Genomic DNA, 144179 nt, shown 5'->3' on the forward strand with positions numbered 1-144179 from the left:
AGCTGCCACAAATAATACATTCATTTACTACTCAGGAAATACGCTCCTTTCATTGAGAAGTGATGACATTAAATTGAACCGGCTCCCAGTACTGCTCTGAATTATTCTCACTGTGCCTGGAGCTCACAGGGGGTCCTACAAATAAAACAATAACCGAGAGGCTTCCAGACCTCCCCCCCAAAATATCAGTCTTGCACTCTTTCTGAATTCATTTCATTTTGTGACATGGCTATTGAGAAGATGTTTTATATTGATTTAATCTAGTAAAATCCAATAGCATTTTAAAAGCTAACACAGATAACTAAGAGTCCCAGGGGTCGCTGCTCACTTGGAAGATCTGTTGAAACAGAAAGTCTTTCTCTGGTGGTTGGATGGTGAAAAGAGCGTGATGCGCAGAATCTTAAGAAATCAGAATCTTATGATTCTGATACTGACCTGAAATTGCAAAGACCGGTCTATGGGAGGAACTTAAAGACACCTGTTGTAATGGCAGCTTGTTCACGGTGGATTCCCCACTTTGTCCACAACAGCCACACTCTGACTTCTGCGTGTTCTTGGAGGGGAGAGCCCTGCCTCCCAGACTTGCTCGGGCACCAGCTCACTTAGGGACATTGGGGAGTCCTTAAACCATTCAGGGCCCGAGTTTTCTCTTCTGCAGAAAGCTTGGGGTTGAAGCACATCATTTCAGGTTCCTTTCTGTTCTGAAATGTTTCTGATCCCTGGGTGGAAAGAGCATCGCCAAAACCTGATACTCATTGGGGCTCCCTGGGCCCACCACACTTCAGGAAACCTTGCATGGCAAAAGGTGCACTCCCACTACACCATCCTCTGAGCTACACTGTGCAGGGGGCACAAGGCTTTAAGCGAGGTGATATATATGTATATATATGAAAAGCTTTTAGCAGACAGTGATGAGTGAAGTCAGAACTAGGACAATTCAACCCTCCCATTCCCCCTCATCACCCTTCTTCCCCCAACCCTAAAGCAAGGACAAAAGCTGGAGGTACTATTCACAGATGTCATTCTTCAGGTGCCATTTTCAGAATCTCCAAGGGAGGTCCTGAGCCTACTGAAAAAGAGGGAAAATGTTGATTTTTCTTGAACCACCGTCAGCTGTCCCTTGGTCAGATAAGAATTCTGTGGATCAGGGCACCTGGGTGGCTCGGTGGGTTAAGCCTCTGCCTTCGGCTCAGGTCATGATCTCAGGGTCCTGGGATCCAGCCCCACAATGGGCTCTCTGCTCAGCGGGGAGCCTGCTTTCCCCTCTCTCTCTTCCTGCCTCTCTGCCTACTTGTGATCTCTCTCTGTCAGGTAAATAAATAAAATCTTAAAAAAAAAAAAAAAAGAATTCTGTGGACCATAGACCTGCTACTAGGGAAATGAAGCAGTGATACAGGAATGGAAGATGTCCCCAGATGCCCTACAGCTGGGTTCCCACCTGTATGAAGTCCGAGGTGGGGTCACAGACATAGAAAACAGCCTGACTGTTGCAGTGTACTCATTGTGTTAAGATTGACCAAATGCAAATAAATGAAGCAGTCCAAGTGAGGGAAAAAGTGTATTTCACAGTCATTATAAAAGTACATATATTTAATAATGGTGACATAAATACGTTCCTTACTTATGACCAAATCGTACAATTACACTTGACTTTTTCCTCCTGGACTTCACGTGGCAATAGGTCAGTCATTTCCATTGGTTAACTACAGGCTGACTGAAGTCATGGGCACAGACTAATGAGAGACAGTCATGGGTGGCAGAGACAACACACTCTGTACTTAACCAAAGGGACAGTCAAGTTTCCCATATAAATATAATAAAATAATAAAGAATTTAACATTTCTTCTTTCACTCGGTTTCATAGATTTGTCAGGTGCTCACATACAAAAAATACAGCTGGCTCCCCCCGTTTCTCACTCCCCCCTCACCTCTCACTGGATTCTGGAATAAACCTGAGTTCACAGTTCAAGCTACCAATGGTGACATGGTCAGTTAGCTGCATGACCATCCGTGGCTGCTCCTGGATTGAGGAACAGAACACAGGTCCCAATGAGCTAAGAGCGATACAGAAAAACACTATGTTCTAAAGGCAAGTACAATACGAGAATGAGACACAGGGGGCAAGAAGTCCACAAGGCACAGGGACAGGGCCTACAAACCTGCAGAGCGGGACACTTGCAAAAACGGTTCCTTGACTGATCAGAAACCAGACACTTCACATCCAACGGAGAGGGGTCTTTTTCAGATGCTTTTCTTCTCTCTGCTTAAAAAGTTCCATTTTCAATGGAAAGTTCTGGAACCCGGTCTGGAGCCACAGAGAGGGATAACACCAACACCCAGGAACCCGACTCCTTCATAGCAAGCCCTAGAGCCGGGAGGACCCCATCGAGGGGGGAGGCGGCGGCTCCAGGGTCTTGTCAAGATCAGCCGAGACTGGGCCTATCCCAGCGGCTTCCAGGGTCAGCCAAATACCTTTCCTGCCTCGGTCAGAATCGTGCAGAGCAGAAGGAGGTCACAATGGCTAAATGAGAAAAGACGAAGAAGCACCCCCCAGCTCCCCGGCCTGGGCTGGCTGCCAGTGGGAATGAAGGTGGGCTTCGTACTTCTCCAGGCCCACGGCCTATTTCAGACTCAGAGGCTGAGCGGACTAGTTTTGGGGTGACCTGTGGGTTCTGCTCATGCCTGTACGAGTCAAGAGCTGAAGACCCCAAGCCACGGTGTGACCTGTCTCCTGAGCTAACCATGATCTGCCCCGTGCTGGTTCTTCTTCTTCTTCTTTTTTCCCCAAATTTGCTCATGACAGAGTGGCCTCCCCTCCCCATCAAGCCCCAGGGCCCAGGCTCCACGTGGAGGTGGCCCCAGCAGGCTCCTGCGAGACATGGTCAGACAACACGGAGATCCACAAAGCCATGCAGGGATGGCACAGACAAGGAACCGGAGACGGATCTTTGGTTCAAGCCTTGGCAAAAGGTATGAACATGGGACGCAGACTCAAAGCGCATTCGAGGAATGCTGCTCTCCTCAGAGAACACATGGAACTGCTTTTCTGACCACGATTCCCGCTGCGGGAGGCGGCTCACAGCTTAGAAAGAACCCGTCCGGCTGAAACCCCTCTTGGTCTCTTGGCAGCCCCAAAACGGCACTAAGCAGAGGTAATGAATGGTGCTTTCCAAACGCATCCACATTGAACCTTAACGTCTTCTTTCTCAACACCCAGCTGTAACTAGGTCCCATGCCTTCCAGAAGGTTAGGCTGTGTTGGTAAGGTGGGAAGAACACAGGGCCCACGGCGATCGTGCCCTCCTGTGGGCCATCACGGGGAAGGCCACCAGCCACTGAAAGCCTCACGTGGGAGGGCGCCCAGGCCCTCCACGTGTATCATCTCGTGAAAACATGACTTTGGTAGGCTTGCTTCTCATCTCCCCACCCAAGTTTTTTTAAATCCTATTACTCTGATTTGACATCCCCTAAGGAAAAATCATCTTTGGAAAAGGTAAGTCGACACTTAGCAAGTTTCAACCAAAAAAGATGGCAAATGTGTGTCCGCTTTGGCCTTCGCCTTTCGTTGGGGCGCCACTGTCCGGCTCCATCTTGGCCTGCCCCTTCCCACGCAGAGAGGGCGGCACCGCTGGCCGAGGCTGCGGCCCACTTTCCTCGGAGGTGTCCGAGGCCTGGCCGTTGAGTCAGCAGCTCCCCGGGCCCTGCGGGGAGTCACCTCTCCTAGAGGAAGGGAAAACGCTCTGGGACACTGCCAGTCCCCACGTGACAGGCTCCCTGCTGAGAAGTCACAGTCCTGAGAGGCGCCCCCGGAGTACAGCATGAGCATAGAGCCCATAACAGGCTGGGACAGGGGTAGCCCAGAGGCTGATGGCCACAGTGGCCCGGCAGGGGGAGGCGGGCAGAGGGCTGGTGGGCGAGCGGGCAGAAGCAGGACACAGAGACTGCACCTCTAACCAGACCTCCAAGTGAATTCCGGCATCTCTGGGGTCCCTGTGCAAGGCCGGGCTGTGCAGGCTTTGGGTCTGTGGGTGTCAGCCATTCACAGTTGGGAGACGGCACGGCAGGGGGAGAGCAGAGACCCTGAAGGAGGCTCCCATGCGGCCTTCCAGTCGTTACACCCTGATGCGCGTGCGGAGCTCTGTTCCTTTGCTTTCCTCACGATCACCCAGAATCCCACCCCGGCCCAGGTCAGCACTGGCCCTTGACCCCGTCGGGCACGTCGAAGGAGAGGCTCACGGGGGCCATGGGCTGCAGCGGGGGCATGCTGGCCTCCAGGGGCCGGTCTGCGGAGGGCTGCAAGCTTTGCTGGCGTTTCCGCAACATCTGTCCGATGCCCATCATGGGGAACCTGCCCCGGCTTTTCACGCAGTTTGGGCTCCCCAGGGGCTGCGTGGGGCCACTGCTGGGAGCTGGAGATGGGGAACACATGCCCTCTTCCTTCGGGGGGCCGTTCTTTTCTTCGTGAGCAAAGGAGACCAGAGTGGGATGCAAAGGAGTGTGCAGGGGGGACAGGCTTCCGGGCAGCAGGGCCGGGGAGAGTGTCCGCTCCCCGGGACTCCCGCGGCCCAAGCCCCCAGGCGAGCCGAGAATCCTATAGTGATGAGACGGGGACAGTGGCTCCGTGTGGTCCTCGCGATCCACGGACTCGAAGGAGCGTACCATATCCAGCACCAGGGGGTCTTCCTTGGGGGGCAGGCCAGGGACCCCAGGGCCCTGCTGAGGGGGCTCTGGTCTCTTGACAATCCTGGGGGTCCTGGGAGGGGGGACGGGGATGAACTCCATGGAAGAAGAAGCCACACAATTGGAGTCTGAGGTTTTGCGGAAAATATTGCGGCAGCCGAAGGAATCTGCACCCAAGAAAGCAAAGGACAAAGGAGAAAAAACAAAAAGACATCGTGAGGAGAGTTGTATCCACTGTGCGGACGGCCCTCCCCGGCCTGCTGTGGCCTCCTGACCGAGCCAGACCCCTCTCAGGGAGACCAGAAGGAACCGAGAAGCAAAGGGCTCCGGCGTCCGGCGCTCCCCACAGGGAACCAGATGCTCTTCCTAGGACAGAGGGGACAGCAGGCCGGGGACAGGCGGCCTCCCGCATCCTGATCTGCCCACGGCACCACCTTAACATCTGCTCTCCTTTCGGTTGCTGAACTCCGGACCCTGCCAATGAGTCTTTGAATAAAAAAAGTCCGTGGCTCAGTGGAACGACCGCCCCACAGCCAGAATGACACGCACCCGGCCTGGCTTGCTGCGGACCCATGAACTTGGTCCTCAGACAACTGACCCTGGAAGGAGTGTTTCCCTCGTGACTTTGTTTTTTGGGTGTTTTTTTTTTTTTAATTGTGTTTAAAAAAAAAAAATGACATAAATTTCTCATCCTAATCATTTTTCGGTGTATAGTTCAGTAGGGTTAAGTATATCCCGTGTTGTTGTGAAATAAAACTCTTAGTGGCAGAAATCTAGAACTCTCCCCGACTCAACAGGAACTCCCGTTCCCGGCCCCTGGCACCCACCAGCCTGCTTTCCGTCTGTGACTCTGATGACACCAGGCACCTCATGTAAGTGGGATCTCTGCTGCCTTCTGGGACCAGCTTGTCTCATTGAGCAGAACCTTCTCGAGGCTCACCCGTGTGGTAGCAAGTGTCCGAATTTCCTTCCTCACAATGCCCAGTCGGACCGGAGCCTCACCCTGTTCTGACAGGGGTGACACACTCCTCATCTACACACCGAAGGCCACAAGCTAGTCTTCACAGTTTCCACCTCAAGCAGGCCCAGCCTGGAATCCTGGTTTGTAAACCGGGCCAGAAAAGAAAGGGAACCCCCCCAAATTTGAAGCGCAGGGCAATCAGGCCAAGTTCCTGCGGAGCAAGGCCGGCCTCAGCGTCCCTTCTCTGCCACCAGGCTTTATGGGCCCCCGTCGAGCCTCAGCCGCAGGATCAAGCAGTGAGTCACGAGCAGCCGAGGCCCCCGGGCATCCTCTTCGCCTCACATAAATAAATCACAGGTCCCAGAATAAATCTCCTGCTCAGGCCACCACAGGTTCCTGGGGTCCGCCGGTGGAGACAAGCAAATTCTCACCAACGGCTGACGTGCGCAGTGCACCAGCCAGCATGCGGGCATCCCCTCCCTGCGATAGCCGTAGGCTCCTAATTGGTGGCCCGTGGTCCCCCTCCTCTGCCCAGTCCTGCGTCCTCTACTTCCCCGGAGGTGCAGAGCCTGTGAGGAAGCCTCCCACGCACGCCCTGCTCATCCCCAGCCCAGAGTCACCTGGAAGTCACCCGCACACCGCATTACCCACCCCCAGCCCCCCAGCAAGGGCCTGCTCCCCAGCCCCCCACCCTGTGAGTGCTCTGGCTGGCTCCTCCTCATCCATCCTCATCAGGAGGCAGGCGGCTGCATGGATCAGGAGAGAAAGTTCTAGAGCCAGGCGGCCCAATGGGAAATCTGGACTCTGCTGCTCACCAGCTCTCTGACTTTGCACGGTTCCCCGTGCCTGGTTCCTCTGCTCTAGAGAAGAGGGTGAGAATAAGCTCACGGGGGTGAGCTAAGAGCCTCAAACAGGGTCTGGCCTCACAGCCGGTGCTCAGTGCTAATGACTGCGACCTGCCAGGCTCTCGGACGCCTCAGGGCGAAGGAAGAAAAATGCAAAGAAACCAATGATGACCTGCCGAGGAAACTACCAGGCACAGAATCCACCTCAAGGGTGACAAAGTTTTTCAAAGTGTCAGCACTGACCTAGACTTTCTTGGGGACAAGCACAAGATAGCGCCATCAAGGGCCCAACTTCGCTGCTGGTGACCAAGCCAGAGAGCAGAAGCACTAAGGGGGGACAAACAGAGCTCCGCCCAGAGGGAGCCCCTGCCTTCTGCCAGCTCAAGAATGAAACTGAATCCAGTGGAACTTTCCTCCCCGGCTGAGAACCAGGTCTCTCCTAGGGGAACAGTCCCACTGCTCGGCACTCTGAACCTTTCCAACACCTTCCTGCCCCCCTGCTCGCTTTCCACACTTCTCCATGCTGTCCCGGAGGAGGGAGCCTTGTATTTATCAGTTACCCGAGGGAACGAATTCGGATCCTCTGAGGATCAGGATCTTAGCTCACAAGAAGCCAACAGAGCAGGGGTCTGAGCCCCCCACCCGCAGCCCAGAGCCCAGACTCTATCGACCAGGCTTCAGTGCCTCTACCGGGCTCTCTCTCCTGTGCACGCTCTCTCACCACCATGCCCTGCACCCCGATCTCTGTTCCTATAAGACTGAACACCTGTCCCTTGTTCCACAACACTGGGCACCCCCATCTACTCCTGCATCCCAGTCTCTGCTGCTGGAATATTTTGTTCCCTGATCTCTGCTCCCAACCACGATACCATGTACCCCGTCTCTGCTCCCACAATACAGCGCAACCACCCCCCCCACCACCCCGCTGTCTCAAAGCCTGCCTTCATAGGCAGCCAATACCGCGGTCTGGACCTTGACGGTTCTCAGGTTCCCTTGGTGTGCTCCCTGCCTTCCCACGGGCACAGGAATCGCGTGCGTCCAGGGACCCACACAGCCACCCATGAGGGGTACGCAGCGACCACACATCTTGAAACCCAACGGGTCCAGCCCGCAGCCCGAGCTGACCCACCTTTGTCGGGGAAGCCGGCCTTGGGGGCCTTGCGGTCCTTCAGCAGCGCTTTCGTGTTCTGAATCTGCGTGATGAGAGAGGCCGAGGGCTGTTTGTGCGCGGGTGCGTTCTTGTCCGGCTTCTTGGAAAACGGCCGATGAAGAAAATCTCCTCTTTTTTCTTGTTCTTTGGGCTTTTCATCCTTCAAGTCAGAAGTAAACACATGGCCTCAGACACACACAGATCTCCGAGGAGCTCTGAGACAGCCCAGACTCCCCAAACTCTGCTCTCAACTGCACCATGAACGTCGCAAGAGCCAGGGCCCCGCAGACGCTCCGGGGAAGCTCCCTTCCCTGCCACACAGGCAGCTTCCCTCACCCCCAGCTCCCTGCACGGCGCTGTTTAGAGGTGTTCCAGCAAGGGCAAGGTCACCCTGAGGAGGTCCGTGGTTCCAGAACACGCTGGAGAAACTAAGGCATAGCCCATGAGGACTTCTGGAAATCTGTTGACTTATCTAAAGCGGGGCCCTCAGACTCAGCCCGCAGAGGAGACACACCCACTTCCATGCCCATGTCTACTCGTGCGTGTTCAGTCAAGCCAAGGAGGCGGGAGCCCCGAGCCGCCCTGGGCGCTTCTGACCCGTGCCCACCCTTGGTCACACACGCCCTCGCCTGCGCACTTGACACCGGCACTATTTAGCTATTTTTGCTCGAAGTCTTGCCTTTCCTGAACTCTACCAGGATCCCTCTGACGGGAGTGAAGTTTCCTATTTTACGTGTCTTCCACCCCACAGCCTCTGGCATAAAGCCAGACACACAGAGAAGGTTTAACAGTTATTGAAATGTTTATTTTAAAAAAGCCAGTGAAAACCGAACCGAATTAAAATCGAGTTCAAGCTTCTGAGAAGGGAGTGATATGGCTCTGGAGGTCCTTCTCTGGCCCTGAAGAGTGTCTGATGTTTACCATTTAACAGAGTCCCTGACCTCACCACCAGGGAGGGGGGGGGAAAAAAAGACAGTTTTGCATTTTTGCCTTCAGTGTTGAGAGCATTTGCGATTCAAGAGAACTCATCCATTTTTCATGGGTGTTGCTGAAAAGCTTGTAAGGAAGCCTTGGAAGGCTCTTTCTGATGAGGATTTTCAAAGCCTCTCCAGAGTGGGGTTCATTACGCCCACTCTGAAAATGGCAGGGAAGGAATTGAAAGTGGGGGTGCCATGCTGAGCCTGGGGGTCTCCGTGAAGGCCACCTGGCTGTCACCAGTGTAGGGCCGAGGTGGGAAGAAAGGAGAGGCGGAGCCCAGAGAGTGGTCGTCCTCTCCCGTTGCCACTGCGGGCCCTCTGGAAGCCTGGGGCAGGGCCAGGAGAGAGAAAGAGCGGGGCACAGGGGCTGGCGAGGGACAAGGACTGAGCTGTGGTCCCCAGGCTCCAGGTCGGCATTGGGGATGGCACAGAGAAGGCTTGTGCTCCGGGTCCCAATGCAGAATGTCACTGAGTGGAGAGAGGGGGCCGCCTGCTCCAGCCCATCTCGGTCAAGGCCACGGTTCTTTACGGCTTCACTCTCCCTGTTTCAGTGAAACACCAACATCCCCTTCTCTAATGCAAAGGGGAGCAAGCTTTCACACGCCCCCGTGCCCCAAACATCAAAGGGCACATGAGAGGCTTGTCCTAAAAAGTCTGGCAAAATTTCCTCCTCTCACGCTGTTCTTTCTACTTCTGTTTTTATGAGGAAAGTCACCAGGTCCACTGTTGACACTCTGAGCAGCAAAAAGGCAATCAAATGCACTTCTATGAAACACTGTAAAACAGTGTTTAGAAGTAAAGACAAGATTGGCGTTCCCTGCTTTTCAGGACTGGTCTACAACAATGAGTACAGTCCCCTTTGGGCTGCTCTGGGACCTTAAACTCTTTAGAGGGCTGCCTGGTTTCCTGGCTTCATTTTAGCTCCTCCCCAGCTCTCTTTGGCTTCTCAAAAGCGGAAAAGCCAAGATGCAAAGTTTCTGGGCCCCAGCAACACCACTTAACTAGAGTTCATTAGCATGGAGAGGTGTACTAGACATGAATTTTCTGCAGAGAGAACCCAAGGTTGGCTCTAGAAATCTCTCTGGTAACTGACAAAGGGATATTTGGCACCAAACAGAAAGCTGCTATGGAGTGGGGTCAAAAGAGGGGGGAAATGGAATAAGAACACCTGCTCGGGCCACCCTATTGAACCTAATTCCAGGATCCTTCACCCTGGTGTTTCTCCCAAAGGCCCCAGGACACCCTTCTCCAGCCCAGAAGAATGGGGATTTCATGGTGACCTGTTTCCTGGGGGATACCAAGAATTCAGAGTCCAGCAGATCCCTGCCAGGGATAAACTGCCCAATCGATCGGTGTGGATGGTCAACAGCCCACACGAGGGATGCGTTTGTTTGCATGTCACCAGCCAATCTTAGCACCCTCCAAGTGCAGGTAACCAAATGCAACCGATCATCCAATTATACCTTTTCATTTGCATGCCCTATTTTCTCCACAAGAGATCTAGGGAACAGGATGCGAAAATGCTTTATGTAACAGAAACAGATCTTCAGAGGGACTCATTATGTTCCTCCTTCGACATGCCCACACCCGCTCCTGCGCTCCGCTCCCAGCGATGCTGCTGCCTGCGCGGCCTCTTTGGTTTTCTTCTGATTCTCACTTGCTCCCCACACCCACACACCCCCCCCACTGCAACCGAACTCCCCAAGGCAGATCAGAGAGGGGGAACCCCAAGAGGACCCAGAAGCACGCCCCGTACAATCCTCCTGGTTTTCTTTAAACCACTTTCTACCCACTGCCCAAGAGAGTGGACGTTTATAAAACTGGACACTTTGAAAATGTGGCATGATAAAGGAGGGTCTGCCCAAGACTCTTCTAGTGTCGGGACTGTTTCAGAGAAGAGAGAAAGCAGCTAGTGAGTGATGGTGCACCGGGCTTCTGGAAGGAGCGGTCTGCAGGCCTGACAGCAAGTAGGAAGAGGAAAAAGGAGGTCCTCAGCCTCTGAGATCTGAGCCTCAGCACTGGTCCCTTGAGACTTGTCCCTCTGACTCCAGCCTCTGGCCTTTCAAAGAGCAGGACTCCTCCCCTTTCCTCCTCAGCTCTGCTCCTATGGGAGTAATAGGGTGACCTTCCATTGGGATGGCCCAGGGGCCCAGGTGTTACTTGCTGGTTGCTTTGGGAAAGCCACAGAGATCTGATTTTGCCACAGGACAAACACAGCAGAGTTGAGAAAAAGAGGGCTTGGTTCATAAATTGGCCCGTGGAAGCTCTGGACTATCACACAGCCCACTTCTCATGCAGGTAGATACATAAATGCATAGCCAAGTATAGAGTTACAGCAAGACAATAAAAAATGGTCAACTAAACCTAGAAAGCACCAGTCTAATATGAGGGGATTCTGATAAACCCACTCACAACTGGATTCTGCATTTTAATTCCAGACTGGGATGAGGGGAAGGGATGTGGAGTCCAGACAGCCCCGAGCAGAGAGATCCCTCAACCTTCAGGGTCATATGTCATGGTTAATTTCAAGTGTCAGCTTGGCTAGGCCACGGTACCCAGTGTTTGGTCAAACAGCAGTCCGGATGTTGTTGTAAAGGTTACTTTTCAGATGCAATTAAATCAGTAGGCTTTGAGTAAAGCAGAGGACCCTCCACAATGTGGGTGGGCCTCGTGCAATCAGTTGAAGGCAGTAAAGGAAAAAGACTGATGCATCCTGAGAAAAAAGGAATTCTGCTTCCAGAAGGCCTTGGGACTGAGCTGAAACATCCATTTTTCTCTTGGTATCCAAGCATCTCTCTCTCTCTCTCACACACACACACACACACACACTCTCCCTGTTGGTTCTCCTTGGAGAACTTAGATGAATTCATCATAACCCCCAAGTTCTTACCTGCACAGCATGAAATTCAAGGTCTCTGGTCCAGGTGTCCAGGGAAGCCTGTGAACAGCAACATTGTCAACAATTTAGAAACTGTACCTGCTATTTATCCCCTAAACTCTATCCCCGACCACTTGCAGCTCTGGCTAAGAATTATTCATTTCCATGTTTAGAGACAAGAAGCCAAACTCTTAAATCGCCACGAAAGTAGGTAGCAGATGCTCTAGGTCATGCACTGAGTAGGTTTTCTAGCCAAGTTTTTAATTAAAGTCTAAAACATGTAACAGAGGAGTGCTCTAACGGCAAGGGAGTGGTTCAACCAATGCATTTTCTCCAAGAGTAAAAACACGCACGGAACGAGCACCCAGACCAGGATACAGAACCCAACTGTACCCCCACCCGTGTCCTCTCCCAGTCCACAAAGGTAACCACCACTCCGATTTCCAACAGCACGGAGTGTCTGATCTGATTCCACACTTTATTTTTACAAGTTGCATAGATTTGAAATAAGACACCAAGGGAAAGTTTTAGTATTTTCCCTTTAAATGTACTGCCCCTGTGATGGGTTGAATTGCATTCCCCCTAAGTTCATACTCTGGAGTCCTCACCCCCCAGGACCTCAGAATGAGACCTTCTTGGAAGACAGGGTCAGGACAGGCCAATCATGTCCCCTTTGATGCTTGGGGGACAGGAGTGTGAAAGCACATTCTCCTTCACTTTTGAGGAGGGGGCCCGTTGGGGGGTCACCTTTACGGAGGTCATCTAGCCCCACTGCGATGGGACTGGGATTCTCATTAAATGAGAGAAACTGGACCCAGAGATGCACACACAGAGAAGAGCAGGTGAAGACACAGATTTCAGTCGTGCTCTAAGCCAAGGAACCCAGAAGATCCTGGCAACCCCCCGTAGCGAGAAGGCACGGGCCAGGTTCTCCCCTCACAACCCTCGAAAGAAACCAACCTTCGGCTCGGACTTCTGGCCTCCAGAGCTGAGAGACAGCGAATCCTTGCTGTTGAGCACCCTGTGTGATGCTCTGTGACAGCAGCCCCCCGCACGCGGGTCCGGTCCTTCTGCGACCCCCGGCACAGCGTCCCTCCCAGGCTGCCCCATGGCTCTGCGCCACAGAGGAGCCCTCCAGCCTGAGCTGACTTTGATCTGCACATGAGTGATTTTAACATACAAGGCCTCTGGTTCTCTGCGGCTTTAAGAAGCCAGTTTAAGTACCATGGCTGCCTCTCCTTGACCTCCGCAGCCCTTGGTCCTTGAGGGCAGCTTTTCTTTTCTTTTCTTTTTTTTTTTTTTTTTAGGAAGAGGAGTCCCTGGGGCACATGCTCAAGGCGTTCTAAGGTGAGACAGATGTCCCACTTTTACAGACATATTTGCCACCTTTTAAAGGAATAGGAGGAGGAGAAAGGTGGGGAAGTCGTCCACGAGCAGCCCTGTAATCCCACGGGGGAAATTATTCCTGCTTAATTCTGCTCCTTTGTCTCCTAGGAGAAACAGAATTGGAGCCGAGAAGAACAAAGAGGCCACGCACGCTCCCAGGACACGGACATGGCCCCGAGCCACCCCCGAGCCACCCGGTGCCAGCTAGGGCATGACCTGAAACCCATCCCTCTCCCCGCGGCTTTTCCTGGACCAGCGGATGGCGACTGCGAGGAGGTGCACGAAGGCTCCGAAGGGGTTTTATCTAGAAACCCTGGGCCCCTTCAGCTCCTCTGAACGCGCTGTCTAACTGGCCTCATTCCACGCTCTGGGCTCCAATAGAGGCGGGTGAGACAATCTCGGAACGGCCTGTAATTTAATTAGTACAAGTATGGCTGCTGTTTGGAGAAAACAAATGGCTCATAGAAAATTGAAATGCTCTTTTTCCATTAGTGTTCCTATTGAAACCCTAACCATTAAATGTTTCAACAAGTGTTTAAAACACTCGCCATGTGTTTTCAGGCCAAATGAGATAATCATCCGAGAAAATAATCTGGGTGGAAAAAAAAAAAGGCCCTTTTCCCATCACAGATGCTTTCAAACAAACAATTGCAGGGGTCAGGTTCAAGGGTGACCAAGGACACAGGCACCAGCAAGGTGACTCGGAGGCCACTTAGGGCTCACACATGGGGCACTGGGTAGGTTGTTACTGGAGTCCCTCAAGAGTCAAATGCAGACCAAGAGGCAAGGGAGCCTCATGGTGAATTCTGAATCCTCTGCACCCCCGTAGAGGTAACAACCCTCAGAGCAAGTGACTGGATGTCCCTCCCTGCCTTAGGGCTTGAGCAGCAAAAGGGACACTCCCTGCTCTTAATGAATTCACAGTCCAGAGTGGGAGATAAGCATGAGTCAAACACTCCCTGAGCAGCGGAACTGCAAATGGGACAAGTTCCAGGACGCGGAATGGGGTGTGACAGCCTGTAGAGAGAGGGGACCCAATGGCAAAGGCCACAGAATGGCGGGGGTTGGAATCTGAAGACAGAAGAGATCAATCAGCAAAGAGAGGTGAGGAGAACATTCTGGAAGAGGGAAATAGGGAGTGCATAGCGCTGGGAGCCAGGAAAGCACAGAAGTCTGAAGGTCCCGTGGGTCTGAGCCCACAGCAGGAACCAGGGCTGCGTGTGAGGATCTGGGGGACAAGTTAGATGCGGCGGCCATATCACCGACTTTGCCTTCCAGGTGAAGGAAGGCTTCGAAGGCTTGGAACAGGGAAGTGATCCCATCTGAGAATGGATGGTTGGCTCTGGCAGCATGCCGAGAAGCGAGAGGCAGGCGTTCATGGGAAAGGGGTGACCAGCGAGGGCTGTGGCCAACATCCAGGCCAGAGGCGGTGCTGTCTGGACGGCCGGTGGGAGGGTCGAGACGGAGGGGGTGGATGGGGTTGGAGAAGTTTAGGTGTCAAGCTGGCAGAGGGGCCAGGAAAAGCACCTCCTGTGTTTCTGCCCTACACCGAGTGTGGGCAGTCACCTGCAGAGGGACACAGGGGTGGGGCGGTTCCAGGCACACTGGACTGGGGACACCTTTGCTCATGCAGGAGGAGGGTTAGTAAACAACCGGCCAGAGGGGTCTGGAGCTCAGGGGAGTCTGCCCCCTACACCACCTGCGCCCTCCTGCCCTCACCCTGAAAGCCGTGCTCGGGCTGGGGGCTCAGCCCCGGAACCCCCACCCCCACCCCAAAAGCTGACCTGTGCCCCTTATCATGCTGGCACTGCAGCCTGTCTCAGAGGAAGTAGGAAGCCCAGGGTCAAGGCTAAGCCCTCCCACCCCAGCCATCCCTGGAGCTCCTCCCAACCCCCCCCCTCACTCCTCCCAGCCCCCCAGCCCGCACTGCCGCTCCTCCTCACTGCCCACGTGACCAGCACAGTGGTCTGCCCTCACGGTCTTCACTTTCCTCCCTCCCCTTCTGGAGCCCGTGAACTCTCTTTCTGCCTCTGCCACTTCCGTGGGCTGGTCTGCTGACCCCGCCAGAGTCTAACTAACAGCTCAGCTGACCCCACGGACCATTTTACACTCGGCCTCTCCCGCGGTCTCCTCCGCGCCATTCCCGGCAGCGTCTCCTACACGCCCCCAGGCCCCCCCTGTCACCCTTGCCAGTTCCTCAGCCACGGGTGCCTCCCCATCCCCACCGCCCTCAATCTCACCCCCCCCCCCGCAGGTTCTGCCTAGACGGGACAGCCCTGCCATTCTGCCCTGCCTTGACGCTCGGGGTGGCCTTCCTTGGGCTCCTGTCATAGCGGTGCCTGGCAGCTCGGCTCTGTGTCACCCGTGTCACCAGACTGGCGTGGGCCATGCCCCAGGTGCTCTCTGTCGCAGACAAGGAGCCCGGAATGATGTTCAGTCACCACCCACCCTCACTCAAGAACAACCCAGAACTTCCTTCCGAGGTGACGGGCCCAGCTTGTGCAATCACGAGGATGGAAAACGGAGTTCGAAAAGGGGAAGAGGAAGGGGGCAGGCCCGCCAGCAGGAGGAAGGCTTCCATACCGATCTCTCCTTAACTGAAAACATTCCGGGGGCATATGGCAGAGGCTCCTAGGGGAAAAGCAAGCAGATTCCCAGGAAAATCAGTGAGAAGGCAGAGGAGCCACGTGTGACAAAGCACCAAGTGAGGAGTCCGGGACGGGTGGGTGGGGGTGACCTCAGCTTGGGCCCCAGGACCCCGGATCTGGCTTTCCAGGCACAGTCTCTTCACAAGCACATATATTGGGTCCAAAACTGGTACAACTTGCCATACGAGAGTAGTTTTCTAGTTTTTCTCTGAAATCAAAGAATCTCAGTGTTTTCTCTTAGATATGTTCTGGGTAGCAATAAGTTGCCAGGAGCAGGTGCCTGAAAAAACTTGGTTTCATCCAAAACTTTTTCTGTCCCTCATTTACTATCTCCTTTCAATGCCAGGCGTTACACTCACGTACTTTTTTGAGCATCTATTTTTGCCTTCTGAAGCCCTGACAGTGGTTTCCGACCTTGGCCACTCAATGGAGTCAGCCAGGGAGCTTTAAAAAATACGGAACCCCCACCCCACCGTCCCCTGATTCCTGCCCCCATGAGCTTCAGTGGGGGGTCAGAGGGGGCAGTCCACACACCCAGATGTTTAAATGTTCCCCAGTGATTCTAACATGTGGCCACAGCTGAGAACCACAGTCTGACGACAGAGATGGTGGCTTGACTGGAAACCATTTTTCCGGGCTCAGTTGAGCCAGGAAGCATTTGTCTTTTGCTGCTTCTACGTCCCACCATCCTTGGTTTCCTTTCCATTCTGCTCTCCAAATGGAAATCCACTCTTCCTAAGCGATCCTGGGTTTTGCTTTGGGGGGGTCACTCACCTCGTAGGGCTCCTTGGCCAGCCTGCACTTTTCTATCTGGTAGAGCTGCGTCTTGTAGCAAACGCTGTCCTGGATGTCAGATTTCTATCAGACAAGAAGAGCGGGGGAAAGCATGGTTTAACCCACAGGAAACAGAAATGTCCATTAAGCAGTCATTAATTTTTCAGCCAGCACTTGGTGGAACAAGTGTTGAAAGCGGCTGGCAAGCCAGTTCATTGCGATGCAAAGCCTCATCTGAGGACGGCAGGCAGGCGGGATGCGGCGAGGGGGGAGCCCCGGACCCAGAGTCAGGCAGCCTCTCCTGCTGACTCTGGGCACATCTCCACTCTGGGCTGGTCTCAGATTTTTCATCTGCGTGATGAAGGCTGCTCTAAGATGTAAAAGCAGAAACCAAGTATGTGAGCTAGAAAGAATAACTTACGTTATAGAACCATGAAATAGGACAGGGACCTTGTTTATCGGCTTTATTAAAAAACAGTGAGCCTCGTCTGCCCCTCCCCCCGTGATTCACAGCAATTCATAATATGGGTTAAAGACGATGGCCAACTATATCTAAAACAATCTAGGTGCATGATGGAGGTCCAATCCTGCCTGGAGATGGGTAAATTACATGACTAATTGGTTTACTAACCAACAAATATTCACGGAATGGCCTCACAGGCTCCGACACAAAGTCCACACTTCTTGGTTCTATGAAGAAGAGATGAGAACCAAGAGAGAAAGGGAGAAACGACCAATAATTAAGTAATAATCAAGGTATGTATTTTACTTTTGAGTTCACTGGTTTCGGTTTTTAAATTATACAAGGCTTGTTAGTAATCGGTTGATGAGATTAATAGCTGAGACAGTGCATCCCGTGCAATTAAATCAGCCGTGCGTGGAAATTGTGGAGCGGACCAGCTGTAGCTGTCTGTGGGGATTAATTCACTCTGGTTAAAAGCAGCCCCTTGCCTAGACACTGGTTCTCAGACCAGGTAGGTGCTATGACTGAAGGAACAAGCACCAAACAGACATCATACAATAAAAACCTTCTCCAGCGAGAAGCACATTCGCTGAGTTTCCATAGAACATTCTCAGGAGACAGAGCAGGGCTCAGCTTTGCAACACCTGCGTGCCACCCCGACGCTGGGCAGAGCGGAGGAGCAGAACCAAGCAGATGGCAAGAGACAAAGACAAATGAAGACACAGCCGAAGAGCTTCAGTGATTGTTTAGGAAGAGTGTGAGTCACCGAAATTTGTATCTGTACATACGGAGGCAGGCGGCAGAAAGAAAATATTTTAAAAACTAAAGACCTGGGGTACCTGGGTGGCTCAGGGGGTTGAGTGCCAGGCTCAGGTCATGATCTCAGGGTTGTGAGATCGAGCCCTGTGTTGGGCTCTGCACTCATTGTGGAGTCTGCTTGGGATTTTCTCTCTCCTTCTCCCTCTGCCCCACCCCTTCTCATGGTGTACGCTCACTCAATCTCTCTGTCTAAACATTAAGTAAATGAATCTTTTAAAAACAAATTAAAAAATAAAGTCCCTTGGGGTGCCTCGCCGGCTCAGTCAGTAGTGTGCGACTCTCGATCTTGGGATTGTGAGTTCGAGCCCAGGGTTGGGTATAGAGATTACTTAAAAACAAAATCTTTAAAAAACAACAAAACAGGGGTGCCTGGGTGGCTCAGTGGGTAGGGCCTTTGCCTTTGGCTCAGGTCATGATCTCAGGGTCCCGGGATAGAGCCCTGCATCAGGCTCTGCTCAGCAGGGAGCCTGCTTCTCCCTCTCTTTCTGCCTGCCTCTCTGCCTACTTGTGATCTCTGTCAAATAAATAAATAAAATCTTTTTAAAAAACAACAACAAAACAAAAAAACCCCAAAGTCCCTCCATCTTATCGATCGGCATCCAAACAAGTTCTGCCAAAATAATGTTTGAATCTGCTAGCTTGTTTAGGAAAGTAGCAATTTCAGCCTTTAAATATAGAACTGTGACTTTGATAGTCAGCTTCAGGGAGACACTTTCTAAAAACTAATTTTTGAACAACAGTCATCATTTGAAAAAAAAATCAGTGTGTTGATCCTCTTTTCTTCCTTTTACTTGACAGCTATTTAAATTCTTTTTCAAGATCTTATTTATTTGAGAGAGAGAGAGAGCATGAGACGGGAGAAGATCCGAGAGAGAAGTAGACTCCCTGTGGAGCTAGGAGCACCATGTGGGACTCGATCCCAGCAGTCCGGGATCATGACCTGAGCCGAAGGCACTCGCCCAACCAACAGAACCCACCCAGGCACCCAACAGCTATTTAAATTCTCAACTACTATCTTCTACCACAGTGGTCCCCAGACGGTGTGACCTTGAACTCATATGAGTGAAAAAGGTATACAAAGGCACCTATAATATATGCATATTTATTAGTACCAATGTACTAACAGATCACATACATGATAAAATATATATCAAATAGGAATTTAAAAGGATAAGATAAGAAACAGGGGGCATGTGGACTTCTTATAAAAAGGAAATGGGAAGGATCTTCAAGTCCGATATCTCTTCGGTTCATCATCATGGGAAAGCAGAGAACTGGGCAGGGTACAGGAGATTTTCTTACTCCTTATCACATAATAAAATGATACAAAAAATATACTGTGTCAGAGCACCTGGGTGGTGCAGCCAGTTAAGTGTTCCACTCGTAGGTTCGGCTCAGGGCCTGATCTCAGGATGGTGAGGTCAAGCCCTGCCGCGGGCTCTGGGCTCAGCATGAACTCTGCTTAAGACTCTCTCCCTCTGCCTCCGACCCCAGCACTTGCACATGCACTCACGCGTGCGCTCTCACTCTCTCCCAAATAAATATTTTAATGAAAAAAAAAAATACTGAGTCAAGGGTCCTGTCTTTCTGGCCTCCACTCCTCTCCCACAGTAGCTTTCCCACAACGGTGACACCATCTCTAACACCCAGTCTCAAAGCTGAGTATTTGTCCCCATCAGAAGCGTCATCCGATCACTGCTTACACAAAGCATGTTTTCTTCCCCTCCATAAAACACTTCTTATTTTTAAAAGCCTTTCACTGTTGAGAATGCTTCTCCTTGTGTACGTCTCTCCTTTGGTGGTTCACCCAAGAAGTACTTCTGTGGATAATTTCCCGCTGGAGCCAAGTCTAGCAAATTCCCCAAGCTGAGTCAGCTTAGAAACATCTGCAGTCTCGGCCAACTGTCTGACAAACCTCCCAATGAGCTTCTTTGTCGATCCAGCAACGTTTTCTAGACATCTCCCAAATCTGTTTGCTGAAGAGATAGCTCTGACCATCTTGTCTTCTGGGCATCATCGCGTGGTCCTTTCTGCCATGGCAGGGAATATCATCTCCCCAGTTCTAGGCAGATTATGGTCTTTAGCCCTAATACAGAAACCTCACAAAAGGTTTCAAAGCCTATTGTTTAGCGGAATTTTGTGGAACACTGGGTTGCCTATCACATGACTTTAAATAGCACCGCCATGAAGGGCGATTCTCACGGGGTGAGGGCTTCCTTTTTACTTTCCAGAGAAGTACAAATAAATAATGGCCTCCTCATAAGCCATGCTTTAGAAATGAATGCCTGAGAGACACTGCTCCCCAACTGGTAGGACCACAGAAGTCCCCGATGCCTTTAACACGGGAACCCAAGATACTCAGAGGCAGATAGAGAAGGCAACAGAGAAACTGAAGGGGAAAGTGGCTTGAATGTCTACCGCTGCCGCCCCGGGGGGGGGGGGGAGGGGGGTTAACTCTGTGGGAGGATATTTGAAAAACACCTCAGATAAAAAGCACCAGCCACCTGAGAAGCAGGTTTTGCTACTACTTTATCCCACATTCAGAAACCCAGCCTCCCATTAGTTCAAATTAACAGCTCAGATCAGGTGTCAGCAACGGAGAAACACTCCAGGTGTAAGAGCTCCTTTTTCCACGGAGAGCAGAGAAAATGGCCACGAGGGCCCCCACTCACCCCTGACAGATAGCGCTCGAGTTTCTTGTTTAAAAGGAAGTAGATGGCGAGGATGTGGCAGGCGCGGTTGGAGAGCACAGTGTTGATCACGTCGCTGTTCTTGTAACCCAGCTTCTCCGTCATGTGAAGCACCACGCTCGGGCTCAGGTCCTCCAGGGAAATCCTGCCCAGCAAAGAGAGCACCGGTCACCTCTCCACCTCCACTGAGAAGCTCCGGGGCCCCCTTAGCGATGCTCACAAACATGGCGGCACAGAGCACCCAGTGCCCCCCACCAACCAGGGCCCCAATGGACAATCGTGTCCATCCATCCACCTGTCCATTCATTCACTTGACCTTTTTATTATGAACAATGTCACACAGACAGAAAGCTAGTAAGAAGAGTATAAATCACTTTTGCGTACCCAATACCAGGAATACACCAGTGTTAACACTTTGCCCTATTTTCTTCATTTATTTACTTGTTTATTTAGTGCTCAAGCATTTTAAGTCACAGACATCATGATGTTTCATTCTTACACACCCCAGTGTGCTCCTTTAAGATCCAAGGACACCTCCTGCAGAATCACAATGTCATCCGTATACCCAACAATTTAATAATTTGTAATAATCCTTAGTATTCTCTAATATCTAGCCTATACTCAAATTTCCCCCAATGAGCTTCGAATTTCTTACAATCTGGCAGTCTTTTCTAAAAATGTGTTTATTGGACACAGGTATAGAGCCCACACTTGAGTTGGGGGAAAGCTGGGCTCGGAAAGGAGCACATTCACGAGCCGAACCATACTGCGTTTAAAGGAACAGTGTGAGACCCTGCATTTACAGAGGGAACTGGAGGCTCAGGTGTAAAGGAGGGTGCTCCGGGAGGACAGATTAGAGCTTCTTCGCAGGGGTATTATGAAGATAAACTCCTTGGTTAGAACTGAATGCTTGTTATTCATTGATCTACTTATCCACTCATTCCCTTATTTATTCCTTCAACAAGTCCCTGTCTTGTGGAGTCAACATTCCAGTAGGAAACAGACGACATTCGTTCATTTAGTCTTCATGAAAATCTTATGAGTGGGTACTATGATGATCCCCATGGTACAGACGCGACAAACTGAGGCCCGCAGCTGCGAAGTGCACTGCCCCGGGCTCCCACAGGCAAGAAGGAGCGCACCCTCAGGTAGAGTCTGGCTCGGAGTCTGGATGCTAAACCTCTACACTCAGCAGCTCTCAGACACGAGGAAGGGCTGCGGAGAACAAGCAAGCAGGCTGGGGCGTGTAGCACGTGTGTGAGGGCAACTAGAACACTCTAAATCCCATAAGAGAGCTATAAATAGGGCAGTCTGAGCAGAAGGCAAGCACAGCCGGCCGGAGAGCTCTGTAGCCCACCGACCCTCCGCCAAGGGTCCCAGGACACTTTTTATGGGACCTCAGACCATAACACCCCGAGAAACCACACAGGACAAGCCCATAATGATACAGAAGAGGAAACTGGTTTGCGGGATTTACAGGCCAGCTGAAAAGGGGGGCAAGAGCAGACGTGGGTCCGCGGCCCACCTTCCACCCCGCATGGTGTCGCCCATGGCCGCACACTCCCTCGCTAGACACGTAAGTGCCGTTCAGAGAATGCACCCAAGGAACCACAAAATCTGCCCTCCCCTCCTTGTTGGCCACAAAATCAAATTCTCGATAATGGATGGGAGGGGGGTAGGAATGACTAGTGGTAAAAAAGCAATAATAATAACGTTTGTTTAAAAAGAATGCAAATGAACTTTGACAAAGCACTTACTAAAGCAGAAGGCTCCATTTGGGAAACTACCCAGCAATGCCCGTGTGGGCGTGGCCCTGCCCCTGGCCAATCAGACCACGGCCCTGTACCTAGTTCTTGGCCAATCAGAGCATGGCCCACATGGCCTCACCCCTGGCCAATCAGATCACGGGGACATGAGCCGCCCCTGGCCAATCAACCACCGCGCCATCCTCGGCAGCACGTCCCATACCCCGCCCTCTACCCAGAGCAAGCCGGGGAAGGGAGAGCGATCCGGAAGAGGGGTGCCTCCAGGGTGAGGTTGGGGGATGGAGGTGAGAAGGGGGCAGTAAGCAGGGTCAGGCACCCCATCCCTGCCCTTCATATCTCCTGTCTTCAGAAACAGGAGAGTTCTGCCAGAAGACACTGTCCACTCCGTTCACTGGGAGTATTAAACATTTTCAGTAAGCAACATGTATATTTGGAAGTCTGCAATATTAGTTATTTAATTGTTTACTATCTCCCCGTGTTTGAACGATATAGACCCTAGTAAAACATTCCAGAACATTAGCCAATGACTTCCTTCCCCTCCCACCCACCCCCAGAGCTAAGTGGACGGTGGGAGACTGTCCAGGCTGGAGCAGGGCGATGGAGGAAGGCAGCCAAGGTCACCTGCCTAAAAATATCTGCTCCTAGCACAGGGAGGCTGGCTCCCTGCACAGCAAACTCTTGACTGACTGGCATGAATATTTATTATAAAAAGTTGACTTTTAAAGATACTTTCCTCTTGCCTTTTGGAGATCAACTTGGAAGCCAAAATGACTTAACAGAAGGCTTTACGGAAGAGTGATATAAAACATAAGCCCCATATTTTCGCTCTTTCCCAAAAGTAAAACATTTTAACAACATCTAAAATAATGACATCTGAGGCTAGGCTTGTTAGGAAGCTATAAAATATACTTTATGATATAGTCTGTATTCCTTTCCCTGATCACACGCTCTGACCCCGATTATCTGTGCTCTGGTCAAACCAGAAAAATAACTATCAAAAGCAATGTTTCTTTTTAATTTTTCTTTCTTTTCTCTTTCTGGTTTTGTTGTTGTTGTTGTTGCTGTTTGCCTTATCAAAGTCAAGACTAAAAAACCAACCTCCTGCAAGAGTTTCTTTAAATCTCTTTAAATTTCTTTAAATCTAAAACTTTTAAACGGAACATGATTTTGCCTCTGGTACAAAATGAGCAGTGGGCCGTGTATAAACAGAAAATAGCAAGTGGTTGTTTTTTTTTTAATATACATGATCTTAACCATTTTCACAGGCCAACTAGTTCATGGGCAGCCTTTAAGTTTCTGACCCAAGTCCAAAAGCAAAAAATTGCTCGCCTGGCAAAAACCAGTGGAGGATCCTTACATTTAAGTTTGAATTTACAAATACTGACTACCACCCGTGGGAAACTATAGTATGAGACGCCATGGTATGATTTTTTGTCAATGACGATGGGAGGTGGGGGAGACTGGAGGTGGGGTATTGGAATACCAGCGCTGCTTCCTTTGAACAGCTGCCATGCTGAGTGGATTGATTACGCTCATTTAGGCAGTGATTACATTAGCTTAATGACTCATGTGGCTGCCACCAGCACCCCCTCCTCTAAGGAAAAGCACACCTGTGTGCTGCCGTCTTTCACAAGCACAGGTAATGAGGCATGGCTCCTCGGCTTTGTTTTGCATCTCACGTTGAGGTAATATTTCTGGTGTCTGTTTCAGATACCGGCCAAGTGGAGCTAGTGTTGGAAACCAGCAATCTATTTCCAGATTCCCTTGGTAACCTAAGTAACCTAGACTTTGCTTAAATTACATCTCAAGAGTCAACTGCTAGAATTCTAGATCGCTATGGAGTGAAACCACCTCATCTACAGCCACAGGGAGGGTAAATTTGGCTCAGTAGCACGAGAGGCAGACTCTACCGTGGCCTCTTAAATTCTTTAGGAACTTTCTCCCCAAGACAGAGCCCTGCTTGCCCATCCAATTTGGAGAACTCAGTGTGACAGCTTTCTTACAGCTTGATGGATGTTTCTAGAATTTTCTGAACATTTTGAAAATATCTGTACCCCTTCATTAGCATCTGGGCTTCAGACCAGAGTGACCAGGCCCAGGCCCTAGAGCGTGGGTCTCAGGCCTGGAAGGTATTTGACCCATGTGGTCTTCATGTTTGCTGTCAACAAACCAAGGTGAGGGGCCTTGTGCCTTTACTTGGGGAAGTTAACAATATGTCCAGTGAGTAGGCAGAAAGCACAAGGCAATGTTTTCTTGTACTAGTTTTCAAATCTGTAGTCAGCACAGCAACAGTGGAGACGTGTGTGGAGGTGTCCCTCAGGGTCTCCACGCTGTGGATCCCCGCCTGCAAGCCTCGCCTGAAGCATTCTCCTCTTGGAAGCTGTGAAGGGGAAGCCCTCACAGGAAGTCCACAGGGAAACATGGCCTGAAGCAACTGTCTCCTTCTACTGCCTTTTCTTCCTGCCCCCAACATTCTAGGCAGGAACTCAACATCGGAGCAAAGAGGCAGCAGCAGAAGGGCCCAAGGGGCAGTCTGAATGGGAAGAGGGACTGTCCCACTGCATTCTATCTGAGCCTGGCAGGAGGGCTCGGGAATGGATCTCACACACACTCAAACACAACCAGATACCCTCACAGACGCACTCAAACACACACACACTCACTCAGGCCACAGCTAGTCCTAATGGTCCCTTTATGTGAATTAGAAGGAGCGGCCACTCTGAAGATGCAAGTCGCCTGGGCAAGTCTGACAAGGGGACTGTGGTGTGGATTCCAGCCTCCACCCACCCCTGCTGGGTGTCGCAAGCCGGGCACGCTCGGCACAACCACATGGAATGGCCCCATCTACACTTCCTCTCGTGTGCTGAGGGTATGCGGGCACGGAGTGGGGGGGGTGGGCATCACAGCTTTTCCTTAAATCACCTACCGCTTCCTGTCTAGAAGGATTCAGGGCTCCTAAGGCAGCCCCATCCGGCCTGAGAAGGGGTCCACTCTGTGTGTATTTGGTTACCTGTTGGGATAGGTGACGTTACACGGCACTTTGCCCGTGTAATTCTCATTAAGCCAGCGGTTCGCCAGTGCTTGCTGGATATTGGGTCTCTTCACAGGATCTGGTTCCAGGAGAGAGCGCAGGAAGTTGATGGCGCCTGGGAAGACATTGGGCAAACATACCCATGTTACAGGCCGAACACAGATGCCCCCAAGACTCAAGGCAGGTGGTCCACCCCCTCTCCTGAGTCACGGCCGGCACTGGTCTAGTCCCTGGATCTCCGGGTGCCTCAAGTCCCAAGAGCTTAAGATATCTGTCGAAGAGTACACGGTGAAGCAAGAACCAGTTCGGGTCTCCCCGTGTCCTGCACGTCCCAGGACAGCCTGTGTTCCAATCTCGCAGCCCGTCTCTAAAGATAAGCCCAAGAGCTGTTCTATTTCCAGGCTTGAAGGGATAAAAGCAAGTAAAGAGAAAATGGTTGTCCTCAAGGTGGGTTTTTGAGTAAGTACTCAGAAAAGAACCAGGGGGTAAAGGCACTCTAAATTATACCCTCTAACTTGCCCCCTCACCATGTAACACACAGTCTCAATACACCAAGAGAGGTCCTGCTTCCTTTCCGGTCTTTTTTTTTTTTTAGGGTACGGGAGAGGCAGAAGGAAAAGGGGGTAGAGAATCCTAAGCAGGCTCCACGCCCAGCATGGAGCTAGACGCAGGGCTCCATCTCACAAGCCCAAGATCACGCCTGAGCTGAAATCAAGAGTCAGACGTTTGATCAGCTGAGCCCCCCAGGTGCCCCTGGTCCTTTCTTTTAAAGGCATTTTACTTGGCTGCCCACTTAGTCCCCAGACTCTGAACGGACAACACAGTGCCCAGACCAGCCAGACCCCACACAGCCAACCCGATCCGAGAGCCAGGTTGAGGGAAAGTGTAAGAACACTCTCTAACAGTCCCCCAAGTTTTAAACACCTCGTTTGTGTGCAAAGTTCCAGTAAACCCATGTCTACTTGATGGGCCCCTTCCTTTTGTGCTTTCCCTCAAAATGAAGGGGCTGCTTGGGCAAGATGTACGCCATTCAAGGCTGTCCTTATTTCCTTATTTTGCAGCCGGCCAAAGTTGGCTGTGGTCACATCAGCTACGCTGCGCGCGGTATGTAATAAAAGAGTACGAGAAGCAACTGACAAACTATCCGATCCTCCCAGCCCCCTTTCCTTTCCATCCCAGGCGAAAATGATTTTCAAAAGCCCTGGGTCTCTTTTCATTAGATGAGCTTTTAACAGAGCACCTGCTGTCCACCCAGGCCCTAAGGATAGGAAGCTGGTTCATCTCTAAGTAGGTATTTGCAACCTTGAAGATTCTAACAATGTGGGACAATGGCATGACGTTGGAGAACATGCGTTTAATTCACAGGAAGGTCACAGGCTCCCGGACTGCTAGCAGAATACACATGACCACATATGGGTAAAATGCCAGGGATTACTTCCAAATGAAGATGGTCTGTCTTGCTTGAGTTGTGGGGCTACTATTTTCTTTTCATTCTATGCTCCTTCTTTTATGGAGCATGGTCATATCATCTTGGCACTACAAAAAAATACCCTTTTACATAGCTTTGTCTATAATATTCAATTTCCCGTATACCAAGTAATAGACTCCAGAACACAGTCCTAATTGGCTTCTCCCGCTGCCTGCCACTCCCCTGCTTCTGTCCATTCTCCTGCTCTCTCTGACAAATAAATAAACAAAGTATTAAAAAAAAAAAAAAAAGAAAGAAACAACTTTTACTTGGTCATGCCACCGGTAACCCCCTAGTGGGCTCTCATCCAGTTGGTGTGGTCACCAGAAGGTCGTTTCTCATTAAGAACGGCGTGGGTAAAAATAAGTGCAGACACCAGCTCGCACATGAGGAACATTTAATACTCTGAGTTTTATAGTGGGGTCTCCAAATAAAACTTTCCTAAAATATTCTTCAGTGGTATGAAAAGCAAGATCTCTTTAAAAAAAAAAAAAAAAAGTTCCTCTTTCCAGAACCTCTAGCTCCGTTCTCTCCACTCCCCAACGTTGCAAGAGTCATCTGGATACCTGATCAGGGCTGTCTGTGGGTCAAACAAAAGAGATGTGGGCTTCCTCAATTGAAATGTGGAGGCTGCGAGTTCACAACGTTTCTGAGACATCTCTGTAGCTTACCCTCAAAGGACCTGTACAGCAAGGCTACCACCAGGCTTTTTCAGAGTATGATTAACCAGAAATGCTAAGAACAGACTGGATGTGTGTTTCTGTTCTATTTTCAGAACCACGCGCTCGCCATCTTCGCAAATTGCTGATGAGCACAAGTAATTTGAGTTCTGATCTCTACGGATGAATTTTATTTCTTTGGACATCACCGACATTGCCTTCCTATCCAAAAAGGACTTTGAAAATATCAGGAGAGTTCTCCAAAGTTTGTCTTAATGATCTTGAAAATCCCAATGTTTCATGAGCAAGAGGGATTAAAATTCTCCACTGTCCTGGAAAGCCATGGCGGGCACAGCCTCTCACGGCTCTCCACTCTTCTAAGCTAGTCACTGGGGTCTCCATTCAGGCCCCAGGGTAGGGATGACCCACACAGAAAGCTCTCTCTCTGAGCCCCATATCACATGCAACACACACTTCTCTGGTGCAAAACCTACTTTCCTCCGGGAGGCGTCTGCTTTCCATAGTCTGGACCAATGTGTGTGAGCACCTTGACACCGTACCTAGGGAAAGGGCTAGAGGCCACAGACACAGCCACGGGACCTTCTGTAGAAGGGGAGCCCATCAGACACGAGTGGAGTCCTATCCCCACTCAAAGTTCCCTCCCTACCACCTCCAAGGAAAAAGCAACAAGTTATATGACCTTTGGACCTTCTCAGAGATCTCCGTTGGCACTGGGTTCTCAGAGATCTCCCTTGCAACTGGGAACACCTCCCCTTCGGCTTCACTTTCCTGACTTCGTGGTACAAAATTCTCCTGCTCGGAAATGACTGTCTGGAATGTGGAAGCACCATCACTGAGATGTAGAGATGTAAAGACAAGCTGTCTGAAAAATATGTAAGCCATGAAAGGCATTCCCGACGCTGTGATGCGCCAAGTGCCAACAAGCCGAGAGAGACTGTCTGGAAGCAAGAACTGGAAAGGTCCCAGAAGCTTCAGTTTCCAAGCTACGTGGTGGAGATGAGGGGCAATTCTTCGAAAGCAGGCTTGAACTCACAAAAGCAGTAACACTGTCTTTTTTCTTCCAACTCAGCAAAAATGCTCCCAACTTAATCTAAAAAAGAGTACTACAATACAGTCGATGGATAGAGATCATTGCAGATATAAGTGACAGAGTCATTAAATTAAAGATGCATTGGTGAGGGGAACCTGGGCACCTGGGTGGGCTCAGTCGGTTGAGCGTCTGCTGCTCAGCTGGGGGTCTGCTTCTCCCTCTTCCCCAGCCCCTCCTCCCGATTGTGCACACACGCTCTCTCTCGCTCTCTCTCTCTCAAATCAATAAATAAAATCCTTAAAAAATTAATTAAATAAGGGTGTTGGTGAGAGACTTAATGAAACTGGCATATTTACATCTGGACATCCCAGTTCTGACATTACTCAGAATATAAAAGCAATAATAAATAATTCCCCCAAATCTGGGGGGAAGGGAAGCATCTTATACCCAGTAAAATAAAGGGAGAGAGGCAGCCCAGTCGAGGAGGAAAACCCAGGTTTGGGAGTTGAGCAGACATAAAATCAAAAACAGAGAAGCTACATAAGTTCATTGAGACTCAGGTTCCTCACTGATACACTGGGACTAAGAGTACTTACCTTGCAGGATTATGATGAGAACAAAGGGATAATGTGAAAAGCACTTACATATGGCCATTCAGCTACTCTTGTTGCTGGACAGTGAGTATTTCTGGATATAAACGAGATGGTACCACACGGTATCATACAGGAAGGTGGGCCAGGCTGGTTGGGAAGAAGGGGTAAACCCGGCAGGGTATAAAAGGGAAAGGGCTGGAGAAATGGGGGGGTTGTCAGGAGGCCAGGGGCTCATCTCCAAAACTGGGATCCTTCACTGTGTAAACAAGATAAGAGGGCCAGCGCAGAGCTCAGGGCCCCAGTGGCTGGGGTCAAGTCCCATCCGTGAGCAGGCGGGCGGATCTATGGGCTGCCTTCCAGAGACATACATTTGGACAACCCAAGTCAGCAGCCTAGATTCCCTGAGCAAACACCACGCTTGATAGCTGGCATGTGCCCTTGTTGAGGATTATATATCCCAATAGTTAAAAAAAAAAAAAAAAAAAAAAAGGTTAGGGAAGGAGTCTGGATTTCTTAACTGGAAAATCAAATATAGAAATGCAATTTTGGGGGAGCCTGGTTGGCTCTGTCGGTTGAGCAACTGACTCTTGGTTTAGGTCCGGGTCATGACCTTGGGGTCCTGAGACTGAGCACTGTGTGGGGCTCCACACTCAGCAAGGAGTCTGCTTGTCCTTCTCCCCCTGACCCTCTCACAGAGAGAGAGAGTGAGAGAGAGAGAGAGGCAGAAAAGCAGACTCCCGGGGCGCCTGGGTGGCTCAGTGGGTTAAGTCTCTGCCTTTGGCTCAGGTCATGATCCCAGGGTCTTGGGATCAAGCCCCACATCGAGCTCTCTGCTCAGCAGGGACCCTGTTTCCCACTCTTTCTCTCTGCCTGCCTCTCTGCCTACTTGTGATCTCTCTCTCTCTCTGTCAAATAAATAAATAAAAAATCTTTAAGAAAGAAAAAAAAAAAAAAAAAAAAAAAGGAAGCAGACTCCCCACCCAGCAGGAAGTCCAACACAGGGCTCAATCCCAGGACCTTGAGCCAAAGGCAGACGCTTAACCGACTAAGTCACCCAGATGCCCTTAAATAAATGAAATCTTTTTTAAAAAAAAGAAGAAGAGGAAGAAAGAAATGCAATTCTTGCTTGTTCACGCTTGACAAGTCAAGACAACAAAGTCCCTTAGGAATGTGAAGATCTTTAAAAAGCACACACAGAGCTTAAGGCCAAAGTCAAAGCTGTCTGCTCAGAGCAGGAGCCAACCCCAATGATGCTAAAATTGCTCAGAACATTTCTAATATATCTTCTTTGGAATTTCTTCTGAACTATTTTTTAAACACCTTCAGGGTGGAGCTTTTACTTATTTAAGGTAAATTTAATTTCCACAATCAGAAAACACTCAGAGCCCAGCCTGCTAAGTCTGGGTAAAATTACTGGGGTTAAAACGGTGTTGGTTCTTTGCCTTTTAAAGGTTGAGATATTGATTTGAGAGAGTGAGAGCACGAGAGGGAGGGGCAGAGAGAGAGAGGATCTCAAACAGACTCTGTGCTGAGCGGGGACCCCAACATGGGGCTCGATTCCAGGACCCTGAGATCATGACCTGAGCTGAAACCAAGAGTTGGATGCTTAACAGATGGCACCAACCAGGCACCCCAAAACAATGTCAGTTCTAAAGTCAGGAGACTGACTTCTTGGACTGCTGAGCTACTTGCCCTTGTCCTGCGGCACAGCCCATCCCAGGGACCATGGGCCAAACCATCTGCTCCTCCTCCCTCAACCCATGGCTCACACTCACGCTGTTCAACAGATGTTACCCATTTTCTGCCTCCTAGACACACACTTGGGTTGTATTTCCCCATCCCTTTTAGTAGGGTGAAGCCAGGTGATACACATTTTACAAAGCACATTGGTGGGAGACTTAATTGCTAAACGAGATATGATCTAGACTTCTCTTTTCCTCCACATGGACCTGGTATGTTTGAAATGGTAGCTGCTCCAGCAGGCTGGGACCCCAACTGACTAGGAGGGGTGGAATCCTCCAACTCTGGACTCAGTTCTCCGCAGATCTGTGGCATGAAGGAGAAAGAAGTCTTTGTCGTCTGAAGCCACTGAGATTTGGGGGCTATTTGTTACTGCAGCACAGCCCGGCCTATCATGACTAAAATAACGAGAAGCCTTTCTCTAGGTCCTTAGGGTCTCCACGGGATCCAAAGTGAGCTCTGTCTGCCTTTTCTAGACATAAGGGTACAAAGAGATTCTACCCTCCCTAGCCAAGGGGAAAGTACAGACCAAATTAGGTCGTTAAATACAAGAACACATTTCACCTTGAATTCCATTTGGCAAGCATAAATTCAAGGTCAGCTTCATGGATGCCTTACAAACTCAAGAGAAAAAATACCTAACAGTGATAAAATAAAAATTCTATATTTTAAACCATGTATTGTAAATTGAAATAATTACTTTTTTTACTGTTGGTTGGTCACATGCCTTATCTCAGTGAAGCTGAGTTTATTGTTTATTCTAAGGAGCCAATTAAATGATTGCCAGGGCCAACATGAAGCCAGGAACTTGAAGTGAATCGTGACCCAAACAAAGGAACGAGCTGTGCTAATTTACTGGATCTGAAACCAAATCTCAAGGCGACCCGTTTACTGAAACGTGAACCACCTGAAATTCTAGAGTACTTGCCAAACACACCTGACGATTCAGTCTAATCAAGTCACTGAAACTACATATATTTAAAAACTTTCGACCAGGCTCCAAACCTCAAATAGCGAAACAAATCCCAGACCAAACTTGAACGAAAGCAGTATTTCTTTACAGGGAATTGACCGAGGAAAGCACAATAGAAATGTGATTACAAATGCTTTTTTCAAAGACAACCTTATAATATGGTGAGATTGAAAACAATCAAGGCTGCAATTATTTTTTCCAAGATCCTTTCGATGAGTGTGTTTTGTGCAGAAGGAGGAAGGAGGAAGTTGGGGGTTCAGAGTTATAACCGAGAAGAAAAGGACCAAGGTGAGACAAAGAGTGGCTTAGCCTTGGGAAACTCAACCACCCCTGAGTCAGAGTTTAATCCCAGGAAAAGGCCTGATACCATTTCTGTGAAGTAAATACTGGTTTCATGGACAGACCAAATCGGATAGGCACACAAGTCCTGGAACCCGGGAGTCACAGCAGCGGGCACCTTACCTGCGGAGAGCTGGGTGGGGAGGGGGTTCATTTCCTTGTCCACCATCTTCTGGTACAAAGCCCTCAGGCTAAAAGGCTCCACCGTGAAAGGCAGGGTCCCGGTCAACATGGCATACATGTTCACGCCTCTAAAGAGAGAGACACCAAAGCATGAGACCAGAATGAGGCTCCCGAGAGGGGAAGACAAATAGGGCACAGGCTTGGCAAAGTTTCAGCCCCGTCACTTTCATGCTGGCCTCAAGAGGCCTTATTTCTAGAAAACCACGGTGAAGGAGCAAAAGCGAAAGGCATGGGTAAAAGCTCGCCTGAGAAGACTTGGACAATGGACTGTGGAGATCAAAGGAGGCTAAGGAACTTCTAGAGCTGCCCCCTAAGGAAGGGAAACGATGTCCTTCCTTCTGGAAGGAAGTACAGATGAAATTCTGTGGAAAATACCAGAAGCATGCTAGGAACATGCTAGCATGAGTGAACATGCTCGCTAACATGAGGGAAAGTAGTCTTGCCATTATGGGGTCTTCCAAGGATGGCTCACAAGGTGGAGCCTGGAGGAAAGCACACAAAAAATATAGGGCAAGACCCTGCATGGGGGGGAAGGGGGAGGCGGGGGGGGGGGGGGGGGGGGGGGGGGCGAATTCACAGCCCAGCTGGCATGCCTGGTTCCCGGTTAGCCCTTCAAAACAAAAGTCTCCTCCCCCAAACTGGCCTGTTGTTCCTTGCTCCTGTAACTAGAGAATTCCACGGGCGGCAGGGGGTGGGGGTGGGGGGGAGTGTCTCCTTCCGCTCTTATTTTTTTTTCTTTTTTTTTTTCTTTTTTTTTTATTTTTTATAAACATATATTTTTATCCCCAGGGGTACAGGTCTGTGAATCGCCAGGTTTACACACTTCACAGCACTCACCATAACACATACCCTCCCCAATGTCCATAACCCCACCCCCCTTCTCCCAACCCCCCTCCCCCCAGCAACCCTCAGTTTGTTTTGTGAGATTAAGAGTCACTTATGGTTTGTCTCCACTCTTATTTTTTATACCACTCTTCATTGTGAGATTTGGCCCTGAGCCCTGGCCCCCGTAGCTCCGATGTGGTCGGAAAACCTTCTGAGTGGGCTTAACTGCTCATATCCAAAGCCAATGGCAACATCTTCTGGGAGGACTTTTATTTTCCTGATGTGCAAACCCAGTATCATTTTGATGAGATTTCCTGATGGGGATGAAATGGCTGCCTCGCCAAGAGGTCGCAAGCGTTCAAAAGGGCCCCGGGGGACTATGTTTTAAAAACAGGCAACAGGATTTCCAGTGAAAACAAATCCAATGAGACCGATTGAAACGAAGACCCTTGGGGCCCAATTCCACGGAGGCACCTCCGAATTACAGTGCCCCGATGACGGCAGGTACAGAGCCCACGGGCTCCAGCCAGAAACCATTCTCAAATTGCAGGCATAACTCTTAAGACCCAGTTCCTCCTCTGCAACCCACAGTGGAGTTAAGGAGAGAGATACATAAACGTCCAGGCGACAGACATTTGCTGGCCGGCTCTCTGCCCCGGGCAGTGGTAGAGGTACTGGGCAGCCGTGAGCCAGACAAGGCCCTGCCATCTTAGACTGTGGGAACAGACAGTCAACAAGTCAACAGGTGACTTAAGCACAATCTCTTCAAGCAGAGATGAATGTGCAGGGGGTTTAAGAAACTCTGCCGCTCCTGACCATAGAGGCGTTCAATTAAGGGAGAAAGAGGTCTTTAATGAATACTTGAAGACAGGTGGCCTCTTGGGGAAGGGGTGAGTATCTGAGTGAGCTTCTGCGTCTTTGGGATGGGGATGGTAAGCTGGGCGGAGAGGGTCCAGAGACAAGAATGAACCAGGCGTACACAGAGCCATGTAGACAGCATTTCCCTGTGTGTTTGGTGGAACGCCCTCCCCGGGACAGGAATAGATGTTGGGCAAATACAGGTTCACGGCCAGACAATCTGGAGAGCAGTCATCTGGTATGAAGTGATTTTTAGGGGCTCAGAATGGGGAGCAGGAGCCTGGGGCAGTAAATCGGCAGGCTGCTCTCGACGGCTGAGCGAGAGGGACAGGCAGGCCAGAGAGAGAAAGGCTAGTGAGTGACAGACATCAGAAGGAAATGTGCCAAGTTGTCCCTAAACCTGGCAAGCAGGCCCAATGGTGGGAATGGTGACAGAACTGAAGATGCCGGGATGGAGAACTAGGGCTGGTAACGCGTTGGAGGACTCATCCTGCAAGGCTGCATCGTGGGAACGTTTGAGCCAGAGCTAAACATCTTGGCTGGGAGGATTCTTGGAGACCAACAAGAGAGAAAACTAAGAAGACCCCCCGCCCCCCGACCCAGCTGTAGAATTTCTGCATTCGAAAGGTCTTGGACAAGTGGCTTTTAGAACAGGAAACCCTCCCAGAATATCCACAGAGTTCTTGTTGGGGACCCCTGAACCGCCTTCAAGACTGCTGTTTCCAACCTTCCCAGTGCAGCTCATTCCATTCAGGGCAACTCTAGGCACGAGGAAGGCATCCCCGTACTAAGCCACGGTCTCTCTCTTCTCCCCTTTGGTTGTGGAACAAGACTGGTCCTCTCTGTCCCTGCTCGCGTCTGGGCACTTTTGTCTTGGTCTTCATATTCACACCTAGACCTGAAAAGCCTCGTACTTACACAATATCATTCCCCCCACCAACGGGTAAATGTTTTATAATACCCAAGGGTATAGTGTTTGCCAAACTGAAGTATATAGGACACATCTTCAGGGCTTCTGTTTTTTAGTTTCTTTTGGCGATATACATCCTACAAGTCGCAACCAAGGCCATCAAATGGCCACCCTAGAACCAAGTACACACTGGATTTCCGAGCTTGCTTTTGCATTTGTGTTTACTAATACACAACCTTTGCCCAAATACAGCACTCTTATTATCACAGACTAATGAGGAAGGAACAGAAATGAACTCTGGGGGTGGGGGGTGGAGTTCCCAACGTGCACAGCATCACCTGGAAATTTGGATCTGCAAATTCTGGGACCCCGCCCAGAATCTCTGGGGATAGGGCTGTGGTTGTGGGCTGTGGGTTGTCACAAGCCCTCCAGGTGCTTCAGAGGCAAGATCAGGTTTGGAAGCCACTGGAAGGGTGAAAATGGGGGAGGGGGAGAGTTGAATTACCACACAGCAAAGGGCCGAGCAGCTCAGAGCGCCTGTGCCCAGCAAGGAGAATTGTGCCCAGACCTCTTAGAGCAATTCTATTCTCACGGCACCTGTCTAATGCTGCCCATTTGGCTATCTGGGGATTCTTTCAGTCTTGGTTAAATTTAATTTGTAAATTAGTTTGGGGTTTTTATTTGTGCAGGGCAGTACACAAAAGGAGTTTAATCTTATGTAGCGTACATTCAAGTACATTAAGCAACACTTAAATAAAATATAAATTACTCAAGTCAATATATATAACTCAACTCTTAAATTAAAAGAGTTCAAGACAATGCCAGGGGTTACCAAGAATGTTCTTCCCTTTTAAGAACAGTATAAGATACTCCAATTTGAAGAATGCTGCCCTATGACCTTTTCTATTTCCCTTTGTCTTCAGGGGACATAGAGCTTCCTGTGACAGGTGGGGAGAATAAAATAGTGCTACATTCTGTAGGAGGCAGGACATTATGGTCATCATGGAGGGAAATCCGACTGAAGGACATAATATGTAACATGAGGACCAACTTTAAAGCCTTTATGAAAGTTTCTTTCTGGGGCTCAGCTGGGTAAGCGGCTGCCTTCAGCTCGGGTCATGATTCTAGAGTCCTGAGATCGAGTCCCACATCGGGCTCCCTGCCACTCCACCGGCGGGGTGTCTGCTTCTCCCTCAGACCCTTCCCCCCTTCATGCTCTCTCATTCTCTCTCAAATAAATAAGTAAAATCTTTTTAAAAAGAAGAAGAAAGTTCCTTTCTTCAAGGTGTCTTTGAGACATCTGCTTGCCACCAAATGGCTTCAAAAGAAGACGTTCCGGTCACCACCTTTCTCCATTATCTGGCTGAGACCCCATATAAAGGAAACAGATGCTTGTTCTAAAGACAGTGCTGGTGACCCTAGGCAGAGGAGTCCAACTCGATGGAGTGAGTGGTTTATAAAAACCGATTCTTTTACCAAACCGACTCTCAGAATTTCATGTCGCTTGGAGAATTTTATCATCAGCATAAATAGTTACAAGTCATTAAAGAGAACCCCGCGGTCTCATCCGGGGTCCCTCCTCTACAAAACATTAGTAACAACAGTACCTCCTTCTCAGGCTGTATGAGGGTCAAATGAACTATGCCACAGAAAGTACTGGATTCTGGGCCTGGTACAGACTCAGTGCCTGATCAACGTGATGGGCTTCATCACTAAACTTTTAAAAACCACAGATACAAAGCTATAATTGTGATACAATTGTATCCTGTTGCCAAATTAATAATGGAAATCTACGTGAAGAGTCATTTCGTCCCAGGAGATTTTATAAAGAAACAAGATCGAGTGTCTTCCTTCCTCTCCTCCAGGCTTTTCATACATGTTTAATATTGGGATAAAGGGAAATCTCATCCCTCTGACATTTCAGAAGTATGTGAGAATACCAAGGGAAAAATGAGGAATGCAGTTTATAAACTTCTGTAATCCCACAGAATTAGTAGGAGTCCCAAGACATGCTCAGAATTTCCTGATGTGTCTTTTGAAATATGGTCCAGGGGCTTTCTAACTGTTCCGTGGCAGACATGGGGCCCCCAGGAATCACAAATGGGTTTTTTGCTTAATATTTTTTAAATTTATTTAGTAGAGAGGCAGTAGAGGGGCAGAGGGGGAGGGAGAGAGATTCTCAAGCAGACTCCACGTGGGGTGCAGAGCCCAACACTGAGCAGGGAGCCTGCTTTTCCCTCTGCCTGCTGCTGTCCCCCCTCTCTCTCTCTAGCTCTGTCTCTCTGTCAAATAAATAAATATTAAAAAATAAAATAAAGCCTTGAAAGTAGAGTGGGAACAGATCTGTCCATTTGGAAAATCTCAAACTTCATGACTGCTCCTTAAAATGGACCATGAAGGAAGCCATTTGTTGTGGATTTTAACACGTTTCCTTCCCTTTTCCTTTTTCCTTTTACATGTACAGGTTAGCTACAAAAAAAAAAAAAAAAAAGCCTGAGATTTTATAACTGAAAAATTTTAGAAGCTAAAGGAAATCTGTCTGGTAAAAGTCAAAAGCCCTAAGCTATCCAAAAGAAGTCATAGGTCTCCTGTTTCTACCGCCTTCTCCTGCCATTTTGAGGGGGTATAAATGGAGAGAAAATGCAATTTCTTCCCCATTGGACCACTAGCAGTAGCTGGTGATATCTGTCAGTATTTACAAAAGAGAGCCTAAGGGCACCTGGGTGGCTCAGTGGGTTAAAGCCTCTGCCTTCAGCTCAGGTCATGATCTCAGGGTCCTGGGATCGAGCCTTGCATCGAGCTCTCTGCTCAACAAGGAGCCTGCTTCCCCCTCTCTCTCTGCCTGCCTCTCTGCCTGCTTGTAATCTCTCTCTGTGTCAAATAAATAAATGAAATCTTAAAAAAAAAAAAAAAAAACAGAGTCTAAAGCCTAAATGCCTGAGCAGAGCTGGCAACAAGATGGCTCCCATTCAGCCAACTTTTCTACCCAAAGGGGCAACACCAGGGAGAGATTTTTCCCACTAAGTGAAAAGAGATTCAGAGAGACTGGGGTGGTGGTCTGGGTGTGTTGTACACCAGCCTCCAATAGGCACAGGTCTTCACATAAATACTTCACCCCCTCCCACTCTCACCCCCAACCAGGCACTCCCAGGAGAGCAAAGAGCAACTTTGGTTGAAACAATATAGCATTTCCAATGTTTTGGGGATTGGACTCTCAATTTCTATTTTCCTTACTCTTAGAGATTCACCAAAGTTCTCAAAAGGGCTCTGTAATGTTCTGAAAATAAAGTTAATTTTTATTCTTTTCATTTAAAAAGTACATCTGGATTAGTGTTTTTTCTTTTCAATTAGCATATATGCCACTCTGAGGAAAAGTCAATTAACCATAAAAATGGTTCACTACCACAGAATGAACATTTTTGGTTTCATGTCTGACATCTCAAAGTTCACTAGAGATCAAGATATGCCAGTCACCTCGATTAAAGGTAAGACACGGATGATTTGAAAGATACTCATAAATGAAAATGAAGACCACTGAAAATAGTAAACTGACATTGTTAATGCCTGATTCATTAGAGGAGGAGGGTCCTGGGGGCCCAATTAATGGAAAGAGCTCTCCTTCCGAAGACTTCCATGAGTGACAAGCTGGTTTTCTTCTGAAGTCAGTCCCAGAAGTCTTGGAGAAAGGCGCCATCCATCCGTCAAAGCCCAAACCTCTGGGAGGCAGAAGTTTGCTCTTGATTTGAGAAATGAATTCTTCATTCTGTTGTTTCAGAACGATAAAAAGGATGTTTTATACTAACAGTGTCTGACCCAGAAAGAAAATTGGTTCCATTTTCTCTCTCCTTCTTAAATGGCCTTTTAAATTAAATTCTCTTTGGGTTTTCCATTTCCAACTCTGCCAGCAAAGTCGTGGGCACCAAACAGAAACCCAACCAGTATCTCAGACACAACATCCCAAAGCAGTGGAAAATTAATCTCTTAAAGAAGGTTCTGAAGTTTTTCATTTTCTCCAGGATCAAGAATGATCGTCATCAGGTTTTCATACGTTCCAGCCTCTGCATATGCTGTTCCCTCTGCATATGCTGTTCCCTGTGCCTGGAAATCTTCCTCTCCTCTCCTCCACCTGGCAAACTCCACTTTATGCCTCAGACGCAGATTAAACTCTCCTCTGATGGCTTCTTGAACTCACCCAGCTATGCAGCTGGGCCCCCTGAAAAGCCGGAATTGTTTACAGGTAATGCAAGTAGGCAAGTACGTGTGTTAGTGGCTCCAGGCCACCATGACAAAATACCACAGATGGGGTGGCTCAACCAACAGACATTTTCTCACAGTTCTGGAGCCTGGAGCCAACATGGCGGGGCTGTGGTGGGCTCTCTTCCTGGTGTGCAGATAGTCACCTTCTTGCTTTGTCCTCACTGTCGGAGAGCAAACAAGCTCTCTGGACTCTCCCTTCTAAGGACCCTTATCCCATTATGGGCACTCCACCCTCATGACCTCATAAAGGCTCCACTTCAATTCCTAATTCTGGGGAATTAGGGCTTCAATGTATGGATTTGGGGGGGGGGGGCTACAGTTCAGTCCATAGCAATCCATAAGTGTGTTCGATTGCAAAACAAAACAAAAACCCAAATCCCACACATTCCGTACCACTCCCCTCATCACAGGGTGGAAGCTTCTCTCTCTCCCCTTGATTCCGGGTTGGCCTCGCAGCCTGATTTGCCCACTGGAAGGTTAGTAAATATGACACAGACGCTTCTTGAAAAGCGTTCATGCACTAGGGATTGCCCTCTCTTACTCCCGGGGGAACCTTCCACCATCACGTGAATGAAATTCTGCATATTTTTTGGTCTTCTTTGTTTCTGGTTTTCATATATCCAGTAACTTCTTACTTATGGGTAGCAGCAATGCTTGAGAATTTGGATTTACAATCGAACCACATGGGGCTCTCAGCTGGGTGGCTGATGGGGGCTTCCGCTCGGCTGGGTAAGGGATGACCAAGAATTCCGTTGGTCTACTTCATTCGTCTGTTAGTGAGCTTGATTCAGTACAGGAATCACTTCCTACTTCCTGGGAAGGAGAACGGCTCTTGAGATCTGGAGTGGTAAATTTTGACTCCTCAGTTTACTTTTGGCCTTTCCTAAGATTTCAGAGCTTAAACAACAGAAATTGATTTTCTTACAGTTCTGAAGGCTTGAAGTCCGAGCCAAAAGAGTCAGCATGGTTGGTATTTTCTGAAGGCCAGGAGGGAGAACCTGTTCCATGCTGCTCCCAGAGCTTCTGGTGGTTTCTGGCAATCTGGTATTTCTCAGCTTGGAGATGCAGCATTATGGCGTCCCTCTGTGACTCTCTTGTGTCCCAATTTCCCCCTTTATAAAAACATCTGTCAGACTGGATTTTATGACCTCATGTTCACTGGGTTACCCTTATAAAGACCTTCTCTCTAAATAGCATCACATTCTGAGACACTGGAGGTTAGGACTCTGTCATATCTTTCGGGAGGAGAACCCAATTCAATCCGTAACACGTTGTTACCCACCTGCTTATAATTTTCCAGTGGCTTCTCAGGACCTTTAGGGCAAAACCCCAAACCGCTTCCCACACCTCCCCTCCCCACCCCCACCCAGCCTTGCCACATCCTGTTCCCTGGGCCCTGGGCCCTTCTCCCTGACACCTCCCTCTCCCCAGAGTGCAGTTCTACTCATCCTAAGGATCTGGCTTTGAGGTCTCCCCCCTGGAGGCCACCCCCATCCTTCTTTGCTGTCCACCTGCCTCCTCCTCAGCCGTTCCCACACCCAGCTTATAGCTTGTTTAAAAACAGTCTGTCTCGGGGCGGCTGGGTGGCTCAGTGGGTTAAGCAGCTGCCTTCGGCTCAGGTCATGATCTCAGGGTCCTGGGATCGAGTCCCGCATCGGGCTCTCTGCTCAGCAGGGAGCCTGCTTCCCTCTCTCTCTCTCTGCCTGCCTCTCCATCTATTTGTGATTTCTCTCTGTCAAATAAATAAATAAAATCTTAAAAAAAAAAAAAAAACCGTCTGTCTGCCCCACCAGAACATAAACCCCACAAGAGGAAGCACAATGTAGTAGAAGTAGAAGCAGTGAAAAGTGACCATTTAAGGCCAACGCTAGTGTCAAGCCAGCTTGGTCAAATCCTGGCTCTATACCCACTATCAGTGCCACTTGCCTGAGAGCCCAATACTCCTTGGGCCTCAGTTTCCTTATCTGTAAAGTGGGATCACAGAGCCCTCCCTTGAAGGGTTGTTGATAAGATAAGTTAATGTTGATGAGATAAGTTAATACTTGCAAAGCCCCTGGAGCACTGCCTGTCACTCCGTCTGAGGGACATGAGCGTTAATAATGACCTTTATGGGAGCAGGGACTGACCAAGGCTGTTTGGCTATTTTACTCCCCGTTGTGCACTCAGAATTCGGCACAGTGCCCGGCTCAACCCCTATTTGCCAAATGAACAAATTGCTGGTAAGCTATCTCTGGCTCTCGTGGCTTCTTTTTGTTTTCTAAGCTTTATCAACGGCTTCTAAAAGGGGCCTCACTGATGCTGTGAATTAGGCATGGGTCCTGTGACCTCATCCCCTAGAGAACATTCCAGGGTCAGCTAACCCAGACTTCCCCCAGGGAAACCTCGTTATAAGAATAAAACAGAGTCCTTCTCGGCTGAATAGGGAGAGACTCTCCTACCACAACTCTCCCCTGCAGGGTACTAGCACACGGAGTCCTGGTCTACCTGGGATCCAGAGCTCTATGCCACAATCAACGAAAGACCAAGGTGTATAGGGCGTGTTACTTTCTGTCAAAGACTTCCCCACACATCAATCTCTGACACCAGGACCAAGAATGAGGCCTGATAGGAGCTTTTCAAAAGACCTGAAGCTGCAAATCACCTTTTTGTCAGGGTGCGGGGGAAGCAACCAAGTGGGAGGTGAGTGGAGAAACATCCAGCAGCTCCAGACAGCCCAGTGGTGACAGACGCCGGCGTGGGGGAGGGGAGTGAACATTCCGGGTCACCCCCATCCCTCCCGCAGCTTCCCTTCCACTCTCCCTCCTCTGATGCCGAGTTCCCCATGGAATCACTACTTCTGGCAGACGGAGGGGGACAGGACGGGTGGCAGGAGACCACGCCCCTTTCTTTGAATCATGGGGTCCCAAAAACTGAGAGAGCCCCTGGGGTCCCTAAATGTAGCTTTCTTTCTCAAGTCCAGGGACTTGGCAGGAGGGGCAGGAAAGAAGCCTGAGCTCACGCCTGACCCTCACCTGTGCTGCCTTTTACAGCTGGTGCCTTTCATTGCCCCTTGGATTTCCCCAGACCAGGAGAGACTGCGTCTTCCTGTGCTACAGTCAGCACAAGGGGATGAGAGGTTCCGCGCCGGTGAAACGTGCCCAGGAGCTTCCCTGAGGCTCTGACAATCCACAAGGCTCCTTCCCTCTACCAACGCTTCTAGACAGCGAGGAGCTGCCTGCTTTGCGAGTCACGGAGCGGAAAGGTCCCCCTTTGTAGGCTGAGCCCCGTCACCATGACAACTTGTGCTGACACCTATCCTTCCATCCCAGGGACAGCAGGGCTGAGGAGGACACTGTCACCGGCTCTCCGGCTGCCGGCTTCTCATTCCCGTGGCCGTATCCCGCTCACCCACCTGTTACATCACGCCTCGGAACCTCGTGGCCTTTCAGGCTCCCTGTGCTCTACAGCCTTTTTACTTTAATTTTATTTTTTGTGCATCAAGGGTCCCTGGTATAGCTCTCCATTTAGCATAAATGAGTTCCCCGACTGTTAAGGAGAGAAGGTGATTACAGACTCTAACATGTATATTCTTCCCTTAATAAATATCTACATGCACCAGACACGCGTGAGAGTTCTTCAGCACTGAAAGCAACAAGAATGGATTTCACCTCAAGGGTTGACTCTGATCCCTTGGCAGTGCTTTCCAACATTGTGCTAAGAAGGATTCTGAGGCCCTTCTGGGCCCAGAATAAAGAGCCTGTGAGTCACCAATGCCGACCAAACAACCCAGGGCACCTCAAGGAGAAGGTTTCCTCTGCCGGGACTTCCTGCCCCCACTCCCACCCATTCCAGTAGCCCCCCCAGGACCCGCTCCCTGGAGTCTGCCTGGCTCAATCCCCAGCTCCACCACTTAGTAGCCCCGTGACCTTAAGAAATTTTATTTTTGGCTCTTGCGATGGGTTTCTTCTTCCATAAAATGGGGATAGTGGAGAGTAACAGCTTCGCTGGGTTCCTGTGAAGATTAAGTGCCATACACCATGCATGGGGCAAAGGTTCCCTTTTCTCCAAACAGGACGAGGGACAGGTAGCGAAAGGGAGAGAAGTAGGGGAATTCCAGAAATGTGTGGGGTCCACACACTCTGGGTTCAAACAAGCCACCCTCATCGTCAGCTTCCTTAATCAGGAGCCCCCCTCTGTCTGCAGCCCACCTCCCCTCGGTCAGGAACTTGATCCCCACCCCGGAATCCAGGATTCTTCTCGGCTCCCTGTACCATGCACACCTGATGTTGAGGGGCTCACTCGGCGTGGGGACCATGGGGACCATGGGGACCCGGACTCAGCAACTCCACGGCAACCCCTGACTCATCCCTTCGGCGGTGACTGAGTTTGCCCCAGGAGGCCCACGCTGTGCGGGACACTGGCGGAGCGGACCCATCAGGTCCCCGTGCTCACGCAGCATCCTTTCCTGACTGGGGAGACAGACACTAAATGGATTCACAAACCATAATATGCCAGGCTGCCATGCGTGCTAGCGAGGGCTATGCAAGGGTGAGGAGACAGCATCATGGGGGCCTTTCTCACAGGGAACTCAGCGATGCATTCTGCGGGGGAGGAGAGGGGACACTGGATTAAAACCAGAACGTGGGAATGGACAGGCCACCTGAAGATCTGGGAAATGGCATTCCAGACCCGGGGCCTAGCAGGTGCAAAGCCCAGACTTGGGAAAGATGAAACAAAGGCCAACGTGCCTGAGGACTCGTGAGTGGAGGGTTGGGCAGGAGGCCCAGGCGGCTTGCTTTCTGGGACCCCTGGAAAGCCACGAGTTGATTTTAAAGCAAGGAAACCACAGGAGTGACTCCTGAAACCAGAACATGAATTCTGGGAGCTCAGGACCCTGTTTTCTTGTCTCCCCAGCAACAGAATGAATTTTGGCAAAAGCCTCTCCGGTGGTCTGTGCAGAACCAACCAGAAGGCACAGAGGTGGGAAGCCAGGCCCCAGGAACCGCTGGATATCTGTCCCAGAGCAGGTAACACGACACCCTTCTCATGGAAAACTCAGGTTATTTTGTAAGAAAGGGAGATCGGACGCGGCAGGAGGGCACGGTCCATAACTCACATGGACCAGACATCGATTTTGGGGCCGTATTTCTTCCTGGCGAGAAGTTCAGGCGCGGCGTAGGCCGGGCTGCCGCACTGCGTGCTGAACGGGTCGGAGTGGCCCAGGATCCCCGCACAGTTGCTCAAACCAAAGTCTGCAAAGAGGGGAAGACAATCCGAGTTAGAAAACTGTGAAACAGAAGAAGGAAGGAAAAAAAAAAACAAAAACAAAACGAGCAAACAAACAAGGAACAAACAAACAAAAACCCCACAAAGCCAAAAACAACAACAACAACAACAAAGCCAACAACCAGAAGGCAGCAGGAAAGGAAACATTCTCTCGGGCTGACACATCAGTCAGGATCCCAAAGGAACACCGGCAGCTGCAGACCATAACCTCCGAATACGGGTCTCAAGCCTGGAAACATCGGACCTCAGGCCTCACTGTAAGATCCAGCTAGAGCTAAAACGATGTTGCACCAAAACATATTTACACCAAACCTTGCAAATGAGTCATCTAGGAAAAAAAGGGGAGGCTTCGCTTTCTAGGACGAAAGGCAAGAAGAGAGGTCGAGCGGAGGCCTCGGAGTCAGCAGTCCGGCTTTCCAGGGGCCACGTGTGAAACGCAGACGGGAGATCCGTTTTCTCTGGCTGGGTCAGCGTCACCCCAGGTGACATGCGATCCCCCCACGTAGACTTCACTTTCTTCAGCTCCATGTTTCATGTTATGCAAGTCATTGGAAAATGCTCCTGATGCACGTAGCCCTACGTGGGGATTGGAAGAGGGAAAACCATACCCCCGACGATTTAGACGATGCTGAGTGTTGGCTTGAACGCTCACGCCAGGGGACAGCTCGGCGACCTCCTAGCGTTGCCTTGTTCTCGGAGGATGAAGCAAATGGGAAAAGCCAAGAAGAGCCCAATGCCTCCAAAGCTTTTCTTTCGTGTTTACGTTTTTGATCCTCAGGCTACGGCAACTGACAGGCGATCAGCGACGTCAGTGTCTCGTCCTCACCTGACATCTTTCCTCCATCTTTGCTGGTCCCCAGAATTCAGATCATGGCTTCTCCTTTGAACTCCAACATGAATATTACGGTTCTCGTCCCCCAAACAGGAGACTCTGCGCACAGGGCTCAGTGGCCAGAGACGGGCTCCATGTGTCTTGAACAAAACCCCTGTCTTTTTTTCCTCAACCGGCAGGATTTATACCTGCTTTCACGACTGTGTTTTCTCCTTGACTGACGGGCCACCACCTGCACATGCATGAGTGCTCTAACCTCTCCGGAAGGTTCAGGAACAGAGGAAGACGGGACAGGACGCGAAGGGACTCTCTCAAGTCCACGAAGTGACTCACACCCCGGGTCAAGAGGTCCCACTAGAAATTCTCCCCACAGTCGCTGGCTAAGGCTGTGTCATGAAGGAGCGTTCCTAAAAAGAACCCCCCCCAGGCAGAGCGCCGAAAACTCTTCAAGGCTCCAGGCTCGGAGACGGAGAACCAGAACCTACCCCGGGGACTGGCAAACCACCCGGGGATGCTGCTTGTGGACACAGTTAACTCTTCCTTTGTTTCTGGTTTTTATGATTTCATGTTTTCTTCTCATGATTTCCCTTTGCTCCCTACACTCCCCCCACACCTCCACCCTCCCTGCCCCAGTCCATACCAGTAGGTCCCACATAACCTGCCCAAAAAGGCCCCTACAGGAGCCACGGGGCCCCCAGTTCACCATCTCAAGGGAAGATCTCTGTGCCAAAGGATCTGAGGGCGCCTGTTCTCAGACCTCTCGGACCGTGTGGTATCGCCTACACGGGAAAAAAATGGAAAGGCGAATATTTTCATAAGAGGAAAAATCATAGCGTGCTTGAAACGGGATGGTTGCTTAAGTGTTTTAGATCTGCAAATCACCCTAAAGGAATTTTAATAAAACAACAAATGCAGAAAGAACACCATGCAATAAAGATTACATTGTTTGGGGGGCAACATTTTAAGGGAAGTTTCGCAGTCATGTTAGAGGCCTGATCTCCTAGGAGTCCCGTAAAGTTTCTCTCTAGATTTCTGACATTAAATCAAAAGACTCGGTGTCTAATCTCAGCGGGGCGCCATTCCCAGCAAAGGACTGCCTCATTCAGGTCTCTCCCTCCACTGGGGTCTGAGAAGAACAGTGGGACACCAAGAGGGCAGGGCGGGTAAGAGACCAGGTCACCCCCGACCTTCCTACCTACCCCCTTCAGCTCCCCCCTACCCTCGCTCTGCTCCCAGGCAAACTGGAGAACACAGCGCCTTGCCTTGTCACAAGGAGTTTCAAAAAGGTAAATTAGCAGCTGATCTGGTGGAGGGAGGAGAAATCTGCATTTTAAATGACTTAAGGTTGACCTCGCTGGAAGGGATTCATTTAAAATGTATCCTAGAGAAATAACCGGTCCTTTTCACACCCATAAAGGCAATTATTAAAATGTTATGCACGGGCCTATAATTAGAACAGTGAAACTAGAGAGAGGTCCGCCTCCTGGAGTGTCCCCCAGGTCTGCCCCAATTAGATCTGGTAAATAGAGAAGCCCACGAGCCTCAGTTTTCCGGGAGCCACAAAGCGAATCTCACAAAAGGTCCCAGGGAACCCTGCTGTGGGACACCAAAGTGAAAAACCCGTTCTAAACCATCAAACATCAGACTGCTTTTTCTGAAAGGGGGAAAAAAAAATCTTGATTAAATCAGACCTTACCCCAGTTAGCTCTAGTTTATTTGAAACATGGTGGACCTGGCTTAAGTAAATGCATTTAAATCGAATTATTTTAAAGAAGGAAAACTATTATATGAGGCAATGCAAAGAGCTATAATCCATCTTTGAAAAATAACGAGGTAATGCTTTTGAAGAAAAGGTTCAAAGAGCTTTCGAGTTGCAAAAAGACAGTCACAGAAACATGGGGTCCAAATGGCTTGACCCAGGGGCAAGAAAACGCACATGACCCCGGGTCTTCCCTTCCTCCAGCGCCCACCACTAGCTTCGTGATTGACCCATTGGGGAAAATCGGATACTGGCCAACACAAGGCAATTCTCAGTTGTCCTCTGCTACTGTAACGTCTCCTCGGATTACGGGTGTGCGGTAGGACTTCTGGTTAATCCTGGTCATAAGGGAACTGGGAGCTACATAAAAAACTCCAATAATGGGAAATCCAAAGATCAGAGCCTCCTTGCCAGCAGTCTTGGAAATGGTGATCTCTGACACCACCGACAGAACCCACTTGCGTCCCGGCTTGGATGCCTGTCCATTGGCTGCCATGTTGAGCGGAGATGACTTGAGGCATCCGAATCCAAATCCACCATCCTGCTCTCCTCCAGGGGAACCGTGGGCTCCCACGCACGGAGGGCTTGTCTTCCTCTCACTTGCACGGCTCTGCTCTGAGAGGGTTTGCCAGGCGGCCAACCTGTAAGCTACTTATCCATGCATCTGCCATCTACAGAGATCGGTTCTTCCAGAATCTTCTGAGCACCCTTCTAACCAACAAAAACAGCTGTGCTTTTCAACACCGCTCATTCCACAGTGCATTTCTAGTGTCATACGTGATTGTCCAGGACTATCACTTGGGGAGAAAAGAGAAAGCAAGCCCCCAGGGGAAGGGAGGCAAGAGGAAAGAGAAGGGGCAGCGGGAGTAGCACCAGGGTAGGAGAAAGATACAGCCCCTGGTGACCTGCCTTGGCCTCAGTCTGGATGGTGCACGGGGGACATGAGCTTAGCCTTTACTATAAAGGACATCCGGCCTTCACGTGGCCTACTTTCTTTTGATCTGCTGGAAATCAGAACCAGTAAGACATCCACAGGAATGTCAACGTCTGTCTTGTTTAATGTTTCTGTATTTGGCCCTCGGGACAACTGAAACACGACAGTGAAACAACACAATAAAAAGAAAACTCTTTGAATTCTCCATTATAAAGCAGCTGATCTTTAAAATCTTTGGGAGGAAATTAAAAAAAAAAAAGGTTCCCTCTGGTTAGTTTTCTAAAAATCGGTATGTTCATTCATTAACACCTGTCGGTGGTGTTTAATCAGCCAGCCAAGGACTCCTGGTTTGGGGAGCCCAAGAATCTAACTGGGTTACTTGAATGACATGTTTCGGAGAGTCTAGTGATGGTGTTTAGTAGTTGCCAAACAAAATTTCCTTCTTGGGGACAAGAGTTAAATTCACACTGTTCTATTGATCCTTCTCTTTTCTCCTAATATAAAGCCTCTTCAAGCCATCGAGATGGAAAAAATGACTTGCACCTGAGGTGGAAAAAACAAAGAAAAGAAAGGAACCAACGATGGGGCTCACATCTGGGTGTAAAAATGACGCCATGAGACTTTGGCCAAGAGCAATCATTCAGGCAAACAAAAACGGAATTCTTCTAGAAAATGAGTCATGGAGTGACCTCACTTATGGGCCCTGAATTATGAACCAATTATGACTCAGTCTATCCTGGAACTTCCTTCTGATTACCTTCCTTCTAAATTCTCCCTCTGTGGGGATTTCTCTCTGCACAGCCGCCATTGTACGATGGGCTTGGCTAAAACACAGAACAGTAGTGGGGTTCCCTTTTACTTCAGTGTCCCGATATTCACAGAAAGGGAATTCAGCCATGGCTAAGCTAAGAGTAGGACTTCTGAACACAACTATTTCCCATTATTTTTTTTTTTAAAGATTTTATTTATTTGACAGAGATCACAATTAGGCAGAGAGGCAGGCAGAGAGAGAGGAAGGGAAGCAGAGTCCCTGCTGAGCAGAGAGCCCAATGTGGGGCTCCATCCCAGGACCCAGGGATCATGACCTGAGCCAAAAGCAGAGGCTTTAACCCACTGAGCCACCCAGGCGCCCCTCTCATTATTTTTAAGAAGTTTTATGGTTAATCGAAATAAAAATAACCACTGTAAAATTCAGATCCACCTGAGTGTAGGCAAAGCTGAACTCTGGACAAACCGTGGAACACGGAACCAACAAATACTTACTTATAGCTATGAAATTCATTTTGTGGTCACTTTACAGTATTTCTACCTTCCCAATTATGGTTATTATTAAAATTAATTTTACTTTCAAAACTATCATTAAACAATTGGAGGCAAAAGGAGGAGACCTAGAGTATTGTCTGGGATGAGAAACGGACCATGAATCATTTTCAAAGTCAATAATCCAGCAATATATAACAGAGAATTGACAACACAACACTTAAAGGATAATCTTGCTTAAAAAAAAAAAGAGAAAAGTCATACCAATCAGCTTGATATTATTGTCTTCATCTAGTAGCAAATTCTCTATCTTCAAGTCCCTGAAATAAACAAAACCACAGAGCATTTCAGATAAGGCATTTGAAATCGTGGAGTAACATTTTGCTTCTGAAGGCAAAGGAACTGTCTGAGAGCCATTTTGAACCAGCCCAAAAAGCCTGCTGCCAAAACTCACACGATCGACAAGTAAATATTTATAAGTATGATACAATTAATGGCTGCAGACTGAAAAAGCCAAAGGATTTCAGAAAAGGAGAGAGCCCTGAGGGCAGAACACATCCTGAGAAGTATCTGGAAGGAGTGGGAACAAAGCTGAAACTTGGAATTTAAATAAACGGGGTTGGGAGAGACTGGAAGAACATTCTGCGACAGGCACTGCCTGAAACAGGTGGGGAGGTGGGGACATACCAGTGTGGCCACGGGTTGGTGAGCTGGTGAGAGACACCAGCCGTGGGAAGGAACAGACTCGAGGAAGCATCCAAAAAAACAAATTGAAAGATGACAAAATTTATCCGTTCTTCGAACTCCATCCATGGAGCTCAAGTGTCATCTACAAATTGGCAGGCGATCATCTACTTAAGCAAGCAGACATCATGGCAGGCAGAAAAATGGACACCAAAGATGTTGGCTCCTAACGCCTGGTGCTACACCTGAGTGGATGTTACCGTTACCTACCCAAAAGGAATGAAGTTTGCAGATGGGGTGAAGATTGTTAAATAATCTGTGGGTGATTCTGACTGATCACAGACACTGGGGGACCTCGAAGAGTGGATGGGAGAAATGTATTCAGGCTCAGGCTGATCAGGCTCAGGGATCTGTGGGAGCTGAATGTAAGCTCCTAGCCAGCAGGAAACATGACAGCCTTGCTCACCACTGCACCCCAGTACCTTTGCATGTCCCAGGCATTCAGTCAATACAAATGAATCTACTTTACTGAAGAGATTGTTTAGGATTTCAGAAGAAAAAAATGTGAGCGGAAGTATATATTTGGTCATCACCACCATCTAAGTTGATTACAGTATAAGCATCTTTAAGCTGTCAACTCAGACACACCATGAGTATTAGATATATAAGAACATCTTTCTCTTACAAACACACACACACACACACACCACACACACACCATGTTCTCTTCCATGGTTTTGAAACACACAGCATTCTTAGTCCAGTTTTTCTCTTTTTCCCACTTTTGAGCAGAGGCATAGGCAAAAGAAATCCTTTTTTCCTCCTATCTCTACTGTAAGGAATAGAATAGTGTAATCATAAGGAAACCTGGCAACGGACAACACTACATCAAAGTCTTGGGACAAAAGGGAGCAGGACTTTTCATAAATAAACAGGAGAGCAGTGTCCCATATGTCATGAGGATAGTTGTTCACAGCTTGGTCCCAGCCAGGCCAGCTCTAGCCAGGAGCTAGAAATCTGGATTTTATCCCAGTTTTTAAATGTTGGCAACAAATTCACATTCACAACAGTAACAACCATGCTGCATGGGCCAGCCTTGCAGACAAGACATGGCCTGCAAACTACCAGTTTTCAACCTCAGTACGTGGGGAGGGGAAGCTGAGTCTTGAAAGGACATGAGATTGCCCAGGGAGAGAATGGGGGAGGAGGGGGGGCGTCAGGAACCCTGCTGTCACAGGAGCGAGGAAGGGAAGCACTGGGAAGCATTTCAAGACGGGAAGAAGTCAAGTGCAGAAAAAGGTGAGCTCTAAAAAGCGTCCAATGTCTTTCAAAATTGGAAATGTGGCTGGTAGCCTTAGGGCTGGACACTTGGATGAGAAGGATGGTCTGAGTTGAAACTTGCAGCTAGGGAATATGGCTATCTTCCAATCTGCATACAGCCACCCACCTGGGGAGGCGGTGGGGATGGGGGGAGAATTGGATCCTTCCACTTGGATCCAGTTGAAACAGTACACACATTATCTAAACACGATGTCAGCCTTTAAAAGGTATCATGTGGGGCGCCTGGGTGGCTCAGTGGGTTAAAGCTTCTGCCTTCGGATCAGGTCATGATCCCAGGGTCCTGGGCTTGGGAAGCCTGCTTCCGTTCCCCTTTCTCTCCCTGCCTCTCTGCCTACTTGTGATCTCTGTCAAATAAATAAATCTTTAAAAAAATAATAAAATAAAAGGTATCATGCATGTCCAAATGCAGGGTAACCCCCAATATACAATAATCTCCCCCTCGTTTTTCCAATGGGAAGACTCTGTCCCCCAGTAAAGGGTTTTTGGAAAACACAATTATGTAATTTTTTTAATGCAATGGAATTATCAAATGACTATCTACAAAGCTGCACTATTGGCTTTAAGTGCATATACCCTAATATTAACTTTAGAAATATTGTTCCCACACCCTTACAGTTCATGAAACAGTTTCACTGAAACACATCACAGCCAGGACCAGGATGACAGAGTCTTCGTGCCCTATTACCAGAGTGGCACGGTCTTAAAGTTGACTGGATGTTTGTCACAAAGCACTTTTTGAATCGCTTGCTGGTAATCTTATTGCAAGCCATTTAAATAATAAGCGCCCATTTAAAATCTCTATAAATTAACCACTCAGTGAATTGTTCTTAGAGTCGACTCCCAAACCCTCACAATGGTGAGGTCCAATCGTGAGACGTTATCATTAAAGCCCTGTAAAATGTCCTGGCCTCCCTTTCTCTCTGTTTCCTTGGGAAATTTCTAGAGCTCCCTAAGTCATAAGTGAGTCCAGGTGAATGTGGCTTTTCCAGTAGTACTTGGTTGTTGAAAATGAGGCACTTCCTCTTTTTGGAGGAGAACCAGGACACGATCTAATTCGACCTTATATTCAAGCATATACGGTAATTCCAAAAAAAAACTGCCCTCGCACACACAACAGTGGGCCAGCAATAGCCCAAACTGAGATCCTGTGAAAACTGATTATAAAGCAGCAGTGCTATTTAAATCTAAAGGAAGGCCACAGTTTGTTTCTACAGAAATTCAACCTCCTTCCCTGGAAAGAATGGAAGCCACACTAAGGTATTGAAGGAGAAGTTTGGTTCAGAACATCCACTACGGAGAAAAACAATTTAAAGAGGTGAGGCAGAGAAAGCAATTGCTGTGCATTATAAAGCGAAGCTGGATAATTCTGGAACCACAAAAGCCTAGAGAACAACCACAATGATTAGAAGAATGATATAAATGGGAGACGAAAAATAAGAAAAAAATGCAAAAAAAAAAAAAAGGCCCACTTTTGAAATCAGGAAAATGTCATAAAAGCAGGGGAGGAAGTATAAAATGTAATGATTAGGCAAAATGAAATCGGTTTTCATTTTCACCCACTGCATCCCAGAATAACCTACTTCAACCCCTGGGGCGAACGCTCAGAGCAAACATGTTCACCGGCTGTTGGCCCCTGTATCACCCTTTTGTCAATGTGTCTAGAAGATTTCAGCAATCACCAATCTAACTGCCTAAAGATTCCATGACTCGTTAAAGGCGAGCTCCATTAGTCTCTGTCCAGCAGATGAGTGAACCTAATCCATCCAAATGAAAGGAACATTCGACCGCTTTTGGCTTCATCTATTTCTACCTCCCACCTTGTCTTTCGAAAGATCTAGAAGGAGGGGGTGACTATTTTCCTTCTGACTATTAGGGGAAAAAAGCATTAAAATCATATTTTTAAAAGTACTTTTTGCCTAGTTATTAGCTCAAAGAGTCAAAAATGTGTGGACATAAATGTTCCTTACAAAGCAGCTTTATTCATAATTACCAAAACTTGGAAGCAACCAAGCTGTCCAGTGGGTAAATGGATGAACAGACTGTGGTCCACCCAGACAAAGGAAAGAAATGAGCTATCAGGTCAGGAAAAGCCAAGGAGGAAGCCCAGTGCGTGTTCCTGAGTGGAAGGCGCCAGTCTGAAAAGGCTTCACACTGTGAGATTCTAACCATGGATCCTTGGAAAAGGCAAACCTATGGAGACAGTAACAAGATCCCCGATTGCCTGGAGGAGGAGAAGGTGGAACAGATGAAGTAGGTTTTTTTTATAGGTGGTGAAATTATTCTTTAGGATACTGACATCATGCATTTGTCAAAATCCACAGAATTATACACCACAGAGAGAGCCCTAAACCACAGGCTTTAGTTACTAATGATGTATCAGCACCGGTTCATGAATTCTAACAAAAGGACTGCACTATTACAAGATATTAACAGGAAAAACAATGTGGAAGTGGGGTGGGAAAGCAAGTGCAAACTCGATGGTTTCAGCACATTTTTCTGTAACCCTAAAACTGCTCTACAAAAATAAAGTCTCTTAATTCTTTAAAAAGTACCTTTTGGGTATTTTTCCCCTTTCCCTAGGAGTTCAGTGCTAGGAACGTTATGGCCACAGTCACAAGTGCCTCACCCAGGATGTTCACGGCAGTGTTGAGGATTCTTACCCCCTGAAATTAATAATGAGTCCCATTCAGCACAGTGGGCCACTCAGACCCTCTGCCCAGCTCATTGACAATGACCAAAGGAGCCACAAAATGTTCCCAAGAGGCCACAAAACAAAGAGACACCTCTTTGAATAATAAAAGAGGGATGAATCTATTCATAAGGTTTTAGTGTTAGCTATTACAAGGTAGCTTTAAAAGAAAAGACTGGTAGGCCTCTGTTATCCAGAAATCCTCCCGTGAATCACGTGAAAAGCATGGTGCTAACGCTAGCTCCACCCCCAAGAACAAAATATTTGGCTCTCTTGAGTGTCAGATTTGACATGGGGGAAGGAAGGTTCTGGACAGCTGACTGGTTCACACTTGATGGTGGAGGCAACGCTCAATTTCACAGTAATGCTCCTCGATCATATTGATCACTTTATGGAGAGGAGAGAGAAGTAGGTCGCTCTTCCCACGGTCCGGCAGGGTGAGGAGTTTCTCCTCGTGGTAGGCAAACTGGAAATTCGGAGTAAACTTGTAACTCGGGGAAAAAAAGGGAAGGAAAGAAGAAGGCCCCACGGATGGGGGGAAATAGCTTTTTCCTTGGCCAAAGGAGCTTCAAAGAGGGGTCAAGACAAGCAAGAAAGAGGGCGGGGCGTGCCCCAATATAAGGGGGCACCAGAGGATCGGTTTACCTAGACAGTGCTGGGCGGAAGGATGCATGTATCTTGGGAATTTACTAAGGGAAGTTACCATGTGTCTTGGGAACAAAGGAGGGAGCCCAGCCCAGAAAAGGCCTCCCGGGGTACAGGCACGGACCCTCCTCTGGAAGCTGGGCCATTCTGGGAGACATGCCCAAGGGTTTCTCATCACAGCGCTCTGCAGACCCGACCGTGGGTCAGGGGTGTACCATGCTTCAGGAAGGGGGAGACTGGGGAGACTGAGAGGGCCCAGGGAGAGCCCTAATCGCCAGCCCTTTGTTCTAGTTTATTTCAAAAGAACAAGCTCCAACAGGACTAACAATTAAAGGTTCACCCACAGGCTACGAAGCACGCTCCCCTGCACCTACTCGTTCACCCACACTCTACTGGCATTTCTTAACCGATGGCAATCTCTGAGGTCTGGAGGCTAGCCACCAAGAACTCCAGTCACAGCCCTCCCAGACAGAGGGGCGTGTGTTGACCCCCGTTGCCATAACAAACACACAGGGCCCCAGTGCTCCGCGGGTGAGGGGAGGGGAAGGGCTGCTGGGCCCCTTCAGACCAGAGGCAGCCAGGAGCAGTGCCGGGGAGGTGTGGCGGGGAAGCGTGTGTGTGTGTGTGAGTTGTGTGTGGATGTGTACATGTGTGTGCATGCGTGTGTATGTGGGTGGGCTGGCATGTGTGTGTGTGCACAGGCATGTGTGTATATGGGTGGGCGTGGGTATGCACATGTGCACACGTGGGTGTGCATGTGTATGTGGATGGGCTGTGTGTGAGTGTGCATAAGTGCACGAGTGCACGTGTGCATGCGTGCATGGGTACGTGGGTGGGCGCATGAGTGTGCATGAGTGCACAAGTCCACGTGTGCATATGTGGGTGGGCGCGTGAGTGTCCATGTTTGCACGAGTGCATGTGTGCATGTGTATGTGGGTGGGCGTGTGAGTGTGCATTGTGTGCATGCATGCAAGTGTGTGTGGGTGGGCGCGTGAGTGTGCATGAGTGCACGAGTACGTGTGCATGTGGGTGGGCGCGTGACTATGCATGAGTCCGTGTGCACACGCACACTTGTGTGTGTGCACATGGGCGAGCATGTGTGTGTGTGCACACCTGAGCACACACGCAGGCACACACACTCAGAACACTGGGATGGGAGTAGAGGAAGAGGCTCTCCTGGGCTTCCCCAGGCCCCACCCAGCCCCGCAGGGAAGATCGAAGGTCGGGCCCCTGACAACCCTCCAGCCTAGATGGAGGGACCCCCGAATGGGGCCACTCGTGTGGAAGCGGAAGATGAGAGTGAAGAACCGGGCGCCAAGTGCAGCCAGGGTTCAAGGCCGCGAAAGCAGGTGGCCGTGTGGCCTAAGCTGCGGAGGAGACGGGAAGACCCAGGGCAGACGCATTGAGTGTTCTCGGGGCGAGACCCCGCAGCGGGGGACAAGGAGAGACAGGCCCTCTGACCCACTGCCCTGCGGTTCTGGGCAAGTCATTTAAATGGGAAGTGCCGACTCTGGTCTAAAAGACGGCGTCCCGACCGTGACGGCCTGGCAGGTCGTGAGCAGGAGTCCATGCGTGAATGTGTCCAAGCGTCAGGTGGCCCCTCGGAGGCCAACTGGGAGGCCGGCCAGCCGCCAGCAGGAAGAGACGAGAGGCTGAAGCAGAGGGTAGTGCACTGGGGGGGCCCAGCAGAGACTCGGGAGGGTGATTAATTGGGTGATAAGCAAACAGCATTAGGGGCCGTTAGCCCTCCAATGAAAGGTCAGGGAGCAGGAGCCCAGGGGGTGGCCAGAGCAAACACAGACAGGGTTAGGTCTAGAGGAGAGCTCTGTGCCTGTGGAGATGGATTTTAGCAATAAGCTAAGAATAAAGTATCCAAGAAAAGCACACAACTCCCCAAGGCCATCAGCATTTTGCAGGAAACAGGAGAGGTGGTGTGTTTGGTTTTTTGGGGTTTTTTTTGGGGGGGGGTTAGGTTTGTCTTCAAAAGCACTGTATTAAAAGCAAATGACTTTTTAATCACTGGTTTACTTACAATATGGGCATTTTGATACAACACAAGAATAATTTGTTAAGCATGTACCTGATTCATTTATTCAGAATGAAACCTTTTATTGAGTTCCTACAGTGCTCCAGAAATGAACTGTTTATAAAATCAAAGATCCGTTTAGTCACTAAAAAGATGCGACTCTACAGATTGTGACCTGAAAAATAAACAAACTGGTACTAAGTCCATGAGGAAACTCCCTTGAAACTCCAGGGACAGTATGGAATATTCCAGAATGACCATGGACCTGGCTACCAGAAAACTTCCATCCCCAGGGCCAACTCTGACACTAGCTGTGCTCATTCAACTTCCCCTTCGTGCCTTCAACAGAGTCTTGCTGCGTGCCTGCCGGGCTCGAGGCTGAGCTCGCTTGTGGCCTGTGCAGAAAACAGATATCAAAAAAGTCAGTCATTGTTCGAGAAAAGTGTTTGGAAAGCAAAGTGGAAATGCAGCGTGCGTCTATGACCAGGGCGGCCAAGCCCGGAGAGCCGCCTGGAGGAGGTGAGCTTAGGGCAAGGACCTGAAGGATGAGCGGGACGAGTGCGAGCCCAGGACATCGGGGAGGCTAAGCGCTCAGTTTCCCAGGCACAGAATGAACGACGTTGGCTTGGGAGCAATGAGAGCATGTGCTCGGTTCCTACCGTCTCAGTTTTGACACGATACCTGAACTGACTCTCAGTCCTCAAAACTGCCATGTGAAGTAGATAATCCATTATCCCCACTGTGGAGGGAGGCATGAAAACCCGAGTGATTTGCCCCAATGTGGCTTGTACGTGGCACAGCCAGCAGATAAGGGCGGACGGTCTAGCTTCCGAATCAACACCCCTGACCGCAGGACACCCAACTCCGCAAAGCTGCTGCGTTAGAGCTCTGTGAAGTCTCATAGTTCCGATCATATTTTTAAAACCCAAAACCTTTGATATATATCACCAGTGCCTCTGGATAGGTGCTCTCTCTCTCTCAGCAGAAGGCCCTGGGAACCCAAACAGTTCCTAATCTCCTCCGCCTTCCCCTACACCTCCCCTCTCCAAGAAAACCTAAGGGTTAAAAGTCTCAAGACCTTTCCAGTGCTTCTTGTCAGGCCCAAGAGAACAAAGAAGCGTCCCTCTCTTCCCCTGCATTTCTCTTGAGCACAGAGGGCCCTTTCCCAATACTGATGAATGAGTAAGGTCATGGCCTTAGGAGCGGCAGCCCTGACGTCCGTCCAAACACGGGCTCTCACTCCCTTTGATCATGTGTCTCTCTGTCCTGGTCCCGCGGGGCCCCACGGCTTGTCTCTTCCTGCTTAGGGAGGGCGGTATTGTGTGACCCTGTTATGTTTTGTCTGTACAGTTTGATTGGATTTTGTTATTTTGAATGAGCAGATGAATCTCAAATTAGCCTCTCGGTATAATGACACTTTTCACTGATGGATGTTAAGCATCAACGCTCCATCGACAACAGGCAAATCATCAGGTTTTGGCATCATGCTAGGTAAGCACGTTTGAGGGAAAGAGAAAAGAAAAAGCAAAAACTCTTAAACGTGGAGTATCTCAGGCAATCCTAACACGGGGTAATGAAGAAACGGGACCATACACTTCTTTTGCAAAAGGTCACCGTCGCAGCCCTCTTACAGCAAAAGTCACAAAGGTATTGGTGGGTCCAGTTTACAAACAAATTTCTCTGCCAGCTCAGGGAATCTGCTAGATAGAGCTCTGGTTTCTTTTTTCCTTTTTCCACTTAGAATATTTACATGATTTTTCGAGATCTGCTTCTTTTAAATGATCTTTTAGTAGTTCTGAGTAGATAATTAAATATTTAGATCCCATGTCACAGGAAACGAGGGCTTTGCCAAGCATTAAGCTGATGAGAACCCAAGGATACAGTATCAGCCTAATCAGGAATTGCGCATTTAGAGCACACTCTCTGACCCCGTAACTGTAACCGTAACCGTAACCAAAAGCCCTTCCAATCACCGCATATGCACAGCCACCAAAATTCATCCCGAATCTTTTGGGCTGATCAAATCTATTTGCTCTGAAATCTGCCCACCAGCGACTCCGGGCCACCCCCAAAATACTGCAGTCTCTTACTCGTTTGCAAAATCTACTTTCAAAATAATTACGAAATTCATTCCATCTCTGCAGCACAGAGGAGAGAAATTCCCACCAAGCAGAGGGGCTACGGGGGACAGCACACCAGCAGCAAGCTGGGTCCAGGATGCTAAGAGCCCGCGGTATAGAATCCGGGAAAGCCACGATATTCAGCTGAAGTCACCCATTCTCACGCGAGGTCTCCACCACCTAACCCCCAACAACGTCTGTGCGCACCGGCGCTCTTTACCGTGATTTCTAGAAAGAAACAGGAAGAACTCCTCCAAAACAACATCCAGCTTTCCAAAGCCTCCCGAACTTTAAAAGATCTGAGCCTCTGCCCTTCCAGGCTGACGGATCTCTTTCCAAGGAGCAAGGAAGAAGTAGAACGCCAGAGATCAGAGGAAGAAAACCGCCCGTCTTTGCTATCAAAACATTATTAAATTCATTCCTTTGACATTCTGGCAGTAATTGCACTGGGAGAGATTGGAATTTGTTAAAATAACTTGAAAAGGGGTGTTGAGAGTTTTCGGTGCGAGAGGCCGGGGAGTCATGCACAGCCCTCCCCGGCTTTCCCTTGTGCATCCTCGGAGGCCTGTGACGCCGGGCCCTCCTCTGGGGTCTGACAGCACGAAGCCCTTGTCACAACACCCCGAGCATCCCCCCGCCCCGGCATCCAGGTTCTGCTGTGGCCAGCAGAGCCCCTTATCCCGGCTGATCCATTCCCGAGGCTTCTGTGCCTTTGTCATCGCCATAAACAGAGCGCGAACCAGGCACACTGGCCGCTGTCATTCTCCTAATCATGGCAGAGTGGTGACAGGGCAGGCTTCACACCGGTATTGTGGGAGAGAGCCAAAAATAGTGTTATTCACTTAAAATTTCTGAATGTTCCCTTCCTTGCGGATCTCAACTCCAAGAGTTCGAATGAACTGTGATTTCACGACGACACGGGTGACTAAAAATATGTTCACAGAGAGAGTCTCTCACCTCGGGGAGGGAATGATCCACTTACAGGGTGCCTGGCCAGGGCCGGCCCCGGAGCAGCCCTGAGCCAGGGGACCTCCCCCTTCGGTGTCCCAAGGCTTCACCCAATGGGACAGAGCATCCGAGCCCGTTGAGTGGGGAAAGCCCTCTTCACCTGGAAAGCCTACAGGTTCTGTCAACGAAAGGCCTAGAGCTGCCCTCTGCACCCATCAGAATATGAGTGGTTTTCAAACCCAGAGCATGCACCATGAGAAGCTGAATTTTTAAAAATATGTGTCTGGTCTAAAAGTCAAACACAGAGCAGCCATGTGACCTAACAGGTCCTCTCCTAAAGGCAGAATTTTGCAGAAGGGAAAACACATGCTCATGCTGTAACCTGTATACGAAGGTTCAAAGCAGCATCGTTCACAGAAGCCAAAAGGTGTGAACAGCCCAAAAGTCCACCAGCTGATGAACAGATACACAAACGGAGTCTCTCCGTACAATGGACTAGTATGCAGCCATAAAAAGGAGTGATAATCAATGAAACAGGACCCTTAATTTTTCTCAACAGCCCAGAGTGATTACTGATCCTAACTTCAAGAACGAAGAACTACGCACTTATTGGTGAAGTCCACGTTTCCTTGGGAGGAAAAGATGGCCACTTTAAAAAAAAAATTTTTTTTCTCACTTCCTTTTAATACAGAACTAAAAATGGCAACATTGCCAAAAATGCTATTTCCTTTCCCTTCTCCTTGTGGAGCTTCTCCTCAGGAGGGAGCAGATCATTTCAAGAAAAAGTTTGATTTTCGTAAGCATTCGCAAGGTGGGTCTGGCTTATGGGAAAACCCCTCCCTTGCAAGTGCAAGGTCACAATTTACATGCTGATTCAGTTCAGCTGAATAACACATCTATGGAGTGACTACCACAGGTAAAGCAAATATAATGAAAGCATCATCCTTAGCACGAGCCGAAAAACCATCTCATGCCACCGTAACACTGATTCTTCTTTCAGACTCCCAACCAACTGGACTCATTACTATTTGCAAGTCAGAAGAGCAGCCAACACTCAACGTGGCTGTTACTATGTACCAAGCCCACTTCCAAGTACTTCTCATATATTCACTCATAGCCTTCTCTGTTAACCCTTACACCAGCCACAAGTGTAAGTATCATTATTATTCCCATTTTACAGAAGAAGAGACTGAGGTTCAGAGTGGCTAAGTAACTTGCCCAGCGTCACACAACTGTGAAAGTGTAGAGCCAGGATGCAAACCCAGGTTCTCTGGCTCCTGATGTCACTCTCCTAACCCCATGATGGCATTAACCCAGCCCACAGAATAATTCCACGACACATGCACAAGAATGGTAAAGCCCCCTGCAACCATCAGCCTTGTGCAGAGCATGCGGAAGCGCTGTCCAGCCGTTCAGCACAGAGTCTCCATTGCGAGGAGGGGAGGGCCCTCACCTGTGCACCACCCCAGCCCGGTGCAAGTGCTCCACAGCGGAGATGAGCTGTCTGATGTATCTGCGGGCTTCAGATTCCTCCAGACGCTTCTTCTCATAGATCTTGTGCATCAGGTTGCCCCCAGGACACAGCTCCATGACCAGGTAATAGCTATTCTCCGTCTCCAAGATATCAAGGAGTTGGGTGATGTTGGGATGACGGATCATCTGCTGAATCTGCCCTTCTCGCCGAAGGTTCTTGGTGACGTAAGTGTCCTTTTTGGCTCTCTTCTTGTCAATGACCTTTATGGCCACCTGAGGAGACACCGAGAACACAGCCATTGTCAGGCCCTGCAACCAGAGCTTGTTCCCCGTGCCATTCCAAAGAACCCCAGGGAGATACATAGCTACTCCTCTGTCCCAGGAGAAAAGCCTGATTTAAAATGGCATCAAGGGGGGGACACCTGGGTGGCTCAGCGGGTTAAAGCCTCTGCCTTCGGCTCGGGTCATGATCGCAGGGTCCTGGGATCGAGCCCCGCATTGGGCTCTCTGCTTGGCAGGGAGCCTGCTTCCTCCTCTCTCTCTGCCTGCCTCTCTGCCTACTTGTGATCTCTGTCAAATAAATAAAATCTTTTAAAAATAAATAAATAAAGTGGCATCAAGGGGATGGGGGCGCCTGGGTGGCTAATTCGTTACGCATCTGCCTTTGGCTCAGGTCATGATCCCAGGGTCCTGGGATCGAGCCCCGCATCGGGCTCACTGCTCAGCAGGGAGCCTGCTTCCCCCTCTGCCTGCTGATCTGCCTACTTGTGATTTCTCTCTGTTAAATAAATTAAATATCTTAAAAAATAATAATAATTAAGTCTTGGGGGCGCCTGGGTGTCTCAGTTGGTTAAACATCTGCCTTTGGCTCAGGTCATGATCTCAGGACCCCGTGATCGAGTCCCGCATCAGGCTCCCTGCTCAGCGGGGAGTCTGCTTCTCCCTCTGCCCCTCCCCCGGCTCATGCTCTCACATTCTCTCTCACTCACTATCTTTCAAATAAATAGGGAAAATCTTTAAAAATAATGAAATAATAATTAAATCTGGCCAACATTCACCTGAACTATGACAGCAATGTCCTACCTCATTTCCCTGGTGCTTGTCTTGACTCCCCTTGAAGTCACTCTATGCTCTGCCCTAAAATCATTGGGTCTGGAACTCTGATTTCTTGTGTAAATCTCTTTGGGACTTATCACTGCCTACAGGGCAAGGTCCACACTCCCTGGCCCAGCCTTCAAGCTCTACCACCTGGGCCAACCCCGGCTGCGCTGGGTGGCCAGTCTCCTCTTTCTCCCAAACACACACCGGGTTACCCTCCAAGTCTGTGCTCACGCCACACACCCCCCACCCATCTGAACACTCCAGTCCTCGAGCCATTAACTCCAGTCCCACCTCCCTCCCAGAGGGTGCTTTCACTCCTTTTCCCTCGGGCCCACCACAGCCATCAGCTGGGATCCCCCTGAAAGCGCCCATCCCTTGAAGCAGGGACCACGCTCCTCCTCTCCATCACACACACTCTGCATAAACAGTAAGGGACCAACAGGTTACTACCTGAGCAAATCCTAAATATCTTAATTTATTATCTCTTCTGGAGAGCAGAGTCTCACTTATTGTTTTTTTTTTTAAGTTTGTAATTGACATGCAACAGCACAGCAGTTTTGGCTGTACGACATCCTGATTTGAGACGTCCTGATTTGAGATGGTGTTGAGCCTACAAATGGATTACCACGATAAATTTGGTGAACATTCATCACTACACATAGTTACAACTTCCGTGCTTCTGTGATATGAATGTTTCTGTCCTATCTCAGCAGCTTTCAGATACACAAGACGGTATCATCATGCCGTGTGTTATAACCCTAGGACTTACTTCTAACTGGAAGTTTGTGCCTTCTGAACCCCTTCATCCACTTTAATGGGGGATCTTCAGATCCTTAATCCAAAGATATGATGAAGAGAGAACAATCAGCCAACGCACCACACAAGCTGGGGGTGTGCTGTACTCCAAGTCAGCCTGGGGCTGAGGTTGTCCCCCCAGAGCGGGTGAAGCTACACTCTGGCTGTGGTTTGGTCCCAACGAGGTCAGGAAGTGCTAGACTAAAAGCTTTATAAACTATACTCATTTGTGACCCCCCAAAAAGAAAAAAATATAGAGATACACATACACACACATGCAAACACATGCCTAGACACCAACGGACATCCACACCCACACACACACTCCTATGTGTGCGCACGTGAGTCCCCGCGTGTACGTATCCATGGTCTCCTGCGGGGGAGAAAGGGATGCTGAGAAGTACAATGAGAGTCTCTCTCTGCTCAAGTCTGTGTGGCAATGTTTTAAAAATTACACCCTCTGGCAATGAAATTCTTCAAAGTCCTATGAACAGACAATAGTCTGAAAGCCAGGTGGTAATACGATCTGCCCTTTTCAACAGAGCACGCAATAATTATGAGGATAATTTATTTAGCTCTTCAATCTCCTGTCATAGGTTACGTAAGGGCCACCCAAAGACTTTGGGTCCTACTCCCTGGAATGTGTGAATGTGGCCTTATTCAGAAAAGACGAAGGATTTTGAGATGAGATTAATCGGGACTCTCTGAGTGGGACCTAAATGTCAGCTCAAGCGTCTTTATGAAATAGAGGGGCTGGGGGGTGGCGCCTAGATTTGGCACAAATACCCAGAGGAGCAAGATGTGGGAAGGCGGAGAGACACCGTGAAAGCCCACAAGCCAGGGTGCGCCTCCACGTCAGAGCCATCGGAGGGAGCACAACCATGGCAACACCTTGATTTTGGTCCAATGACATTGACTTTGAACTTCTGGCCTCCAGAACGGAAGAGAATACATTTCCGTTACTTTAAGCCACCGCGTGTGCGGAGCTCTGTCTCCCCAGCTCTGGGAAACTAGTGTACCAGATGTGCCCCCTGTCACTGGGTACCTTCATTCCCACCTTCTGCTGGCTCTGAGAGCCCCCTGGTGAAGACCTCCAGCCCCCAGGTCACCGCACGAATCCCCCCTCTCCATTTTCCACACACCACCCCGTCCCCAGGCTTTTTAATTCACCCGCGACACTCATCCCCTCTGCCTTGATAATACTGAAAATGGAATGCCGTTCTTGATTACAGCTTTCCGTTGTCATCTGTAACAACCGAAGTGGGAAACACTAAGCGGGGAAATTAAGGGAAAGGCAGTCAATGATCAGCAAAGGGAGGGATCTAATGGAGTTTGACAGTAATCAGAGATCTGCAGGCAGAGTAGATCTAACACTGATTCTACCCGGTGGAAGCCTGGCATGCTGATGGGTCTGAAAAGAGAAACTGCTTGAGTCAGGAGAGTTTTAAAAAAGTAAAAATTAAGTGGGTACAGACTCGCTGAAGACCAATGCCAAGGACCCAAATGGAAGCAGTAGTTCGGGGAGGGCAGGACGGGGTTGTGGAGGGAGTGCAGAAGCCTGGACGGCATCCAGAGCACATCAAGAGAAAAAGTCTTGCTGTGGAAGGTGAAATCAAGGGTACCAGATCTTCACCAGAGTCAAGTTGCAGAGTCTCCCGAAATCTCACAAAGGAATCTGTTTCCAAAGATTGCCCCCATGCTTCCAAGATGAGTCTCGAGTCTTGTGCGGGGGTGAGGGGGGTGATGAGCAGAGAGAGAATAACACGGCTCCAGCGGACTCCGGCTGAAACGTGTTATTCACCAACTTTTCTCATTGAAGTAAGAAACTGCATTTCTCACAACCTGGCAACTCCTAGCATCCTCCCCACCCCACCCTCCTCCCACCAAAAAAGGAGGAAGAAGGAAGAAGGAAGAAGGAAAAAGGAAGAAGAAGAAGAAAGGCCAACCAATGATGGATAAGATCAGCAAATTTAAATAGCTAAGCTCCTAAGAAATGAAAGGAAATCCCCCCAAGGCCAAAATGATGAGTACATCTACAAGAACTGGGTGCCTACGGGGTGGGGAATAGAAGATACAGGAGAGGGGCGCCCGGGTGGCTTGTGGCTTGGTGGGCTCAACGTCCCACTCTTGGTTTGGGCTCAGGTCCTGAACTCAGGCTTGTGAGATGGGGATGGAGTCCCGAGTCAGGTCCGCTCCCGGCAGAGTCTGCTTAACATTCTCCCTCCGGCTCCCTCTGCCCCTCCCGCTGTGTCCTCTCTCTCTCTCTCTCTCGTTCTCACTCGCTCTCTCTCTCTCTCTGAGATACGTAAATAAATGTTTGGAGGTGGGGAGATGCAGGCGAGAAGCGGGTAACTGCAGGCGAGAAGAACTCGAGGATGCAAAGGAAGAGGTGGAGGAGTCGCCCGGGCATGGAGGGGGAGGAGCAACGCGGGGAAAGGGGAGGAGCTATGCAGGGAAAGGGGAGGAGCAATATGGGGAAAGGGGAGGAGCAATGCGGGGAAAGGGGAGGAGCAATGTGGGGGAGGGGGAGGAGCAACGCGGGAAAAGGGGAGGAGCTCAAGCGCCTGGATCCCAATCCATCAGGAGAAAGATGATTTGCAGAGAGGAATTCGTGCTTAACGGCCTGTATTAGGAGAAAAAATTCCAACACTGAATGAAGGAAACACAAAATGACCCTGTCATGACACACAGTCGTTCCTAAGATAATGGGGACAAAGCACGTAGTACGATGTCAGGCACATGGGAAGCGCTCCTTAAATTGATGCTCTTACTCTCATTACCATGTTCCTTTCACTGAAGCAGCCTACAGAGAGGGTGAAAAAGCACTCCGGCTTAGCTCAGCTTAGATTTTTTTTTTTTTAAATGTGCGTTTCCGTCCCCAGCCGATTAAAAAAGACACCTGGCCCGCGTGTCGGTGTCCTGAACTCTCTGGAATGGGGTTGCTTTTAAATCCCAAGGCAGTGGTTTAAGAGCAGCCTAGTCTCTCATCTTCTTTAAATATTGACTTTGTTGAGACCGTCTACATAGGATCAGAGTTAACGGGATTTAAAATTCATCCCTTCATGCTCCATCCCCTTCCGCTGCCTTTAAAATTCATTCCTCTCAAGTGCATCAAGAATCGTCAAGAATCGTAGATGTGGCTCATCTCTGAAAGGAAAAGCCAGATGCAAAATGGAGCTTCCAGAGGACTAAGAAAAAAGAATGCTGACCTAAGACCTACTTCTTACCATCCCCAAAACCCACAGGGATGTTTTACCCTTCCTACAATGTGTGCCGTGGTTTCGAAAGTTTAGGTCTTTCCTTAATGTAAGCGCTTTCATGCCATGTTTTAAATAATCAGAAGGTATAGGGAGGAAGAGGCCACGACCAACAGAATTTTATTACATGGAAATTAGCCGAAAAAGGAGCTTTCCTCCAGAATGTTTTGGTTTCTTTCTTTCTTTTTTCCTTCTCTTTTTTTTTTTTCTTTCTTAAGATCTACTTATTTATTTATTTGAGACACAGAGAGAGCACACAGGCACGTGAGTGGGGGAGAGGCAGAGGGAGAGAGAGAATCCTCATGCAGACTGCCCGCTGAGTGAGGAGGCTGACGTGGGGCTTGACCCCAGGACTCCCGAGATCATGACCTGAGCCAAAATCAGGAGTTGGGCGCTTAACGGACTGAGTCACCCAGGCGCCCACAGAATGCTTTGGTTTCTTAATGAATAATGTACGTGAAACTCAAATGACTCTTTTCTCCTTCAGCAAACATTTATTAAGCACCTAAAATAACACTTGACACTGTTCCAAATGCCAAGTGTATACTACGGAAGAGACCTAGATCTCCAGACCCTCTCGTGGAGAGAACTCAGATCCTTTGTCATGGTTCAAGATTATCATCTGTTCTGGACTGAAGGCGGTCCTCCTGCTACAAAATGTGTGTATGGAAGCCAAACTCCCCAGGTGACTGTACTTGGAGAAAAGAGCCTTTAGGAGACATATATGATTAAAGGCGAGGATAAGGGTGGGCCTTAATCTGGTAGGACTGGTGTTCATATGAGAAGAGGAAGAGATACCACCGATTTCTCTCTCTCTCTCTCTCTGCACATGCATAGCGGGAAGGTCATAGGAGAACGCAGCAAGAGGACAGCCATCTACAAACAAGAAAGGAGGCCTCACCAGAAATCAACCCTACTGGACATCTAGCCTCCAGAGCTATAAGAAAATAAGTGTCTGTTGCTTACCTTCAGTGTGTGGCCTGTAGTCATGGCCACCCAAGCGAACCAAGAGATCATCCAAGCATCAGAGAATTCTATGGGATTCCCTTATCTTGCAGAAGAATGAAAACCTAAGTTAAGAGCCAAGAACTCATGTCCCTTCACCAAAGGCTGGAGCCAGACCTGTTTCTTTCCTGCTTTCTACCCTCCAGCAGGTGACGGGGAGGCACAGCACATCAGCTGGGCCTGCGGACTCCGAGGCCCCGGGGCCTTGATACCAGGGCCTGTCTCTGCCACTTGTTAGCCTGGACCTCTCTAAGCCTTAGCTTCCTTACTTTAAAAAAAATAATAAAAATTTAAAATGCAGGGAAGGATAATAGTGTGTACCTCATAGGGATGCCGGAGAGAGAAACCAGGCCACCCAGGAAGAGTGCTCGGCATCCAGAACATTCACGGAAGCCCTTAATAAGTGTTCACTGCCGGGAGCCGCGTGTTTGTGCAAGAGGAGTGGACACAGAGCCAGGAAGGCCCTCCCCCAGGCTCCCACCCCCACCGCTCCCTGTTGACCTCACAGGCGGGTCTGGGGCCCTCAGAGCCCCCCAGTCAGGAGGTGAGAGCCGTCTCAAGCGTCCGCCCCAGGCCTCCTCCCTCCTTCCATGATGATGGGCTCATGTGCCGCCCGCCGGGCTCTACCCCGGGCTCCCCCACTTTGTGACCCGTATGTTGGTGAGACCCAACACCCATGTCATGTTCACACCTCTTTTCTGAGCTCTGTCTCCACCAACCCCTCTGGGCTGCCTCCCCAGTCCTGCCCCCCAAGCCCGGCCTGGAATTCGCCCCCAAAGGGCGGCCCTTCCCTGGCCGGGCCCCACTCCCTCCTGACCTCAGAGGACAGTTTACTTCTCCAGCCTGGACTGCCTCAGGTCACAGACACCTCCCCAGCTCTCACGCCCACCACACATGGTAACAGCTTGGGACACCTCACTGAGATCCCTAGGGTCTATAAACTGCCTCTCTTTTGGGTCCCCCAGCTTCTAGCTCAGTGCTTGGCTCTTGGAGAGCTACTGGGGGAGAGAATGGAAGGAAGGGGGAGAAGGAAGGAACAAAAGGAGGACAGAGGGTCCCCTCAGTCGGCCACAGGTGGTCAGTACGGTGGCTTCCTGGGCACCCCTGCCTGCTCCTGCCGTGGGTAGGTCTAACGGCTCCAGCCCTCCTCATCCTCTGCTACAAGACAGGCAGACCAAAATCCTTCCCTTTGACTGTGGAAATGCCACCTGTGGATGTGTTTCAGCTTGTGCGGGATTACGAAGCAGAGACACAGACGTGTCCTCTTCGAGAAACGTCACCTTCCAGGAGAGGCTTCCCAGACCCGTCTGATTCCAGCTGTGCCCATGCCCTGTGCCCCCACCATGGATGCACCCACCATCCCTCACTCTGCCCTGTGCTTTTACTGGGCTCTATCATGCTGTCCCTACTTCTCAGCACAACATTCGCCCACCTCCACACCCCCTTCGCAGACTCTGGGCCAGACCCCTCTCCGCTTTTTTCAAGCCTCATCCTTTTTCTAGAACCCTCTTCTTCTTAGAACCCCCTTCTTGGCACTAGCCCCACTGTCACCTCAAACAGTGGCCTGCCCTTGTGTGCCCAGTGCCTGGCACAGTGTCGGGAACAGAGGAGCTCAGGAAACAGGTACGAGAGCAAAGGTATGTGCAAACTAAGGATAGAGGGAGACAAGGAGCAAAGACGGATGCCTACAGCCACCCCCTGTGTGCCCTGGGGACGCCGCTTCAGGCTCAACAGAAGGCACACAACTTAGACTAAATGTTAGCAGAAGCAGATCAGAGGACACTGCGCAAAGGGTATCCCTGGCGGCCCTCTCTGGGCAAGTCAGAGAGAGAAAGAAATTTAGGATCACTGTCAAGCTAAAGGCGGTGGGCTGATGTCTCCTGCTCCCCATGCATGGACTGAAACCATCCCGCCAGCCTCCCCCATAAAGCCGTTTCATGCTTCCCAAGCGTCTGGCTGAGTATAGGAGAAATCACTAGGGAGAGAGGCGCCGTGACCAGAGTTAAAGGGTGCGTCTGAGACCCCTGGCATTCCAGAGCAGAAGATCTGTCACTCTTCACCAGCCACTCCCTGGGGTCACCTAAGTCCCTCTCAACGCCACAGCTAATTATGGACTGGGCCTGGGCTGGGGAGCCTTTCTCCTTCCCAAACTGGTCTGACTCACCTGTCACCTTCTCGAGAGCAACTAATGGGGGGGGGGGGCGGTGGCGGACAGGAAAGTTCTCTAAAAGCAAGGACCAACCCCCATTTCTCCTGGAGGAAGAGCCAAGTGCTGACGATGCCCGCAGCTCCCCACAGGCTGCCAGCTCACTCCCTGACCCCATTACCCTCTGGTGCCCCCTCCCATTCCCGCCACTCACCCACTGCTTCCTTACCGTTCCTCGGATGTGACAGGAGTATCCCCCTACTGACAGCTATAACCACCAAGCCCTTAATACAATCCCCTTACTCCTGCCTGCTCCCCCCGCTTAGCACTGGTTACTTCTTAAATCCTATACCGCCCGCTGATTGAATGTGGGATCAACCTGACCCTCAATGCCCCAGAGGGGAAGGCACAGTCCTCCATTCTTCACTGACACGTTCTCACCATCCAGAAGGGTCTCTGACATACAGACAGCACTCCAGTATTCTTGAAGGAAGGAAGAAATGAGTACAGTGTGGTTGGAAGAAAAAGACACTAGTAACTACATCAGAATCTGTTATAGACTGAATTGTGTCTCCCCACCCAATTCACCTGTAAAAGACCTAACCCCTCCTGTGATTATTTGGTGACAGGGTCTTTAAAGAGGAAATTATAAGTAAACGAGGAAATGGGGAGGGGGTCCCCTCATCCAAGAGGACAGGGAGCCTTCTAAGGAGCGGAAGAGACACCAGGGGTTCACAGCGCAGAGAAAAGAAGGCAGCCGTGTGCGAGGCAAGCACAGGGGTCTCAGGAGAAACCGAACCTGCCAACACCTTGACCTTGGACTTCCAGCCTCCAGAGCTGTAAGAAAATAAATGTCTGTGGTTTGAGCCACCCGTGAGAGCAGTTCTAGCAACCTAACACAGAACGTTTACAAAAGTTATTAGCAGTAATTGAACGGCTTACTCTGTATCGCATTCTAACAATGAAGTCTGGATGAACAACGCTGGACCAAATGAATTGGGCAAGGGGGTGAGCTGGAGGGACTGTCCCTAAAGCCGGGAAGAAAATGACAAGGGCCCAAGGGCTCTGAGGCTCCAGCCCGGGCTGATGCGCAAGGGCTGAAAACTGGAGCGATTAGCATGACCCAGTGGGGAACTCTGAAAATAAGCAGGTTTCACGCCTTCTTCCCAAGAAATGGTATGTGTAAACGCATCCAAGTGGAACGGGGGCCTGTGTGCAGGATACTCATTTCGCAGAAAGCAGAAAATATCCTTTGCTGGCTTTGTAATTAATTTCAAGGTTGCTCCGATTCACAGAGAGACGATGCTCGACAGCAAACACACATCGCTGTCTATTACAGGGGTCCATTAATTGCTGCTAGGGACGCAGCCGAGCGCGACAGCTTCTGACCCCTGGTTCCCCGCCGGCCGCCCTCCCGCTGCTGCACACTAAAATCTGTCTTCTTGTAAATGAGGGGGAAAAGTTTCCTTCCCCAGTTTAAACAACAGAGCTCAATGGGACATGATTTGGCAACAGTAACAGAACCCTGCTCCAGGTAAAGGCAAAGAGCTCAACTCCAGTGGATGGGCGGGGGGGGGGGGGGGGGGGTTGCAGCTCGCAAGGCACGCCCACCCAGTAGACTTCTGAAACCAAGGTGCTGGGATTCTCTGTGCTGGGCTCCAGCTTCCGCTCAGAAAGCAAATCACATCCCAACGCCCTAGAACTAGCTTGCTGGTGGGAAACCAGAAATTGATTCCTGCAAGGAAGGAAAAATGCAAACTAGAGAATTTTCAGATGGCAAGGTACACTGGTGGGGCCCTGTACCAAGGGCAGTAGCTACACAAGCTGGAATTCTTAGCCAAAACCCCTTTATGAAGACAGAATATGCCCACCGCTTGGTCATCAAAATCCACAGAAAAGTAACCCCAAACTCCAGTGCCCAGAGTTCTCCACAACTCAGGAATCTCCAGGGGAGAGGAAGTTCGGATTAAAACAGGTAATGCTAAAATCGTTTCTCTTTGGCTTTGGAAAAGAGTCAAAAGGCCCAGCTTGGCAACAGAAAACAAGTTTTTTTACACCGAAGAGAGTTAATCTGGGTATTCCCCACCAGGCTTGGCTCCCGAAGTGCCAAATACATTGAATCCATAAATACCTAGGTTAAAAAACTGAATACCCAGTTTTCTCCAATGTGCTCTAACTCCGATCCCCCAGCAACCCCTTCCTGCTCCATATTCCTTCCAGTTTGGCCCGGGTCTTAATTACCCAGAATGTCACTTGGTGACAATGGAGAGGAAGCCGCAAGTGACGTCATCTGAAAGCAAAGAGATGGTTGAATCCACAACAAAGTGGGCTGGTTAGGCAGGACCGCCCCAGCCACCCATCACTACCAATGCGCTGAGAAGAGCAACGTCCCCACTGCCCATGTGGACGGCCTGCACCCCACCCCACTATAGCCAGCCTCACCAAAAATCCCAACTGTCCCTGTTCTCTGTGCTCCTGTCCTGGAGGCCATCTCATCTCCAGTCGTTGCCGGAGCCATTGACTCTCCCTTCTCCCCTCCTGGCAACCAGTCATCGAGTCTCCTCCAACAGCTTCTTCCTTCTAAGGACTTCCCTGCCCTCTGTCAGGTCTCCCTCCTCCTCCAAACTGAAGCATTAGAGTCCTCCTTCTAAGGATGGTTAAGATCGTCCTTTAAAATAAACCTGATTCCTTAATGAGAAATTTATTTATTTTCTTTTTTTTTTAAGATTTTATTTATTTATTTGACAGAGAGACACAGCGAGAGAGGAACACAGGTGGGGTAGTATGAGAGGAAGAAGCGGGCTTCCTGCTGATCAGGGAGCCCGACATGGGGCTCGATCCCAGGACCCGGGGATCATGACCTGAGCCGAAGGCAGATGCTTAACAACTGAGCCACCCAGGCGCCCCCTTAATGAGAAATTGAAAAAATCCTTTTCGATCTGGCACCAGCCCCCTAACCTTCTCCTCTGCTTTTTTTTTCCTCCCTTAACATTTTATTCTGACTAGCTTCCATCCTATCAACTTTCACTGACCCAGCTGTTTTTGGTCAAATATTTTCACGTAAGAGTCACAGGGAGACTTACAGTCCTTAGGGTCTTGGTTATTCTTTTTTATTATTTCTTTTGCTAAGACGCCTGCCATAAAATAAACCATTACTAAGTATGTTCATAACGGTTGTGCGACCATCACCATCTTCCATCTCCAGAACACGGTTCACCTTGCAAACCTGAAGCTCTGTCAATCTCTTCAACAAATGGTGTTGGGAGAACTGGACAGCTATATACAAAAGAAAATGAAACCGGACCACTTTCCTACAGTGTACACAAAAATAAACTCAGAATGGATTAAGGACTTAAATGGGAGACCTAAAACCATAAAGAGCCCCAGAAGAGAGCACAGGCAGTAATTTCTCTGACATTGGCCATAGCAACATTTTTCTAGATATGTCTCCCGAGTTAACAGAAACAAAAGCAAAAATAAACTCTTAGGACTATATCAAAATCTAATCTTCCGCTGAGCAAAGGAAACAATCAACAAAACCAAAAGACAACGTACTGTACGGGAGAACACATTTGCAAATGAAAATGATAAAGGGTTAGTATCCAGAAAAAAAACAAATAATCCAATTAAAATATGGGCAGAAGACGTGAACAGACATTTCTCTGAAGAAGACATCCATATGGCCAGCAGATACATGAAAAGATGCTCAAGGTCACGCATCAGGGCAATGCAAATCAAAACCACAATGGGATTTCCCCACATGCCTGTCAGAATGGCTAAAATTAAAAAATGCAAGAAACAACAAGTGTTGGTGAGCATGTGGAAAGAAAGGAACCTTTCTGCACTGTTGGTGGGATTGCAAACTGGTAGCAGCCACAATAGAAAGCAGTTTGGAGGGCTTCAAAGAGTTACAAATAGGGCTACCCTTGGATCCAGTAATTCCACTACGGTGTGTTTATCCAAAGAATGCAAAAACACTAATTCAAAAGGATATATGCACCCTTATGTTGCTGTAGTATTATTTATAATAGCCAAATTATAGAAGCAGCCAAAGTACCCTCAACAGATAAACAGATAGGATAAAGAAGACATGGTGTATACATACACAATGGAATATTACTCAGCCATAAAAAAGAATGAAATCTTGCCATCTGCAAAGACATGGATGGATGCAGACGGTATAATGCAAAGTGAAATGATCAATCAGTGAAAGACAAATACCTTATGATTCCATATGTGGAATTCAAGAAAAAAAAAAAAACAGACAAAGGAAAAAGAGATAAACCAAAAAAAAAAAAAAAACCAGACTTTACACTGTAGAGAATATACTGCTCTTGGCCATTATTGTGAGTGGCTCTTAATGAGATAGGTTACATTTTTTTTTCATACTTTGCAACGTCTGACACGTATATTTTACACTTCAAGCACATGTGAACTTGGACAGGTACAGTTCTGGGGTTCAACAGCTCCAGGCGGCAAGTGGCCAGGGTGTTGGAGAGCACTGTCCAGGCTCGATGGCTCTGGCCAAATCACTTACCCTCTGAGCCCCAGGACACAGCGCCCTACCTTCCTGAGACCGAGCACTCAACAGAAAAGTCTGAATGAATGAATGTGTAAAGAAACACTCCACAGTCTCCTATCACCTACAAGCTCTGTAGATTACCCACCCCACAAATTTGTAGTGAGGCTGAAATCACACCTTTTATTTTTTTTTTTATTTAAATTCCATCAGCCGACATTACGCAACTGATAAATTAACTGAACCACATCATTAGTTTCAGATGTAGTTCAATAATTTATCATTTAAAAAAATAATAATAATAATAATAATTTATCATTTGATGTAACACGCAGCGATCGTTCCGTCACGCGCCCTCCTTAACGCCCATCCCCCAGTTGTCCCATCCCCCCGTCGACCCCCCCTCCAGCAACCCTCAGTTTTGCTTCCTACAGTTCAAAGTCTCTCCTGCTTTGTGTCCCTCTCAACTACCTCACATCGTTGAGGACCAACCCAAGGAAGGAGGCCCAGCACTAAGAGATCCTGGACAAAAAGAAAACCTGACCCCAATAAACCTCAGATTGCTCATCTGAGAGGGCAATAACAGCCGCCAAGGTGCATCGCACCGAGCTCGGGACACAATACCCGTTCATTAGCTGTAGTTACAACTGAGCAAACACAGTGACAACACGGTTGGAGAGGCTATGATTGATCTCTGCAGATAGCGCTCATGGGGCAGAAAACGAACGTCGGCGGTGCTCGGGGAGAGGGGCTTGTGTCCTGGAAACCCGGAGGGCTGGGCTCCTCCAGGTGCAAAGGCTCTGCACAAAGTGGGGAAGGGCAAAGGCCCAGTTGGGGGGCAGGGGGGTGCTCCAGGAAAGGGGAGTCGAATAATAGTTGTGCATTAACCGAGCACAGGAACCCTTATGAGCCCTCCCATCTCCGGCCCCCGGGGCCTGCTGGTGACCCTTTCCCATGAGGTCCTCAACAGACGTCTGCGGCTGGCTTCCTTCCCCTTCTGCTTAAATCACGCGCTGAATGTCAGGGCCAGCCCCAGTGCCTGTGTTCATCAGGAAGAGAAAGCCAGGTCTTTTTTCCACTCCGCTCTGATTTATACATGTACATTTATGGTGTCAGTCTGGATAAAAGCAGAATTTGTGCTGCTGCAATGACACCATAAATCCTCCCGGCCTCCGTTCCACTCGCCGGGAATATCGAACCCTCGCCTTCCACCGACAGCAGATAATGGCTTTTAGGAAGGGCAAGGAATTCACAAGCAAATAACAAGGGAACTCGGTGGGAGGTGTGTGCGTGTTCGCACGCATGTGTGCACAGGATGGGGACTGCGGGGAGAAGGCCTGGCTGAAACCCGAACCCCCCCAACGGCTTGACTCTTGTTTCCTTCTTTAAATAAAGCTCGTTCTTTCCGTCGTTTTAATAAATCTCCCCCAGTGTGTTCGTTTGCAGAGGCTGCTATAGTATAAACCGCTTAAACGCAACTGAAATTTGTTTTCTTACACTCCTGGAGGCCAAAAGTCTGAGATGCAAGTGTCAGCAGGGCTGGTCCGCTCTGAGGCCTGGCTCCGCAGCCCACAGATGGCTGCCTTCTACCTGCGTCTTCACACGTCTTCCCTCCGCGCCTGGCGTGTCCTCATCTCCTTGCATAAGGACGCCAGTCAGACTGGATGAGGGCTCACCCTAATGACCTTGTTCAAAAGTAACTACCTCTTGGGGTGCCTGGGTGGCTCAGTGGGTTAAAGCCTCTGCCTTCGGCTCAGGTCATGGTCTCAGGGTCCTGGGATCGAGCCCCACATCGGGCTCTCTGCTCCACAGGGAGCCTGCTTCCTCCTCTCTCTCTGCCTGCCTCTGCCTATTTGTGATCTCTGGCTGTCCAATAAATAAATAAATAAATAAATAAATCTTTAAAAAAAAACAAAACAAAACAGTAATTACCTCTTTATAGATCCAAATCCAAATATAGTCACAATCTGCCCTACTGGAGGTTAGGACTTCAACGTGTGAATTCTGTGGCGGAGGCAACTCGGCCTGTAACCCCCACCAAGACGATGTCTCACAAATGGGAGTATTAAGAAAGGAAGCAACCAACAAGCCCAAAGGAGACTCACCAACACTTGCAAGGGGGAGGTAGTGCGAGCTGAGCAAACTCCGTTCCGGTCATCACAGCGCTTGGTTTCTTTTTATCTTTGTCACCTGTTTTCCCTGCTTGTGAGTTTCAAAATACTTACTACTCTAGGTTATTAACTTCTCTCTTTTTTTTTTTAAGATTTCATATATTTACATGAGAGAGTGAGAGAGAGAATGATAGAGAGCATGAGAAGGGGGAGCTCTGAGCGTGAAGCAGACTCCCTACCAAGCAGGCAGCTTGATGCAGGACTCGATCCCAGGACTCCAGGATCATGACCCGAGCCAAAGGCAGTCACTTAACCAGCGGAGCCACCCAGGCACCCAGTTATTAAATTTACGATAAATGAGCATAGCTTTTAGGTCTTTGGACATCTACTTCCTGCTTCTCTTTGGAAAAGGAGGCCGCCATCTTTTTATTTGCATGCAGCATGGTGGATTTTCTTCCTTTTCTTCTCTTTCCTTTTTTGGCTGCTTTTAGTGATACATGAAGTCATGAAGTTTAGGAAACGTCAGCTAGATATGCTTTCTACTCTCTACCATTTGTCCATTTAAGGTTCAGCAAAAAAAAAAAAAAAAGTAATCAGAGACAGAAAGAGGCAGCAAACGTAGAACCAAAAAGATTTCCTAAAGAAGATCCATGTCAGAAATCTGCCAGAATTTCAATCTTTGACCATTTTAAACAAACAAACAAACAAACAAAAACAGTTCTTTGTGGCAAACAGTCACGACCTGAATACTCAGGTAGAGAGCCGTGATTACTTGTTTAGCTTACAGGAATGGGAGGAACTCGAGATGGTTCTAGGAAGAAATAGAACTGGTTTTTGGCTCCATCTTCCTTGAAGAGGTCTTCAAGCCTCTTGCAGTGACTGCAAGTTATGAACTGGGAAGGTCACACCCATGCCCATCGGGGCTGTACTTCTGTTGCTATTGTTGAGTTTCCTTAAATGTCAGTGTGTTTCAGAAAGAGTTCACTTAAAAAAAAACCTTTCTCTTATTTTCTCTAAAACCCCTCATTTGTGAAAGTGCACATTTTTCTTAGCCAATCCCTCTGAAAATGTGACCATTTAAGAAAGGATTGGGAGTTCCATTTTGTTTCCATTAACGAGAGGGGCTTAACTATATTTAGCAGAGGTTTTGGGAACTTGCCTGGGGTGACACAGTGTGGCAACTCCCCGACTGGCACAATCATTCTGATTCTACACAGGATATCAATGTTCAGAATCCTTGTAAGATGTAGACATTTTATTCATCATTTAGTCAAGTGCCTGCTATAAAAGGTTATTTTTTTGGCAAGAATAAGTTAATCTGTTTGGCCAAGAATGAAAATTGTCTTCAATTTAACACTATTTTCAGTACCTCCCAAGCATTTTTTTCCTATTCCAATGGCAAAAAAAAAAGTAACTAATGAAGCAATATTAAATATACACGTACAGCAACATGAATATTTATATAGTCAAGTCCAAAAAGAGAATCATTTCAAGAGAGCAATCATTGACTTCAAAAGGATGTTTCCCACTTAAAAGTCTGTGATCATGAACTCTGAAAATACATTTTAAATTCCGACGTGCCTCTTTAAAATTTTTCCCTGACGCGTTCCTAGGACTGGGGTTATGATTCTCGGTTTGTGATATCCTGTGCTCAGGTCCCTACTGCGAATTTGGGTCAAGTGCCAGTTATCTACTTCTTCCATCAAAATTAATCGAGCTTTGTTATGTCAAAATCAGGCTAGGAAGATGTTAATAGTGTCTTTTATAGGAGACAAGACAGACTGGGTGGAAAGCTCGCCTCTCCCTCTCCATCAAAAAAACAAAACAAGCAAACAAAAAGCTAGACATTTTGATCTGCTACCATAGCTTTGTAAAGTAGATCAGTAGTGATAATCTCATTATATTGAACACATTTTTCTCATTACATCAAGAAAAGATTAACTAATAGCGGAATAGCATTAAAAATTCATGTTGTAATTAGGCCTGGGTCTCCACGGTCCAGATCAATCGAACGATCAAGGCAGACAACTGTCTGAAACTTAAGCTAGAGAAATAATCAGGCGACTGGGGATCCATTTAGTGATCCAAATTACATAGTTTAGTTACCTATAAGGATAAAATTAATGAGCTATTTGGACAACTGCCATTTCTCTGTCAACTGCTTAGTGGGAAAACAAATAAAAAGGCACATGTATGGACCACCGTCCCCAAGCCACATAAATCTCAGCTGGGGACTAGTCCCACTTAGCAAGCACTCAACAAGCAAGACTCCACAAGACTCAGTCCGTACATTGTCCCTTGAAGCTCCCACAGCCTTACGGAGAAGACCCTCTTGCTCTCCCTTTTTACAGAAGGGCAAGCTCTTGGTTTACGCAGATTCAGAAATGGACATCGCCCTGCTGGGCCATGGTACAGCCTGGATTTGACTCCCAACCCATAGCAAAGCTGCTTCTCATTGTGTAGATGGGACCATGGGATCGGGGTTGGGGACCAAGCTGGGCTAACCCAGGCTGATTAACGTAACTGGCTCCACCAAGAAAAATAAAAACATATCCTCCTATCAACATGGATCACTATAAAAGCATAATTCCCAAATCTCTACATACTTCCACTGCTTCATGAGACCTGCATGGCATCAAGGGCATCGTTCAATCACCCCGATCATCAGAACTTGGTGAACAGAGGAAGAAACGGCCTGACAGTGTAAACAGAGAAGAGTGAGTTACAAGTTTAAGCATTAGTTAAACACAGATGTGACTGATGTTAGGTCCTTATCTCTGAGCTCTCAAAAGCTCTCCCTGGGAGGTCCTACTGGTCCCCTTTGACCAGGAGAGCAGGCCTGACCCCTGCCTGCCTCCCCCAGACCAGGCTGGTCACTCTTGCCGGCAAGCGTGACGCCCCCACGGGGCAGAACAGCTGGGACCCCACCCACAGCAGACCCAGGGTGGCTCTCCCAGGGACAGGAAGGAAACGGCGTGGACAGAACGGTCACCCCCCTTCTCAGCTCCATCTTCTCTGAAGAAACAGCTCCCTGACGTGGCAAGCTTCAGCACCTCACCCAAGTCCAACAGGCTCCAGGCTCACAAGAGACTTGCTGCTGGGTACTGAAGGACTGAGTTGCGTGCCATCACCCCCACCCCCGCCTGCCAAAATTTCACGTTGAAGCCCCAACCCCCAGTACCTCAGAATGTGGCCTTCTTTGGAAACAGAGCTGTTGCAGATAAAATCAGGTAAAATGAGGTATGGGGGGAGGGGCAATCCAATATGGCTGGTGGCCTTCAAGGGGGCAAATGGAGACACAGAGACACACAGGCAGGGAGAAGACGGAGGTCACAGGGATGTTGCCACAAATCAAGGAGCTACAGGAAGCTGGGAGAGATGCACCTTGATCACAGACTTCTGACCTCCAGGGCTGCGTGAGAAGATGTCTCTGTTGTTCTAGGCCACCAGGGCTGTGGTCCTTAGTTAATGGCAGCCCCAGAACACAAACACAGGACTCTGAGGTCACCTGCATCCCCTCCATTCTGACACCAGAAATTCTTCCCAGCCACTCTGCATCCAATCCATCAAAAAGTTAAACATAAACCACAATCAACTGGCAGCTGACTTTGGATAAAGGCCGATTTCCACAGTACTGATTAACTTAGGTGTCACACAGGCCTCGACAGAGGGATGTTGTCCAGAGGAAACCTCTGGACCATGACCAAGCCTTAGAAATGCAGCCAGAACTTCCACAGGAAGACAGACCTCTGTTCTGCGGAGAGGCCCAAAGACCACCCCGTGGGAAGCCTCAGGCCAGGCACCGACGAGACCGTTTCCTTTCTCTGCCTGAAACCTGGTTCTACCTCAATAATCGGACAAATTGGCAAGCAAGCAAAGGGCCGCTCACTTAATGTCCACAACGCACAGGGAACAGCGGAGGGGACAGGGCAGGTGAGACAGAGACAATGCGGCAGGCTGCGCACAGCGGGGCCGGCCCTTGGAAAAAGGGGCATCTCGGTGGTCTTTAAGGGCAGGCGGGCAGGAGGGGGCCGGCGGGACCCCAAGAGGGACACTCAGAGGACAGAGAACCTTTGGCAGGACCAGCACGAGTGGGGGTGAGCCAGAAACGAGAACACTGACCAAGGACTGAACAGAGAGCCCTGAGGGCAGGCACCGGAAGGGGGAATTCCCTGTGTAGTAAGGGAACCAACCAGTCCAGGGTCTGGGGGGTTTTTTTAAGCAGGCTATAGCATGATGAGAGTCATTTCAAAGTGGTTAAGATGGATTATGGCCGCGAGCAACGGGAGATGCGGGGGATTACCAAGGACTCAACCCGAACGTGGCCCAGGGGCGGGTCAGCAGGAGGTGACATCGAACAGCAACGTGGACCTAGAGCCCACGGGAGCCGCGAAGGACCCGAGAGAGGCTGAGGAGGACGGAGGACATGAGTCGGTGCTAAGGCCGGACGGGAACAGCAGGGGAGCACGGAGAGATGGGGAGGCACTGGGCTCGGGGGCCGCAGCGAATTAGGTTTGCAATGTACTAGGGGTCGAATTAGGTCCCTGCAAAAAGACACGTGATCGTCGAAAGTCTCTGTCCTTCCCAACAGGACCTGATTTGGAACCGGGCTCATTGCTGGTGTCATTAGTTCCAGCAAGGTGAGGTCAGACGGGAAGGGTCCCTGATCCAACGAGGCCAGTGTCCTTAAACAAAGAGACATGAGGAGAAGGCATTGGGAAGGTGGAAGGAGCCTGAGTGAGGCCGTTGCAAGCAAAGGGACACCCATGGACTACTGGCAAATCACCAGAAGCTGGGACAGGGGCAAGGAACGGTCCCCCACAGGTTTCGGGGGAAGTGGGGCCCATTCAGACCACTAGCCTCCAGAGCCAGGAGACCAGGAATTTCTATTGTTCTAAGCCACCTGGTTCGTGGTGCTGTGTTACAGCAAGGCCAGGAAAGCAACACAGAGGGTGAGAACAGAAGATCTAAGTAAGGTTCACCAGGAAATCGCCGTCAGCCTTAAAATCACTTCCCCCATAGCATCGGTGCGGTGGGGGGGGGGGGGGGAAGCTTCTCAGCTCCTGCTCCTGTACCTATAGAGAGCAGGGGGAGGGGAGTGATAACTTCAGAGCAATTTAGCATCATTAAAGCTGTCTCCGCTATAGCATTATAAACGTGCACAACACGAAGCCATAAAGGACAGTCAGTTCACAAACGGTGTCCCCACAGGACCCCTGACCAACTAACAAGCCACACCGGCTGAACGCTGCGTGGATATTAAGGGATCTGCTTTCAAACCAGCCTCTTCCAGGAGCGGCCGATGCCGCCCTTGCTCTCTGCCCTCCCAAGTTCACTGCTGCACACCAAGCTGGTCTCACAATCGGTCTCTCTTCTCGCTTCCAGAAACCTCCATCCCACCCCACAGCAAAGTCCGATGCTCGACTTCACTGTGAGGGTGACTGACACAGGCCTCGAGAGTCCCGAAGAAAAGAGAGCTCGCAAAACCCATGTTCAACACACCTGCTTTTGCCCTAATAACACCAAGTACTGTAATAACCACAAAACATAAAATGAATGTGCCCGGTGGGGATTCACCACGGTCAGGCAGGGAAACAATAAGGCTAAGAAATACTGCCCTGTGTTGCTCACCTCTTTGCCTTTCCATGGAAGCAACACTGGTCCCCCATGTCTCTCTCTACCCAAGGGCACTGTCACTCTGGGATGAGCCCCAAGCACCCCTAGCAAGTTCAGTGTCTCAGAAAGCTAGACGATGGGGAGCGGAGGCGATGACACCCCATGGAAGATGCCAGAAGCTCTGTCCACCCAACACCCAGGGAACTCAACGCCTGGGCAGTGGACCTTTTGGTCCCAAGCACTCCACCTCCTTCACTGTCCCCTTGACTTTGCCTGTCTCTTGCTCTTTGTTTGGAGGGTCCCAAGGCCATTTGGGGCTAGTGAATGAATAAGACAGGGTAAGGGGAGAAAGCCTAGCAGGCGGTGATGGACTGAATTGTGTCTCCCCCAAACACACTGAAGTCCTAACCCCCCATACCTGTGGATACATGACCTCATTTGGAACGAGGGTCTGTGCAGATGGCGAAGTTCAGAGAAGAGGAGGTCATTAGGGTGGGCCCTAACCCAGTATGACTGTGTCCTTATAAAAAGGGGACTTTGGGGGCACCCTGCATCAGGCTCTCCACTCAGCAGGGAGCCTGCTTCCCTCTCTCTCTCTGTGCCTGCCTCTCTGCCTACTTGTGATCTCTCTCTGTCAAATAAATAAATAAAATCTTTTTAAAAAAAGGGGGGGGGGGACATTTGGACACAGACAGGCACACACACAGAGGGAATATGCAGAGAAAATGTCTTCTATGAGCCAAGAGATACCAGAGTCTACCAGAGGCCAGAGAAAGACCTAGAACAGATTCTCCCTCACAGCCCTCAGAAGGAACCTGTGGCAGCTTGATTTTGACTTCCAGCCTTCAGAACCAAATATATTGGTTTGTTTGAGACACACAGAGAGAGAGAGAGAGAGAGAGAATTCCAAGCCATCAGAGGATGCTTCATGCCCAGTTCAGAGCCACTGAGCACGGTGCCTCCTGATCGCCCTCTCCGTCTTCCCCGCTGCTCCTGTCCAGTCTTAGCAGTGACTCGTGTCCTCCATCTTCCCCAGCCCCCCTCGGCTCATTTGTATTCCTGTGAGCTCTACCTCCCCACGGTCTGTCTCCCTCCTTCTGCCCCTCCCCCATGCTCTCTCTCGCTCTCCAAAAGAAAAAAAAAGAAAAAAAGAAAGAAATTCCTTTAGAAATTTAAAACACTTTAGTCTTCTGAAGGCTACAGAAAGTAAATATATCAGGAAAACAGAAATACTCTTGGCACTGAGTTCACAAACTTTTCAGGGGGTTGGTTAGCTGGTTGCTTGGTTGGTTGGTTGGTTGATTGACTGACTGAACTATCCCCACATGGAATCAGACAGCACATGGCATCACTCGACAAAAACAAACCCGGAGTTCAATCAGCAACATTAACTTCCTTACTGAGGGAGGGGGTTGTTTCCAGGCATTATCCTACGTGGATCCAACACCACTGACTAGAGGGAAGCAGCCCCGTGTGATTCCTGAGGCTGGCCCTGGCGCTCGGGACCCCCAGCAAATAGGGGTAGATAATCACTGTGTTTGTTTGCTGGGCCACCGTGACAAAATGTCGCAGACTGGGGGCTTAAACAACAGCACTTATGTTCTCACAGCCGTGGAGGCTGGAAGTCCAAGAGCGAGGTGTCGGCAGGGCTGGCTTCTTCTGAGGTCGCTCTCCTGGTCTTGGGGATGGCCGCCCCCTCCCTGTGTCCTCACATGGTCTTCCCTCTATGTGTGTGTCTGTGCCCCAATCTCATCTTCTTAGATCGACACCAGTCAAATTGACCTCATTTTACCATAATCACATCTTTCAAGGCCCCATCTCCAAATATAGTCACATTCTGAGTAACCAGGGGTGCGGACTCCAACGTAGGAATTTGGGGGGACCCCACTCAGCCTCAACAAACACAGACACGAGACGTGAGCCTCCACGTGGGGATTCTCAGGCCAACGGCAGCCTGACAAGCCCCACAAAACACCAGACACCAGCTCACGAGCCCTTCCGGACACAGAAGCCAGGCTGAACCACCATATTTAAAAGGCTGCTTCTGCCCGGGCACCAGTGAGGCAAAGCCCACCCAGCTGTCTGTGATAAATCAGAAGTCACTTTCCTAATGCTGAAATTTTCCTTGGTCACACCAAGATGGATGAGCCTCTCAGATTACACACAGAGAAACCCAAAACCATCATGAGCCTTTCCAGGGAGGGGGAAAAAAAAAAAACACCACTTTTGAAAGACCCTTGCTTTTGACTCTCTCCACTGGCAAGCAACGGTCACTGACCCTTTATTAAACTGTCACACTATTTACCCATCCAAGGAAGGAACTGTGCAGAGGGGACTGATGAACGATCAGCACATGGGGGGGATTTTTCTCTTGGAGCTCCCAGAGCAGGGGCTCCCAGGCCCCAGCCGAGCAGCTGCTATAGCTCTCGACACACAGGAAGTCTCAGCCCCGGGCCCCTCCATCAGGTTGAATGATGACTCTGGAGACAGACGGGGTCACAGGGCTTGAGGCTCCAGCGAAGGGCATTTCCCCCAAGATCTTAACTGTTACATTTGCTGGAGTATGTCTTATGTCTCCTGGGCAGTGAGTGACTCAAACAGACCTGAATTTGTTTCTCATCTTGCTTATCTTTCTCTTCTCCGGCAAAGCAATGAAGTGGGCTTCTCCGAACGGGCACCAGGACTGAGTCTGCAGTTTTACTTAAGATTTTCTAAAACCCCCGAGGACACTTACTCTGTCACTCTTTAAGGAAAAATTCTCACCGTAAGGCTGTAAGTTCTGTGTGGGGTTCACAGCTCCATTCCCACTCTGGGATCTAGTGTACTTTGAGAGCAGATCTGATTCTTGTGCCTCTCTTTCACAAAAACACCCAAACAGGGCCTCCTGGGTGGCTCAGTGGGTTAAGCCCCTGCCTTCAGCTCAGGTCATGATCTCAGGGTCCTGGATCGAGCCCCGCCTCGGGCTCTCTGCTCAGCAGGGAGTATGCTTCCCCCTCTCTCTCTGCCTGCCTCTCTGGTACTTGTGATCTTTCTGTCAAATAAATAAAATCTTTTAAAAAAAAATTTCAAACACCCAAACACAAAACCACAAACACGGAGGAGGCCATTTGGGACAGAAACCCAGGCTTGCTTGGCTTGCCATCCTGTATGCTCTGATGTATATATAAATTTTTCCCCCCGAAATACTCTGCTTACCAAATCAGGCATCATGGAGCCACAGCCACTTAGAGGAAGCCCCTTTTTCCAACTGGTCTACCAGAGGGGACACCTTTTTCGAAACGGTCTGCCTAGTCATACCTTTTTCTAATTCACACAAAAGCCCATACTGGTTCCCAGCAGCTCTGCATAAAGAAGGCAATCAATAAATGTTTTAATGAAAAGACACATGATCATCTCCAATGACCAAGTAAAGATAACGCTTTTTTTAAAAAGAGATTTTATTTATTGGTTTATTTACTTATTTATTTGAGAGAGAGAGAGAGAGCACACAAGAAAGCTCGAGTGGGTTGGGTGCAGAAGGAGAGAGAGAGGAAGGATCTCAAGCAGGCTCCATACCCAGCACAGAGCCCCACATGGGGCTCGATCTCCTGACTCCCAGATCATAAGCCCAAATCAAGAATTGGTTGTTCAACCAACTGAGCCCCCCAGGCGCCCCAAGATAATGCTTTTTTCATTTTCTTAAAGATGTATTTATTTATTTGAGGGTGAGCATGCGTCCAAGTTGGGGGAGGGGCAGGAGGAGAGGGAAAGAGAGAATCTCAAGCAGATTCCCCCCCTAAGTGCAGAGCCTGACGTGGGGCTCAATCCTAGGACCCTGAGATCATGATCTGAGCCGAAAACCAACAATGGCATGCTCAAACAACTCAGTCACTGGGTGTCCCGAGATAACGCTTTTTAAAAAAAAATTGGTTACAACTGGAAAACTTCTCCAGCAGTGACCATTCTGACCTCATAGTACACCTAGCAAATGGCTTTAGATTAGGAAATCTATCTTTAAAAGGACATTCTGAAAATGGGAAGGGTTTTCCGTGGGTGTAGAGGGAATGATTTCAAAAAGCAAGAAGTCATCAGCTTTTTTCTGTTTTCCTCTCCCTTCCCCTAAGCCTTACATGACCTTCTCTTCCACAACAAAGAGATCTCAGACATGCTTTCCTCAAAATCTGACATTTAATACTTAAACTCCAAAATTAGCCCTAATTCAAGAAGTATTCCTGTCCCAAAGGCAGCAGGAAACAATCGATAGTCTATTCGCACATCCTGGGACCAAACTGGCAGCCAAATGTGGCTGAAAAGGTACATGCATAAAGGAGCCTTTGGGTTGGGGGAAGTTTGTGAGATACTCTAAGAGCCGGAAACACAGAAATTTTGGCGATAACAGTCCAAGACAAAACCCTCATCCCAGTCCTGGAATCTAAAGAGGTCTTAGATCACAGCAGAAATAACGGGGACTTCTAACAGAGAGCCAGTGGGCAAACGTAGCGTGGTATCTTCAAAACCACAAATGTAGAAGAAATCATAACCCCTAAAGACAGGAACATGTTTTGTTGAGTGCTGAGTACAGAGTTGGCTACCAAACCAAAACATCGGGAATTAAGTTGTCCAATAAATTTTTCCACACCATACCGATCTGATAACTCGGTGGGGAATTACCATTAGATTTCCTCTTTCTTTCATCGTTAAAATAACTTCCTACTGTTAAAGGCTGCTCTGTCCCGAGAAGGTGACCAGAAAGTAAGGCCAGTAAGGATTCAACGATCATACCTTCCTAGCACTCTGTCACCAATTTAAGAAAGGTAAGGGATCCAGTAATACTCAGAAAGTGCTGGAAGTAAAAACCAATCAGCAGAGAAGCCATCAATAGTACCAAGCTGTGAGGCAGAGAGGAGGGTGGCCAAAGGAATATTCTCAACTAGCCATAGAAGCTGCTGGAAGCTCCAGGCAGAGGAGAGAGGAGGGAAGTGGGATCCTAGGAATGCAGGCATCTAGGCCCCCTGGGGTGCTGAGTGGCCCATCAGGTCCTCAGGGAGGTGTTGACTGCAGCCCTGAGAAGCACAGCCCTAATCTTCCTCACTTCCCTTCACACCTAAAAGAAAACTCCGTCACCCAGTGCTGTGAACTGTGTAAGCCTGACGATTCACAGACTTGGGGCAAATAATACATTATATGTTAATAAAAATAATTAATTTTTAAAAAATGAGTCTCTTGTAGACACTATTAAAAAAAACTCCATCACCCATGATAAACTCAGTGAGCATCTATTTCTCACCATCTGAAAAAGCCTCATTCACACCTACCTTAAGGTTAAATACAAAAGGGAAAGTCTAACAGAAGAGAATAACCAACTGCCACTTGTTCACTGACATAATATTGAATATATATATGTATTTTTTAAGATTTTATTTATTTGACAGATAGAGATCATAAGTAGGCAGAGAGGCAGAGAGCCTGATGTGGGGCTCGATCCCAGGACCCTGAGATCATGACCTGAGCCGAAGGCAGAGGCTTAACCCACTGAGTTACCCAGGTGCGCCGATACTGAATATATTTTCAGAATAAATATGTGCTTTATACACACATACATATATAAAATATATTTGTGTACACTGCATATTATATATATGTACATCACATACATGTATATGTATATGCATTATCTATATGTATATATATGTTTCTATGTTCAGGTATATATAAATATATATAAAATATCAAATCCCCATTGAATACCTAGAGTTATTAACTTTTTTTTTTAGATTTTATTTATTTATTTATTTAGTCAGAGAGAGAGAGAGAGAGCACAAGCAGGCAGAGTGGCAGGCAGAGGCAGAGAGAGAAGCAGGCTCCCCACTGAGCAAGGATCCCAATATGAGACTCAATCCCAGGACCCTGGGATCATGACCTGAGCCAAAGGCAGTGGCTTAACCGACTGAGTCACCCAAGCGTCCAGAGTTATTAACATTTTGTAGACACAGAAGTTAAAGTCTGGAGGCTTTGAATACCTTGCCCAAGATCACACAGCTTAGTAGTAGAAAGGTGATAGGGACCCAAGATAGGCATTCCCCTAAAGCCTGTGCTTTAGTTCATGATACCATTAGATTCCACTGCAACTAGGTAAAAAATAGAGTCAAAAAATTCCCACCCAACAACACAAAGAGTTTTCTGCACACAACAATGAAACACTGGCAAGAGTCTTAATACTATTTAGCAATAAGAAATTTATAAAGCCAAACTAGTAACAAACACTCTAGTTTACTTAAGCTTAAAAAATAAGAGAAAACCGGGGTGGGGGGTAATAACTGGTTGGACTAGATAAAATTAAAATTTCTATCTGCCCTCCCTCAAAAAAGAAGGAGACACAAAATGAGTCAAAAGACAAATGACCAATTAGGAGAAAATATTTTCAAAGAATCAAAAATAAACAACTAATATCCTTAACATGTAAAAAGTTTGCAGAAATCAACAAGACAAACAGAAACACAGGGGGTGGGATATTAGCAATAATGAGTAGATGAAGTACAATCAAGTACACAAATTATGCTTATCCCTAATAATTACCAAAATGCACTTTTTTAAAAGTCACTTCCATAGATTGTGTCACTTGATAAAATCTTTCCAAAGTGCAATTTGGCCATATGCCAAAAGCCTTCTAAGTATTTATCCTAAAGAATGGCTTCCTGATGTACATCCAAGGATAGTAACACAGTATCATTTATGTAGGGAAATGCTAAAAATAACCTCAATGGACAACAGCTGGGAACGAGGTTGTAAAATTACAGTAACTCTAAATAATGGAATGCTAATTATCACCAAAAAGTGATATTTTATTTTATTTTATTTTATTTTAAAAGAATAGTTAACAACATGAGAAAATCTTCTCACATTAAGGTGGGGGAGAGTAATCAGAACGCTGGAATCTCAATTTTGTAGCAAATGGGTTCAAAGGGGAAAAAATAAACTATGTGTACATGTATCTGTATACATAGCTCTGCTCACGTGTACGCAACCCAAACACCCAAAAATGTTCACAGCGATTACTGCTGGGTTGTGCGATGATGACTGATTTTTATTTCCCTCTTTGTATTTCTGTTTATTTCTCACAAGGAACCACAGATAAAAACTCATGTTTACTCAAAAAACAAAAAAAAAGACCACTGTTCTAAGGCATCTGAAAAAAAATGGAAGTAGACAATGAAGTGTGATTAGGGTAGTGTGATGGCAAGGGGCTGAGTTGATGATGAAGAGGGTGTCTGTAAGTAGCTATGCAAGAAAAAGGGCATGGCGATGAGGAAATATTAGCCCAGGGCCTAACTGAATAATAACTTCAGATATTCTGGAATGTACCTGTGACTGACCTGGTTTAAAGAATTTTAAAACACTTAAATACCTGGTCAAAAGTGGTTTTACTCATTTATTTTTAAATATTTTGTTTGTTTATTGAGAGTGTAATTGTGTGTGCGCGCAACACAGGCACACAAGCTGGGGGAGGAGCTGGGGGAGGGGCAACTGGAGGGGGAGGGGCCAGGGAGAGGGGGAGGGGCCAGGGAGAGGGGAGGGAGAGAGGCTCTGGCACCCACTCTGCACTGACCATGGAAGCCCAGCTCTGGGCTCCATCTCACAAGCCTGAAATCCTAACCCGATCTGAAACGAAGAGTCAGATGCTTAACCCACTGCGTGCCACCAGGTGCCCCCAAAAATGCTTTTAAAAATTATTTTTGAAATATTTACAGTTGGTCATCTGAAGAAATTGGTTTCTAATATATGATTTATATTTATTTTTAAATAAATATGCCCCTTGGAAATCTGGAAGACAGTCTTCTAAGTCTGGTGATTGGAAAGAAACTGTTAGTCCACACACTCTCGGATGTTTGAATGTAAAGGCCTTCTATGACAAAAAAGAAAGAAAGAAACCTCATTCTTGATCTAGGAAAAGGGCATCTAAGAGTCATGAATCAGGTGAGAGTACAAGAGTCATAGAGCCATTCCCTCTAGAGGAAAATTCACGTTTCAAACATTACACCAAATTGGGCTTGAAATTGTAACTACGGCTCACAAATGTTAGTTTTTAATAGAATGAAATGTCATCCTGTGGGAATGACACTTGAGAAACCTGGAGAAGTGTTTTCAAAACAAGTTTTTTGTTGTTGTTGTTAGTATTCCTAAATACAAATGTTCAACTGAGAACTGAGTCAGAGACTACTTTCTCTAATTAAATTTTCACCCCGGAATAAAGACTGCACTTAGAAAGCAAGGCTTCTAATCGGGGCAGCAGTAATTCCAACTGAAAACCAGATTACATCCGTGAGAACACTACCTGTATCTACTTGGTTTCACTAACGTGAGGCTCCGATAAAATTCTAGAACATTCCGCTCCCACACCCCACAGCCAGCCTGCCCTCCTCACCTGGGCACTTCCTCATTTCATTTGCCTCGGATACCCCTTCTCAGCCCAGACAGAGCTTGGAAAAAGCTGGTCAAGGTCCAGCTGGTCTGCATAATAAGGATGGTGAAAGCCCTGGGTGTTTTCCTTTGTTTTTAATAAATAACCTGTGTTCACTCTTGCAGGAGGGCAGTTTTACGAGAAGACTGTAAGGGACTGTTTGGTGAGCTGCAGAAGACATGGATTTCAACGCAACTTCACCATTTGACCCAAACTCCTCTCTCCCCTCGCGGAGATTTTCCTCCCTCCAACACAAAGGAAAGGTACCAAAACTAAGACTAAGATGCCAGGGTGGCTCAGTTAGTTAAGTGACTGCCTTCGGCTCAGGTCATGATCCCGGAGTCCGAGGATCAAGTCCCTCATCAGGCTCCCCGCTCAGCGAGGAGTCTGCTTCTCCCTCTGACCCTAGCCCCTCTCGTGCTCTCACTCTGTCTCTCTCTCTCATTCTCTCTCTCTCAAATAATTAAATAAAATCTTAAAAAGAAAATCTGCTGTTAAAAAATTATGCATTTATATTTAGCATAGTATGATGTGCTTTCTATTTAATATAGATACACACACGTTGGCGTACCTGTATAGATATTTATGTGTGCACGGGATACACACATACACACCCACGCATGTGCGTGCAAGGCTCAAGGTCCTCATGTCCTAGTGAACTTATAAAAGGTGGCAGACCACAATCGCTGCCCATGCTCCAAGACTCGGAGGGAACAGTGAACCCGGCACAGTAAAGCGAACAGGTGGGAAGCGGACCCTTCACTACCCGGGACCACACAAGGAGAATGTCATCCTCAACAAGCAGCGCCCCACCACCCCCCAGCCATGCCCAGGACTTTGGGCTTTGGGTCATTCATTGCTGACTCATGACCCGATTAGCTGCTCACTAAAACTTATATTCGAAAACCCTCGGTAGGATTCCCAACACTCTGATGAACTGTTCTCTTGAGCAAATCTGGTTTTGCCGTGATCTGACGGGTTTCCCAAAATGTGGGATTTTCATTGCTAAACTTGAGAGCGCCCTGGGCACCACGGGATGGCGGGTCACTCTGCAAAGTTAATACAAAAGTACCTACCACAAAAGGCCCCTGTAAGGGAGAAATTACATTACGCAGCAAAGCATCCAGGACACAGCCTAGCAGACCGTATGAGAGCCGTAAATGCTCGTGATTATTATATCTGCGTGGGGAGAGCCAAGAGCAGGCATTCTTTCCTTTCCTGTAGAGTTTTGGTGATTCGGGAGTTCCCGAAATGCCTATGTTGCTCTAGGTAGACAAAAGATTCGCTGGGAGTGTAATTTCATCCTCCACAGAAACAGCAAGACTCCCCAAGGGGGCAGGTGTTCCCTCTGTGGCCCAGCACCCCACTCCGTGCTCCATGAGTGCCCATCACTGTCGTCCGTCTCCCGTGTTCTATTCACAGAGCTCGGGCAAAGGGCACAAAGTGACCAAGAGAGGATGTCATGGAACAAGAGTAGCTAAACAGAGGCTGAAAGAAAGCCAGACCCCTCACCAAAAAGCCATAGGATGGGATATAAGACAACGAGATAAAAATGTAAGAAGTAACGCAAACAGGGAGACGAAAAAGCATCCAACGGCTCAGAGAACAGGCGAGAGGAGCAAGGATTGCCAAGTGTTCTGGCAGCCATTTGGCTTCAGAGACTGATAAACTTATTAAAAAATTATAGTCAAAGAGACAGATCCAAACCTCCATATATCTCCATGGGAAACATCCAAAAAAATGTATGTTTGCAAATAGCAACTTCGCCCATCTGTTGCAGCGCTGGTACATTTTCCCAGGAAAGAGCTGAGGGTCCATTAACAGTCCCGTGACATTGCAAAATATTTGTTTGCTTCTGGCTGGTCACCTGTCGCTCCGATGTCTAGGTGCCTTCCTTAAATCGCTGCCAAAGGCACAGCTGTTCCGGGGCTGGGATTTTTTTCCCCAGGAACGCCACCTGGACAGCCCATCCCCTCTACACATCCTCACACAGGCAGACCCTCGAGCTGCAAGGAGCGGAGACACGGTGCCGGCAGTCAGTCCCTGCTAACTTGGGCACTGTCATCGGGACCCTGCCCTCCTGTCCTGGGAGACATCAAAGCATTCTCTGATGCACTAAAAAAAATATTGACTGAGGACCTTCTCTGTTCCAGGTTCTAAACACCAGGGAGAGAGCAGTGAGCCCGTCCTCATGGGGCTGACAGTCCAGGGCGGAGACAAACAGTAAACACATCCACACATAAATACATACCATGGGGTCAGGCAGTGTTATGGACTGAATTTCAACACCCCCTCCCAAATTCATGTGTTTAAGCCTTATCTAATCCATCCTAGCTACTATAATAAAATGCCATTGGCTGGTTGGCTTCTAAACAACAGAAATTTATTTCTCACAGGTTTGGGGGCTGGAAGCCCAAGATCAAGGCGCTGGCATATTTGGGGTCTGGTACGGTGTCTGGTGCTGTGTTTACTTGCTGTGTTCTTGCAGGGGTCAAGGGAGCTTTCTGCAGTCTCTTTTTACAAGACCACCAGTCTTATTCGTGGGAGCTCCGTCCTCCTGCCTAATCACCTCCCCAAGGCCCCACCCCCAAATATGATCACACTGGGGCGTAGGCATCAGGATATGAATTCTAGGGGGATCCAAGCATTCGGACCCTAGCAAGTGCTAACCCCCAGTGCCTCAGAATGTGACCTTGTTTGGGCAGTCTTCACAGAAGTAATCAAGTTAAAGTCATTAGACACCTAACATGCCGGTGTCCTCCTAAAACTGGGAAATGCAGACACAGAGACGGACTCACATACGAGGAAGTCGACAGAAGAGTCACAGGGAGAAAAGCCAGCCATCTGCAAGCCAAGGAGAGAGGCCCGGAGTGGATTCTCCCTCACAGCCCTCAGGAAGAACCAACTCCGCCCAGCACCTTGATCTTGACTCCTAACCCCCAGAACTCTATGACAGTAACTTCGTGGTGACGCCATCCAGTTGGTGGCACTTGGTTACAAAAGCCCCAGCAAACTAATGGAGGGGATGAGAAGCACTTTCAGGGAAGACAAAGCCTCTTTGGGGGTAAGCGGGGAGAGAGTGACAAGGTCATGCTGACCTCTGTGATTCCAAACACCAAGGCCAGCCGTTCCTGCCACCAGCACTGCTCCCCAGGGGGCTTTCTTGGGTAGACAAAACAGCCCGAGGGGCCCAAGCCGTATTTCTACACAGGTGCTTACACTTAGGGCATGTTATGTCCGAGTCAAGAGGGGGCCACTGCTCCTTTAACGGTTCTCATCTCCCACAATAGTCCCCTTTTTCTTTTTTTTCAGCCAGCCACCATAAGTTCTATCTATTGCCTTTGAGATTATGGGACATGGGTTCAGAGCTGTCCCGCAGATACCGGGCTTGCTTCCCAGCTTCCTCCACTTCAAGGCTAAGGAATTTCCTCCCTGCTGTTGCTGACTCCCAGCTGTGAGCCCCCCAGAAATGGCCCTTGGCAAGTGCCCAAGGCCATGCCCCCTTCCCAGGGCAGCCCCCCTCCAGTGACAGGTCCCCTCACACCAACTCAGATACCTGTGTAAGACCATCTCAGCTCCATGGCCCGGGCAGAGACCCCATGCACTGGAGCCCAACTCCTCCCCCTGCCCGATGCTGCTCTGCCCCTCCCTCCCCTTCCCTCCCCTCCAAAGTCCCCATGTGAGGATACTCCCAGAGACCAAATTCTTGTCCATCTCAAGGCCTGCTTCCCAGGAAACCCCAGGCAACACAAGCCTCACAGTCTTCATGGGCGCTGCAAGCTGCACTGGGTCCCAGAAAAAGACATGTTCAGGCCCCACTCCCAGCACTTGTGAGCGGGACCTTATTGGAAACAGTGTCTTTGCATGCCATCAAGGGAAGGCGAGGTCCTACTGGCTCAGGGTTGGCCCTAAATCCAAGGACTGGTGTTCTTATAAGGAGACGCAGATTTGGAGACAGAGGTGACACACGGAAGGATGAAGGCCATGTGAAGACGGAGGTAGAGCCTGGAGCCACATAGCCACAAGCCAAGGAATGCCAAGGCTGGGCAGTGAGCACCAGAAACAGGAACAGCAAGGAAGGATCCTCCCCTAGACTCTCCGGAGGGGGCCCGGCCCGGCTGACCCGTGGATTTAGGACTCCTGGCCTTCAGAACTGGGAGGGAATAAATTTAAGCCACTTGGTTTATGGTTATTTGTTATGCAGCCCTCAGGGGAGAGAAGAGGAGGTCAGAGGGAAAAAATCTACTCCCCATTCCTCCGCGTCATCGTCATCCGTACAGGGAGTAAGAGCCCCAGCAAGTGGCTTCTTAGCTGCCCAGGGCCGCTGCAAGCGTGTGGTGAGAAAATGCACTGAGGACACCGGATAAACCACAAAACACGCTACACCACACCCCTGAGGGCTGGTCCTTGTGATCAAGGAGAGGCAGTAGCCCTTCCTTCCCTCCAACACGTTATCAACCTCCTCGGGTCCTACTCAGGCCCCGTGGCTCACCTCCTCCCTACCAGACAGCGGCCCCCCAATAGAGAGCGCAAAATTCAATTCAGGTCCGCATGTGGAAGTGGCCAGGGAGGGCCCAGGCTGAGCAGAAGAAAAGCTCTGGCCAGTTTGCTGAGAATAAGGCTTGCAGGTTTGTCTATGCATTTCCATCAGCCAAGAGAGCAGGTCACCAGGTTATCCCCCAATAATGGAGAGGGGGCGTATGTCCCGAGGGAAAGGATATTTCATGCCCAAACTACCCAGTCACTGAGGACACGCAGAGCCTGCCCATTCCCTGGGGCAGACGACGCAGCTGCCACTCGCTCCCAGCGTGCAGATCTCCGTCCTCAAGCCCCGACCCCCAGCCCTTACCGTGACTCAACACCTGCAAAGAAAATTGAGGGTTGGACCGCTCTCCGTGGGCTCCACGCAGCACTGTGGTGCCGATCCCTAAGCTCCCTTTTAAGCCCACGGGACCTGCGCATCGACGAACACTAAGCATGGAGCCCTACGTGCCAATTCCCACCCTTCACGCGCACTTCAAAAAGATGAGACAGGGCAGGAAGTTCAGAAAGAATGTGCCGCAACTGCGGCATCCAATCTCGGAAATTACAGGCATTGCCTTGTCACGCACGCCAGGCTGAGCAGGTGCTTTCACCGAACGCCTCCTTCTTGCCAAGAAATCCCTGCTGCAGATTAATAGGAATTTCCAGTTCTCTAAGCATTTCTTGTTCCTCGGAGCTATTACCCCTAAATTTCTAGCACTTCAAAAAAATATATATATAGATAGATATAGATATAGATATATATACATAGGATTTAGCACCTGTTTGTTTCAGAAACACTTGCTAAAAACAGATCTGCCAAAAGGCCATCTCTAAAATTAGTCATATTTCCTGTTCTGCAAAACATAGTAAATTGTATTTTTAGTAACTCCTTCACTCCAGGTATCTGGCACTGTCGTGCTCCAAGCATAATTATTGGCAACTTACTAAGCAGGCAACCCTTATTTTTAGCCCTGAAATAGCTCCAACAAAAGTGACAAACAGGTTTGGTTTTTTTTTTTAACCAAGGGTTAGAACAAGATATTTAAACATCTTACCCAATCATTTATGTACCCAACTTTGTATCTCAGAAAGACTTAAACACAAAAGGAGGTCCTCTGTGGCATCAACCTCTGTCCCTTTTTTGTAGCTTTGCCTCTAAAACTAGCTCTCTACCTGAAATATACCATGCTTTTCTCCGTCAGCCTTTCCAACTTTCTTTTAGCGAGTCTTTAAAAGAAAATGTACTAATAACCTATTATGTGCCAAAATGATACAATGCATAGGTATTGGGGACCAATTTCAGGAGCAGCGAGCACAGCCTCTCTGGGTCTTTCAAAGTCATCACTCAATACCCCCGTTCATCAACTTTGCTCTTTGTCAAAGCCACAGTGAATTCTCTTCAAAATCTGATTTTGTGGTCCCTTTTCCTCCTCCAATCATCAGCTTCCTGGAGTCACAGACACTGTGCCCTAAGAACATACCAGTTAAGCATCTCACATGACCAAGTGAATTACTTATTTTTAAAGCCATATGAAGAGAGATGACATCCACTCAAAGCTAGAGGAGGACAAAAGTAGATGTCACCCAAACCCACTCTTTCTTTTTCAAGCAGCAACAGCACCTCGTTGATCCAAATGACTTTCAAACAACTTCAGAGGAAAAAGGCAGGCAAAAGACTGCCCAGCAGACAGCAGTGGCTGAAGGAAGCTTCTTGATGAGATAGGATTGAAGGCTGAGATGAAAGTCAGGGAACAATGGTTTTCTGTCATCTTGGACCGTTAATTCCCAGCAAGCCAGGGAGAGAGGATATTGCCCAAATCTTTCTGGAAATGTGCACCGAGGTAAAACATAATTAACACACACACACACACACACACACACACACACCCCTTCATCCTATGCACCTAAACCAGCAGCACTCTGGATTTTGGCACAGATCACACAAAATGCAGTGCATAGTTTGAGTGCAACCGTGAGGCAGGCCAAATGTGGGTACCCCCTCTTCTTCCCTTTCTCCATCCCACCTTTCAGCTTTTGCATGAATGGATTCCCCATCACAAGATGCCCCGGGTCCTGCCCCTCCAGGGACGGCGTGGGGCTGTGCATCGATTTCTTACTGCAGTGCTCATGACTTAGTTTCCCTCCCGCTGTGGTCTATGTCCTTTAAAAAAGGAAGGCAAGGATGAAAGTGGAGGGCTCTATCCAAAGTATACACCCCAAAAAAGGGGGCAGTATTGGGGAGCAGAGGCTGGAAAGGGCCATTCACATCACCCCCTGGGAGGGACACCTCACCTCCCTTCCCCCAGGGTACTGTCACCTTAAGGTCTCCCCTTGCTACGTTCATGTAAGTATCCCTCCGCCAGTCTGAAAACCCTCTCACTGCTCCCCTTGTGAAAAGAGGGCAAGGCTGCACATAGCAGGAGGTTGACTTCACCTCCGTTTGGGCTTAGTAAGACAATATGCAGAAGGCAAGTACGGATGGGGGCTCGTGAACTCAGTAATCCCTCCCAAGGTCATGCATGCACGTGCATGTGTGTGCCCTCGCACACACACACATTTTAATCTCTGCGATCTGCCAAAACCCTAATCTGTTAGTTAAGCATTAAAGGTGTTGGATTTGGGAGATAAAAGCTATGAATCACACCCATTGTTTCCTTAAAGCCGGCAATTAAGTGAACTAAAATCCAGATTTCTCATGATGCTTGTACTCCCAAAGCACGGATTCTCAGGACTAGAGCCAATCAAGCCGTCGAGAATGACAACTTGACAGCCAGTTAATGGTCTCCTTCCCTTCCGGAGACTGGGTGAGATTCACTTAAGAAAGGTTAAGGCAAGGGGCACCTGGGTGGCTCAGTCAGCTGAGTGTCTGACTCTTGATTTTCAGCTCAGGTTGTGATCTCAGGGTTGTGGGTTCAAGCCTCCAGCTGGCTCTGCTTAGCAGCGAGTCTGCTGAAGATTCTCACTCTTTCCCCCTCTGCCGCTCCCCTCTCACCCCACCAGCTCACCTGCACACTCTCTCTAAAATAAATAAATCTTGAAAAAAAAAAAAAAGAAAAGAAAGATAAAACGGGAGAGGAAGAACATGGACACCTAGGGGTATAGAACGCCCATTTGGACCCCATTTGGGCAAGACCTCCCTGCATTCCAGCCTGTCCTCTGGGCCCAGCACGGAGCTCCTGAAGCCTGAGCTCGGAGTGCATCCTCACCTGGTTCAGCCAAGGCCAACAGCCTTATGTTACGGAGCAAAACACACCAGTGAGGAGCCGGAGGCACAACGGGGCATGGGAAAGTGGAGAGAGAAGCCAGCCGAGGCCAAGCAGCCGGCCAGGAGAGATGAATGTGCCGCTAATGCTGGCCATATGCTGTCAGTATCCAGTCTCGTCTCTTTTTGCTAAGTTTCAAGAGGGAACGTGCGCAACCAGACAGAATCCTGTATGTTTCAAAGGAAAAACAAAGGTCTACTACCCATGCCAACAGGAATTTGCCCAGGCATGGGGAAGTGAGCCCGCTGTAGTTGGCGAGGGGGCCTCGGCCGTGCACCCCAGCCGGATGTGTAAGTTGGCCGGCCCACTGCAAACCAAAGGAGGAAAGTATGCTGTGCTCCCCTTGGACTAGAAGAATGAGGTTAGGAGTGTTTTTTCTACGTCTTTGAAAAGTTACTCAATTCAGTGAGTTCATTCTGTGCACTCCCTTTTTACATGGAAATTCAAGCAAGAGGCACTTTTTAGACTACTCCCTCTAACCCCACCTATGCAAAACAAAGGGACCCCACCAGAATGGGGAGCACCAAAGGGAGAGAGGACAAACAACAATGGTGATGGAGACCTGCACTCAAATGCAAGCGGCTTCCGAACCCAGTGGGAAAAGGAGCAGGAAAACCAAAGTTAGGTGAGGCTGGGGACAGGAAGGCAAGGCAGCTCACCCTAGAATCGGAGCTCCACAGTCTGGCACTCCCAGGAACTCCCAGGCTGCGCAGAGGATCCCAAGTCCATGGGCAGAAGGGTAGGTAGGAAGCCTACAGCTTCCCTCTACCCCATATGCTGATCCCTCCCTGACCAATGAGCCACCAAAAGGGGCCACTCCCAGGCCAGTGCTGGGAGACTCCAAGCCTTGGGGGGGGGAGGAGGGGACAAGGAGAAGGGGAAGCCTTGAGTCTGAGATGACCATGAGCTTGCCCCAAAACTTGGGCAGCTGCCAGGCAGCCTCACCACCTGGGGTGACCCAGAGTCTGGGCCACTCCCTGCAAAACAAGTCATCCTATCTTGGGTTTCTTCTCGCAGATCCAAGTTACAACTTAGAGCTACCCTGGCAACACCTGGCCAGGGGTTCACAACCATCTAACTTCTTGGTGGGGGGTCTGTGCCCCTTCGGTCTCTGGGGCTCTTCCTTTGCTTTCTCTTCTTCCTGGAAGATCGAAGGCACCTCCCAAACCCCAAAGCCTGGGGATGCCAGTGTGTAGTTCGGTGCCTGCAGCTCCCACCCAGTGGCTGAAGAGAATGGAGGAGAGATGGAGGAAGGAGATGGACACGGCTGGGGGACTTAGGGGTGGGTGAGATCGGGGGGCGGGGAGGCAGAAAACCCTCATCTGAGCACGAAAAACTTCCCTAGCTGTGCCAGCCTACAGGTGGAAAACGTCCCTGGGAGTCTCGGCCTTGCCCCACCTCCGAAGCCCAAGAGGGGAATCAGAGTCTAAGCTTCCCCAAGGGCTGGCCAAGCGGCTCCCCCACCCTCAGAGGAACGGCCCACGCGACACAACAGCCTGACTCCTGCCGCTCCACGCATCCGGGACCCCTTGGGGCCGCAAGAACGCAGCACCTCCACCCCACCCCACCCCCGCGCTGGCGTCCACCAGGCGGCGCCCTTCGAGGAGCAAAAAGGCTGCGGGTGGCTTCGTGGGTAAACCAGCCGCACCCCGGGGAAGCCGACCCCACTCCGCCCCTCGGGAAAGGCCGGTCGCTCGGTCGCGGGGGCGTGCGCGCGCGACGGACTCGTCCCCTCTCCCCACCCGCAAGGAAAGACAGGGGGAAAGGGGAGGGGAGGGGCCCGGCCGGGACTGCGCCGCCTGACTCCCGGCGCAGTGCTCCCGGCGGGGTCCCCTCCGCTCCTCCCGCCCCGAGGGCCCGGGGACCCCGCGCCCCGGGCGGCTCACCTTCTCTCCGGTCAGCACGTGCAGCCCCTCGCGCACCTTGGCGAAGGAGCCCTCGCCCAGCTTCCTGCTGCCGATGAGGTAGTTGCCCACTCGCTTGTGGTGCTGGAAGTCGCGGAGCCGCTCGCGGGGCACGCCGCTCACCCAGGCCGGGAGGAAACTTCCCTCGCAGGCCGCCGCCGGCCTGGCCGCGTCCTCGGCGCCGCCGCTGCCCCCGGGCGCCGCCGGCTCGCCCAGCAGCCCGTCCCCGGCCGCCGCCGGCATCGCGCTCGACCACGGCCCGCCGGCTCGGCTCGGCTCCCGCGCTCGCCGCCCCGCCGCCGCCGCCGCCGCCGCCGCCGCCTCCGGCTGTCCGGGCTCCTGCGCCGCCGCCCTGGGCCCGGCCCCGCCCGGCCCGCGTCTCCCGCGCCCCGGGCCGCCGCCGAGCACCGCGCGCAGACAATAGCGGGCGACCGGAGGCCGGGGACCCGCCCCCGAGAAGTTCTTCCTCGGAGGGTCGCCCGGGCCCCTGCCAGCGCCCCGGGACCTCGGCCGGGTCCCGTCCGGCGGCTGATGCCAGCGGCCCCGCTCGCGGGCGCCGGGAGCCGGGCTGGCGGGGTGGGGGCGCGGTCGGGTGCCGGGTGCGGGGTCCCGGAGCCCGGGCGCCTCCGCAGCCTCCGCCCTGAAGCCGCCGGCTGGCCCGCACGGGCTCGGGGCCGGCTCGCTCGCCCTAGCTGTGCACGGAGGGACGGCTCCCGCCCGAGAGCGGCGCGCGGCGGGCTGCAGGCGCCCTCTGGAAGGCAGCAGAAGAAAGCCCCATTCAGTTTGAATTTGCAGAAATTCAATCCGGTCGCGGGCGGCGGGAACAGATGCGAGCTCCACTCCGCAGCCTGTGCACTTTCAAATCCCTCGTAGCCCCTCCTTCGCCGCGCGCAACAGCCAAACTCGACCCTCGCCGGAGAGGGGAGGGCCCTGGGAGGGGAGCGGCGGAGTGGGCGGCGGAGTCACCTGAGCGCCAGACAGGGGGACCCTGCGCGGCCTCGGAGACGCGCGCTCCCGGGCCGCCCCAGTCGGGCTGCCTCCGGCTGCGCCTCTCGTCCGGATTCCGGGCTTGGGCTTTCTGGACCTTTCCGCGATGAAATCCACCCCCAGCCGCACCCACCCGGGGCAGGGGGAGGGGAGGGCGGAGGGAGAGCTCTGGAACCCCGCGGACCGGGCTTAGGAGCCGGGGGGGTCCAGTCCAGGGCCCGACACACAGTAGGGCCCTGCGGACCCTGGATGGATGGAGAGACGCGGACTGCGAGGAGGGGTGGGGAGGCTGCGGGGCGCCTGTCCGGGCTCGCACGCAGACCCGATTGCCGTGTGGGAGGAGGAGCAGCCGCAACAATAGTAGTGGCGGCGGCGACGGAGGAACCCGGGCGCCCGCTGCCTCTGCGTGTAGGTTTACACCTTTGCTTTCCACCGAAACGCGGCCGGCGACGGCCGGAGGAGCTGGATCGGCGCCCCCCCCCCCCCCCCCGCCACCCCGGCTCCTCAAGGCTTTTGTTCCGAGCGCGCCGTGACCGTGCTCATCCCTCATAAACAAGTGCGGCTGTCCTGACGGCTCCGGTTTTCTCCTGCGTCCGCAACGCCTTCCCGAACCCAAACGAGGAATCTCGGGAGGCAGGAGCTTGGGGTGGGGGGGGGGGTGGGAAGGGGGGAGTAAGTAAGGGGAAGCATTTACCAAACACTACCTGTTGAGCGGCTAGATAAAAGGCGTCAGCGTTTAATGCAAACTTAACCCCGGGTGCGACATCAGAGTTGGAAGGAAAATTCGGTCCTAACCTAGTTCCTTCTTTATGGACCCCTCGGTGAACGAGTGTGGCGAGATCCCCGTCAGCGCTCTGAGATGGGGGGGGGGGGGGACACCGCCTTCATCAATCCAGGTGGGGGCTCTCTGATCCATCGGAAAAGCGACCCAGAGAAACGCCTCTCTTGAAGAGATCAAATGTTAAATATGCTGTAGTCTGTTACTCAGAAGTTAGAAGGCACTAGCTTCCTTAACGACTAAGCTTGTGTTTTCTGTCAGTCTTATTGTCTCCATTTTCCAGAATTACATTTTTTTTTTACGATTTTTTCCCCTAAGATTTTATTTATTTATTTATTTGACAGAGATCACAAGTAGGCAAAGAGAGAGGAGGAAGCAGGTTCCCCTCGGAGCAGAGACCCCATGCCGGGCTCAGTCCCAGGACCCTGTCTGTGATCATGACCTGAGCCAAAGGCAGGGGCTTTAAACCACGGAGGCACCCAGAGGCCCCATGATTTATTTATTTATTTTTAGAGAGAGAGAGAGCACAGAGGGGAGGGGCAGAGGGAGAGAGAGTTTCAAGCAGGCTTCTGGCTGAGGGGTGAGCTGACCAGGGGCTCTATCCTACAATCAAAGATCATACCTGAGCTGAAACTATGCCCTCCCAGGCACCTGCCAACATTACATGTTTTTCAAATGTTTTTCTTGCTGTGCTTTGAGACTATGCCCACACCCCACCCGCACAATTTCTGCAAGGCCTGTCCAATCACTTTAACGTGTCTGATTCAACAATCAGAGTTGAGGACAGTAACATGGGGTGGAGGGAACGGGGGAGCTGTATGACCAGCCCTGGTGTCCTGCAAAGTAAAACGGTCAACAAATGTCTGGTGAAGAAGTACGGACTCCCTTTGGGGTCATAATCATTCTGAATCTTCTTTCAGGAAAGATTTTGGAATTTCCCCAATGTTGTTTTAATAGAGTGTGAGGTTTTCATTTTTTTTTTTAAGATGTAATTTATTTATTGGAGAGTGAGACAGAGATAGTGAGAGAAGACAGGAGCAGGGAGAAGCAGGCTACCCGCTGAGCAGGGAGCCCAACAGGGGACTCGATCCCTGGCGTCCGGGATCATGCCCTGAGCCAAAGGCAGGTGCCTAACCAACTGAGCCACCCAGACACCCAAGAGAATGTGATGTTTAAAAAAAAAAAAAAATTTAGGCCACTGTCTCTGCATGAAAATTTGGAAGTTCCTTTTTTATGGTATAAGGCAAATTTCAGAGCCGGTTCATCAAAGTTTCTTCATGGCCAAAAAAAAAAAATAATAATAATAATAATAATAATAATAAATTCAGCTTCAGGCACAAAAATGGTGAAATATGTTTACAGTAAAATAGAGACTTTTCTTTCCTTTTAATTATCCTCTCAAGGTAGAGGTGAGAAAAGGGGTGAAGAAGAGAGAAAATCCAGGCCTATTAAATCTTTTTCAACCTTTGATGCCTGGGTTTGATTCAAGTTCACTGCTAATTCCATCATCTGGGATGGATGCCAAAGAGAAGTCCAAACCCTATGCTTGCCTGGGTTTAGGAACCGGTGTTTGAACTACAGGTCCTATTCTCTGAAATGATCTGGTTTGAGAAGGAATTCCTTTATGTAAGACAAATTAGTACCCAAAACAATCTACTGCCCTCATAATAGATATGCAGAAAACATCTGGTTGAAAAGCAATAGTCCAGCATCCAAGATTTACTCTGAATTCTCTATAGACTTCTCATCCTCCTGTGGGATCTCTTTGGCACTTGTCTTCATCGAGGATCGGGCTTTTGCACCTTTGCTTACGCCACACCTACCCCCCAGTCCGCTGCCTCCCCCCCATCTCTGCCCAGTGCAGATGTCCCCTTTCCCACGATGCCCCTCCCCATCAGACAGCTGCAGGAGGCTCATCACTGCTTCCCTCCCTTACTCTAGGTCATTGATTTCACATTCTCCTTATGCCCTGCATTCCTTACCATGAGGGTCTTTCTTCTCTGTTAGACTCCCTAAAAACAGGGGCTGTGTCTTATCTTACATTTTACTTGCCCCAGGGCACCTAACAGAGTGCCCAAGACATGGTCGTTGTCCAATAAATATTTGCTCAGCAAATGAATGAAAGTAAGCGCTCGCTGATTCTCCAGTGAGTAGAGTTTGATGGCTCCTGACTGAGAGACTCCATCTGTCTTGGGGAAGAACATGTCTAATAAGTTTCCAAAAGCCTTTGCAGTTATATTGTTGGTTGCCTTGGTTGAGGAGGGTGGGGAGTCAACAAATCAAACTTCCTGTCTTGCCAGAGTCCAGCCGTTGTCTCGTTTGGATGAGTTAACCCTTTAAGAAACATGACCAGCTCCAGCGGGCTGGAAAGCTTTGTCCGTTGACTTGTCCCCACCGCTCCCTTCCTTGCCATCTTCCTGCCGCATCTCCTCCCTCCAGATGGCAGGCGACTGTCTCTTTGCTCCCACAGAACAGCCAGCTCAGAGACCCAGCTGGAAGCAGTCAAAGACAATTAGAAGTAATCAGGCTGGCACGGGCAGGAAATGAAAGTTGGCTAGAGGGGGTGAGGCAGGCAGAAGCTGGCTGGTGACTTGGGCAAGGGACGCGGAGAGCAAAGCGAAGACAGCAGGAAGGAGTGGATCCATGCTGCCTGGAAGACATTTTGTGAACTCTGTTCTCGATCATTCTTCCCAAGCCAGGCTTCCAATATATACTTGAGGCAGCGTTTGCACCCAGGTCCCCAGAGTTCAAGGCCCCACTCTTCCTTCACGAACCCCCCGATGTTGAGTGTCAGTCACAGTGTGAGGCTGAGGAGAGAAGCATTCCTCTGAAGGAAAGGCGTGTGTGGAAGCAGCCTGGTGTGGTGCTGGTGAGCAGGCTCTTCCGCCAACACCCCACAGTGAAGTACTTCTCTGAAAATGAATCGTGACTCACCACCCCTCTGTGCCTTGGTTTCCTTCATCTGTAGAGCTGGGATGTTAAGGAAGCATGAAGATTAAATGAGATGCTGTACACGAGGCATTCAGCCTGGTGCCTGGCACTTAGAGGCAGAAGGTGACCTTTATCAACACCTCTTTTGATACTCTCATCACAACACCGAGGGAAGTCCTTGGAGAATGCCCCAGAATTCCACCAGCACAGTTGTCCCTGTTACGGAAGAACTCAAAGTCTTTTCTCCAGGTTGGATCTCTTCCCTGAATCCAGAGTCGTGTAGCTTCCACGCCCAAGCCAAAACCATGTCTTAAAAATGGGATTCAGTTCACATCGCTTTGCCACCCCAAACCCTTTCGCAGGCCACCACCACGAAAAGATATCCCAAGTGACTCATCCTGGTGGTGCCTCCCTCTTCGGCGCCTGGCCCCCGAGACCAGCTGTGCCTCCCTCGCACTCTTCCTTCAAGCCACTGAGCTCTTTTCCACATCAGAACCTTGGCCCTTGCTGCTCCCTGCACCGGCAACACGTGGCTTCTAGAACTTGGACTGGTGTGTCACTCACTTCGCTCAGGGCTCTGCGTCTGCATCAGAAAGCCACCCTCTCCCCACCCACCCACCCCCATTCCAGGTCAGCGTTTCCTCGTGCCATTCATCTAGCTTATGTGTTTACTGTCTCTCGGTCCCTCTAGAATTTCAGGTCCAAGAAGCAAGGAATTTTCTGTCTCCCAACCCCTGTGCACATCTGCTCAGCAACACCTCTGGGACCTCCCATAACTCCAGCAAGAAAGGGGAGAGCCCCGGACTCCTGGAGCGTGATGGAGCGTGGGCCGTAGCACCAAGCCCACCCTCTTGTGACAGCTCCCCAGCACCTCTGAGCTGATGTTTGGGACCGGAATTTGAGCAAAAGGCTGATAGCTGGCCCTTCAAGAGCCAGGCTGTTACCATGAATGTTTCCCATCAGTCCTCAAGAGCCAAATGTCCCGGCTGTTTCAGTACAAAAAACGGTATCCCTCACCTCCCAGCGGTAGGGGAGCCCAAGGCTTCCGGACTCCACATTTTGAGGTTTGCCCCTTCCCTCCAAATTCTGGACAGAGGCTACTGAGAAGGAATGGAAGGTCAACTGTCCTATAGGAAAAGGCCCTCACAACATAATCCTCGGGACCAGTTCTTCTTGCATGAATTTCTCATTGGGAAGGGGCTTTTCCCAGATCATGTCAAGTCAACGCAACATCCTTCCCATGACCTACGAAGCATCCTGCCCTATGAGGGACCCATACTCCTTCCCTGGTCTCTCCACTTCTCTGACCTCAGTTTCTCTGTTCTCGCTACCCCCACCACGCTGGCCTGCACTCTGCGCCCACAGTGGGCCCTGCCCCTCATCAGCTCCCTGGAATATCTTTCTTCCAAACACCTGCAGAGCCGGCTCTCTCACCATCTGTGGGTCTTTGCTGGAGTGTCACTTGCTGGAAAACCTAAGTCTGACCTCCTCATTTGCAATGCAAATTTCCCCCAAACCCCTATTTGCCCTTCTCTGCTTGAGTTTTCTCAGTGGCCCTTAACACCACGTGACAAAACCCATGTCTCCCTTGTTTATTTTGCTTGCTCTCGGCCTTCCTTCCTATAGGATGGAGGCTCCCTCAGGGCTGGGCTTTTTCTAAGTGCTCGTATGCACTTAGGAAGAACTCCATACAAATCTGTTGTGGTTGAATGAATTCTTAATTCACAGGGTCTCCCGCTGCAGAAGAGGAGACCATAATACATGAGAAAATTGGGGCGGGGGTGTGTGTGTAAAGAGTTCTGCTGGAGAAAACATGCATCATAAAGACATATTTGAAAAAAAAAAATCAATATTCATGCCACAAAGATAAACCTCCATACCAAGCTCCACATTTGTATTATGGCAGGAAAGGAAAGGCTATTATTAGCACTAAAGGCTTAAAATGTATGGCCTCCATTTACGGATGCTACTGCCTGTCCATTTCTTGCTGGGGTCGGGGCAGAAGCCGGTGACATCACCGGGTCTGCAGCGGGACCTGGAGAGGGAGCACACTCAGTGGGACAACTCTCAACTGTGACCAGCGGGTGGGGAGGCGGTGAGAGGAAGGGCAGTCGGGAAGCCAGCGGAGTCCCCAGCCACCTGTGGGGACTTTCCCCGAAGGCTGATTGCGGCCGAGAAGAGGCGGGCGCCCCCTGCTGGTTGACTCAGCTCCGCTTTCGCTCCAGGGCAAGGGGAGGCGGCCCAGGGCAAACCCAGACAGAAGGCTACTGTGGAAACCAGAACCTTCCTCACCAGCTGGCTCTGTGACCTCGAGCAGGACACTTACCACCTGCGATCATCAGTTTTTCTGCATCTCTAAAGGGAATAGCTCACGGGACAGGTGGCAAAGATAAAATAAGGCAGATGTAAGTGAAGGTGACAGATGTAAGTGAAGGAGACCATCGATCTTGGTTATTGTTGTCTTAAACCAACATGCAAAGTGTCTGGGAGGTAGATTAGAATACAATGAATTTATAAATGAATAAATAAAATAAATACAGTTGAAGTGATGGGGTCGTCTAAAGCCTCTTCCTTCAAGGGGGTAGTTTGCTAGTCATCATGGGCGTGACTGTAAATACCTCTAGGCTTTGTGCCCACTGTCTTAGGTCCATCCACGTGCCCCTACCTCAGCCCACCCTTAATCCTGACCTTCCAGTCCCCCCCACACCAGGCCTCTGATCGCCTGACCCAGTCATGTGATACTGCCCAGGGGTCTGTGCGTCATACCCTCCATCTAGACCAGGGAGATAACCAGGGGCACCACGAAAGCCCCACCCATTCGAAGGAATTCCCTTCACTGTGGTCTTTAAGGCCAATCCGTGGGCAGCAGGAGCGCAGTCACAGTCTATTTCTGGTGTGTACCCACACACACACCTTCCAAGAACCAAGTTCGTGTTTTTTCCTCCAACGTCAGTATGTCTTAAGGGGCTCTCGCTTCCCAGTGTAGCCACGGGTGTGAGCTGGTGGTGGAGACAGTGGTGCAGGTTACAGAGGTCTGAGCAGCGTTCACGTTACGTGAACGTCACAAGCCCGACGCAAGCTGCGTGCTCACGTAGCTTGCGTCGGGCTTGTGCCGGCCCTCCCCTCCCCCTGCTCACAGTCGCTTCTGGAGACCTCATGTCTACCCAGCCATGGAGGCTGCTGATCGCAGGTGGTCTTCTAATCTAATGACTCGGACAGAACCCAACCTGTGATGAGCAGCTCTGGAGGCATGGTCACTGGGGGTCCCAGGTCCAGATGCTCTCTCTCTACTGGGGTCCAGGAGCAATGCCCCATGAGCTCTTTTCTAAAGGATGTGAAATTCCCCACTACAATGGCATGGCCAATCTACTCTAGGATTCTCCGACTGGGACCTACTATAAGCTGCCCACAGTGGTCTTTTCCTAGGATCTTAGCCTAGGGACTAATGTCCCTAGGAACCTAGGATCTGCTGGCTCCAATGGCCCAAGCAAGACCACACACTGGCTCTATATTCTGGATCTCCTCCAGATCCTTCCACTGGGCCTGGCAGTGGGCAGCCTTTCGTGTAACCCAGTCTATGGGTTGGAAGAATATTCCCAGGCATGGAAAACGCCACCTCCAGGAATTATAGGACCTACAAACACTGTGCTTCCTTCTTTGTGGTGGGAGATGGGAGAGGCAGTCATGTGTCCTTTTTCATGGAGGGCTCATTGCAGCCATCCTCAGACCTCTGGATTCGTACAGTGATGTAGCAGTCCTCTGAAACAAGTTTATTTTCCATGATCCGGAGCTCACATGACTCGTCAATGCTCCCACTACACTTGCTACTTCTTGCTTCTATTGGATCAGCAGGAGGCATTGCTATAGTCCTCTTCAGGGAGTCCTGTTCAGACTATATATGACAGAAAATGAGACAGTTAACTTAACCCGAAGGAAAACAATAAATAGATATGATTATCTGTTCTAAATGAATGAAAATTGTGGGGTTTTTTTGTCCTTTCCCATAGTGATGGAAAAGAATACATTCACCAGACCAAGGGCCACATACCATGCATTGAAGACTACACTCATCTACTTTGTCAGACATCGACTATGTCAAACCAGACATAGTATCACTGATTTGTGCTACTTCTGGCTAGGTCTGCAGCGATCCACTGTCATGGTCCGGGATCTAGTGGCTCCTGCCGGGGCCAGGCTCATGAATGAAATGAGATATGCTGGGGCCATTGTACCTGCATCCTTTAAGTCCTTCAGGATGGAACTAATCTCTTGTGTTCTTCTGTTCTTCTTGGGATGCCCAGCTGTCTTGGCCTTTCCCGCTACAAGACCTTTTACCCCACAAGCCAAATAATCAAGGTAGTGGTTGTGGCAGTTACTACATACACCCATTCCAATTGTACATGTGGAAACTGGAAGCATCACCGCATGAGTCCATGGATATGGTGAACCCACAACGCACTGGATGTGGGTCAAGACTCCATTTATTTATTTATCTATCTATCTATTTATTTATTTATTATTTATTTATTTTAAGATTTTATTTATTTATTTGACAGACAGAGATCACAAGCCAGCAGTGAGGCAGAGAGAGAGAGAGAGAGAGGACGAAGCAGGCTCCCAGCCGAGCAGAGAGCCCAATGCAGGGCTCGATCCCAGGATACTGGGATCATGACCTGAGCTGAGGGCACTCAGCCACTGAGTGCCCACTGAGCCACCCAGGTGCCCCAAGACCCCATTTATTATCTTACTCCCATATGCCTCCACTCTAACAGAGGAAGGACCCACGATGAGGATCTAAGTGTCTGGATAGCAATTCAGACCTAAAGAGTCATTGAAATATTTGGGCATTTCCCTGTATTAACTATATACTACTGTGTAACAAACTGCCCCCAAACTTAATAGCTTAAAACAACAATAAACACTCCTGATCTTGTAGAGTTTCTGTGGAGAAGGAATCTGAGAGTGATTTACATGGGAGATTCCAGACCAGGATTTCTCTTTAGGTTGTAGACAAGATGTGGGCTGGGGCCACAGTCAGCTGAAGGCTTGACTGGGGCTGGAAAATCCAGTCCTGAGATGCACGGCTGAAAAGTTCATGTGGTATCTGGCAGGAGGCTTCGGCCCCTGGTCACATAGGACCTCTCCAAAGGGCAGTTCAACTCTCCTCCTGCCAAGACAGCTGGCTTCCCCCAAATGCAGTGATATTTAAGAAAGGGAAAGGTGGGAGCCTTAATATCTTTTCCTCCTATTTTGTTGTTTTGATTAACAATTTAAAATTGCATCTATTTAAGGACTACCACTTGATGGTTTTATATATTGAACTCTGAAGTGTTAAGGACAATCAAGTTAACGAACACACCCATCACCACACATACTTGTCTCTGTACATGTGTGGTTAAGATCTTCCCTTTTAGCAAATTTCAAGTCTACAATACAACATTGTTAACTCTCATTACATCGTGGCCGTCAGATCTCTGGAACTTATTTATACGGTGTAAACAAAATTTTGTACCCTTTGACCAACTTCTCCTCATATGCCCCTCCCCAGCCCCTGGTAACTACATTCCACTCTCTGTGTCTACGAGATAGGCAATTTTAGATTTCAAAATCTAAATTTTAGATTTATAAGTAAATGACAACATGCAATATTTGTCTTTCTGCCTCTAGCTTATTTTCCTTAAAATAATGTCTTCCACGTTCACCTATATTGTTGCAAATGCCGGGATTTCCTTTTTGTTTATGGCTAAATAAATTCCGCTGCCTATATGCACTTCTCTTTCTGAATTCATCCCTGGGTTGTTTCCATATCTTGGTTATTGTGAGTATTGTTGAAATGAACATGGGAGGGCAGATATCTCTTCAAGATAGTCATTTCATTTCCTTCAGATACATAACCAGAAGTGGTATTGCTGGATCGTAAGGTACTTCTGTTCATTTTTTTTATTTTTTGAGGAGCCCCCATACTGTTTTCCATCACAGCTGCACCAATTTGCATTCCTACAAACACTGCACGAGGTTCCCTTTTCTCCACATCCTCCCCAACAATTGTTAGCTTTTGTTTTACTGAAAATAGCCATTCTAACAGGGGTGAGATGGTATCTCATTGTGATTTCAAGTTGCATTTCCCTGATGATGAGTGAAACTGAACGCTTTTTCATGTACCTCTTAGCTATTTGTACATCTTCTTTTGAGAAATGTCTATTCAGGTCCTTTGCTCATTTCTTAAAATATTTATTTATTTATTTATTTATTTGAGAAAGAGAGAGAGAGCTCACGCACAAGCAGGAAGAGGAACAGAGGGAGAGGGAGAGAGAATCTTGAGCAGACTCTGTGCTGAGCCCAGAGCCTGATGCAGGGCTTGATCTCACCATCCTGAGATCATGACCTGAGCTGAAACTAAGATTCAGATGCTCAACCGACTGAGCCACCTAGGCACCACCTAGGCACTGATTTTCAAATCAGATGATCTGTTTCCTTGCTGTTGGGTTGCATGAGTTTCTTATGTTGCAAAAATTAACCCCTTATTGGATACATAAACCATATTTTCTCCCATTCCATAGGTGGATTTTTCATTTTGTTAATTGTTTCCTTTGCTTTGTAGAAGCTTTTGTTTGAGGCATCCCATCTGCCTATTTGTACTTTTGTTGTCTATGCCTTTGATGTCAGATCAAAAACAAAAACAAAAACAAAAACATTTCCCAGCTTGTTCGACCCAGTATCCCAGGACAGTGTTCCCAAATTGATGAGATCTTCCTTATCCAATTTTCTGTTCCAGCACCTGCAAATCCAGTTCTTTCCATTCTTGTTTGGCTTCTGCCAGCACATGTTGGCTAGGTCCTACAGCTTCTTCAACATATGATCACATTGCTCCCATATTCAGACCAGCACTTCACTGGCTTTGTTATGCTGTGACTTATCCCCTAGTTTTTGGCCTCTTGGCCAGGAGGGGAGATTAGACCAAGGCTCTGTGTTATCCTCAAGCAAGAGGGAGAGGCTCTAAGCCTTAACAGGGAGATGAAACTACAACAGTAAAGATAAATGAGCTCCAGTGCCAAGATGGACATGAAAAGTAAGAGAAATCTGGAAACTACATGCCGTTTTTAGACCAAAAGCATAAAATTCAACATATCAACCAATCTCAAAAGAGAAGCCATGAAAATAGGCACGTTGATGCTTATAACATAGAAACAAGTCTAAATGCACAATAGCCAGTTCTGAGTCCAGACTTGTAGCAAAAAATGTATTAAAGATTTCAAGGTCTACCTTGAAAGGTCTACCTTGCTTAAAGTCAAAATTACAGCTTTTCGGTGATACAGTACACAGTACTATTGGAAATAGACATAAAATAAAGCTTTGGTGACTTACCGATGGTGTGCATTTGCCTCTAAGAGAAGGCTGAAGATATTTCAGGGAAGAAATACCCCAGCACCAAGAATAAAGCAAAAACTCAATGGAAATAGGCTGAGAGGAAACACTGGGTGTTCTCCCCCCATTTCATCCTCAGGAAAAAGAAATGTGAGAAGGAGCTGTCATTCAGGAGTTGAGACAGTGGAGTATTTCTATTTCAATTTATTTATGCCATCCATAAGTTTCTGGGCTTCCTGAAACTATAATTAAGAATAAAGTTATTTTGGGGGCGCCTGGGTGGCTCAGTAGGCAAGTGTCTGCCTTCAGTTAAGGTCATGATCCCAAGGTTTTGGGATCAAGCCCTGCATCATTCTCCCTGCTCAGTGGGGAGCCTGCTTCTCCCTCTCTCTCTGTCTGCCTCTCTGTCTACTTGTGCTCTCTCCTACATCTCTGTCAAACAAATAAATAAAGTCTTTTTTTAAAAAAAAGCATAAAGATATTTTGGAAATATTTTTCATAATTTTTACAAACTGTAAGTAGGATCAGACAACTATGACACGGGCCTGAAACGTGGTGTGGGGACCTTGGAAACATGTGGAACTCTTCACAGGGGGCAGGAGGCGTGCTCAATTCCAGGGTTTCACGGAATCATGAGTTATGGATATAAGCCATTATCACTACGTAGGGAAATTTCTTTGCCAAGGACCTTCTGAATCCTATAAAAATGACAGGAAGTAATACAAACATTCCTAAGTGTCCAAGGTTATCCCTCAGAGCTCAAACATCCCAGAAACCAACCTTGCTGACCTCACCCAGCTAGGACACCTGTTTCAAATGCGTACTCCTTGAATTATTCTGGTCCCAAAGTCCTCCCTGATACAAAGGACATATACCTTGGTATTACAGAAATTTGCTTGGTTTGACTTAAAAAAAAAAAAAAAGTTGAATGAAACTGTTGAATGAACGTAAGTGAACTAATTTGAATTGATCTGAAAAAAAGTTGTTTCTTTTTTATTTTTTATTTCATCTTTCACTGACCTATTTTATTAATGACTTTACTAACGGACAAAAAGAATGCATCTATTTTTGTCTCTATTCTTATGCTTTCAAATCTTTTCTATTAATCTTATTTATGTATTTATGCTAGCTAAATATATTTTTATTAGTTCCAGTGGTAGAATTTAGTGACTCAAAAAAAAAAACCCCTCACTCATAGTTATTTTACCTTTTCAACTCAATTTATACCCCCTTCGTGCAAAGATTTTCACCTTCTTCCCAGAGCCCAGAGAAGTAACTGGGAGAAAGTGCCAATTTCCCTCAGGTACTGGTGAGGAAAATGAGAAAGCAAGATTTGAGCCCATAGTAACAAACTCAGGCATGGAAAGCTGTAGCTAAACCAACATTCAAACTATGTCAAAGGGTTCTTCATGATGCCAAAAATCACATAACTGACACAGAAAGAGGACACGTTTAAAGGGCAAGATCTTAGAAAGACATAGCAGGAAACCCCTACTCAATGAAGATCTCAGTGCTATCTATTCAAGGCTGGCATCAGGAACAGTGACAGTGTCACTGAAAAAGAACCCAGGTACAAAAGAATCATCTGCTACTGCAATAATCCTGCCAAAGAAAATGACTGTAGATCATCTCGATGAATGCAGAAAAAGCATTTGACACAATTCAACATCTTTTCGTGATAAAAGCTTCTGACAAACCGGGGATAGAGGGAACATATCTCTACATAATAAAGACTATGTATGACAAGCCCACAGCTGACATCACACTCAACAGTGAAAAACTGAAAGCTTTTACTTTAAGATCAGGAGCAAGACAAAAACCTCCACTCACCATAGTACTAGACAGAGCAATAAACAAGAAAGAAAGAATGAATGAAAGAAAGAAAGAAAGGAGAAAGAAAGAAAGAAGAGAGAGAGAGACAGGAAAGGAAAAAAGAAATAGAAGGCATCCAAAGCAGGAAAGAAGAACAAAACTTTATTTGCAGATAGATGATATATTATATATGGAAAACTCTAAAGGCTCCACCAAAAACTTTAGAACTCAAAAAATTCAATAAAGTCAAGGATGCAGAATTAATGTATACAAATCAGTTGTGTTTTTATACACTAACAACAAACTGTCAGAAAGAGAAATTAAGAAAACAATCCCATTTACAACTACATATAAAAAATATATATTTAGAAATCAATTTAACCAGAGGTGAAAGATTTGTATACTGGAAACCCTAAGGTACTGATAAAAGATCCACATAGATGGGTGATTGCAAACTTTATTGCCATTAAAAGATTTCAAACTGCATTCATGCTTCTGCATACATGTAATGAAAAATGGGCAAAATAATGAAGATTGATATTTCCCTAAGTTGCTCTGTTTAATTCTACTGTCTGATCCTCCATAATGCTTCATCTCTAATTATACACAGTTTAGTGATCTCTAAGAGTATGGAAGTTGTTGCTCATCAATAAAAAAATCACAAAGTTTGTCGGGGGCAGCTATGTACATAATACGCAACATGGCGCTTGCTCCTGCCGCCAGACAGAGGACCTGCGCACCACCTGAAAGATGATTGGCTATGCCCAGAACAGGTAGCCCAGGACACTGCGTGCTTTTTATCATGCTAAGCGTTGATCAGGCTTCCTTTCACATGTACAGTCTGCTGATGGGAGGAGAGGGGATATAAATAGGGGTAAAGATCCGGGTAAGGGGAGAACAATAAAGATTCGCAAGCTTGTCACTCTGTGTCTCCGGGTTGTTCTTGCTGGCGAGAGCGACAAAAGTTGGTTTTAAAAAAAAGATATTGATGAAAGAAATTGAAGAAGACATAAATAAATGGAAAGATATTCCACATTCATGAATTGGAAGAATTAGTATTGTTAAAATTATTAACACACAATCTACAGATTCAATATAAACCCTTTCAAAATTCCAAGGGTAATTTTCACAAAAATGGAAAAAACAATTCTAAAATTTGTATGGAACTGCAAAAAGACTCTAAATAGCTAAAGTAATCTTGACAAAGAAGAAAAAAGCTAGAAGAATCATGTACTCAGATTTCAAAGTATATTGCATAACTATAGCAATCAAAACAGTATGGTATTTGCATAAAAATGGACACATAGATCTGTGGAACAAAATAGAGCCCAGACATAAACCCTTACATATATGATCAATTAATTTATGAAAAAGGAGAGGATATACAATGGCGAAAGGATAGCTTCTTCAATAAATGGTGTTGGGTAAGCTGTATAGCTACACACAAAAAGGCAACCAGACCACGACCTTACACCATACACAAAAATCGACTCAAGATGGATCAAAGACTTGAAGATAAGAAACCATAAAAATCCGAGAAGAAAAGATAGGCAGTAAGGTCCTTGACAACGGTCTTGGCAATGATTTTTTGGATTTGACACCAAAAGCAAAGGCAACAAGGGCAATAATAGATAAATAGGACTACATCATTCTAAAAAAAGGTTTTATACAGCAAAGGAAACCATCAACAAAACAAAAAGGCAACCTAAAGAATGGGAGAAAATATTTGCAAACAATATAACTGACAAGGGGCTAATATACAAAATATGGAAAGAACTCATACAACTGAATAGCAAAACAAAACACAACAAAAAAAACACAACTGACTTGAAAATGGGCAGAGGAACTGAACAGACTTTTTTTTTCCAAAGAAGATATGCAAATGGCCAACAGGTAGGTGAAACAAAGCCCAGCATCACTCATCATCCAGAAATGCAAATCAAAACTACAGTGAGATATCACTTCACATCTGTTAGAAGTGGTTATCATCAAAAATGCAAGGGATAATGAATGTGGGTAAAGATGTGGAGAAAAAGGAGCCTTGCATGCTGTTGGTGGGAATGTAAACTTGTGTAGCCACCCTGGAAAACAGTATGGTGGTACCTCAAAAGATGAAAACTAGAAACACCCTATGATCCAGCAAATCTCCTCCTGGCTCTACTTCTGAAGGAAGTGAAACCAACTATCTTAAGAGATATTTGTGTTCCCATGTTCATTGCAGCATTATCTATAATACCTAAGACATGGGAACAACCTAAGTGTCCACCAACAGATGAATGAATAAATAATGAGATTACATATTATATAACACATTATATAATAATATATTATATTATTCACCATAAAAAGAAGAAGGAAATCCTGCCATTTGGGACAACATGGATGGACCCTGAGGGCATTATGCTAAGTGAAATAAGTCAGAGAAAGACAAATACTATATGATGCACTTATGTGAGATCTAAAAAACAAACAAACAAACAAATTCATAAAAGCAAAGAGATTGGTAGTTGTCAGAGGCAGGGAGAGAGTCAGCAGGAGATGGCTGAAGATGATCAAAAGTACAAACATGATCAAAAGTACAAAATAGTTAACAGGACTATATTGTATATTTGAAAGTTGCTGAGACAGTAGCTCTTAAGACTTCTTCATGGAGGCTTAAGTGGGTAGAAGAATAAATGAAACAAGATGGGATTGGGAGGGAGACAAACCATAAGTGACTCTTAATCTCACAACAAACTGAGGGTTGCCGGGGGGAGGGGGTTTGGGAGAAGGGGGTGGGATTATGGACATTGGGGAGGGTATGTGATTTGGTGAGTGCTGTGAAGTGTGTAAACCTGGTGATTCACAGACCTGTACCCCTGGGGATAAAAATATATGTTTATAAAAAATAAAAAATTAAAAAAAAAAAAAAAAAAAAAAAAAGAAAAAAAAAAAAAGACTTCTCATCCCTAGAAAAAAAAGTCACCCTATGTATATGAAGTACTGGATATTAACCAGACTCATTGTAGTAACCATTTCACAATATATACATATGTCAAATTGTTACATTGTACACCTTAAATTAATACATTGTTATATGTTAATTACATTTCATTAGAACTTAGGAAAAAGAAAATTACTATAAATCATTTTATTTTTAATATAAAACTTGGACCCTTTAGTATTTTATCCACTAATAGCATTTGCTCTAAAGGAGACAGATAGATATAGAAATATATAGATGTACGTATTAGAGGCCATCTTCTAGGTACATTAAAGAAGTCAGGCACCACACTAGCTAAGCTAAATTTGACATATTGTGAAATGAACCAATTCATAGAATGTGCAAATTTTAAGCATGTAGAATTTAAAATATAAGTTTAAGGAAAGCTTGATTACACATAGATCACAAATCGTAAATGCAGGTACAGTTGTGTGATACGATATATGACATATGGTATGATACAATATTTGGAAGCATGCTTCTTTACTCTGCAACTTTAGTGAGACTATAAAAATTAGACTATGCATCAGTATAACACCCACCATTAATATAATTAAATGTGTGCACAAATGAAAGAAACTGGATGATCTCTGATAAGATTAAAACTCATGGACTACTACCAGGTTCAGTCACACCACCATCATGGTATGGCATCATACCACCATCATGAAGCTAAAAATGTGAATTTTCTCTTCGTGTACATCTAGACTCTCGGGTCTTGTTCAAGCAAGTTTGCCGTTATTGGTAATGTGCTACAGTCACGCCTCTCACCACGCAATTTTCTTTGCTCCTTAGAAGTGAGATGAATTGGTTTGCAGTGGGATTGAATTGCTTGGGACACACTCCATCTTAAATTTGAACATTTTTGCAAAGATGTGATATTTTTAGAAAGCCTCCTGATATTTCTTTTCAGAAGCACTTCTGAATTTATTGCAATACCAACTGTAATAAAAGCAAAAGCCATAAAGATAAACATTTAGAATAGATGAAAACACATTTATGCTTTATTGTTCTGAAGAAAATAAGTTTATTTCAAAACATCCAACATGACTTTTGTTGAATGTTCAGTTTTGATTCCTCAGAAATGAGAAAATCATATTGTATGAATATATGTCAGAGATCTCGGAAACATACATGCCTTTTGACCCAGGAATTTTACTTCTAGGAATTTATCCTTAAAAGATTTCCTAGAAAAGTTCAAAGCCCCGCAACAAATACATTCATTGCAGTATTTACTAATCACAAAATACTGGGAAAAATCCATTTGCCTCACATTGGCAGATCAAATCAATAAAATACAGTACCCCCCAAAATGTGCAGCTAACTACAAAGCCTTATAGTGAGGTAGAAGAAAATTTGCGGCCATGGGAAAGTCATACTATTAAGTGGAAAATATTATAATGTCAATGGTATTTACAGAAGCAATCAAGCAAAAAGAACATGTGCCGTTATAGTCCATTTGCTAAAAATATAATGGAATCATATTTTAATAGTGGGTATCTCTAGGGAGGAGAATAAGTAACATTTACTTTGTTTGGCTTGGGCTTTTCTGTGTGTGTAGTCAACAACCATTTGTTGAGCATCCTCTATGTGCTAGGAACTGAGTTAGGTGCCAAGCACGTGAGAGAGTCTGAAAACATCACCCGAAAATTTTCCAGCTTTGTTGGTAGACTGGACATATAACATTGTGCAAGTTTAAGGTGTACAATGTGATGATTTGGTATACATATAATAGTGAAATAATGACCACAATAAGGTTGTTTAATACCTCCATCATCAAACGGTTACCTTGAGAGTGTGTGTGTGTGTGTGTGTGTGTGTGTGTTGAGAACCCTTAAGATGGATTCTTTTAGCAACTTTTTTTTTTTTAAGTTTTATTTGGCAGAGAGAGAGTGAGCGAATGCACAAGCAGGGGAGCGGCAGGCAGAGGGAGAGGGAGAAGCAGGCTCTCTGCTGAGCAGGGAGCCCGATGCGGGACTCGATCCCAGGACCCTGGGATCATGACCTGAGCAGAAGACGGTCACTTAACCAACTGAGCCACCCAAGCACTCCTTTTTTAGCAACTTTCAAGTATACGGTACAGTATTGTGAACTCTCATCATCATGATGCACATGAGGTCCCCAGATCTCTTCAAAAAGCCTCCCAATATTTCTTTTCAGTTCTCTTAGAACTAGAAGTTTGTGTGCTTTGACCACAACCCCCCATTTTCTCCAACCCTAAACCCCTGGCAACGGTCACCGATCAATTCTCTTTTTGGATGAGTTTGGATTTTTTTCTGATTCCATAATAAATGAGATAGAGTATTTTCTTTCTCCGTCTGGTTTATTTCACCTAGCATCATGCTCATGAGGTCCATTCATGTTGTCCCCAGATGGCAGAATTTCCTTTTTTTTTTTTTTTAAATGGCTGAATACCATTCCGTTGTGTACATGCCACATTTTTTAATCCATTTTTTAAATCTTTTCTGATGGAGAGATCTGTGTCCCCTCCGGTTGAATCTGGGCTGAAGACTGCTTCCCCCTCTGGAATACAGCAGAGGTGGCATGCTGTGAGTTTGGAAATTAGGTTGTAACAGGCCAAGGCACTTCTCTCTGGTTCTCTCTGAATCCAAACTGTCCGAAGACTGCCCTTAGAAACTCGTTCTCGGGGTGCCTCGGTGGCTCAGTCCATTAAGCGTCTGACTTTGGCTCAGGTCCAGATCCCAGGGTTGTGGGATCAAGCCCTGTGTTGGGCTCCCTGCTCCACGGGGAGTCTGCTTTTCCCTCAGCCCCTCCCTCCACTCATGCTCTCTCTCTCTCAAATAAATAAATAAAATCTGTAAAAAAGAGAGAAAGAGGGAAAGAAGGAAGGAAGGAAGGAGAAAATCCCCTCCTAGTTACCATACTAGGAGACACCCAGGTCACATGGGAAACCATGTGTAGGTGCTGCTGGCAAAGTTTCAGTTGGACCTATTCTCCCAGCCCAGGGACTAGGCGGATGAATGAAGAAGCCCCCTGAGAAATGTCTCCTGAGCCTCTGCCCTTTCAGCCCCCAGCCCTGAGTCTTGCCAACTGAGTCTAACACTTGCTAGAGCAGAGAACACTCATCCCCATGTGCTTTTCCCAAATTCCTCACTCACAGAATGTGTGAGCACAATCAAGTGGGTACTGTTATAATCCACTTGGTCCATTCAACAGCAGAGATAACCAGAACAGCACGTAACCGTGAACGATACTCTAATAGACAAGGTAGGCAACAAGAAAGACATCAAAGAGACAGTTACAGATCCTTGCAGAGAAGGAAGCGGAGAAGATGAGGGGGTTCTCCATTGCATTTATTACGATCTGTGTCCTAGATCATTTATTTTTCTGATTTATCTTGTCTGTTGTATTCATCAGGATTCTCCAGAGAAACAGAACAAATACAATGTGTGTGTGTGTGTGTGTGTGTGTGTGTGTGTGTGTGTGTGACAGAGAGAGACAGAGAGAGAGAGAAAGAGGTTTATTTTAAGGAATTGGCTCACATGGGGCACCTAGGTGGCTCAGTTGGTTGGATATCCAACTCTTGATTTGGGCTCAGGTCATGATCTCAAGGCCTGGGATTGAGCCCCACGGTGGGGAGTCTGCTTGGGGATTCTCTCTCCCTTTCCCTCTGCTCCTCCCCTGATCAGCCTGTCTCTGCCCCTCTCTCTCTCTCTATCAAATAAATGAATAAATCTTTAAAAAAAATAATAATTGACTCACATAATTGTGGAGGTGTGGCATGTCCAATATCTGCAGCAGGCTGGAGACCCAGGGAAGAGTCAATGCCTGCCTGAAGTCTTAAGGCAGGTTGGAGGCAGAAATCCTTCTCCCCAGGCGGAGGTTAGTCTTTTCTTTTAAGTTCTTCAACTGATTAGACAAGGCCCACCAACAAGAGAGGTATCCTTTGTTTTACTGAAAGCCTACAGATGTCCATGCCAATCATGTCTGAAAAATATTATCCCAGCAACATCTAAACTGGTGATTGATCAAAAATTGGGGCATCACGGCCTCACCAAAGTGACACAAAATTAACTGTCACATCTGCTGTTTGACTCTTAACCACTACAAAGGAACATGCATGTGGGCAGCAATTCTTGTCTGTTGGATTCACTGTTTCAACATAGACCATGCCTAGCACGTGGTGGGCATTTATTAAATATTGATGGAATCACGAAGCAGGTGTGTGGAGTAAGTGTGCACACTAGGACGGTCACTTTATTAGGTGGTTGGGGAGACCTCAGAGGAGGCAATTTCTGGACCAACACCCAAAGACTGAGAATGAGTAAGTCCTGTGAAGAGCAGTCAAGATGAAGAGACCCACAGCTGCCCTAGCACGGAGGTAGGAATGAGCACTAGGGCAGGAGCACTGGGGCAGGAGCCCTGGAAACAAGGGGCAGAGCAGTGAGAGATGAAGCCGGAGAGAGAGCAGAAGAGGCTGAGCCGTTAAGACATGGCAGCCAGGGCACCGGGCACAAATTAGAGAAAGGCACCCCGACCTCGGAGCGGAGGTCCACCCTGAAGCAGGACCCAAAGCTGAGACGAGACTGGACGTCAGCCAGCCCGCCCCGTTGACCACGCAGCAGGACTCAACCCGCCCAGCTGTGCCCAGCGGCTCCGCTTACAGCTCACGGGAAGTAGTTTGAACTTGGTTCTAACACCAGTGAGAGCGACGATTTTTATGCTGGGACCCAGGAGACCAGCCATTCAAGAAATGCTCCTGGGACATACGGTTATCACCTAAGAGAATAAAATTAAATCCCCACTGCACACATGTATACAAATACATTGAGTCAGGATTAAAACCTATACATTCAAGTCTGACTTTTTGGAAAAGGACAGAAGCTGGAAGACCCGAAAAAGACTTTCATGCAGATGAGCGATAAAGGTCCCTTAGGTGAGGGGCATGGCCACAGAGCAAGGAGAGGGGGACAGATTTGATGTCTACCCTGGCAGTTGGGCTGACGGGATTTGGTGATAGATTCCGTGTAGACAGGGAGGGGGGTCTGGGGAGAGGTGGAGCGTGGTCAACCGTGACCACGTGTGGGGCTCTGGCAGCCAGGGGTGGGGGGGTGGGGGGTGCCTGACCACCACACAGGCCAGCCTGGTGAAGAGAGCAGAGTGTCATGGGGGAGGGTAGCCTGGACTGTGGGGTGCAGAGATCGGGAGCTCCATCAGATGCCGGGTGGATGTCAATAGGCTTTTGGACATGCAAACCCCGAGCTCAGAAGAGAAGAACTAGAGGAGGATGTAAATTGGGGGGTCAGCACATGGATGCATTTGGAGCTCCGAGCCAAGTCGGGATCCCCTAGGAACTGGGGGTAGCGCCCAGAAAGGAAGAAGAGCCAGGACAAGCCCTCCTGCATTTCTGCCCTGGGCTCCCACTTCCAAGTTTTGTGCCCGTAGTATAAATTACAGTTTGGATTAGGGGAAACAAGGGATAAATATCATCTTCTAAAATATCAAAGTGTGTCACGCGGAGGTTCCTTCCTGTTAGAAACAGCTGGCACACCGGGACGGAGAATGGAAGGTGAGTCCGCGAAGGGAGAACAGACAATACAAGGAGTGTGGGCAGGGAGGCGGGAGGGCTTCGAGGAAGGGACGTCCCCACCGGGCTCGGGAAGGTGGCACAGCTCTTGGCCCTGGGCTCCAAGGGGCGTCATCAGGAGGCGGCCACAGGCGGAGACCAGCAACCCTTCGGCCAACAGCCCCCATCCAAGAGGCAGCTGGGGGAGGCCATGCCCACCCCGTCCCTCTCAGCCACTCTCAGCTCTGGCTGGGCCTCCTGATGTCCACACCCAGTGGGGATGCAGGGGGTAAGGAACCAGGCAGAGCCCTTCAAGGTGCCCCAAGGAGGGCGGGGAATGCGGGGGCGGGGGGTGTCCAGGCAGCCTTGGAGGGGAAGAGCAGCCAGCTCTCGTAGGCGTTCTCTTTTTGTTGTTGTTGTCGTTGTTGAAAGTTGTTAACAGTGGGATGGTTAACCAAGCACAGGACCCTTCTGAGTGTGGGGTCCCAGGGGATGGCATAGGTCTTGTGCCCAGGAAGCCAGCCCTGCTCCCAGGAACTGGCTGTCTTAGTGTCCCCTCTGTGCTCTGTCACTTCCCCCAGAGCAGCCCTTGGGAAGGGTGGCATCAGCTCCATTTATGATGGATTTTTCAGAGCTCAACAATGCGGCCCTGGGTTGGTCAGGATCCCCGTAATTGGGGGTCCGTGAGGCATATTTTCCCAGCCTCCACAGATGTGGTCAAACCGTGTGTGGGTGTCTGTGTGTGCGTGTGTGTGCGTGCGCGCGTGTGTGTGTGTGCGTGTGTGTGTATGTGGGTTTTGCTTTTTGTCTCTTAAGAGTGCTGAGGATGAACGTATTAGCCTCCATTTCCAGCTAATACTTTAAAACCAGGGCTTTAAGCCTGACACAATTTATTCGTATTAATGGTGTGAAGACGGATTTAATTTTTCCCTGTAGGTGATAACCGTGTGTCCCATGACCGTTTCTTGAATGGCTGCTCTTTCCCCTTCTGATTTAAATACCCACTGTGTCAGATATTAAATCCCCAACCATAAATAGGGGACAGGAAGTGACAGTGGAGCTGTTTTGTCTTATTGTGACACGGTCTTCAAGAAAGCAGATGTCACATCTCCTGCACCACGTGGGAACGCCATGAAGGGTTGGCAGAAGGGTGACTCAAGATGGGGTTGTGACCCTTGTCCTCTCTACAGGATAGGATGTGTGAAGGAGTAAGATCGCAGCAGAAGACATGAACAGACACTTCTCCAATGAAGACATACAATGGCTATCAGACACATGAAAAAATGTTCATCATCACTAGCCCTCAGGGAGATTCAAATTAAAACCACATTGAGATATCACCTTACACCAGTTAGAATGGCCAAAATTAGCAAGACAGGAAACAACATGTGTTGGAGAGGATGTGGAGAAAGGGGAAGCCTCTTCCACTGTTGGTGGGAATGCAAGTTGGTGCAGCCACTTTGGAGAACAGTGTGGAGATTCCTCAAGAAATTAAAAATAGAACTTCCCTATGACCCTGCCATTGCACTCCTGGGTATTTACCCTGAAGATACAGATGTCGTGAAAAGAAGGGCCAGCTGTACCTCAATGTTTATAGCAGCAATGGCCACGGTCACCAAACTGTATAAAGAACCAAGATGCCCTTCAATGGACAAATGAATAAGGAAGATGTGGTCCATATACACTATGGAGTATTATGCCTCCATCAGAAAGGACGAATACCCAACTTTTGTAGCAACATGGACGGGACTGGAAGAGATTATGCTGAGTGAAATAAGTCAAGCAGAGAAAGTCAATTATCATATGGTTTCACTTATTTGTGGAGCATAACAAATAGCATGGAGGACAAGGGGAGTTAGAGAGGAGAAGGGAGTTGAGGGAAATTGGAAGGGGAGGTGAACCATGAGAGACTATGGACTCTGAAAAACAACCTGAGGGTTTTGAAGGGGCAGGGGGTGGGAGGTCGGGGTACCAGGTGGTGGGTGTTATAGAGGGCCCAGATTGCATGGAGCACTGGGTGTGGTGCAAAAATAATGAATACTGTTATGCTGAAAATAAATAAAAAATAAATTAAAAAAAAAAAGATTGCAGCTAGAGGAGGATTTTCCGGGAGGAGTTTGGTAAGTCTGGAGTCTCTCTCCCCTACAAGGGTGATGGGGAGCTTGTGCCTCCCGCCAAGGCTAAGGAAAGGGCCTCCCCTGGGACCACTCTAAGAGCTTGCTCTATATCTCCCACAGCTGGAGAGACACAGCAGGCTGGTGTTTCCCTCAACCAGGAAAGCCTGAAGGTCAAGAGTGCTGCAGAAAGGGACACCCTGGGTGGCTCAGTCAAGCATCTACCTTTGGCTCAGGTCATTATCCCAGGATTGTCGGATCAAGCCCCACATCGGGCTCCTTGCTCAACCTGCTTCTTTCACTGCTCGTTCTCTTTCTCTCTCTCTCTCTCAAGTGAATAAATAAAATCTTAAAAAAAAAAAAATTCTCCCTCTCCCACCAAACAAGTAAATAAAATCTTTAAAAAATAGGGGGACAAAGCCTACAGCAAGAGCAGGGTAGGTGCCTGGGTGGTGCTAAGTCATGCTGGTGTCCCCACAGAAAGAGAATAGGAAACAGATAGCTGGTCACCCGCAGCAGATAGCAGATGGCAAAAGCCAGAGGGCTTTGGTGGGAGCTCACAAAAAGGCCCATATCAGCTGCAAAGGAAAGACAGACACAGGCCAGCAGGCTGAGACCTGATTCTGCTGCAAGTAGCTCTAGAAATGTTGGAATGCTCAGCCAAGGCGGGTAAGTTGTGCAAAGATCAAGGCCCAGGTGCGGAAAACCTGGATGGATGGACCCAGCCTGCGGAATAAAGCCAAACAGCACCAAGGACGACAGGGAGACAGAGACAAAGACCACACATCATTGCACGGACTCCTGCACCCAGCCGTACCTAAGGCCAAATCCATCTCTGCATTCCTCAGCTTTGAGAACCACTATTAGTCCCTTTTGCTAAAGATAACGCGAGTCAGATTTCAATCGCTTTCACTCCTGAGCCCAACCATAGCTTTCCTTCACGTACTCTTCGCACAGAGAAGCGTGCTTCCTCTGTGTTATCCAGGCGACATCGAAATTTTCTGGATGCTTTCCTTCATATTTTTGCATGAAAGTGGAAAATCATAGATTTGCAGAAAACATGATTTCATAAATTGGTCTTGGTTCAATCAAGAAAATGCTCATGGTCATCTGGAAACCATTTCATTCCTTCATATTTTGCCGCCCTTTGAGGCTTCCTCTTGGCGGACAATTTGTTTTACATAGGATGGCTCCAGATTACTTTTTAAGCCCTGGTTTATACAATCTGGCTCTCGAACTAAGCTCTTCAACTCCTTGGGGCTTACAGACTGACCTTCTGCTGATGCAAATTTCTTCTTAATCCTAAGAAGTCCCTGGCCTTTTTCCCTCTAATATTTACAGAAGGGATGTCTCATTGGGGGAATGGATGTTACAGTTTTGTTACCTTAGTGTGGAAGAGTAGCTCTGACTGTGTTGTGGTCATGAAAGTCTCGAGATGATTTTTAACCTAATTTCAGCTCTTCTCACGATTCACAAAAGCACACAGTCGTGGACTTCTACTCAGAGAGACTGACTTCTGTGGCTGGGATTTGAGAATACATTGGTACCTGATTGATTATTTATTGCATAGAGTTGTTTAATCAACAAATATTTACTGAGTACCATGGCACTTTGCATTATCACTCTCAAATATTTGCTGCCCCTCCCTACAGGAAGATTATATTTCCTTGTGCCAATGACATAAGGCAAAGTTGTATAATTTGTTTCAACCAGTGGGAAGACCATAACGGTGGTAAATGTGGTCTCCAGGCAGAAGCTCTCAGAGCCAGTGTTAAGCTCTGCCATGTTCCTTCCCCCCTGCCATGGGCCAGCAAAGTTCCAGACAGAGGCTGCTGTGTCACCTTGAGTCTCAAAGTAGGATGACATGTGAAAACGAGCCACAGATGTGCAAGGGACATATAACGTCAACAAGTAATAAACCTTTTGTGTTTGGGGTCACTTTTTCATGCCAGAGGAAGATAGCCACCCCGAATTAACACACACACCCACAATGTGCTCGTCATTGTGCTAGATGTACAGTTTATTTATACATATAACTATGAGGCCATGGTCCCAAAATAGCGCTGCTTAATAGAAACTTCTTTTAAATAAGTGTACTCAGTCAGTCACAGAAGATTTCGAACTTTCTTTGAACAGCAGAACCTCCTTCCCCAGAACGCCAACTATAAAACAGATACAGCAGGGCTGCTCTGACTGAAAGAGTGAAGGCCAGAAACTTGGCGGTTCTATCTCCCCAAAGACCATACTCAACTCAGTGCCAGACATCTGGCCAGCCCTCAGTGAATATTTGTAGAATAAATAAACAGATAGATTATTTCCTCCAGGATTCTTTAAGGACTCTCTGGAGAATGCCATAGTTCTGTAGAACAGAGTGTAAAGTTCCCATAGTAATAGAAGAGTCCGGTCGGAGGTTTTGGGTTCACTTATCAAATTCACATGTACAGACGGAGAGGACAAGAGCAGAGATGGTGAAGATTCACATCCTATTTTGGCCTGTTGTTCCTGTGTCTTTCCAATTACGGTTCCATAAAAGATTTTCATGACTGGGTGCCTGTGAGTTCAACCCAGGTCATGTTCTCAGGGTTGTGAGATCAAGCCCCGCATCAGACTCCAGCCTCAGCAGGAGGTGGGAGCCCGCTTGAGGATCTCTTCCTCTCCCTCTGCCCCTCCCCCCTGCTTGTGTGCTTGCTCTCTCTCTCTCTCTCTCTCTCTCAAATAAATAAATCTTCAAAAAAAAAAAAAAAAAGATCTTGATGATGGACCTGAAACTAATACAATGCTGTATGTTAACTACACTGGAATTAAAATAAAATAAAATAATTTCTTAATGGTAATGATTGTTATTAAATAGTTTTTTTAAGATTCTATTTATTTATTTGACAGAGAGAGATCACAAGTGGGCAGAGAGGCAGACAGAGAGAGAGAGAGGAGGAAGCAGGCTCCCCGCTGAGCAGAGAGCCCGATGCGGGACTCAATCCCAGGACCCTGAGATCATGACCTGAGCCGAAGGCAGCGGCTTAACCCACTGAGCCACCCAGGCGCCCTGTTATTAAATAGTTTTGTTAAATGTTTCCAATGACTGCTTTTTCCATGGTCCAGCCAACAGTAGAGATGTTAACAAATAGAGAAGAGGAATGAAGACAAAAGATCTAGTAATTCATCCATCAAGTAATTAATCCTAGAACAATAAGTCAGCCCCCGGTGTTTGGACTCTTTGTTTGAGAAGACTAAAGCACCAATAAGCCCTAGTGAACCAGCTCAAATGATACCTTCACTGTAACAAGAATTCTCCTCATTATCTCTCTCTCTTCCCATCAGTGTAGCCTGCTAGACATGGTAAGCTTAACACTTAGATTATTCCAGTAACAGTGGTCTGTTAGCAAAAAGGTTTTAAAAACAGGGATGGGGGCTCCTGGGTGGCTCAGTGGGTTAAAGCCTCTGCCTTCGGCTCAGGTCATGATCCCAGGGTCCTGGGATCGAGCCCCACGTCGGGCTCTCTGCTCGGTGGGGAGCCTGCTTCCTCCTCTCTCTCTCTGCCTACTTGTAATCTCTGCCTGTCAAATAAATAAATAAAATCTTTAAAAAACAAAACAAAACAGGGATGGAGAGGGACAAGATGGCAAGCCAAAATAACACAAACCTCCCTCAGTGAAATCCGAGATATGCCGCCTTTTTAAAACATAGTTTAAAAAAAAAAAAAAAAAAAAAAAAAAAAAAAAAAAAAAAAACTCTTACAAATATATAGTTGTACTGACAAGAAAGTAGAAATCCCAGTGGGCCACATGGGAGACAGAGCTGAAAACTGCCCAGGGAACAGACGCTCTAACAGAATGGAAGGTAGTTGTTGGTCCAAATAATGAAGGGACGTGGATTTCAGTGTTCATGTGGGGCTAGGTGCTGAGGTCTGGGACAGGATGAAGAGTGGGGAGCCAAACCCCTTATATGCAGCGGGATTGGCAAATAGCTGTAGTGTCAGCCAAAGGGTAGACCAGAAAGACTTCATCCATCAGTCCAGCCAGTAGCTTAGACAGAAAGCTCGTCTGTTTTCTTCTTGGTCTCTGGGTCAAAAATAAAAAGAAGTAAAAACCTTAGGTCATTGCCTCATGCATCTGAGATTTTAATTTATGGTAATTGTAGAGGCCAGGAAACATCAATGCTGGAAATTAATATAAAAATTCGTTCTGGGCTAGAAAAAGAAAACATGGCAGAAGAAAATGAAATATGCTCTCTCAGATGCTCTGCAAGGAAACCTCTGTAGACTTCCACAAAACAGAAGCCTGGCTAAAGATGAACTTACAAATATGTATTTTATGCACACACATGCGTATACATATACGACCTCCAGGTATCGTGAGACAAAAGAAACAAGAGGATTAGAGGACCCTAAAAGTTGAAGATTTTAAAAATCAACAATCTGGGGTGACTGAGTGGCTCAGTGGATTAAAGCCTCTGCCTTCAGCTCAGGTCATAATCTCAGGGTCCTGGGATCGAGCCCCACATCGGGCTCTCTGCTCAGCAGGGAGCCTGCTTCCTCCTCTCTCTCTGCCTGCTTGTGATCTCTGTCAAATAAATAAATAAAATATGTAAAAATAAATAGATAGATAATCAACAATCTGGAAAATAATACGAATTAAGTAGGCTAAAAACAAGTAAAGAATTAAACGGGAGAAATGAAAACCTAAGAAGCAAACAAATAATTATAAAAGAAAATGAGTAGATTTGAGAAGAAGACAAGTAGAAATTCTAGAAATGCAAAATATATTCAGTGACATTAAATCTCAATAGAAAAGCAACAGATCAGATGCTGCTGAAAAAAGACTTGAGGAAATAGAAGATAGATGTGAAAGAATTGCTCAGAATGTTAAACAGAAAGAAAAACAGAAGGTTGTTATGAGATTTGGAAAAAAGGGGAACCTGAGTGGCTCAGTCAGTTAAACACCAGCCTTCAGCTCAGGTCATGATCTCAGGGTCCTGGGATTGAGCCCCACATCAGGCTTCCTGCTCAGCGGGGAGTCTTTTTCTCCCTCTCCCTCTCATTCATGCTTTCTCTCTCTGTCTCTCTCAAATAAATAAATAAATAAATATTAAAAATAAGGAGATTTGGAAAATGAAGTCAGAATATCTAATATAGCTCCTCAGAATTTCATGGAAGAGTAGAAATATGGAATATAAAGTGAGTAAGAATTTCCTAGGATCTTAGGATACAAGATCTTATCTTAGATACAACACTAAAAGCATAAGCAATCCAAGAAAAAAATAGATAAATTGGAGTTCATCAAAATTAAAAGCTATTGTTTCTCAAAGAACAACCACTCAAGAAAGTGAAAAGACAAGCCACAAGATGGAAGAAAATATTTGCAATTCATATATCTAATAAGGGTTTTGCACCTAAAATTAAAAAAAACTCTTATAACTCAACAATAAAAATAAATAAGCTCAGTTAAAATATGGGCAAACCATTTGAAGAGATGTTTCTCCCAATAAAAACATAAACATATAGACATACAAATGACTAATACACACGTGAAAAGATGTTCAAGAGCAGTAGTCATTAGAAAAATGTAAATCAAAACCACAATGAGATACACCTACTCAGATGACTATAATCAAAAGATAGACAATAACAAGTCTTGATGAGGATGTGGAGAAACTGGAACCCTCACATGTTGCTGGTGGGAATATGTAAAACGGTGCAGCCATTTTGGAAAACAGTTTGATGATTCCTCAAAAAGCCAAGCCAGAATTACCATACGATCTAGTCATTCCATTCCTAGGTATATACCCAAAAGAACTGAAAGCTCATGTTCAGACAAAAGTTAGTGCCTGAATACTCATAGCACCATTCATTCATAATAACTGAGAAGTGAAAATAAATAAAATATCCATCATCCAAAGAAAGGATTCGAAAAATGCAGGATATGCCTACAATTGGATATTATTTGGCCATAAAAAGGAAAGACATACTGATATGTGTTACCAACACAGATGAACACTGAAAATATTGCACCATGTGAATGAAGCCAGTCACAAACACCACTTATTGTATGATTCAGTTTACATGAAATGTCCAAATTAGGCACACTGATAGACAGAAAATCAATTCATGGGGCACCTACTGGGTGGCTCAGTCAGTTAAGCATTTGCCTTTAGCTCAGGTCATGATCCCAGGGTCCTGGGATGGAGCCCCATATCGGGCTTCCTGCTCAGCAAGGAATCTGCTTCTCTCCCCTACCCCATCCCCCCGGCTTGTGCTCTTTTTCTCTCTCTCTGTCTCTCTATCAAATAAAAAATAAAATCTTATAAAGCAAGAAAGAAAAGAGGAAGGAAGGAAAGAAGGCAGGAGCGAGCGAGGGAGGGAGGAAAACCGATTCGTGGTTGCCAGTGGCTGGGGGGAAGGAAAGAATGGGGAGGGACTGTTTAAGGGGTATGATTCTTTTTGATGGGATGACAGAATGTTTGGAAATTAGATAGTGGAGATCATTGCACAATTCTGGAAATAGGACTTAATCTACAGAATTGTATTCTTTAAAGGGTGAATTTTGTAATAATTATATCGCAATTATTAAAAAAAAAAGACTTTAAGGTCTAAATGGGGAAAGAGACAACCCTAAATATGATAATGCTTTGACTATAAAACAAAGAAAAGAAAGAGGTTATAAATTAGTTCTGATGTTTAAAAACAAAACAACAACAATTGCAGAGCTTCTGGACCAGTTTTGAACTCACGTTGACACTTTTTTTTTTTTTTAAGAGTGATCATCAGGACTGCCACTCTGTGCTGGTACTAAACTGGAAGGAAATGATTAATCTCTGGGGCTGCTCTATGGAACGGAGGCCTTCGTAGAGAGGAACAGCCAAACCACAGTGCCTGGCAGGGAGGGAGGAAGGTGAAAAAGAATCCCAAGTTCACTCTTCTTCCACCCACTGACCTCCTGCTAGTGCATTCCACCGGCCAAACCTAGATGGAATACAGAAGTCAAGGACGTCCACTGATGTAGGCTGTGAAGATCAACTTTCTGAGACATTGGGCAAATGGATGGCTAGAGAGTGGAACTGGAGAGACCAATGAAGGATTCCCAGCACCCATTCTTATCATTTTGCATAGGATTTAAAGTCAGAGGAGAACCAAGTTGCCTGGATTGGACCTGGATTGGGCAGGGAAGGGCAGGACCACTTGATCTGCTATCTCAGTAAGACATCAGGAAGTAAGTGAAGGGGCACTTGGGTGGCTCAGTGGGTTAAACCTCTGTCTTCAGCTCAGGTCATGATCTCAGGGTCCAGAGATCAAGCCCCCCATCGGGAGCCTGTTTCTCCCTCTCTCTCTCTCTCTCTGTCTGCCTCTGCCTCTCTTCCTACTTGTGATCTCTGTCTGTCAAATAAATAAATAAAATCTTAAAAAAAAAAAAAGCTACATCTTTTTTTTTTTTTTTTTAAAAAGTGAAGATAACTTTAGGAAAGCAAGACAAACGGGTTGCCGGACAGTGATGTCCACCATGGACATCTTCTAGAACTTTGTTTTAAAGATATTGGTACTTCTGTCATCCCTATCAATGGACTACCACACAAGAATGAAAGTGAAATGGATGGTAAAACCAACTGGCTTCTGCTCACTCTGATCATCACTGTCTGCAAAGTGATCTCTGCAAACATCAAGGAAGGATTTGCTTCTCTCCTAGGCACCCTCTGTGTTGGAGTGTGTGTGGGTTGAGGGGAGGCATCTGACAGCCCAAGTCTAGATCACAGAGTTGCACTTCATGCTATTCCAGGGACGTAGACACCCAGAACCTTTCTGCCAAGTGTGAGGGAAAGGGCAGGGAAGATGGAGAAGACAGTTAAGGTTTCCTTCTGCAAGCTCCACTGGCCACTCTGAGCACAATTCTGGTGGGTATGAGCACTGGTCTGAACTGGGAGAGCTTGCGATCTTTCTCTCTGGTGGTACTGTGCCATCAAGGGCAGGGTAAATAAAGTTCAGATAGTTAAATAAGCTCTGGTAGTGGTTTCCAGAAATTGCTAAGTCTGGTACAGGGTGGGAGCAGGCTGGCGTGGCTATCATTAAATTACCTTCCTTCACAGACTCAGAGAATAGACAGATATATGGACTCATGGAATCTTAGTGTAGGAGACAGTCTTAGAGATACTAAACACCTAACATTTGAGGGGTACTTATTATAGGTCAGGCACTCTCGAAGGGTTTTGCATGAAACCACCCAACAGCCCCATTTTGCTGATAACGAACTAGAGCACACAGTGGTGGTTAAAGCAATTTGTTGATGATACCTCAAGTAGTATGTGGTTAATCCAAGATCAAAGGAACCCTTGCTTTCTCCAACATTCTATACTGCTTAGAGATGATCTAGTCAGATAAGAAACTGGAGCACACAGTGGTGGTTAAAGTCATTGGTCTAAGATTCCTCAGCTAGCATGTGGTTGATCCAAGATCAAAAGAGCCCTTGCTTTCTTCACTATTCAATACTGCTTAGAGATTGTCTAGCCAACACTAAACTCAACGTCTAATAAGGCAATGGTTCTTGAACTCAACGAGACTGTTGCCCAATGTCACATAGCTGGCTACTGCCAAAACTGAAATTAAATAATCTTCCATTTCCTAGACCAGCGCATTTTCTACTACACAATGGAGAAAAGAGAGCGTTGCATTATTCCACAGTGGCCTGTTCTTTTCACCATGAAATGGAACCAAAAGGAATGAATGAGTAAGGACCAAGAGAGGACATCTCTAACTGAGCTCTGTATTTCATCTCTGTCTGCAGTTCTGTATAATTCCCCTTTTCTTTCTTTGGGGATGTTTGAACAAAACTGACATAAATAGCTCTTCATGCTCTTCCAATACTGGAGCCCACCTTATAGAGCAATGAGAGTATGCACCGTCAGAAACAGTATGCAAATTTGGATGTGGGGAAAACTCATTTGATTCTCCATCTGTCTCCCTGTTTAATTACTTCACCATAAATTAGCACTTTTTATAAGCTACACTCAGCAAATGTGATCAATTCCCTGACTTTAATGTCAAATGTGGAATATTTTTGACTTTCCAGTATTTAGCCTTTTGATTTATATTCATATTTTAAATATAAATTAGCTGTTGAAATCTACCCAAATACAATGTTGGGGAATTTTTTTCTATTTATGTTCTCATTAAGACATTTCTTTGATTGAATCATTGATGAGATGCTTTTTGAAACATGGCATTTTTTCCTAAAGGGCAAGAAAAGAGTGTTTTAACATTTAAAGGATACAATTAGGAAGCATATCATGGATGGTGTGAACTGAGGTTTTAAAGACACAGAGCCTGTAACCCTACTCAGATCTGTTTATAGCCCGATAGAATGGCCATGCCCTACTTCTCTACACTAACCTAATCAGACTTTGATCAACAGAAGGTGAATACCACCTTCCAGCACTTTCCTGCACATACTCTCCCGAAGAAGTCAACTTTCTGGTCTGTCTGTTGGTGAGATCACCCCATATTTATTGGGTACTCACTATGTGTCCAAACCACTATGTAGGTCCAAAAGGAAAATAAAGAGAAGATGAGTTCTGGTAGTCTTAGAATATCAGAGATAAGAACAAGTCCACAAGACGTAGAAAGTCTTAGGGAAACATATAATAAAAGAATATGTATAAATATGTATATGCATCTACTAGTATATCCTGACATCCTATTTCTTCTTAGTCCTCGCCCACAGAATCCCAATTTTGTTTAGGAAAGTAATGGGCCCAGCTCCAAGCAATGGATCAGGATTGGCCGACAGTCATAACAATCCTGTTCCCTAAATTCTCATCTCCTTTGCAACTACACATAGCCATGAGACACAATTCTAAAGAACAAAATATAATGGGGAGATTTCTGTGAGCTTCTAGGAAAGCATCTGTCTTAATATAAGCTCTGGGGTGCCCCTCCCACCCTTTCCTATTATGAAGTGGGCGTGATATTTGGAGTGGCGAAGCCATCCTGAGATCATAAGAGAGAAGCAAAAAGAACTACAAAGATGCTAGCCTAGAAATCTCTGAGTTCCTGAACTCATGCCAGGAAACACCTACCTTCGGACATCTTATTGTATGGGAATATTCCCTCTCTGTTACATGCAGCTGAATGCATTCCTAGTCAATACATATATGAATTACAGAATATATTTAACTACAAAAGTACGAAAATACATTTATAGGAGGGGAAGAGTTACTGGAAAGCTAAGAGTTAGTTCAGTGCTTCCCAATTAGCCTCAAAACATCCAGCTGGTTCAATTTCAGTTCCTCAATTGGGTGATGATTCATCAGCCTACTAAGACAGTGGGTTCTAAAGTGTAATCTCCAGGCTGGAACAAATGGAGAGAGAGATGTGTTGGTGTTTTGAATGATGCACTCAGTCAGTACTGGGATAAAAGATAAGCACTGAATGTTCTGACTGGCTAACTGCTTCAAACTCCCCATGGACAGAGTGCTGGGCAGTTACAAGCCTTCTGGCTAAGAAGTTTCAAGTTTAGCCCCTCAGGAATGAGGTGAGAAGGCTTCTTGATGGTCCTAAGAGTCCAGGAGAAAAGCAAGAGCTAGATCCACAGTGATGTACAAATTTAACACAACCCCGTTGTAATTCCAACAACCTTTAAAAAAAAATATGGAGAATCTAGTCCTTGAATTTATATGGAATTACTAGGGGCTCTGAAGAGCCCAACAATCTTGGGAAAAAAAAAAAAAAACAAAGTCTGAGAAGACTCAGACTTCCCAATTCCAAAACTTCACCTACAAAGCTAAGGTAATCCAACAGTGTGGGATTGGCATAAGGATAGACATAGAGATCAACCAACGGAGTAGAACTGAGAGTCCAGGTGGGGGGATATATATACATACATGTATATATATGACGATATATATATCAATCATTGATTTTTGGCAAAGGGTCCAAGATTCCAAGACCATTCAATGGGAAAAAGAGCAATCTCTTCAACACATGGTTCTGGGACCACTGGATTCCCACATGCAAAGGAATAAAGTTGGATCCTTACACCATATACAAAATTAACTCAGAATGAAACAGTGATCTAAATATAAGAGCTAAAACCGTAAAATCCTTGGAAGAAAACATAGGGCCAAATCTTCCTGACCTTGGATTTGCAATGGATTCTTAGTCATGACACCAAAGTACAAGCCGTTAAAGAAAACAAAAACCGGACTTGACTAAAATGAAAACATTTTATCCATCAAAAGACAAAAGACAACCTACAAAATGGGAGAAAATATTTGCAAGTTATCTACCTGATAAAGGTTTAATATCCAGAATATATATAGAACACCTATGTTCAACAACAACAAACAATCCATTTTTTTTAAAGGACAAAGGGCCTTGCATAGACATTTCTCTAAAGAAGATACAAATGGCCAATAAAGGCATGAAAGGATGCTCAGCGTCATTAGTCATTAGGAAATGCAAATAGAAATTACAATGAGATACTACTTCATACCTAATTGAATGACTATAATAATTTTTAGTGGAAATAAAAAGTATATTGGCAAAGGTGGAGAAATTGCAAGCCTCATACTTACTAATCGGAATGTACAATGGTGGGGCCATTGTGGAAAACAAATTAGTACTTTCTCAAAAAACTAAACATAGAATTGTCATATGACCCAGCATGACCCAGCAATTCTATTCTTACCCCTAAAAGAACTTAAAACAGACATTCAAACAGATACATGTACACTCGTATTCATTGTGGAATTATTCACAATAGTCCAAAAGGTGGAAATAACCCAAGTGTTCATCAACAGATGAACGGATGGACAAAATACAGTCTGTCCATACAATGGGATATTACTGAGCCATAAAAAGGAAGAAAATTCTAGAACATGCTACAACATACCGGAACCTCGAAAACATCATTCTTAGTGAAATGTCCACAAATGGACAAATACTGTATGATTCCACTTGTATGCAGTAACCTAGAGTAGGCAACTCCATAGAGAGAGAGAGTAGATTCAAAGTTCCTAATGACCGGAGGAAGGAGAGAAAGGAGACTTATTGCTTAATAGTTATGAAGCTTCTGTTTGGGATGATGAAAAGTTTTGGAACCAGACATAGTGATGGTTGTACAACATTGTGAATGTGCTTAATGCCACTTTACAGTGGTTATTAAAAAGGCGTATTTTATGTTATACGAACTTTACCACAATAAAAAAATTAAAGAAAAGTAAAAGCTAGGGCCCAAAGTCCCGGTGAAGGGGACCATAACCAAACTGCTCTTGTCTCTATAAGAACCCAGAGATTTATTTATTTTTTTCTTCTTAAGTTTTTATTTATTTATTTGACAGAATGAGACAGCGAGAGAGGGAAAACAAGCAGGAGAAGTGGGAGAAGGAGTAGCAGGCCTTTGACAAGCAGGGAGCTCAATGTGGGGCTCGATCCCAAGACCCTGGGATCATGACCTGAGGCAAAGGCAGACATTTAATGACTGAGCCCCCCGGGTGCCCCAGAACCCAGAGATTTCTGGTCAAAAGCCCCAAAGCACATGCTAAGCAGCCAAGAATTGAATGTCTTAAGATTGGTGCCCTTAGGAATTCGAGGGGTTTTCCTCCCTTTTAATTAGTGATTACAAGTTGTGTGATGGAAGTATTCTTCCGTGGACTGATGGAAGTGCTACAGAACAAAGTCTGAGAGATACATACGGCACCATCCTTTGGCCTGAGCGTAGACCTTATTTCCTTCCATACCCTTCACCTATAATATAGGTGAGAGTTCACCTATAGTCCTAGTGTCTGCTAACTAAACAGGTCCTGTCCACAGAGCAGCAAAGGCATCCTTCCTCTGCTTAAAGGGTCACCTTCCTTAAGGTCAGGCTTTCCAAGATGAAACCCACATGCTCCAGGGGTTACTCAGCCCAGTCCCCTGGGACACAAGCATAAATTGTTAGAACTCCCGTGTTGATGTCCCATCCCTTCTTTTTTTAACCTCGATTTTGACATGTGTTTTGTAACATCAGTAGTGTAGTAATATAAACGCATATTTAAAATAAATAATAAATATTAATTAATTAATTAATTAATTAAAAATATACATATATGGGGGGTGCTCCATGCCTTAAATTTTTCTTTACTGATCGAGGTACTTAATCTTAAGACCTGCTTTAGGGCCTTCAGGGAGAAACGGGATTCATGCCTCACCCCCTCTGAATTGGGACATACTATGGCCAGCTTCTCTGCCTATTCCTGCGTCCTAACTAAAGTCCTCAGGTCCGTTTCCACATTGGTTCCTAGGCTGGGCCTCTTCTTTATCCATAAATAACTAATGGCACAAGACCAGTTTGGAAGACAGACCTACTGAGAGTTCCAGGGCAAAAGAAAGAGATCATAACTCATAATAGTAAGCAAATTCAAATATCCAACATTACCATTCCAGAAAGTTTCTTGTTTATTCCCATCCCTGGGAACTTTGCTGAGCCCATCTTCTCCTCAAGCCTTGGCTCCCTACCAAGTTGCTAGGTCTCTCCTCTCTTCATCTTCTTAGCATCTCCTCCTTCACAGGCATCCAACAATTTCTAGATTCCTGCTACTTGATTATGCATAATGACAAGCACTACACTATATTTGATCATGTCTTCTTCCAGACTCTATTCAAAGGTTTTGCCTTTGACAACCAAAATCTAAAGTAAGGACCTTCTATAAACTAAAAATCAGTTCCTTCCTTAAGCAGATTATGCAAGCTTCCCAAATGATGACCCTGAAAGTGTGGGGTCCAGAATCATATAAGCACATATTTAAAACACAGATCCCAGGAGCGCCTGGGTGGCTCAGTGGGTTAAGCTGCTGCCTTCAGCTCAGGTCATGATCTCAGGGTCCTGGGATCGAGTCCCGCATCGGGCTCTGTGCTCAGCAGGGAGCCTGCTTCCTCCTCTCTCTCTCTCTGCCTGCCTCTCAGATCCCAGTCCAGCACTTGTGAGTCCAATCACTAGTGGTAGGGGGGTTCCTGGGAATCTACCCCCCCCCCAGTGATTCTGGTGCACACTGATGTTTGAGAACCACTGGCATTACATGGTGACTCAACCTTTTCTTTCCATAGCCAATTTGCTACTGAATGTCTTTGGGCAAATTTATCTTTTGCCCTGTTATCCAACCCAAATCTTCATTCAGACTTTTCCAAACCACACCTCTGAAAAGTGTTTAAACATGACCCTTAGGGAGGATGAGCCCCATAGATACACAGTTTAGTGAACTGATGGTACCTCTGTGACAATTAGAAAAACTCATCCCTAACTCTGGGGATACAGCCCCACTCCATGACAAGACACTTGCCAAGTGATCATGGGCTGGGGTTCACCTGGGAACTCTTGTCAGTAAAAAACTTATACATCCCTGCCTTTGGTATAAACCAGCTCAAAATAGAGTCATCTTAGCCCCCCTCTCTCAGATTTGTGCTCCTCAGAAGTGGGGTAGGAGCTAGTGCCTAAAGTTCCTGGAACCAGCCTGGCAAACATCTACATTCAAGTCTCTGAGACAGATTCCTCTTCTCAAAGAAGAAAGAAGAAAGTATTCTGACATTTGTTAAAACACCAAGGAAGACTTTATTTAGGACTATTGTACTAGGCGTCAAGACGATCCCAATAGGGGAGAAAGATGGGGTTCAATTCCTAATACAAGAATGGGTGGGAACTGATGGCCAAGAGGCAAGGTGAGATGGCCAGTGGGTGGAAAGTTATCAAGAAGAGTTAACGTTATCAAGAAGAAGGGGTGGGGGCGTGGGAGGTTAGGGGAACCAGGTGGTGGGTATTAGAGAGGGCACGGATTGCATGGAGCACTGGGTGTGGTGCAAAAAACAATGAATACTGTTATGCTGAAAAAAATAAATTAATTAAAAATAATACCCCCCCCCCAAAAAAGAAGAGATGTCAAAGGTAGGAGGGTTCTCGGCGCACCTGGGTGCCTCAGTGGGTTAGGGCCTCTGCCTTCCGCTCGGGTTGTGGTCCCGGAGTCCTAGGATGGAGCCCTGCATCAGGCTCTCTCCTTGGCTGGGAGCCTGCTTCCTCCTCTCTCTGCCTGCCTCTCTGCCTACTTGTGATCTCTGTCTGTCAAATAAGTAATAGTAATAATAATAATAAAGGTGGGAGGATTCTTGCTGAAGGCTGGCCAGAGTAAGCAGGTGTCAAGGGTAGGGGATGAGGAATTTGATCAGATATTGAAGATGACCAAGGAATCAAGAGTGGAGGGATTCTCTCTAAACCAACTTAGCAGGATTCTTGCTACAACTTGGCTTTGCAGACCTGGAAAGGACAGGACCAATGTGGTGGTGTCATCAAGAAAGGGGTTCAGAGGAGCTTGGTTAAAGTTCTCTTAGGGAGAGACTGTTTGTCATTAATTGATGACATCAGCATTTGTCTTCTTGATTACTCAAGGGTGACATTCTGAGCTGAATCAGCCATGCCCTCGGGGAGCTACTAAGGTATGCTGGGTGGGTTGTTCCTTCACCAAAAGTCTTCCCAAATTCCCAAGTCTGGCTCTAATGTTTTGGTTGTCATGATCTTATTAATCTGTTAGCTGTCATCTTTACTCTTGTCAGCACACCTGTCTTTCCAATTTGCCATCTCCAGTTTGCCATAAACTAGGAACCAGACTGCTGGGCTTGAGTGAAATATGCCTAATTTGAATCGTATTAACTAAGATCCTAGAATGCTGGTTGATGAGTCTTGGGAGGCCTTGGTTGAATTCCCCCCTTTAAAAGCCTGGCACTACTCATCCTCACCATTTATAATTTTTATCTTTCTTTCTGGAGGAAAAAAGCCAAATTAAATTAATACCACTAAGTGTTGTATCCAAGAAATGAAAGCTGGTGTACTTCCTGCGGAAATGTAAATTTCACAGTATTGCAACAAATGAAACACATGTATGCTTGTGAAGCTTTTGAGAGAAATCGGTTTCAAAAAACAGAATGGGGCAAGTCTCTTGAGCCGGCCCAATCAGGTAATGGGAATGTGACTGGACCCTGTTGCTGTCAGTCAAATTTTCCCCAATCTAGAGGTCCCAGAAAGGCCCAGCACTTGGTCCTCCTTCTAAGTGGACTCCAACAGCAGGCTCCTTACAAGTTGGGAGCGTGATCTTGTCTGCTCAGACCCATGCGAAAAGTAAATCATCTTGCCAACACAGCAGAAATCTGCATGATTGTATCTACAAATCATATCATATTTTTTAGATATAAAATAAAGAGAAACAAAAATGACTCTTGGAGAATTCTGGGCTTCTAGATGTCCTGACATATTTACCCCAGCACCCAAAGTTAGGCTTGACCTAAGGAGAAAATCCACCCCTGACTTGGGCCAATAAATATGGTATCATGCAAAACGTTTTAAAGTAACACTCCTTTTTCAACTGCTAAGGTCTAAAATGAGAATAAAGAAATTGTATGAGGGCCAGAAGAGCTTTCCTGTGAATACAGCTGGTGAACTTCAGGTCATGGATTTTTATGACATGGAGGCTTACTGACTTGTAAACTTTCTGACTTTCTTCTCTGCTCCTGGGTAAACTCCAAATGGCTGAACTCACTAGGTAATGAGCTGCTTGCTCTAAAAAATACATACATATATACATAAAAATAGTTTCCACTTAGACAGTGTTGCTTTGTTCTAACACATTATTTTTGCCCTGATAAAAGAGAAACCTTGGATTTCACCTACAGAAGAGGAGTTTCCTTCTGCCAAGTCAAAGGCTCCTCTTTCTTGCCACAAAAGATGCCACAGGTAGACTTTGCTTGCTCTGGCTGAAAGGGTCAGTGTCCCATCACCACTGTCCTAACCTCCACACCTACAGATGGGGTGTAAGGCTTGCTTCCTGAATACGGAAATCTGGTGGCCTCATTGTAACCCAGGGTTTGTCAGTAATTTTAGTCTATAATTCTAGAGTAATAGTGTGCGTGTATGTGTGTGTATAATTGAAATTAAAAGTCCACAGAATAATACTTACCCCTTGTATTAATTTGCTAGAACTGCCATAACAAAGTCCCACATACTAGGTGGTTTCAACAGATGTTTTCTCACAGTTCTTAAAGCCAGAAGTTCAGATCAAAGTGTAGGCAAGTTTGGCTTCTTCCAAAGCCTTGTTCCTTGGTGTGTAGATGACTTCCTTCTCCCTGTGTCCTCACATGGTCTTCCTTCTGTGTGTGTGTCCTAATCCCTTCTTATAGGGACAGCAGTCATACTGGATTAGGGCCCATTCTGATGATGACATTCGACCTAAATTATGTCTTTCAAGACCCTGTCTCCAAATACAGTCATGTTCTGAGGTAGTGGTGCTGAGAACTTCAGCATTTGAATTAGGGGGAGAGGGAGGGTTCAGTTCAGCCCATAACACTCCCTCTGCATGCATCCAATGAAGCCTAGTATTTTCTCTTCTGTTCATTTAAAAATTCATATCGAGATGCTCTAAAATTTGAATTCCAGTCTGAGAATGGAACACCATCCATGGTTTGAAAAACAGTGTTCAATGCCTCGTCTTTACCCTTCTATCTGGTGATTGGCCAAGATGACCTTGATAAGGTGCCAGAAAGCAGCAACCCCCAAATCCTCATGAGATTCCTGCCTGTCTTCAGAGAGATCAGGGAAGAACAAAAAGCAAAATCTTGGGCAGGACACACCCAGTCAGAAATCCCAGCTGTATCACTCACTCACTGTGTGTTCCTGATCTGTAAGGGACTAGTCAAGCATTCCTGCTTCTTTCCTTCCTGACTTTGGAAGCCCAAGATGCTAAACCCATGGGTCTTAATCCCAGAATCAAATGTGGGTCATATTATGTCCTTCGGTCTCCCCAGAAACAATCACACTGTGTATCCACAGAACTGGGCAGTCCCTTCTCAGGTGAAATTTTATGCCTCACTCACACAAATTCTCCCAGAAATCAGATACTGTTCTTCGTGAATCTGCTTTATAGCCAGCCCTCTTCCCCCTGCCTCAGAGAACTGTGTTTCATGTTATATAAAGGAGTTCCTATAATTAGTGTTTCTAATTTGAATTATTTTTTAAAAGAGATTGTTAACATCCTTACCTTTTTTCAATTTAATTCTTAGTGAATTAATTCTAAGTGAATTTCTCTTATGCATAATTAGATTTTTTTTCTTTTGAAAAAAAAGTTTAAGTATAAAAAAGGCAAGCTGGTTATTAAATATGAATTTAAATTCTCTCCACCTACATCTCAATGTTCAGTGAAATTTCTTGGGCCAAGGGCATCGAATGATCCTGCTTTCCAACGTGGGAAAAAAGGGGCTGTGCACAAAGTTGAAGATGTTAGTACATTTCCTGGGAGAAATTAGCACACGGAAGGGAAAAGAGTTGACCTGGAGGTTGGAGACAGGCAGGTTAAGAGAAAAAGGAAAAATCAGAGGCAAGTGCCCAGAAAGAATCACTACACGAGAACACCTGAAGGGATGCCCTCCTTCAGATACAAAAGGAACATGGGCCCTTGGAGGGTCCTGAGCAGCTAGGACAGCAGGTACTTCTATCAAACCCAACATGGGCCATTTTCCACTTTCTTGTTAAGGAAATTAGGTGAAAGGTGCATTTGAGGAAGAGATCACACCAGCGCCATTTTTAAGAGCAGGAAGGATACCACCTATGGGGACTGAGATGAAAACCATGCTCCACTTTTTTTTTTTTTCTTTTTTTAAGTTTCAGGTGTAGGACATAGCGATTTACTCCCGCATTCTCCAGGAGCCTGGCAACTGGCTGCCCCCACCAACAGCACTGCAACAACGTATCATCTGTGCGGCTTCTTGACTATACACATCCCTCCCTCTTCATCTTTCTCACCTGCTTCTTTCCCTCCCCACAGTCTCACTCCATTCTCTCATCCCACTACCCTGGTTCCAGAGTTTTCTTTTTTACTTCTTTCTTCTCTTTTTTTTTTTCCCCACCTTTAGCAGCCTGGTCAGGCATTCCCTTACTCCACATCTAAGCCCCCACCCCCTTCCATACGCCTCCACCCCACAACGTGGAATTTAGGGCAGAAAAGGCTGTTGGGGCGCCTGGGTGGCTCAGTGGGTTAAGCCGCTGTCTTCGGCTCAGGTCATGATCTCAGGGTCCTGGGATCGAGTCCCGCATCGGGCTCTCTGCTGAGTGGAGAGCCTGCTTTCCTCTCTCTCTCTCTCTCTGCCTGTCTCTCTGTCTACTTGTGCTCTCTCTGTCAAATAAATAAATAAAATCTTTAAAAAAAAAAAAAAAGAAAGAAAGAAAAGGCTGTTGACTTCAATTCTAGATTTGGTGATACACACCACTAAAGTGTGCTTTGCTACACTTTGGTCCTTGCCATCTGAGAGCTTAGAATCCATAATGGGCAATCAGTACTGGTCAGCTTTTGCTGGGTAACAAACAATCCCCAAATCTCAGAGGCTTCCAGCAATGAACCTTTTTTTCTTGGCTCATTATATGAGGGCTGTTGGGCAGCTCCAGGTGACAGGATGATTTCAGGTCTGCTCCCCATGGAACCCTCCACTCTGGAACCCAGAATGAAGGAACAGCCCCTCTTCCTCACACTGTTCTCTGGCAGAGAGCAGCAGCCCCAAGTGGCCAAGGCAAATCACAGAACAGCATTTAAAGCTTCTGCTCTGATGTGACCACCATTATGTTCGCTCACATTCCATTGACCAAAGCAAACGCTTGGCTGAGTCTGTGGATATACTCCACCTACAGGGAGGGAATAAATAGTTGTAACCAAAAATAAACCACAACAAACAAATGTGTGGGCACAGGCAGGCGACCGGCAACACACAGGAGCCGACATCTTGTAGCTGATGATTAATCCATCAATCTTTCCACCAATCTGGGTAATGCTTTGTCTTTGAAAAGATATTATTTTCTGGGTTAAAAAAAAAAAAAACAAAAAAGTTAATTGTGGTTATTATAAAAAGCTTGGGAAATATGGAGGTAAAATAAAAATAAAAGAGCAAAAAAAATCTGTAATATCACTACCCAGAGACAATTTTGGTACATCTCCTTCAGGAATTTTATCTACAAGTGGGTGTGAGGGGGAGAGGGTAGTTAAATTGTGATTACATTTCAAGGTTTTGTATTCTGCTTTTCTTCATTAACATATTGCATGCCTTTCCTCATGTCAGTAAAATT

General features: G+C 47.6%; 1 protein-coding gene across 1 annotated transcript; it reads right to left on the reverse strand.

Moving 5' to 3' along the window:
• Window positions 1-1545: 1545 nt before the first annotated feature.
• HUNK (hormonally up-regulated Neu-associated kinase) lies at window positions 1546-100834 on the reverse strand. Its single transcript, XM_004757560.2, has 11 exons — window positions 99560-100834; window positions 60880-61172; window positions 49238-49293; window positions 44019-44154; window positions 32014-32141; window positions 25047-25182; window positions 20253-20415; window positions 16299-16382; window positions 11503-11550; window positions 7615-7795; window positions 1546-4846 (listed from the first exon to the last, which is right to left on the reverse strand). Exons 1-11 carry the CDS (start codon window positions 99818-99820, stop codon window positions 4188-4190), a joined length of 2145 nt encoding a protein of 714 aa, XP_004757617.2. The 5' UTR covers window positions 99821-100834; the 3' UTR covers window positions 1546-4187.
• Between the last annotated feature and the right edge of the window lie 43345 nt (window positions 100835-144179).

The sequence above is a fragment of the Mustela putorius genome, unplaced genomic scaffold (genome assembly GCF_011764305.1).
Source record: "Mustela putorius furo isolate JIRA1106 unplaced genomic scaffold, ASM1176430v1.1 tig00000832_pilon_pilon_pilon, whole genome shotgun sequence".
In the NCBI taxonomy this organism is placed as follows: domain Eukaryota; kingdom Metazoa; phylum Chordata; class Mammalia; order Carnivora; family Mustelidae; genus Mustela; species Mustela putorius.

Coding starts and splice junctions, on each gene's coding strand:
- HUNK (XM_004757560.2), bottom strand. CDS start 99,820: ATGCCGGCGGCGGCCGGGGACGGGCTGCTGGGCGAGCCGGCGGCGCCC. Junction 32,142..44,018: donor AAAATCGATGTCTGGTCCAT/GTGAGTTATGGA, acceptor CTCTCTCTTTAG/AGGCGTGAACATGTATGCCA. Junction 11,551..16,298: donor TGGCCAAGGAGCCCTACGAG/GTGAGTGACCCC, acceptor TGCTGTTCACAG/GCTTCCCTGGACACCTGGAC.